The sequence below is a fragment of the Pogona vitticeps genome, chromosome 3, assembly GCF_051106095.1.
Source record: "Pogona vitticeps strain Pit_001003342236 chromosome 3, PviZW2.1, whole genome shotgun sequence".
Classification (NCBI taxonomy): Eukaryota; Metazoa; Chordata; class Lepidosauria; order Squamata; family Agamidae; genus Pogona; species Pogona vitticeps.
In genome coordinates, this window is record NC_135785.1 from 45,766,020 (window position 1) to 45,910,198 (window position 144,179).

The 144,179-nt window shown below is 40.4% G+C and overlaps 3 long non-coding RNA genes across 4 annotated transcripts; 2 read left to right on the plus strand and 1 right to left on the minus strand.

Annotated features, from left to right (window-relative positions):
* Nucleotides 1-26,279: 26,279 nt before the first annotated feature.
* Nucleotides 26,280-82,726, plus strand: LOC140706005 (uncharacterized). 2 transcript variants are annotated; one of them, XR_012085679.2, is made up of 4 exons: nt 26,280-37,336; nt 40,418-40,624; nt 62,429-62,593; nt 74,365-82,726. It is a non-coding gene; the product is annotated as an uncharacterized LOC140706005 (long non-coding RNA). The 2 variants fall into 2 exon arrangements; XR_012085680.2 differs by lacking the exon at nt 26,280-37,336 and adding an exon at nt 38,133-38,208.
* On the minus strand, nt 57,285-75,326 carry LOC110075257 (uncharacterized). Its single transcript, XR_002299933.3, has 4 exons — nt 75,252-75,326; nt 72,664-72,764; nt 66,264-72,395; nt 57,285-60,007 (listed from the first exon to the last, which is right to left on the minus strand). It is a non-coding gene; the product is annotated as an uncharacterized LOC110075257 (long non-coding RNA).
* Nucleotides 64,563-69,254, plus strand: LOC144587856 (uncharacterized). The gene is made up of 2 exons (XR_013543040.1): nt 64,563-65,404; nt 67,136-69,254. It is a non-coding gene; the product is annotated as an uncharacterized LOC144587856 (long non-coding RNA).
* Nucleotides 82,727-144,179: the final 61,453 nt, after the last annotated feature.

A 144,179-nucleotide genomic window follows, 5' to 3' on the forward strand; every position in this document is an offset into this window, starting at 1 on the left:
CAACCCACCCACCCACAACTGCAACACAGGTTGATTTGAATCTTTCCTTCCACAGTGGTAGGGTGGTCATCACAAAATACTGAACAGAGGGACAAAAGAGGATATATTTTCATATAAGACCACATGATAATTTATATGAACAAATAGAAAATGTGAACTGATTTTTGTAATTTGAATAGAATTATAATACATCACACCTGTGTAAAAAAAAAAGAACTGACCAGATGACCTGTGTGGCTGTCACATCTGTTGTCCAGGTGATAACTGCAGATAGACAGCTTTATGTCCTTGATTTCCTTCCCTAGAGACGGGCATGAACTGCAGTTTTGCAGTTCAACCCAGTTTGGCATAGTGCCCTCACAGGTGTTACATGAGCATCATGCACTCCCCTTTCCCATTCTCTCTGCGCTCTTATCCATTCCCCAACTGAAGCGCACTTCCCTCCTGTGCCTCCTCAGCATGACTGCCCACTCACTGGTCACTGTGCATGCTTCCTTCCTCTGCCTTCTCCAGCAGCCACCCACTCAAAAGCAGAGCCACGGGCTTCCCTTTCCTGCTCCCTCATCTGAGTGGGCAGCCATCAGAGGAGGTAGAGGAGGTAAGCACACTTCAGTTAGGAAATGGGTAAGCATGCAGAGGAGGTGGGAGAGAGAAGTGTGCGGCACCCGCAGAACAACTGTGAAGGTGCTGCGCCAAACTAGGCTGAACCGCTGAACTGCAGATTACGGCCATCTTTATTTATGGTTCTTTTATCTTAAACTCAAACATGAACTGTATAGCCTCTCAAATGAAGGGTATGTTAAAAAAGCATATTCTCTTCTGGCATCCATTGGATGGTATTATTATTATTATTATTATTATTATTATTATTATTATTATTATTATTATTATTATTATTATTATTATTATTATTATTATTATTATTATTATTATTGAAAAGTACAGTGTGAGAGACCAGCAGTAAAATCATCCCTTTTCTTCAAGATGTTCTCCTGCTGTTGGTGATCCTAGCAGGAAGATACTGTACGTGTGGAGGGTATGACCAATAAAAACTAAGAAGAAACCTGTAGCTCAGATCGGAACTTGGAAAAAGTGCTTTTTAAGGATATAAATCCCTAGACTCCCTAAGCCAGCATATCTTTTGATCCCTGGAAGATTCTGGGTATAATCCACAAAATAATATTTTCAAGTCGCCCCAGCTATTGAGTTTCAAAAAATATTTATCCCTCCAAACATCACCTGTACTGTATATTCATATCCTGGCCTCCCATATATATGGTTCTTTGATTGAGAATGCTATTACATTTTATTTGTTGCTGAACATTTTAAACAGCCTTGTAAAAGCTGTCATGAAAATTTACCTTTCTAAGAAGGAATTTGTGCTAACCCCAGTTTTTGCTTTAGTGCTACTGGTAAGAACATTTCACTTTCTTGATCAAACATGGGTGACTGATCTTAGGCAAATACACCCTTCTACAAATGTTTTTTTTTTTTATTTGTATGCTGTACATGAAATTCAGTGATTTGACATAACTCATTCCAGCACACATATTTTTCTTTGATATTTCTCCAGTCCACACTTCTGTTTCAAGTTCAGGTGTTTTCAGCTTTGTTCTATGAAGCTATGGTACTTTTTCTGCTTTCCTCTTTAATGGCTGTGTGTTGACGTTCTTGCCTGTATGGTCCGCCTCATGGAAATCAGCTTGAAAAGTTATTAAACTGAAGCACCACATTTCCTGCCACATGGCCCCAAGCAGTCCTATACTAGCAGATTTCCATTGTCTTCCTGACAAAGAACTCATTTCATCGAGTATTGGTGTCTGCTGCTGCTATAAAGTAACATTCCCCATTCTTGCTACAGAATCTAGGAAGTTGACTTTTAATCTGGCATTCATTACTGTTTACATTACAAGAATTATTTTCTTCATTATGTGATTAGGGGCCACCTAAGCTTGCTCCATGGCTCAGCTACACATCAAGCATTAATTCTGTCTGACAAGGAATAATGTAGAATATTAAGGCATCTCAGCTTCCAAATTAATTTGTTTTTTATAAAAAACTATGTAAAATATGTAAGGTAAAATATCATTTTCAGCCATTGTCTGTTCTTAATTTTTGCAAATTATTGTAAGTACTCTTGCTCTGTTTTTACATGGTCTTTGGATCTCCTTCCAGATGCATTGTTCTGGCTCTTCTCAGTGTATTTACCTTTGACTTACCCAACACTGAGAAAAGTGTTCAGTTCTCTTCTCCTGGGCAACTCTTATACAAATTTGTCATGTGACCACACACAGACTATTGTCTGTCATTCTGCTCACTGCATCTCAAAGAAGATCTGGAAAAGTGTGGAAGAGGCAACTCTAAATAGCCAAGGGAATTGGAGCAGGTCCTTTATGAGGACATTTTACAGTGTTTGGGGGCTTTTTGGTTTAGAAGAAATGTGACTCAGAATGACCATGATGGAAGTTTGTATATCAATGTATGTTCTGGAGGAAGTGGCTAAGAAGATGTTTTATGCTCTTTCTCATAATATCAGAGCCTGGAGTAATCCAATTAATTTGAATGGTAGGAGATTCAGAATGTGTTTGAGTGCTTCACACGGCATATAGTGAAATAGTGAATTCACCCAAAGATGTCATTACTGCCCTAATGTGGGCAGCTGTAAAAGAGTAAGATAAATTCATGTAGGATAAAACTATCAATGACAGTTAGTCATTATGATTATTTATTACCTCCAGTATAAAAGGTGACATGCCTTCACAGATCAGTGGTGGTGGAGCATGAGCAGAAGGCTGCAATTGTGTCAATACTCTGCACTGGTTTTCCTATAGGCTGAGGGTTTCCCAAGAGATGTACTTTGGCTATTTTGTGAACATGATGCTGAGCTAATAGCCATTGGTCTAATGCAGTATGACTCCTCTAATACTGTATGACTATAGATATTAACAATAAATGCACCATCTCTTCTACTGCTATGGAGATGAACCATTAAGAAACCCAAGAAATTTGCATTTAGCTGTTTTATTCTTCAACTTTCTCTCTCATATAACAACTGTTGGTAAAATGTACAAGTATATACCAATTTTATGATGAATATTAGCAGTGCTAATGACAACAACTTTTACTGAATGAAGTGGATTGGATTGCACTTTGTATAGGAAATAATAGGGTCTTTTTTTACAGAAGTGAGTTTTCATGCTCTCTTACAATGGATCAGATATATTCATATTGCATGCCATTATTTTCTTTTACTTTCCTATTCTTCCTCTTTTCAATAAATTATTTCATCCTCATTCCTTGCTGTCTAATAGATTTTTTTTCCTGAATATTATAAATCTCTGTATTTTTACAACCACTTCGGTTCCATCAGAAATCATAGATTTATCTAATTTTCTAAAGAAATACCATGTATCTGGTGCCTGAGAGCTTTCAGACTTCAGCAACTGAATAAACTCTAGTTATATTACAAAACTTTAATAACACTTGAGTTGCTTATGATCTGTTATAACATACTATGGGGAAGTTGATCTGGCTAGGGAAATATCTTCACACATGATGGCATAAAGCTGTGGGGAATGTCTGGCTGGACGTTTATTTGCAGATATCTCTTTCTGCCCACTCTACTGCCCATTCCTTATTATACAGTCACAGACCCAAGTTAAAACAATGAAACAATAAGAACAAGATTTAAAAAATTATCTGTGGTTTTAAAAATATTTCCAAGGGGTGTGTGAGAAAAGATAAAAATGTATAGAGTCACACATAAATATAAGGAAATAACTTCTAGTTTGACTGTTCTGAATACGACTTTCTTTCTTTGTTTTCCTCTCTTCTTCCTGTTTTTTGAAGGAGAAAAGTCAACTTCTGTGGATAACACATATCACCTCCTTGCACAGGCTGTTTCAGAAAGCAGGAACAATATTTTAGCGGAATAATCTGTATACATAGGCATTAGAAAAGGAATTATTGCAAAGTGATACATTGGCCAAAATCCTGTTGCTTAGCATAGTAAACACACATATATGAGTTTTGGGGCTGATCTTTTACTGTGCATCCTTTAAGGGCCATGTATTCAATACTGTAGCTTAGTCCTCCATGAGGTGTCACTGTAGGGCAGTGGTTCTCAACCTTGGGTAACCAGGTGTTCTTGAACTACAATTCTCAGAAGCCATCGCCACCAACTAGGCTGGCTGAGGTTTCTGGGAGTTGTAGTCCAAGAACACCTGGATAACCCAAGGCTGGGAACCACTGTCTTAACAAACAAACAAAAAAATAAATAAATAAAAATTAGTGAAATTATTAGCCATTAAGGTTATAATGCCCCAATTTTGAATGTCAGATGTTTTTAAGTTTTCTGATGCTTTGCATTTGTATTTTATATTAATTTTGAAGTTTTGGTTTATTGTGTAAGGTTTTAAAAAGTTTATTCATTGTTTATTGTTCTGTGTTGTGAACCGTCCATAGTGGCCTTTGGCTAAATGAGTGGTATATAAATCAAATCAATCAATCAAAAGTAAAGACAGAGGAGAATTTCCTTTTGATTGGAATTTACTAAAATTCATGGAATTCATGTGGGTGAAAGTGAAACCCACAAACCTGTCCACCCCCAAAAGACATAGCCCTGGTTTTTATTCTCATGTTTGAAAGTGAGCATGCCGATCTTATCCCAGCACAACAGCTGCAGCCAGCAGGTTATACTGATGGAAAAGATTATTCAGTATTGAAATGATCTCGATTATGGCAAACAGGACATCCCCTTTAATTGATTGTGGCAATCCCCTTCCATCCACAAAGCTTCTGAAAGAGACATAAGACAGTTTGGTCCACTGGCTTCAAAGCCATTCCGTTGGTCGGCATATGGATGATAGTCTCACGCTGGCCAGTTTGCATCCATTTAGTTTTTCCCTTTGCATCTTTTCCAGTAGTTACTTTTCTGTTCATCCAGCTTGTCAAGTCTGATGCCTTCATGTTGCTAACAAATGAGTGCTCATTATCTTGCTATGAGTGCAAGAAGGAAGTGTGTGTGTGATCTAGGAGGCGTGCCAGTTGCTGAGGTAGTTTTGGTGCCTCCACTCTGCCACTAATCCATCTCATTGTGAAGAAAGGCCACTTGCTGCAGATAAACAATAAGAGTAGTGTGTCATCATTAGTCTGGAAATTATAAAAGAAACCTTCCATCAGTATTGGCACAATTACCTTCCCATTCGCTTGCTCCACCTCATTAAAAGGAAAATGTTACAGTTATGGCATGGGCTGGAGAAGGGGGCAGATTAATGTTCTGTTTCTAATGCATTGATGAATTGGCACTTAGTCAAGGTTTTTTTTTAAAAGAAATTTAAATGGAAGGCTGGTGTGTTTGTGTGTTTAAAGATAGGAACAGTCACTTAGATCAGGCCAGTTTGTCTGCAAATATATGTTTTCCTACTTAACTTTCAAATAAGATGAGTAGAACAAGGAACTTGTTAAAAGTGACTATTCCTTCATCCTTATGGAAGAACTCCCAGTGGGACTGGTGAGTTACGACACAGATTTTTTTTCAGAGACACCTCTTGGTTCCTCTCATACTTAAAACAAAAGACTGCCTCTTTGGTGCAGAATTTAATAGAATTTTAATTCAGTTAAATAGTACCTGATCTTAGGTGCTCTAGGTGAGTAATGAAAGATGTGCATAAAATAGTTTGGTGAGAAATTGCTTCAGGTATAAACGACTATATCTCTTTGTGAACACACATGAGTCTTTTGAATATATGAAAAGAACCCATCCAAGAGAAGAAGCAAGCCTAGGAAAGGCATGGAATTTGCATCCCTTTTGAAACATATTGCTTTTCATCCAGTTGCATCCTCAACATTTTATTTGTCTTCTTTTGGAGACTGTTCGGGATACCTTTGTCCAAAACAATGCTTGCTTAGTGGATGAAAAATATTCCTTTCTTTCCTTTTATTCAGCATTAAAATCCTACTCAACATTACTGTTTTAGCCTTACATAGCATCTGTTGGAAATGCATAGAAGCACCATGTCGTTTTCTAGCCTGGATGGATTAATGCCATTGCTCTGATAGCACACAATACCAGAATGGAAATTATTCTGACAGGACATTGCCAGCATAAGGGCAAAAACTGACAGAGTTTAATTATGATTCTTGATTCATTTACAGAGTCCACAGTTTGTAACGGACAATTCAAGATCATCCTCCTTCACCACAAGGATGCCTTGAGGTGCTCACCAATAAGTCACTCGCTGACATCTACACTACATTTTTCTCCCATTGTGATAACGTTTCAACTGCACATTTCTTTCAAATCTCTCCTAATGTCTTTACATACAGATGAGAAGCATGTGGTTCTCCAAATGCTGTTTGACTGCAGCTCCCATAACTCCTCACAATTGGCTATGTTTGCTAGAGGTTATGGGACTGGGTTTTCCAAACTTGCTGATCTTTTCCAATCCTCTGGCCACTGCTGAGATGCTGTTAAGGTGCTACACTCAATATGCCAACAAGTTTGGAAAACTCAGCAGTGGCCAGGGGATTGGAAAAGATCAGTCTACATCCCAATCCCAAAGTGCCAAAGAATGCTCCAACTACCATACAATTGCACTCATTTCACATGCTAGCAAGGTTATGCTCAAAATCCTACAAGGCAGGCTTCAGCAGTACGTGGACCAAGAACTCCCAGAAGTACAAGCTGGATTTTGAAGGGGCAGAGGAACTCAAGACCAAATTGCTAACATGTGCTGATTATGGAGAAAGCCAGAGAGTTCCAGAAAAGCATCTACTTCTGCTTCATTGACTACGCAAAAGCCTTTGGCTTTGTGGACCACAACAAACTATGGCAAGTTCTTAAAGAAATAGGAGTGCCTGACCACCTTATCTATCTCCCAAGAAATCTATATGTGGGATAGGAAGCAACAGTTAGAACTGGATATGGAACAACTGATTGGTTCAAAATTGGGGAAGGAGTAGGACAAGGCTATATATTGTGTCCCTGCTTATTTAACTTATATGCAGAATACATCATGCGAAAGGCAGGACTGGATGAATCCCAAATCGGAATTAGGATTGCTGGAAGAAATATCAACAACCTCAGATATGCAGATGATACCACTCTGATTGCATAAAGTGAGGAGGAATTAAGGAACCTTGTAATGAGGGTAAAAGAGGAGAGCACCAAAAATGGTCTGAAACTCAGCATGAAAAAACAAAAAAACAAAAAACAAAAACAAAAAAAGAACAAACACCCCCCCCCCAAGATCATGGCCACTAGTCCCATCACCTCCTGGCAAATAGAAGGGGAGGATATGCAGGCACTGACAGATTTTACTTTCTTGGGCTCCATGATCACTGCAGATGGTGACAGCAGCCACAAAATTAAAAGACCCCTGCCTCTTGGGAAGAAAGCAATGACACACCTTGGCAGCATCTTAAAAAGCAGGGACATCACCTTGCCGACAAAGGTCCGCATATTCAAAGCTATGGTTTTTCCAGTAGTGGTTTATGGAAATGAGAGCTGGACCATAAAGAACGCTGTTGGAGGAGACTCTTGAGAGTCCCCTGGTCTGCAAGGAGAACAAACCTATCCATTCTGAAGGAAATCAACCCTGAGTGCTCACTGGAAGGAGAGATCCTGAAGCTGAGGCTCCAATACAGTGGGGTCTTGACTTGAGAACTTAATCCGTATTGGAAGGCGGTTCTCAAGTCAAAAAGTCTATAAGTCAAGTCTCCATTGACCTACAGTGCATTGAAAACCGATTAATCCTGTAACAGGCCGTTTTTGTTCCATTTTGGTTTTTTTCTGGTCTGTAAGTCAAATCTCAGTCTGCAAGTCAAACCTAAATTTTGCGGCCAGAGAAGTCTGTAACTCAAAAGTCTGTAAGTCAAGCCATCTGTAAGTCAAGGGTCCACTGTACTTTGGCCATCTCATGAGAAGAGAAGACTCCGTGGAAAAGACCCTGATGTTGGGAAAATGTGAGGGCAAAAGGATTGGGGGAATGACAGAGGATGAGATGGTTGTGTAGTGTCTCTGAATCTACCAACATGAATTTGACCCAACTCTGGGAGGCAGTGAAAGACAGGAGGGCCTGGCGTGCTCTGGTCCATAGGTTCACAAAGAGTCAGACACGACTTAACGACTAAACAACAAAAAGGGACTTGTGGTCCACCAATACCTGGAGGGCCACATGTTTTCCCCACCTGTTCTGTCAGATCAGTGCAAAGGTAAGCACCCTTCCAATGATTGCCAATCAGGTGACATACACAAAATGTTGACTCAGCCTCAAAGCAGCCAGTAGAGATATGTGTGCTGATCCTGGTGGTTCCATGGATGGGTGCTGAACAGCATACCAAGATAAGCAGTGCAGGGTATGGGGAGCTTTTACATTGCCTGCCAGCATCACATGGATCTCCACAGCCATGTCCTAGCTCACTTTAAGGGTAGGTGCAACATGGCCCATGAGCTCATTTGCTTGAGTGGACTCAGGATACAGATCTGTATGTCAGCAAAAGAAGTGGGATAAACACACCACCACCATTGAACTCAGTGGACAGCCTAAGCTGCCTCCCACATCAGAGGATATAACTTTGACTAACTGAGGAACCACTTACGGCAGCATTGAGAGTAGATACATTCCACTGAATTTTAAAAAACCCTCATATATCATGACACATGGCATTTCCAGGCACACATAGATATGCATGCACATGTGCACAGAGGGAGCAGCTGCAGCTTTTGGACCAAGAAAGGGGAGTATCTTACCTCAACATTTCAGTAGTCTAATAATACCCACATTCTTTCAAACCACTTATGAGTACAGTGGTGCCTCCACTTATGACCGTCCCTACTTACGACCAATCGACTTACGAACAGCTCCGGTAGCAAAATGTTGCTTCTACTTGCAACCACAGCCTCCGCTTACAAACAGAAAAAGGCAGAAAATTCAAATTGCTAACTGTAGGTGGTGAAAGAGGCTGATTCTTTGTAGCTCTTTCACTCCGGCAGTTAGAGAGTATACGATCCGAGGAGGCTGCCTGCTAAGGTATGGTGCTGCTTTATGCTTTTTAAAAATGGTTCTTGGTATTTTTGCAGTGTGGTTTTCGGCTGGGGGTTATGTTTCTGTGCTGTGATGGGTCTTGGGGAGTTTGTTTCTTGGGTCCCCCCCCTTTTCCGATGGGCGGGTGTTGGTTGCTTTTTGGAGTGTTTTTTCCCATTTCTGATGGGTCTTGGGGGTGTTGTCTTTTGGTTTTCCCACCATTTCTGATGGGTCTTGGGGGGCTTGGTTGCTTTTTGGTTTCCCCCCCATTTTTGATGTGTCTTGCATGCTTCCGTTGCTTTTTGCTTTTTTTTCTTCGTATTTCTGATCTGTTCCCTTTGATTTCTCTGCATTTCTGACTTTGTCCCTTCATTCTCTGTGCATTTCCAATCTGCTCTGTTTGTTTTCTGTGCTTTTGCAATGGGTCTTGCAGGTTTCTCTTGCTTTTCTCCCCCCCCCACCTTCAGCTGGAAGGGATTAATTGCGTTTCCAATGAGCCTTGCTGTGATTTTTTGGGGTGATTTTCTTCCTTTGGCTGGAACAGATTGATTGTGTTCCAATGCATTTCAATGGGAAATGGTGCTTCGACTTACAACTATTTCAAGTTACAACCATCATTCCAGAATGGATTATGGTTGTAAGTTGAGGCACCACTATACTGTACTATATGATCAAATGTAAATAAATGGCCATAAGAAATGTTAAATCTCTTATTCTGAACCAAAAATGCAAGTTAAGAAGGGAAGGATGAGGGACACAATGGCTCAAGCAGTATTTTCCTTCTCTATTACCCATAAGCATCCCAGGTGTGCAAAATGTTCAGGCACTCATAGCTATGGCTGGCCTTTCCCTTGCTCCCTGCACTTTAGGAAAACTGCACACTGGTCACACTGGTTTATTAACAATTCCTCATTCAAGAGGTTGCACCAGTATCTCCCATCGGCATGGATAAAGTATGTTCTATTCAAATAGAATGTACAGTGGGGTCTTGACTTAAGAACGGCTCGAGTTAAGAACATTTTGACTTAAGAACCACTCTCATAGGAAAATATTGACTTGACTTACATACTTAGATTTGAGTTAAGAACTGAAAAAAAAAACCACGTGGGAGGCAGGGAAAGTGCAAAATTTGAACTTTCAGTTAACTGTTGGCCAGTGAAAAGGGTGCCTGTCTGCTTCCTCACTCCTCCCAGCGTTTAGAGAGTGGATTGGGAGACAGTCTTCAGACTGCCTGGTACTGTCCTGCCTGGACTGTGTTTTCCCTGCCTTCCCTGAACCTTTCTTGACCTAAGAAAAATAGAAACAAAATATCCCCCTCTAGTGGTCGAAGGCAGAATAGCAGCTTCCCATTAGTTTCTATGGACGGAAAAGAGCAGATACGGATCAAATGGTTTTCAATGCATTCCTATGGGAAATGCAGATTTGACCTGAGAACTTTTTGACTTGAGAACCGCCTTCCAATACAGATTAAGTTCTCAAGTCAAGACCCCACTGTATTTCAATTAATTTGCCCCAAGACAAGACTCCCTCCAAATACACTGGGATGGTCATAGGAAACACAGCTTCTTTTCTTGGTGAGGAAACACAGCTTCTTTTCTTGGTGAGTCTTGAGTGTTCCACTTTGTTAAGTGAGATTGACCAAAGGATGTTCCTTGTTGCTCACCTTGCCCTAGCAGGTGAGAATGAGAAACCACAAAATTACTCTTCTTCACACAAAAATGTGTGCAGTATTTTGTGGCACTCCCAATAGAACAGCAAGAATGAAGACCATTTTCCCCCCACACAAATTTTGCAACAGTAAGGCAATGTTGCACATAATAATGATGGCTGCTGGTTTGTTTTATGGATTCTTAAAGCCTGAAAGTACTTATGTCTTTCATTCTATACCATGCTTCCCAAAGGAGAAGGCCGGTAGCTCTGTGTAGAAACGGTCTGCACTAACAACTAAGACCTTGTTGAGAAAAATTAGTACTCCTGGTCTTGCTCTTGCCTAGAGTAAGAATAAGACTTCATAAAACTTGAAAAACCTGAAGAGTGTTGTGGGACTTGAGAATTCCTTGTTGAAGCATCTTGTTGAATGCAGACAATTTAAACTGACAGGAATGAAGAATTTAGCAAGTATCCTTTATATCCCAGTACTGAGTGGGCTCATTTCAGAGAACAGGAGCTTGTCAATTCACTGAGGGTACTGGGTCTGCCAGGGGCAAAGGTCGCAGGTGGTGCAAGGTCTGATACAAGGCCAGAGAGATGAAAGAAATGAGATAAAGCAATGGGTGGCTCTCAATAATTGGTTGCTTTCCACTTTGCTGCTAAGAGTGCATAGAACTGTGACTCTGTAACATTGGCCTAATGACCACTAGCACTGTGGGATTAGATTTGCCATAACAGGTTTGCCATAATTTTAGGAGCTTCTTCCTAAAAAGAAACATTGTAGATCTGGACACTGGATTTTTATAAGACTTTTGAAGCAGGCAAGGCAAAACAAGATGCTAGGGCCTTGTGAGGTCTGATAATCTAATGCCTCATTGTGGTTGTGGCGAATCAAGCTCAAGCCCCCTTTTCCACCTTGTGATAATGCTTCAAGTTTCCCACATCATTTCTTGATTATACAGAAGCCCATTTTGTCTAATTCCATTATTGGATGTTCACATAAGATAGTGGTTCCCAATTTCTTTTCACTTGCCTACCCCTTGGCAGCCTATTTCCATAAATTGTACCCTTGTTATTAGCAAAATGTTTGTAATTAATATGATTGCTAAGCTGGCTGGATAGCTTGGTGGGTTGGGTGTCTTGCTGTGGAACCATACGTTGAGAGTTTGGTTCTCCACTGTGCCTTCTGTGGGTAAAGCCAGACTAGATAGCCTTGGGCAAACCACAGAACCCCAGGGTGCCTCCAGAAGAAGGGAATGGTAAACCACTTCTGAGTATTTTTTCTCCCTGGAAAATTGAAAAGAGTTGCTATAAGTCAGAATTGACTTCATAGCACATCATCATCATCATTTTTATTATTACTATTATGGTTGTTATTTCAAATTTATATGGTGTAACTAACTAAATAGCTCAATAATGGGCCTATAAAGCAATGGAATAAAAGTGCAGAAGCCTGTGCTGCAGGGTCAGAAGACCAGCAGTTGTAAGATCAAATCCACGTGATGAAGTGAGCTCCCGTTGCTTTGTCCCAGCTCCTCGCCAACCTAGCAGTTCGAAAGCATGTAAATGCAAGTAGATAAATAGGTACCACCTCGGTGGGAAGGTAAAACGGTGTTCCCTAGTCACACTGGCCACGTGGCAACGGAAACCGTCTTCGGACAAGCATTGGCTCTACAGCTTGAAAACGGGATGAGCACCGCCCCCTAGAGTCGGACACAACTGGACTAAAAATATCAAGGGGAACATTTATATACATTCAAATAAAGTAAATGCATCACAGTATATATATGAAAACACACACCCTATATTATGTTAGTTGCTGGGTGCTGTTAGGTAGCAATACGTCCACTCTAAAAAACAAAAGAAAGATAGCAGGGGGTTGTGCTTTTTCTTTATTATGTTTCAAAAGAATCAGTCCATTGACAGATTTCTTTCAGTGGAGTTTTTGTGGACCAAAATCTTCTTCACCTCCCATTTTGAAGAAGTGGATTTTGATCCACTAAAGCTCCCACTGAAAGAAATTTGTTAGCCTTTAAAGTGTAATAATATTTTGCCAATTTAGTTGGCAAAATAAATTAGAGTGACAGATTTTACTTTCTTGGGCTCCATGATCATTGCAGATGGTGATAGCAGCCATGAAATTAAAAGATGCCTGCTTCTTGGGAGGAAAGCAATGACAAACCTAGACAGCATCTTAAAAAACAGAGACATCACCTTGCCGACAAAGGTCCGAATAGTCAAAGCTATGTTTTTTTCCAGTAGCAATGTATGGAAGTGAGAGCTGGACCATAAAGAAGGCTGACCGCCAAAGAATTGATCCTTTTGAATTGTGGTGCTGGAGGAGATTCCTGAGAGTCCCCTGGACTGCAAAGAGAGCAAACCTATCCATTTTGAAGGATATCAACCCTGAGTGCTCACTGGAAGGACAGATCCTGAAGCTGAGGCTCCAATACTTTGGCCATCTCATGAGAAGAGAAGACTCCCTGGAGTCTTAAGACGCTGATGTTAGGAAAGTGTGAAGGCAGGAGGAGAAGGGGACGACAGAGGATGAGATGGTTGGACAGTGTCACTGAAACTACCAACATGAATTTGACCCAACTCCGGGAGGCAGTGGAAGACAAGAGGGCCTGGCGTGCTCTGGTCCCTGGGGTTACGAAGAGTCAGACACAACTTAATGACTAAACAACAAATCTTTAGATCCATGCTGATGTGATGTGTTATTAAGTCATAACTGACTTGTAACAGCCCTAATAGAACTTTCAAGCTGAAGCCTCTTTGCGCAAGGTCAGAAGACCTGCAGTCATAAGATCGAATCCACATAACGGAGTGAGCCCCCATCACTTGTTCCAGCTTCTGCCAACCTAGTTGTTCAAAAGCATGCAAAATGCAAACATGTGAGTAGATAAACAAGTACGTACCACCTCAGTGGGAAGGTAAACAGCATTCTGTGTCTAGTCACACTGGCCACGTGACCACGGAGGATTGTCTGCAGACAAAATGCTAGCTCTATGGGTTGAAAACAGAGATGAACACTGTGGCCTAGAGTTGGACATGACTGGACAAATTGTCAAGGGGAACCTTTACCTTTTTACCTTTTTTATCAGTTCTACTCGCCTAGTCAGTTTCCATGAGTGGGGATTCATAGCCAAGTCTGCTGAATACTAGTCAATCACTTTATCCACTGACTGGGATATATCACACTGGAGATCCATAGATTTATGGTGGGGTATTAAAAGAGGCAGGGAGTACTGGAAACAAAATAAAGGAACAAAATTCTCAGAGCGTGTGTGTTGACGGATTAACATATAGCTGGGTATGATCTGGAAATGTCCTTTGTCAAAGGTAGTAAATCAAGATAAAATGTGGTTCAAATAGATAACTGTACTAGTTCTTTTTGAATCATAGATTTTTATAGAAGTCAGGAGACTGAAGAAAAATAAACCAGAAAATTCCATTTCAAGATAATAGGTTTGCTTCTTTCATCTTTTCATATCTCTATGAATGCTTCCTTCTACCTCTCTAGTCTGAATAAGACAATGCTGCACAGATGCTACCTTGTTCTCTTATCACTCCCCTCTATGGCTACATCTGGGAATCCAAAGAAGTTGATGGGACTCCAAAGTTCACTCTACTCAGTCATTTGAGGATTAGAGGTGCTTATTGTTTGCTGAGAGGATGTGAAGAAGTGGACATGGGGATGAATTAAAAAAGAATTGTGATATTTGCTAAAAATGGCTGATCAGTTTAATATTCATCCCTTCACAGTTATCAATTCCAGAGACCCTGACAAATACAAAAGGACAAATATATTTCCATTTTTATTCTTCCCCCATAGGCAGAGAGGGAAGGCTTGCCTTCCCCATCTGCCTGCGGGCCCACTGAACAGCTGATCAGCAGACCCATAGGCAGAGAGCCCCCCCCCACAACTCCCTGCCCGCACAGCCTGCCCTCACTCCTTCCCCTCCCTATCTTGATTGCTGCTGCCTGCGCCACTATTGGCTGTGTTGCTGCAGCCTCCAGCCTCCACTGCCAGCTTAACGAAGAGCAACTTGCCATAAGGGAAACAGGGCCACCTTTTGCAGGCTGCCCCAGTGGAGGGCACCACAGTGGAGGGTGGTGGCGCAGGCTGCTACAGCTCAGGCTGCAGTGGATGGCTGCAGGTGGTGGTGAAAGCCGCGGTGTTGGGCAGGTGGCGGCGATGGCAGCAGGGGCAGCACTGTGGGCATGGATGGCGGCAGCCAAGGAAGGAGGTTTCCTTCTTTTTTTAAAGACAGCCCAAGGTTGTCTTAAAAAACCACTCCCCAGCTGAACTGATGAACCGATTTGTGGTTTGTCGTTTCCTGGGCAGGAAATTTGTGGTTCGTGGTTCATTAACCTTGATAGATCACAAACCAGGATGAACCGCCATTTTGGTGGTTCATCCTCATCTTTAATCTTGTCTTATACTGCTGATGTCTGTGCTTTCCTCCCCTAATTTTTCCTTTTTTTTAAATTGTACCCTTCAATGTCCTGCTTCATACCCCCCAAGGTATATATACATCAGGTTGGGAATCATTAACATAAGGCATCCAATTCAGATGAAGTTTGAAATGCTGCTTTCAAAAAGTAATTAATTAGTTACCGTTATATTTCCAAGGCCCCAAAAATAGATAGTACCCATTATCTGCAGTTTTAAAGATGTCTTAATCCACATAGCAGTAAGCTACTCTTATGAATGTTATTCAAGGGCAATTATAATAATTAAGTTTAGTTGCCCTGTTCTTAACAGCATGAATGGTTCAGGTTACTAGTCTATGGCACAAAACACTCCAGAGCCTGGAATGTAACTATAAAAAAAGAACTCATTGTGTTACTTTAGGGTCAGGCAGCTAAGAGTTATGGTAGATTTTTTCCTAAGAGTAGCTCATTGCAATGTGTATTAATAATATATTGTATTGCATTATCCTTACCAGCACCACAGAGTACACGGGAAGGCTCTTTGGTTCCCTTTGGCAGAGCTTTGTCCACAAAAACATTAAAAATAAACAATTATACTACTCAAAAGAAGACTTCTCCTGCCACTTCAGATTGACCAGAGATGGTATAAACTTTTTAAAAATCCTGTCAAATTGTGTCTAAAATGACATAGAATACCCTTTAAAAGCAACTTTCGGAGATACAGTGGACCCTCGACTTACAGACTTTTCGAGTTACAGACTTCTCTGGCCGCAAAATTTAGGTTCGACTTGCAGCCTGAGAATCGACCTACAGACCAGAAAAAAACCAAAATGGAACAAAAACGGCCAGTTATGGGATTAATCAGTTTTCAATGCATTGTAGATCAATGGAGACTCCACCTACAGACTTTTCAACCTGCAGCCAATACGGATTAATTCCGTAAGTAGAGGGTCCACTGTAATTAGAAAACATAGATACTCTAATTTCACCAAAAAGGAATGCTGTAACTATTCATGTCCTACTTATGAAATGTAACTTAGTTATGCCTTCATTACTCAAAATCCATTACAGTGGTGCCTCGCATAACGTTTGCTTCGTTTAACGTTTTTTTCGCTTAACGGTTATTTTTTCAGAGTCAGATTGTGCTTCGTATAACGTTTTTCCCTATGGGTGATTTTCACATAGCGATTTTGGGACCATGCTTCGCTTAACGTTTTTGGTTTTAGGTCCCCTGCTTCACTTAACGATGTTCATTTTTTCAATTACAAAAGTGTCTTAACATGTTGAAAAACGGTTTTAAATGCTTGGAATCGTTAGTGCACCTTCTAAAATGTGTGCATACTTAATTTGGCGTTGATCTGACTTTTCATTAATTTTTTGTGAATTTTTTTCTCCCCCATAGGAAACAATGGAGCTGTCAGATTTTGACAGCTGTCAAAAGTTGGGGGAAAAAATTCAGCATAAATTAACGAAAAGTCAGATCAAAACCAAATTAACTTTTGCATCCGTTTTAGAGGGTGCAGAAGCTAATCCAAGCATTTAAAACCATTTTTGACCCTTTTATGACACACTTAAATTTGCAAAAATTGACTTCGCAAAGCCATTGAAATGTATTGAGTCGGCTTCAATACATTCCAATGGAGGAAACATTGTATTGTTTAACAATGTTTCCTATGGGTTTTTTCGCTTAAGGACGCCAATCCATGCCTATTGGAACGGATTAACCGGTTTCCAATGCATTCCTATGGGAAATGGTGTTTCTCATAAAGTTTTTTTCGCATAAGGTTTTTTTTTTTGGAACCAATTAAAAACGTTATGCGAGGGACCACTGGTACTTACGTATGTTAATTCTAGACAATTGTTTAAGGAGCCTTGTGGAGCAGTAATTACACTGCTGTACTGCAGCCAAAACTGTGCTTACAACTTGGGGTTCAATCCTAGGTAGTTGACTTGAGTTTCACTCAGCTTTCCATCCTTCTGAGGTTAGTAAATTGAATACCCAGCTTGCTGGGCATGGGGGCAATATGTAGCGTGCATATTTAAATTTTAAACTGCCCAGAGAGTGCTTTAAGTGCTGTGGGGTAGTATATAAGCAGCATATTTTCGCTTTGCTTTCATTTGTTGTCACTTTGAAAATCATATCACTGTGCTAGCCTGCGTTTGAACCATGCTATTGTCCTCCATCACTTAGTGAGGCCCTGCCATTATTACTATAAAAGTAACTGAAATTGCAGTTACATCCCAAGGGAGTGAAGTCAACTTATCCTCACATTATGACTTTAATATACATAACTAAATTTCAGGATCATTATAGGAAAAAAGGAATTAATTTCAGGTAGTAGTTATTTATAATGAGTTACTACTCTGACTAGATGATACATACATATTGGAGGAAGGCCTTGATTTTTTTTCTCCACTACCTGTTTATAGTGTTATTGTAGCAGAACTATGAACAGAAGCTTTGTAAGAACTGCTGAGTTTCCCAGAAAAGCTACAGCTAGGAATAAATATAAGTGAAATATTATTTTAGCTGTGATTTCAGAAGTAATTTCATTCCAGAGTGGTCTATGCAGAGTGCTCAAGAAGAGTAGCACCCATCATTTGAACTGGCATGGAACTGGAGATTGGGGTTGATAGCTTAAAAAACTTCCCTTCATTTTCAGCATTAAATTTTACTGGCAGGGAAAATATTCAGCTTGAACCTCTCTCAGCAGTAGGCCTGAAAATCAACCAGACACCTGCCCACACAGACACACAAAAACATACTGCTGTTTATATTTATTTTACTTTTGGTAGGCCTAGGTCCCCATGGAAAAACACACAGTCATTGTGCCATACAGTCTGCTTAGCTAACATATTAGCTGCGACTGGACTCAGCTGGGAGGGACAAGATCAGATGCTAATTCCACCAACCCTACTGATGACCTGTTTGTTTTTCTGTATGCAGACATCTGGATAGGGGTATTCACATAGCAAAACTACAAGTAAATGGGAATCAACAGTAGGGCACACACTGGCCTATACCTTAGCTCCACTGGCAATATTTATTTATTTATTTATTTATTTATTTATTTATTTATTTATTTATTTATTTATTTATTTGCATTTTTATCCCACCCAACTAGTAGCAAAGCTACTACTTTGGGTGGCAAACACAACAATAATAGAACGCAATTAAAAAAAAACATAAATAGGAAAAACACAAAATCCCAGAATCATGATGCACAAGAGCTGATGGGTGCAATCATCTCCAACAGGCCCATGGGCTGCAAACAAAACAAAACAAAAAACCACAACAGGATGTGGACCAAGACGTTTGCCCCATAATTACTTTGGGGCAAACTAAAAAAGGCTTGGGGAAACAACCGGGTCTTAAGTGGCCTCCTGAAACCCAGGAGCGATGAAGCTAGCTACACCTCCAACAGAAGGGAATTCCACAGTGAAGCAGCCATCACAGAGAAGGCCCAATTGTGGGTGGAAGACGTTTGGTCCTCTCCCTTGGTGGCCACACAGAGGTGTGGATGAGATGGAGGGATGTTCTGAAGGAGAGGTGCTCTTACAGGTAACAAGGTACTAAACCACCAAGGGCTTTAAAAGCTAACATAAACATTCTTGAATTTGGCCCGGAAGCATGCAGGTAGCCACTGCTGAGTGGCCAGGACAGGAGTTATATGGTAATATTGAGATGTTCCAGAGACCAACCTGGCATCAACATTCTCCACCAGCTGCAGCTTCCCCACTACCTTCAAGGGCAGCCCCATGTAGAGAGCATTGTAATAGTCTATTTTTGAGATTACAAACACATAGACCAGCATTGTGTGGGATTTCCTGTTGAGATAAGGGTAAAGGTGTGAGCTTTGAATTCACAGAAGCCTGAAAAGGGAAAGGCTACCCAAGCAAACAGATTTGAGATGTGTCTGCAAAATGGATAAACCAACAGATAATGCCTCACAAACCTACATTCTCAAAATTTTGATGTCTCTGTACTGTGAGCTTTCCTACCAAACACAAATTCCATAAAATCCATCAAAAAGTGTTGTATGTAAGTTTGAGGAAACATGACAAGTTTTCCTTCACCATATATGATGTTAAGCCATCCTTGATAAAGTTCCTACTGTGCTGTGTTTATAACATCATAAATCAATCAATTAATTATCAGCACTGACCGTAGCTCTAGAATCCATTCCAACCCATCTTCCATCAACCCAGGATAGCTAAACATTAATTTCTATTTCCTCTTTCTTCATATGACCATGTATGTTACTTCAAGTGTGCAATAGCTGTCCACCCTTTAGCTCCCCACATATAATATTACTGTGCATGTTGTAAAAGTGGAACTATGCCTTTTGATGTGAATGCCTTTTGGCTCTGCCAGCATCTTCATTCAGTGGAACAATGGAAAGGAGAGTCTCTGTACAGCCGTATCTAGATTTTTGATCTCACTGTGAGATGGCAAGACTTGTTGCTTTGTTGTTGCTGGAGAGCTCTTACACATTATTGAGACTGATTTTTGTGCATTTCTTCAAGATACTCCAAATTTAAAACTGTATTAGTTGGAGACTCGTTGCACAGACTAATACATGTAGTAGCACTGGATAGGTTCTTTGAGTCCTGAGAATCAATCAGTTTGTCTTTCTGTGCCCTCTCTGTGTATGTGTATATGCACGTGCACACACTGAGCTTCAAGATACAGTGGTGCCCCGACTTATGACCATAATCAGACGGACGTAACTAGAAATGGTCATAAGTTGAAGCACCATTTCCCATTGAAATGCATTGGAATGTGATTAATCCATTCCAGAAGAAAAAAGTTACCCCCCAAAATAAAATAAAAATAAAACACTGCAAGCCCCATAGGAACACGCTGGGGCTGCCACACCCCCCCCCCCCAAAAATAAACCATGGAGCAATCCCTGAAGGCGCTGGGGCTTTAAAACAAAGAAACAAACAAAAATAAACCAGGGAGCAAGCCCTGAAGGCGCTGGGGCTGCAAAAAAAAAAATCACAAAAAAACCCAAAACAACAACACAGCACAGAAACATAACCCCCCAGCCCAAACCCACCCTGCAAACCCCACCCAGAACAGGCTGTTTTTAAAAAGCAGAAAGCAGCACCTTACCTTACAAGGCAGTCTGAAGCCTCCCTGCAAATGCACGCACACTCACTCAGAAGCAGAAGCCAGGCAGTCCCAAGCCTCCTCCGATCACACACTCTGTAACTGCTGGGGCGAAAGAGCTACAAAGAAGCAGCCTCTTCGCCATCAACAGTTAGCAATTTGAATTTCCTGCCTTTTGCCCCTGCCTTTTTGTGTTCGTAACTGGAAGCTCTGGCTGCAAGTTGAAGCAAAGTTTTGTGGCCAGAGCTGGTCGTAATCCAAAATGGTCATAAATCGGGATGTTCGTAAGTCGAGGCACCACTGTACTAGTTTTGCCCAAATACGGTTTTACACAAATTGAAAACATGAAAAAATTTACTTGAATTCCCTTGTGTTGGAGGAGCTGAAAAATTATTGATATTCTATCTTGCAGTATCCAGAAGGCCTGCTTCAGTTGAAATGAACTCAGTGATTAGATTTCTCACATCCAAAGCTATATACACATAAGTATCTAGTAATTGGGAGTCCTTTATATTCTAGGTGAAGAATCCTACCAAATACATAGCAAAGATGCAAGATTTTGGGGGGTGTACCTACTCTCTCCGTCAATGAAAAATGAATGAGTAAGCTAATGTCTAGAAAGCAATTGTTGATTGAATATGGAGAACAAATTATATATTCAAAGGAATTGTAGGATTTGGAAATCCTTCTCATTTCTTTTCTATTATAAGAGGTATCTTTTTAGGGAACTATCCTAGGAATTATTCATACTATCTAAGAATGACATCTCAGCTGTTCAGAAAGGGATAAAGCTGTAACACCTCTATCAGATACCTCACAATAATGGATGTTTCCCTCCGAATCACAGGTCTAATTTACCCAGTCTGGTTATGGGATGGAATTTGCAGCTTTTTTTCTTGCTAAACATTTGATTGCTCATTTGTGTGAAGTCATTACAACTGATCAGCTATCACAGATCATCAAGATGGGATAAGAAGAGATGATCTGTGATAGCAACCTCTTAATAATGATGCAGCAATCATGACATACCTGCAGATTATCCCATGGAAAGCTGTAAGTTCTATCCAGTATGATTATCATGTGAATTGGTCCTGAACAAAGTGCTCCAATGGGCTGATAATGTAAAGGTTTGTTAGATTTTAGATAAATATAGTGCTTAGATAAATCAGTAACGGTCTATAAAAGACAAGCCTCAGACCTGCTGTTCTTACCAGGGATAGAAAAACAGGTAAGCATAGCTAGACCTGCACATTAGAAATGCTGCTAGATTCTGGAATTAGGAGTTTGTCAGGGTGGAGGCACCTCCTTCAAATTCTGTGGCAGTGAGATTTGTCCCACTCTTACACTAACCACATCTGGCCTGCCCAGAAGTCTTTACTTTGTGCAATACTTTAATGAAGCTAGGTGTATCATGTTGTTGTTGTTGTTGTTTAGTCATTAAGTTGTGTCCAACTCTTCATGACCCCATGGACCAGAGCACACCAGGTCCTCCTGTCTTCCACTGCCTCCCAGGGTTTGGTGTATCGTAACCAAGAGATATCTCTGTATGTAATAACTTCTACACTCTGCCCCTGATGCTCCTTAGCATATTGGGCAGAGACCTATATCTAAGGATGGATGATGGAGCCCAGGTCACCCAAAATGTGTCTGTGCTTGCTCACCTAAAGAAGGGACAGAATGCCCAGCTGATGCTCATTTTGGTTAAAGGGGTGAAAGGCACAGTAGTCAGTGATGAGTGGAATCAGAGGTGACGTGGTGAGCCAGGAGCCAATGTGGCTATTCATGTACAACATACATTTCCAGAGAACTGTAGCTAGTGGCTGGTTTAAAAGTGCAATAAATCAGTCGATAAAATACATGGACAAATAGGAAGTAAGATGGGGGAAAGAAAAGACAGTAGGTCCTGTTGGAGTTTTTGCAACCTTTCATTCTGCTTGTAGTTTGTTAGGCTAGCAGGGACATTTCTGTGCTCAAATGATTGTCAATCTCTCCAGCACTGAAGAGATGTTCTGCCTCTGAATTCAAAGACAGCCCATCTCTCTGCTCAGTGTCTTTTTCTCCTCTCTAGAGTCTGTTGTTGAAAGCAGTCACGTTTATCATGACTGCTGTTGATCTGTAAGTTTAAAAAAATGGTTTTTGAGACTGTAAGCACCAGTTAATAAGAAAAGGGGTAGACTACTCTGTGGAACTGGAAGCCACTCTGCTTTGTGAATCCCCGCGCTTCTGCAGCACAGCAGAGGTGATTAACTAGAAATCCCAAACTGTGCATCAGATCTGTCATATACAAAAGCAGGCATATAAGCATTCACGCATGCTATGAAGGGAACATAAGTAGGGTCCTGATTTTCTGCCTCTGCTAAAGTGGCAGGCAGGAACGGCCTGGCTAGAAGTAGCCTGGACTGAGGCAGTGCTGGGGCAGTGTTCCACTTACCCTAAGAGACAAGCCTCCGTTACTAATGAGTTTTCTTGCCTCTGAGTCCCAGCTTCATATGCAGCAGATGGCAAGGAGAGAGGTACATACCGTATTTTTTGCACCATAAGACGCACTTTCCCCCCTCCAAAATGTGGGTGGGGAAGTCAGTGCGTCTAATGGTGTGAATGCAGCAATTTCGTCGCTGCTGGCCCATGGGGGGGGGAGCGTCGCAAGGGTCCGGGTGAGCCTTCCAGGACCCTTGCGAGGCTCCCCCACGCCCCCACGGGGCCAGCACCGGCGAAATCGCCAGCTTCCAGGTGGGGGGAACGTCGCAAGGCTCCTGGGAGCTCACTCAGATCCTTGCGACGCTCCTCCCACCCACGCACTGGCCAGGACTGGCAAAATCGCCAGCTTCTGGGAGTGTTTTGAGGCTTCCCAAGCCTCAAAACACTCCCAGAACCTGGCGATTTTACCCCCCCTGGTCCCATGGGGGGGGTGGAGGGTGGCAAGGGTCCAAGGGACCCTCCCTTGGACCCATGCCACCCTCCCCCCACCCACCCCCACGTGGCCAGGGGGGGTAAAATCGGGAGCTGGCGATTTTACCCCCCCTGGTCCCATGGGGGGGTGGGAGGCTCCCTTGGACCCTTGCCAGGCTCCCAGCCACCCACCCCCACGGGGACAGCGGGGGCAAAATCGGGAGCTTCCAGGACCTTTTCTGAGCCTGGAAAGGCTCAGAAAAGATCCTGGAAGCTGCCTATTTTGCCCCCTCTGTCGCCCGGGGGAGGCAGGGTGAGTCTCCAAAGGGTCCTAGGGTGTGTTCTAGGACTCTTTGGAGACTGACCCTGCCTCCCCTGGGGGCCAGAGGGGATGAAATCACCACCTTTGGGGGCTCTTCTGAGGCTTGGGAAACTTCAGAAGAGCCCCAGAAGGTGGCGATTTCACCCCCTCTCGCCCCCGAGGGAGGCAGGGGGAGGCTCCAAAGGGTCCTGGAACACACCCTAGGACCCTAGGGTGTGTTCCATAAGATGGACCTCTCCATAAGGCTCACCAAATTTTAGGAGAAGAAAGCAGATAATTTTTTCCTGTTTTCTTCTCCTAAAAATTTGGTGCGTCTTATGGAAAGGTGCGTCTTATGGAGCGAAAAATACGGTAATTGTGGAAGTGCTTCCAAGAAGGAAGTCAAACAGCTGTCCCAGTTTGTTCAAGTGTGCAATCTGTACAACCACAACAGAGTTACAGTCTGGACAGGCAAGGGTTTTAAATGAATGTGCTGTCCTGTTTTTATTACTTTTTAAAAGATTGATCAGCTGTAAATGGCTGTTAATTCGTTAGTGTAATAATATTATAGTTAATTTAATTGCATTTTAACAGTGATACCTTTATGCATGCTCTTATGTGCACCTGTTTTTGACTTTGTCTTTTGTAAGCAGCCTTGAATTTTAGTTCTAAGGAAAAATGTGATAAAACTCAAATAAATAATAATAAAATCATACTCCTGATGTAACTGAGATCCTAAGTGCATTTTGATAAGTCTGGAACAGCAAAGCCAAGAATATCCACTATATTAGTAGTAGACATGGTCTAAAGTAGACATGGTCTAGAGGGGCAGGGTAAAAATCTAATAAACAGACAGACAGACAGACAGACAGACAGACAGACAGACAGACAGACAGACAGACAGACAGACAGATTACTCATGCTTGTTCATTTAGGCTGTCTCAACTCAACAGGGCATGTGAATAAAAAATTTCAAAGCCCTGCCCTCACTTCCAGCTAAGAGTGGGAGCTTCTCCACCTCTCTTGGTCCCTATAATTTGTGCATGTTATCCAACCCAAAACTAGTGCTCTTTGCCTTTGTGAAGTGAAGAGCAAAAATACACAGGAAAAGGACTAGCTAACTGTGAAGAAAGATAGAAACAACCCATCCAATGCTTCAGTTCTTAGAACTTAAACAAAGGAGCAGTTGTACTAATGTTATGCAAACTGCATAATTTGCACAAAACATCACCTTAGCTGCCGCAACAGTATCAACGCTGCCTTCACATTTTTTACCAGCCTTGACTGAGAAGGAAAATGGAGCAGTTTCAGCGAAGACAAGACGAACAAGGGCCTGCATCCCTAGTTTGGTGAAAAATTGTCATTATTGTATAATAATAATAATAATAATAATAATAATAATAATAATAATAATAATAATAATAATAATAATAATAATAATAATAATAATAATAATAATAATAATAATAATAATAATAATAATAATAATAATAATAATAATAACAATAATAGTAGTAGGCATCCTTCAGTCTCGAAAGACTATGGTATCGTGCTCTGTATGGAGGACTTGGAACAGCGTCTAGTGTGGCTGAGGAGGCCAATTCGAGAGTGACAATCCCTTCCACACTGGAGACAAATCCAATCTGTCCCCTGTCCAGCTCCCTGGTTTTGCTTCCTTTGTGACTTCCTCTTTGCCTCAGCCTGCTGGACAAGGGTCTCTTCAAATTGGGAGAGGCCGTGATGTACTGCCTGCCTCCAGGCTGAACGATCAGATGTCAGAGTTTCCCATCTGTTGAGGTCTATTCCTAAGGCCTTCAGATCCCGCTTGCAGATATCCTTGTATCGCAGCTGTGGTCTCCCTCTGGGGCGATTTCCCTGCACTAATTCTCCATATAGGAGATCCTTTGGAATCCGACCATCAGCCATTCTCACAACGTGCCCAAGCCAGCGTAGACGTCGCTGTTTCAGTAATGTATGCATGCTGAAAATTCCAGCTCGTTCTAGGACTACTCTATTTGGAACTCTGTCCTGCCAGGTGATACCAAAAATCCGTCGTAGGCAACGCATATGGAAGGTGTTCAGCTTCCTCTCCTGCCGGGCACAAAGGGTCCAGGACTCGCTGCAGTACAGGAGTGTGCTCAGGACACAGGCTCTATAGACCTGGATCTTGGTATGTGTTGTCAGTTTCTTATTGAGCCATACTCTCTTTGTGAGTCTAGAGAACATGGTGGCTGCTTTCCCAATGCGTTTATCCAGCTCGGCATCTAGAGAGAGGGTGTCAGAGATGGTTGAGCCGAGGTACACAAAGTCATGAACAACCTCCAATTCTTGTGTGGAGATGGTAATAGAGGGAGGTGAGTCCACACCCTGGCCCATGACTTGTGTTTTCTTCAGGCTGATTGTTAGTCCAAAGTCTTGGCAGGCCTTGCTGAAACGGTTCATGAGTTGTTGGAGGTCTTCAGCAGAGTGGGCAACAATGGCTGCATCGTCTGCAAAGAGGAAGTCCCTCATGCATTTCAGTTGGACTTTGGTCTTCGCTCTCAATCTAGAGAGATTAAAGAGCAATAATAACAATAACAACAACAACAACAACAACAACAACAACAACAACAACAACAACAACAACAACAACAACAATAATAATAATAATAATAATAATAATAATAATAATAATAATAATAATAATAATAATAATAATAATAATAATAATAATAAATTCACTAATAGAATTTTAAGGTGAGCATATCTGCCATGCTTAATCCAGTGGGAACAGTGTAGCAGGTGGACATAGAGTACATACCACATGTAAGGAACTACATACTTTTAAAATTATACTACAAAGTCAGACAAATGTAGCATGGAGAAAGCCCCAGGCACAAACTCTACACTGAAGCCAAGCTTTAGAGGCGATGCAATTTCCTTTGACAAACATAAAAACTGCTTGTTCAAATACTGGAAAGAAGCACCCTTCATGTGGTTCTTTGGTGTTTGTCCCCCAACACCTTATTACAGAAAAACTGAAGCTTGCAGTTGAACATGGAGATTGCTGTGCTTTTGTGTGATAAGAAGCCGAGGTTTGAGGGCATGGATTTCATGAAGGTGAAGCAGATGGACTCAGCATCTGTGAAGAAAAGCATGGGGGCAGCTCCTGGAACAGGATAAAGGAGCAAATTCTCCTGACAGCTTTGCCTGGCAGCCTTGACTGAAAAGCAGGGCCACTTTCTTTCAAGAAAGGCTACAGAAAATGTGAAAGAAGGCAGTTAATGGACTTGATTGAGCACCGCAGAAAATAAGAGAAAACTGATGAGACAGCTCCGTTCTGTGTCTTTGAACATTAGACTTTGAGAAGAGGTGGGGAAAGTCTTAGGGAATTAACAAGGACTATTGGGAAGTAGTCAATAAGAACTTGGAACTTTCTTGCCTTTGACAAACTTTACAGAGATGTGTCTGTCCATGTCAATTCACATGCAACTACAGTGGTGCCTCAACTTACGAACGTCTTGACTTGTGACCAAATCGAGTTACGACCAGCTCCAGTCACAAAATTTTGCTTTGACTTGCGACTGGAGCTTTGAGATACAATCAGAAAAAATGTTCTACAGATGGCATTATAAACCTGTAAGATTAGCAAAAATGTCAGAGGTGTAACAGCAATATATGTTGGAAATGTAAAAAAAAAAAATGCAGGAACTTATTATCATATGTGGTGGACATGTGAAAAGGTCAACATTTATTGGACACAGGTATGGGATCTAGCAAAATAAATTACTCAGCAGAAGTTAGATATAAAACCTGAAATGGCATTATTGAATGCCATTTCAGGAGTAAATGATAATAAATTGAAGCATTGTCTCATGTATATACTCACAGCAGCTAGATTACTCTGGGCCCAAAAATGGAAAACAGAAGAGGTTCTGACGATAGAAGAGCTGTTAAAGAAGCTATGGGACATAGCAGAACTGGACACTGTATCAGAAGCTCTACGGGAACAGCCAAGAGACTATGTAAAACAAAGCTGGGGACTAATATATTCTTGGGCCCAGAAGAAGATAGGAGTCTAGGGTAAAATTTATGACATATGTATGACCATTTAGTATATATTGCAAATCGATATAGGGAGAGTAGAGGGGCTAACAAGGCTGGAGTCTCTGACTCCAAAGGGGGGAGGGTGTACTTTAAATAGAGGGATTAGTTAGTTTTTTTCCCCTTTTTCGTTTTTTCTTGTATACGTGGTTGGGTTTTTTTCCCCTCTTTTTTCTTTCCTTCTCTCTCTTTTTTGGTGTTATTATGGTTTCTGTATGTTAGAAATTATTTAAAAATAAAATAAAATAAAATAAAAGGCAGGGAAAAAGGCGGGGAATTTAAATGGCCCACTGTTGGTTGGCGAAGAGGCTGCTTCTTTGTAGCTCCTCCGCCCCAGCAGTTAGAGTGTGTGCATTCTGAGAGAGGCTTCGGATTGCCTGGTACTGCTATTATTTTTTATTTTTGACTTTCTTTTTTAAAATGGAGACACTTCCTGTTCTGTGTGAATACTGGGGTTTTGCAGTGTGGGTTTGGGCTGGGTGGGGGTTTGCTGGAATGTTTTTTAATTCTGTGGCTGCTTGGGTTTTGACTGCATGGGGGGTTATGTTTCTGTGCTTCAATGGGTCTTGCAGTGTGGTTTTAGTGTGTTTTTAAGTGGGTTTTTCCTGGCCGGAATGGATTAATTACATTTCAATGTATTCCTGTGGGAAATGGTGCTTTGAGTTACAACCAACTTGAGTTACGAACATCATTCTGGAACAGATTAAGTTCGCAACTCAAGGCACCACTGTATTGCAACTAAAGATTGAATTATGGGTGGCATTTTCTGCAACTTGTTCTATTCACTCACTTCAAACATACAATCAAGGAAATACATGTCCATGGACATCCATGGAACATGAATTGCATCTCCCCTATGGAGAGTTTTAGAAGTCTGGTGAGTTGATGCCCTGTTGAACTTTGGTCAGAAATTAGATTCCTACCAATCTTTAGTCCCTTTGTGGACTCACAACATAATAAGATCACCCAAGAACCGTGTCAGGCCACACTATGAGAACAATATATATACTGTATATTTTTAAAGGCAAATGTGCTATTTCCAAGGAGTAATCACCTGATTCTTTACAAAGAGTAATACTAGGTCCTTTTCTATAAGTAACACAAAGATCAGTGCTAAGGAGGTTATGCCAGGAGATTAGCAGGGGGAACTAGTAGCAGAAAAAGTGATACATTGACCTTAGGCTCAGTGTGATCATGAATTCACTTTGGAGGAGTTCTCTCAGCTTCCTATGTGAAATGTGGTAAATAGTGCTAAGCTGTATGCCTTTTCAGGGATGTGGGAAAATTCATGTCATAGTGTGTGCAAGTGTTTTCACACATTATAAACAGAAAGCAAACACTCTCTACAGTTGCAACCCTTGGCACACTTGTTTGGGAGTAACCCCCAAAGAACACAGTGGCACTTACTTGCAAGTAAAAGCAGAGAGGTTTGAACTATAAAGACCTCAACAAATATTTCACAGAAAGGCAAAGCAGAATGTAAACAGGCAGGAGGGTGAAGGAGAGGAGTTTGCCCACGTTTTAGCCAGCTTTCAAGTCTGCAGTGTCTGATAAAGACAGAAAAATAGGCTTTCTAGAAAGCAGCAACCTTCACTACTAGAAAGAGAAGCCAATATATATTTTTAATGGAGGGGGCCAAGGTTTACATGCCTATGTCTGTATTTTGACATCTAAATAAGTGGCTCATTTCCACAAACACTTGAGTGCTTGTCAAGATCCCGTTTTCTTTTAACTGCTGTGATCAATACATGTGTAATGGGGCCATTTCCTTGTATGTCTAAGTGAGGATTTAAAAGCTTCCATTTAGCTAGCCATTTCTGCAAAGTTTTCTTTTTAGTTTTAAAGTTATTCTGGTTGCAACACTCTACTTACTTTTTCAATAAATAAATTCAGTGTCTAATCACCATCCCCTCCAGTCTCAAAACAAGTTGGTTCCCCCTCACAGTTCGATCATAGTTATGGCAGGTTACGTAGATGCTAATAAGTTTTGCCCAGTATAATGTTGCCCCAAGGCGAGTAAAATTCAAATTATCTAGAGGATACAGAACTACAGAAAATAATAAACATAATTCAGGGCTCAAATTCCTTTATTTATTGGATTTTGTAATTGGATAGAATAAGGACTGGACAGCTGGGATAAAAATAATTGATAGTTCTTGTCCACTAGCAAATGGTTTTCTTCTCATCATCAGCCCAAGCAGATAGCATTAAAAATAAAATGAACAAGAAAACAAACAAAAATGAGTGTTTTCTAAAGGCTATGAAATTGCACACACTTGATTTTCTGTCTGGAATCACATATCTGATGGAGCAATTTTAAGTAATCAGATTTCTCTCCATGGTATTACATTATTTTCAAAGTAGAAGTGCCTGGTTTATTCTTAAACTCAAAAATAAATCCTTTTTCAAGGCAGTTGTTCCCAGGACACTTTGGTGCTTAAGTATATGCTGACTTGTAAATCAATGAGCCCTATTCACAGGCTTAAGTTCATACACAAAGTTTTGTAGAAGCATTAAGGACAAAAATCACCTCAGGGTTAACATTTCTTCTTTTAATGGAAAATGTAGATATTTGGGAGCCAAATTATTAATAATTGTGTACCACCAAGTCCATTATGGTGGCCCCTTTCTGGGTTTTCTAGGTAGAAAGAACTCAGAAATGAGTATGAGAAAAGTATGGCAAATACAAAATTAATCAGTTAATATTCAGAAATCTATTCATTTCTTTCCTAATTATCCTCCCCCCATCTCCTCAAAGCTAAGAACCATATAATGTGTTCTGTGAGTTATGTTCATACTAGATTGTGTTCACATAGGTATTATCTTACCTAATAAATTCCTTCCATTTCCACACTAGAGATTTTTGAAACAAAAGCTGAACATTTAAATACAAAATTATAATTATCACTGTTATCATCACAATTATGATTAGAGATGAGCATGAACCAGAAGAATGACAAATCAGGATGGTTTTTGGTTATTCCTAAATCACAGACCACTCCATACCCTGGAAAAAAAACAGACTGGTTCATGATTCACTTTTTGGGGTTGTGCCTGGGGGAGAGGTAGACCAAAGCAAAGCAAAGCACTGGGTAAAAAAAAAACTGCTTTGTTTCATTTTGGCAAAATACTGTAGGTTCCGTGAACTGAACTACAAACCAGCCTGGTAAGTAGGTTTTTTCATGGTCATAGTTCAGCTTGTGCCCATCTGTAATCATGATTATTACATTTGATTTATACCCTATCCTTCCTTGTAACAGGATCCTGCTGACCAGTCCACAGAAAAACATACAGTTAAAATGGACAAGTATCTGAAACTACAGACTGAACACACATCAAAATTTACAAATGCCTGAAGATTGCAAACATCTACTAAAATACATTGCAAGGAATACAAAGGGGCAATGGTCAGAGTCAGATTAAACAGTTGCACTGAAAGTTTCTATAAATCAGGCACACTTTTAATGGTGCTTGAAAGTGAAAATTCTGAGAGACAACAAGATGTACCCTATTTCCCCGAAAATAAGACCTAACCTGAAAATAAGCTCTAGTAGGATATTTCAGGATGCTCATAATATAAGCCCTACCCCCCAAACAAGCCATAGTTAAGTGAAACCCTGCCCACCACCATTGTGCAGCAACCAGAAGATGACATGACTGTATTTGAATAAATGTAGATTGTTGTACATGAAAAAATAAAAGATCCCCTGAAAATAAAGCCCTAATGTGTTTTTTGGAGCAAAAATTAATATAAGACTCCGTCTTATTTTGGGGGAAACAGGGTAAGAGAGTTTCTTAACTCACTGCCTTTAACATATCAGAATTCATGATGATTAAATTCTCTAAGCCTCCTTATATTATCTGGAGATTCTCTCTCTCTCTCTTTCTCTCATTATCATACATTGTATGTTGCCTCTGATTTTTCAACCAGCCCTCTTGTTTTCTTTGCCTCCCTCCATTTCTAATACCAGATTTGTTGCTTCCCTGCCCTCCTCTCTGTGTGCATTACTGTCACACTTTTATTTCTTTCTCTGCCTCCAGAAACTGAAAAGTGTATACATCCTGGGCATATCTCACGAGCCCATGAAATGAGGAAAACAACAGGCGGGCCACTCTTTTGGCAGGGAATGGGAGTGCGAGAGCAGGTAATTTCTCTTCTCAACAAGGCATTCTGTGCCGGCTTTCAGGCCATGGGAGAAAAGCAAAAACATTTCATTTGCTCTGTGGCCATTCGAGTCATAGATCATGGCCACGTTCCCTTGGAGACTGGAAATGGGCTTTTGTGTGGGGAACCATGACTGTCCTTCAAAGGAGCTACTCTTCCTCTTGATTTTAATCAGAAGCACACTATCAGAATTTCTTTTTCCCCGGCACCAGATCAATCTAGTGATGCCAGCCTTGCTTCAGACCTTATCAAGACCCGCTGGGTTGTTTGAAATAGGGTTAATGTGACGCTGTACTCTTTTTGACAAAAAGTAGATCCTAGACGTTTCAGTGTCAGGCCATAACATATGTCAGTGCAGTGATATATGAGAGTAAACATTGTTCAAACAAGTGTTTGCTTGCAGATAGCAAATGCTCTGAGAGCCTTTTGTCTTCAAAGCAATAATTCTTCCAAGCTACCAAAATGGAATAGTCCAACAGAGAGTCTCATATTCCTCTGTATGGCTACTCCATAAGTGAAAGAGAAGAGGAAATATACCAACGGTCTGCGAGAAGACTGTAGCAGGCCTAACAGCAATCATAATTGGCTCTTTGCCCAATGATTAGGTGCTCCTTTGCTTCTGCCTGGTGATGGCTTGCAGATTAGGCTGGTCGTGTCCCCACAAGGGGGCTTGGAAAAGGGGTGGACATGAGAGTTGTAGTCAGTATGGGATTGTTCTTCCTCTTCTTGGTTTTCCCTTTATTTTTATTTTCTGCTTGATTATCTAGTTTTGTAATAGAAATAGCTGGCTTTGAAGGTATTGGGTTAGATCCAATGTAAAATGAGTGTGGTATGTGACATTCCACTTCCCCAAATGGGAGTGTCCCCATAAAATTATTTTATTTATTTTTTATTCTATTTATATCCTGCCTATCTGGTCTTGCGACCATTCTAGGCGGCTTACAAACACATAAGACAAACCAATAAATATCAAAAAGAATTATTACATTAAAAGAAATAGAGAAAAGCCTATTAGGTTTCACTACGACTCAGAAATTAGGATGCCTGCCTCACATCCAGGGGTAGAAGGGATCCATACATCTGATGCATGCCTTAGTAGGGCCACAGATTTCTGTCACCACCTGAGTTTACTCAGCTAGCAGGCTGAAGGGGATTAAAACTGTTTTTGGTGGTTACACTGGTGAAATTCACTAATTTCCTTTCTCTTTTTAGGAGCAGGCTTTTTGTGAACTGTTTGGCTTTTTTTAAAAAAAGTTACACAGTGATAAATTGACAGCTGCATTCATCTAAAAAAAGTTTTATGGTGACAGCACACTAAGCAATACATTGCTAAATATTTCTGTAAGAATTTTTTTTTTCAAAAATAGGAGAGGTGAAACTGTAGTGTCAATGCCACTGAATTCAACAGGGCACAAAGTAAATGGACAGCACAATCCACAGTCACCAAACTGAACTGAATTAAATTGATTTAGAAGCAAGGTATTTTTAAAACGCCCTGCTGGTCAGGTGAAAAAAACAACAACCCTCACTTTGCAGCCCAAATAAATCAATTACCTTGTGCAAACAAGATTTTATAAATCAGTTTAAATAATGCTTAAATCAATTTTACTGTGGTTCTTATTGCCAGTAGGATCACGTCCTCAGAGAATCCTCCAACCAGCATAGTCGCTAACTGTGCCGACTGGGAATTTTGGTAATTGTAGTACCAAAAATAATTCTTTTGGGGGTTCGAATAAGTGCTCTTCAAAGGCTACTAATGGTGAGCTGAGAGCTCTAAAAGTCTATGCCATATCTTAGGGGAACTTGACAAAAAAATTAGATAGCTTTCAGTTCCATCCTAGATAATATAACATTTATGAAGCTCTTCCTTCAGAAGAATCCATGCCATAACTTGTTTTCCCCCCTGCAACTTTCCTTCTCAGTAATGGCAAAATGTGAGGGGTTTGTGTCTCTGTTTCTTGTATAAAATATATTTTATTGTTTGTCACCTGCAGCAGTTGAGAAAAAATTACACAAATCCATCAAAGTAATGAATCTCCTCAGAAGCAACAAATAGACAGAGACAGACAGGCTCTTGTTGGAAACAAGGCATCTTTAAAAATTAATGGCAAATAAATGGCTGTTTCTGTGCTAGCTCACAGAAAAGAGTCATGTGTCCTCCCAGAAAATGGAGATAATGCAGGACACAAGATTTTCTTCCTGGTTGTGTTATGCTGGTGATGGCTATCCACTATCTACAGGTCAATAACACCACTCCAAGAAGCTTTTCCCATGCAATTGCTTTGATTTGCTCAAACTGTGAAAAGCAAGGGAACATGGTGTATGGGCTAAAACAATTGATTAGGATGCAGCCATTGCTATCAAGACTCCCCATGGCAAGGCAGGGATGGCCAGGATTGAATGGAAATGGAACAAGAATTTTAAGTGATTATTAGACCACGTTTGTGAGAATGCTGCAGCTGCTGCTGAATCCACGGACTTCAAGCTGCGAGGCTGGCCCTTTGCCCTACACCCCGGATAACACGAGACAGATTTATTCTCATGAGACTTGCAAGCAGGAGGGGGGAAAGTCAGGTTACTTAAGAGCCTTTCCCTCCTTACACCACCCTCTTCTTTTTCGGGCATTCACCCACCCACCCGCCCAAATTCTAGTGTGAGTTTTTCTGGTCCCCTTTAAGGGGCTGGATACAAAATTTTGACCTTCATCCTGATTGGCCTTTGGATGGGGGGATTTTTTTGCCTATCCCACACTTGAATGGGGAAGTTGGAATTTTGGTGGAAAATTTTGGTCATGCTGGTGGGTAGTGCAGAAAAAACAGGTATTTTCGGTGTGTCCCACTGTAATTTCAGGTAAGCCAACAGTGCATCCAACCTCCCGGAACTGCAGATTATGTGATTACAGTGCCTGTGGAAGATGCGCGGGGACACTTCCGGACTAACAGTCATCAACTAAAGATGGTTTGAGGTCTGGGGGTGTTTATTAACAGCCGGACGGGTTCCTGCTGTCTTTAGGACCACTGGAACCTGGGGCCAGGGACTTGCCCATTTGTTGATCAAGGGGTATTTGGATACCCCTGCCATTTACCTGTTTCCACACTACAGCAGGCCCTCTCCTTTGCCAAAGAATGGCAAATTCAAATTTGAATGTAAATCAATAAAGTGTGGCCTGTATTTAACCCATATCTCTGTCCTGCGTCCTTATTCCGGAGTTGGGAGGGCAAAGAGGTCTATGTGCAACACAGAAGAGGGAAAACCTCAAACAAAGTAGAAGACAAAAGGTTCATGACTTTCATTTGAATATAATCAGAGTTGCAGGTAAAGTCTTTGATTGACCACTGGCTTTGGTCTTGGATAATGACCAATGGCCATTCTAGCTTGGGGATTCTGGGATTTGTACTCCAGAAAAATAACTTTTCCAATCAGTGACTGAAACATACTAGACTTTTATTTAGTATCTCTTTTAATACCTGGTTGAATACCTCACAAATCCTCTTACAGGATCGCAGCCAAACCCTTTGACACTAAGATTCCTTTTCTAGGTCACATCTAACATCAGTCCATTTGATTCTGAGGTGGAAGTTGCAGATCTAGGTAGTATGTATTTATCAGTTTCACCTATATTTGCCTTTTAATCAGAGCAGAAACCTAAAGTGGCATAATAAGTAACATGGGAAAGCAAATCTACTTTTTTTTCCATTCAGGATAAGAGTTATTACTTTATGAAAAGACACAGTTTTTAAATCTGATTTCCCCTCCCCCCAGAAATAGATACAGAAATTTCACTTCTTGAATAGTTATTTAAAATGAATTAAACATCTGTCTGTGGTAGATACAGTTGTACAGTTATTTGCCTGCCTTGTAGCTGTTAAACAAGCAGTCTGTCAGGGCTCACCCAGACAGGTAAAAGAACCACCGCAAATATGCACAGGTCAGTATGTTTCCTCTCAAAGAAGACCAGGGTTTACAAATGTTTGTGTCTGCATTGCACTACAAAAGCCAGGAACCTCAGCACTGCTTCTCTAGGCTTCCCAGAGAAGCAGTGGGGGAAAAACCCTTCCTCGCTGCAGCTTTCTATCTGTAGGCCCTCCCTCCATTTTAAAGCCAATTAAAAGGCTGATTGAAGTTGTTTGAACTAGGATTTCTGGAAGGGAACTGATCTGTACATAACCGATTGCTGTAGGACTGAGTTGAGAAAGAAAGCTGGATTCTAACATAAGCCTCCCAAGGATGAGGAAAAAAGCATGAAAGGCATAAGGAAAAACATGGATCTCAGCAAATTCAGCCTTACATTGGCTGGCTAGTGAGGAAAATGACAAAAAGGAACAGCAGGGTACCAGATATTTTTTCCTCTATGTAGACAAACCCTAAGAAGGAGAGGTGGTAATCTTAATTCAGTGACATGAAAATATTTGAATACACAGTGATTCAAACGCAGAATTTTGAGATCAAAGCATTCAGAGCCATTAGCCTGATTGGATTATTGTTTTCACACATTTTTTAAAAATGTAAATCTCTAGATTCCCCCCACCTCTTCCAACTGTGAAAAAACTACAAATGTTGGTTAATTCTTATCACACAAAGCAGGTCTTATTAAATAAAGCAGAATTCACATCTACCAGTATCTCCATTATTTAAAAAAATGTGAAGGCATTCATTTTTAAAAAGTCACTTTTAGTTTTTTACTTGTACATTTAAGCAAGAATATGCAATTCTATACAAGCTTTATGCATCCTCTTTTACTCTGTAGGGATGACAATTCTTCAAAGAGGTATGCCTCAGCAATGTATCTATCTTTAAGTGACCAATCATGAAACAAAGAATGCCAAAATACCAGATACAGAGGTGAATAAAAGCCTATGTTACCACAAACAGACCTCTGTTTCTACTTATGTGCTAGGCATATCACCTAATTCACATCCCAGTCTCAAGAAACATGCCTTGAATTTTGCAAGGAAAAGAACTTAGGATCAGACTTTAGACAACTGTTTTTCAGTTCCCATATTTTGGCAGAGAAATCGGAAACCAAAACTATATCTGAGAGCAGTACACCTTTTCGCTTTTGGCTGTACAAGAGGAAAGAAAAGGGGTTCCCTTTTGCTCTTAGGTCTTTGTAGCAAAAGAAAGGTAAAGTGCTATATGCAACTAAGATAGTCCCAACCCTCAAATCTGTTGTACCATCTTGAACCTCTTTTATTTACTAATGCCCACTTCAAAAAAGGCCAAGGTGTCTGATGACAGCAGAGCCATCTTGTCCCTGATTCAGTGCCGCATTCTGGAAAGAAGACTGAATTCAGCGAAGACCTTGGTATGGCTAAGGCAATGTATAGGAGGGAAGATGAATGGTTCTTGAATCATTTCTTATTTATGGGGCTTTATGATTCCCATTGCCATATGTCTCTGTAGGATGACACCACAACTTCAGGAACAAAGATTAATGCACGGCTGCTTGAGGAGGAGGAAGTAAATCAGAGAAAGGGGCAAGGGTCTCATTGGATTGCTGTTAGGAAAAGCTTTACAATGAACAGGGCTGCGTAGCTGGGTGTGTGTCTGCAAGGATCTATCCAAACATACCAAGTCTAAAGCTGAGTGACTTAGGTTTCAGTTTCAAGTTCATCAAAAGCCAGGAAAAAAAAAAGAAGAAACATGGAGATGCCAGATGGAGAGTGGTGGTGAGGTTCTACAGCCTCCCATTTCTGATAATGGTCTCCTTTGTGGTTTCCTTCGGCTTTTCTTGTACAGGAGATTATGCTGACTGGGGCATACTGGGAGTGATACTTCAGAAAAAGTAAAATTTTCACCCCCTGGTTGTAGCTGTCTTCAGTTGGTCAGCCTGCTGCTATCTTACAGTTTGAGCCATGTTCCCTAATTGAAAGGAAAGGCGGGTGGAGAATGTACTTCTTTCTTCCCAATTTACATTCCCCCCCTCCTTATTGCTCTATTTTCTGTTGCTTCCATACACTAAGTATCCTCTCCACTCTGGATTATCTCGTTTGCTTTCAGTTAGCTTTAAATAGCAAGCTTAAATGTCCTCTACATTTACCTGCCTTGGACTATGAACTTGCCTAGGTCCTAATGTTCAAGCTGTATTCTGAAGAGAGCAACAATCCTCCTAAATTCTTTTCAGCTTGAATTAGCACCAAGTGCTTACGCCCTCCCTCTTTGGTACCGAATGCTTGAATGGCAGTATTCAAGATACAGAGCATGCTGAGAAATGTAATTTCCAAGGCACAAGGAATACTCTAGGCAGAAAGAGTTGTGGGATTTCTAGGGTGCTTAATGGCACACAAAATGGGTGGGCAAACTAGAAAACTGCATTTTCTCTGGCCCTTAAAATACTGCTCTTCTAGTTTTCACGGCACCATAGAGTGAGGCCTTGCAGAATTGGTTACCCTTTTCATTATATTTCTTACACTGTTAGTGCCCCTTTATAAAGGCAAAAGTCCTTAGTACCATAGTGTAGTAACTGTGTACATTACCTGTGTGCATCTTATGTGCCATCAAGCTGAAATGATTTCCTGCAGCTCTGATAAGAGCTTTCAAGGTAGGTGAGATATTTGAGGAGTGGCTTTACCGGTTCCACATCAACCCAGTGAATTTCCATAGTGGAATAGGGATTCAAACGCAGGACTACCAAAGTAGTTTGCAACTCTATCTACTGCCCCTACTGTAATCCATTCTAGACGTAGCCAGAGGAAAAACATTTTAAGCTGCAAAGGCTACATTTGGTTTCATCTGAGGTAGATGAGGGGCATATGTGCATTGTTTTCAAAGCAAAGTTTGCTGCTTATATACTATCTCATAGCACTTAAAGCACTCTCTGTGTGGTCTACAATTTAATTATTCAGGCTACACATTGACATTGACATTCACACACACACACACACACACACACACCACACACACACACACACACGGTGAGCTGGGTACTCAATATACTGACCTTGGAAGGCTGAGTGAACTTTGAGCTGTCTACCTGGGATTGAATCTGGGTTTTGTCTAGAGTTTTGGCTGATATGGATAGGTGAAGTTCACTTGGTGCTAATTCAAACTGAAACAAAAGAGGAAAGTGAAAGTTAAGAAACATGAGTCAGTGTAGAGTTAGTGTAGCAAGTAGGAATACATATATGGGCATAGGTGCAGTTTGCATTGTGTGATGGGTGGAATGTGAGCTTTCCGCGTTGGTCGAGATTGGCTAGAGGAACAGAGAGGGGTTGCGTTGTATTGGCTATAAAATGTATTGCTGAATGCTTAAATAGCAAAGACCACACACACCCAGGTGTGTTCTCTCCATGCCTGCAGACAGGAAATAAAACTCGCTTGCTGTATGTCTTCGGTGTTTGTGTGTGTTAATGGCAGAGTGCCACACATAACATGGCTGTGGTACTGCAGCTTAACCACTGTGCCAAAAGGCTTTCAAATGCACATACCATCTAGCCCCCATTTCATCACACTCCTATCCACCAGCCACTTCTGTTGGGATTACTGCTTGCACACTGCTACTAGCAGCTGTTTCTTGGCTGGGTTGCAGAGAAGGGTAGGTAGCGAGATATCATGTCTGGGAATAACACAAGGAGCAGCTGTGTGGCGTTAGCTGTCCCAGGACTATATCTTATGCACCTCTATCTCAAAAGCTGTCTAGAAATTGTGATGTCATTTGAAAGGGGAATTGAAAATATATATCAATTCTTGGTTAGTGGTATTGCCCAACCAGCCTGGAATAATGAGACAAGACACAAGAAATGGGTTGAAAACTGGGGCACACTTTATTAATTAACTGGAAACCAACATCCTCTTACTAAAGGAGGCCTACGGTAGTGCGGAATCATAATCTGAATTTGGGGCTGGCCTTACCCCAGACCCAGATCTCCTGATGGTAAGCTCTCATAATGTCAGGCTATCCCCAGAGCCCATCCAAAGCTCCCGACTGTAGACGGTCTGGGTCCTGTGGATCCTTTTGCTTCTCCCCCTCCCAGCCCAAAATCTCCTGATCTTCAAAGCAGGGAGGTGGGCTGGCTTACACCCCTCTTGGGTGCCCCTTGTAACTCACCTAACAACTCATGCCTTCTGCACTACCCGCCAGTGTGACCAAACAGAATGCTCGCTACAACAAGAACCCTTCGACAAATATGTCAACAAGTAAAAACGGGATGGGCCAAAACTCACCTGCCCCCTTTTCAGTCAATTTAGGAACAAGTCAAAAATTCCCATCTGGCCCTGTGACCAGTAACTCTCATTTTTACAGGGTGGATGGGTGACGATCTTGCTGGCAAGAGGCAGCACATGGAGCAAGCAACCTTAATAAGGGCGCACTCTTGCCCTCCCTTCTTGGCCACCATACCAGCCTCCTATGCTTGCCTCAGCCAGGTGGGCAGCAAAGAACTCCTGCTCTTGCAGCTGCGGTGGTGGCAGGAGCCTTGTTACTACTGTAGTGTGTCTAAGGGGCAGACCACCTAACCTATTACTTTTCACCTAGAAGCATAAAAGAGCTTAGATCTAGATTATTGTACAGAATATCTTCTTCCATATAAGTGTGAGTCAACGGGTGTCTAGGGTGGGTTGTTAAGTGTGTATAATTCATTCCTTAGGGAGGAGATCAGCAAAGGCAACCAATTCTGCTTTTAGCTGCAGAAGTAAAGCTACAGCAATTGTATCAACAAGGCTTCTGAGCTATCTGCATTGCCGATTTCTACTGTTTTGTGCATGTTTTATATGCTTAAGCATAATTGTTTTTAATTTTCATTTTTCCTTAGGTTTCACATTCTTTTGAGGTTGTAAACCAGCTTCTGTACAGATTAGAAATGTTCAAGGCAAGTAACTTGACTCCACTGTATAGCAAGAGAATAATTATCTGTGAAAACTTCTCTCACGTGTTGCATCACAGTAGAAGAGCAGTAGCAGCCAAAGTGTAATCACTGAAGGATGTGCCGCTAGGGAGACATGGATTCTATTTAACAGAGGTAAGACTGTAAGAGTGGGTTGGGAAGCACATCTGTATCAAAAAGGTGCACTGAAACAGCCGCTTTGAGTGAACCTGGGTTGGTACTATTTAGACTACAGCTCCTGGAAGCTTTCTGCAGATGAATGCTGACATATCACAAAGATATCAGGGGATATGGGTGCTCAGCTTAGTTACAGTCAAATAGGACTGCACTTATTTCAGGGAACTTAGGATGGAATGTGTGGGGTGTACAGAACAGGATATACCTTTAGCTCAGCAGGATGAGCTCTTCTGCAATAGTTCACCAATCTGTATTTTGCTGCCAGTACTTTCTCCTTTGAATCCTAGAACTGGGGAGCAGGTTTAACCAAAGAACTGTTGGTTTTACCATTTAGGGCATAGTTATGAATGAAAACTCCCTGGTCATTTCTGACCTTGCTTGCTAGAAAACCTCACGTCTTCCTATACATAAAAACATAACTATGAAAAAGAACCATCTTTCCGATGGAGCACACATCCTGGGCTAGCAATGTTTGTAATCAAGTCAAATCTTAGACTTCAGAATAATGGGGGTGGAGGAGACGTTAAGTAGCACTGTAAAGAAACAAGTACTCCGAACAGTCTAGACAAATTGGGACTTGAGTGGAGAGAGAAATTTTGGAAAAAGACCCTCTTACCACATGGGTCCAGGATCCACCCCAGCTAGAATCCAGCTGTATTTACAGACATTAACTATTGACACTATACAGCAAAGTGAGTAAGATTTCCTCTCCTCCAGCTTTTGTATCTGACACTCTGAAAAGTGGGCCTTATTGGAAAAAATAAAAAGGATTTTAAAGGTGCTAGGATTTCATTTTTTTTTGTTCTTTTCCTCAACAGAAGTCATCCCATTTCCTGCTCTGATGTATGCAAGTTTTTTTTTGTTTTGCCCCATGTTGCTGTTACACTTGTTTTGGTTTAAACTTATTTTATTAAATTAATCATTCCTAAAAATTACATTTATTTCCATGACACATGTTTTCTCCCCCTTGTCCAAAGAACAAAGGGTCTTATGGGTGCTTAAAAACCCATTTCATTTGACATAATCTTTTGTGAACTGCAGCCTGTCTTTGAAGTGGTGGCAGTAACCCCACTCTTAGCTTCCACACAGCTATGCATTTTCCAATCATCCTATGGATCATCGAATCCCAAGGAGCATAGTGGGGAATCAAATTCTCAACCTCTGGTTCCTCATCCAAATACCTAAACCAAATATTTGTCTGTCTGTCTGTCTGTCTGTCTGTTTGTTTTATTTGTACCCCGCCTATCTGGTCATTGCGACCACTATACAGTCGTGCCCCACTTAATGACTGCCCCGCATTATGACAAATCCGCTTTACAATGATGTTTTTGCGATCACAATTGCAAAACAATGGTCTAAATGGGGGATTTTCGCTTTACGATAATCAAAAACAGCTGATTGTCAGGTTTTCAAAATGGCCACTGGGTGCTTAAAATGGCTCCCTGCTGTGCTTAGGGACGGATTCTTCGCTATACAGGCACCGAAAATGGCCGCCTTATGGAGGATGTTTGCTGGACGGTGAGTTTTTAGCCCATTGGAACGCATTGAATAGTTTTCGATGCGTTTCAATGCGTTTTTAATTTCGCTTTACGACGTTTTCGCTTAACAGCAATTTTCGTCATTAAGCAAGGCACCACTGTATACCTAAAGCGCAAATGCTCCCTTGTTGTGTTATTTGGGAGTTTCCGAGTAAAATCTGGTAAGTCAGCTGATAGCTTGTGTTGAGTGGCTGCTGAAAACAACTCTACCAATCTTGTATTCCAAGAAAAATTTCCCAAAAAACATACAGGGTCTTGGACATTTTCCTCTTCTCTCCCTGAGATATATTTTACTCTCCTTCCACCACACTTCGATTTGGTAAAATCTCATGATGTTATACTAACAGCCTATTGGGTTTTCTATTCTGTTGTGGAATAGGATGTTCTAGATCCATAAAGAATCTGCTAATTGTTATTGACGTTACTTTGACATCAACATTAGGTGTCTCCCCCTGCCAACGTTGTTTATGTTATGCTGTTGTTCATGGTCTTTTACTTTTTGTTGCTATTCTTGAAAACATTCCGTACTAAAAGAAAACATTTAAAACCTGCTAATTGGACTCCAGTAATTAAGACCAAGCCTTGAAATAGTAGCAGTCAAAGCATACAAAATGGAGTTAGACATAAAACACCAGGGGAAAAAATGTATTAGGCCCCAGTCATGATGGCTATAATTTATTTGTCTCTTGCCTGCTTCCTTCGTTTCATTTAGAATGGCATCAATAATTTTGATTGCAGCTTTTAGTGTTTTAGAGTTGGTTTTCCCACCTGTGCCGATAATGGTCGGCTGAAGATGAAGAAAAGCATTATTACAGCAGGCGCTGGTTTTAATGTGTAGTCAGTGATGAGTAATAAAACCAAAGATTTCTTTTAGATTCTCAGGATTATTCTGTATTCAGAGGGTAAGAACTGTCATTTGGCATGTGTGCTGCTTGCCTTTAATTACCCAATAGTGTAAATAGAGATGTAGTTGCATAGAGGGTATATGCAAGTTGTAACTGACATTTTACTTTTCGTAATGTCTTTTAAAATGTATATACTCCCATTTCCCTTGGGGAGTATTCTGTTTTGGCTGTATAGAGTCATCAGATACTCTTTAGCTCATGGTGTAGTTTCAAAATAATCAGAAGCAGAGTTATCTGAAGTTCTAAAAGATATTTATTTATTCTACTGCAAGCTTTCTTCATTCCACATGTTGCAAATGACCCTCCTTTTTCTGTAGTGATTAGTTATTGGGAGATAAACACAATTCTCATTTGCAAGTCCGATAAATCAGAGGTGGAGTTTTGAAGGAATTTTGTGACTTTAGGGGAAATATTTAGGAGCAGGACATATACCTTCCCTTTTTGTGTAATTTGATTCTTTGACATAGGGTATGGTTACATTAATTAAAAACTGGGTTTTAAATTGGGTTTAGCATGTTTTAAACTAAATTTTAAAAGGTGACTACATGGAAGAGCAGATTGTTTTGTCAGGAATTGGGCTTTTTTGAATGGAAGTGAGATATTTTACTCTTCTACCAGTTGTTGTCATAAGGAGGATGGTCCAGAAGCATGTAGAAGATGGTTGTTCATGTATGTGAAGAGTCATTCGCTTGGGGGAGGGATGTTGTGGAATGTGAGAGGAGAGAGGTTTGCTTTTTGAAGGAGAAGAGGGGGGAAATAGCCCAGTTTTTAAGTGCAAACATGCAGATAGAACAAAGATGATTGCTTAGCTTAGTTTTAGTTGTTCTTATTTTACCTAGGAATAGTAAGCTTATTTGAATCATTATAACTGCTGGATATGCCTAAACTTTTATGCCTTTAAGGCTACAACTGTGTTCAAATAAAATTACTTTATTGTCTTAATAAAACATTTTTCTTAATTGAAAGACTTGTCTCTTGAACAGCAGGATTGCACCTAAATACAGAGGAGAGGAAGAAGGTAACTCATTGCTATTGTAATGAGGTCCTACCTAGCCAGTCTGTTGTGCTGTCCAAGAGAGCACACAGTCCATGGTTGATTGCTTTGAAAGTAAGCAAGGGTACTTTTTAAGGTCAAGCTTGTCCATGGAGTAAGATCTACACACTTATGAGGCTTAAAGGACCTACCTCAGGTAATAAAAGTGGTAGTTTTGCATCCAAAGTGACTCCTCACCTGAGATAATTATCCCTTTAGGGAGAGGTGATCGTGACAACATAGATTGGTCCTTGTGTGTTACTTTGATAGGAAATGAAAATGGAAAATTCTGGCACTAAAGTATCTGGTGTGAAAATGACATGTTAGACATGACTGACTTAAATCCCCATAACTCTACATGTGACTGAATGTAGATCCTACTCAATGAATTTTGCTTTCATTCTTAAATTGTGAAACACTTCCATACATCAAAAATGACCCCAACTTGTATAATGTGATTAGTCATTAAGACTACACATGAATTGGGATCCATGTATCTGGTCAAATAGGAATGCAAGCTTCTTTCCTTGCCTCCATACATTCAGTCAGAGGATGACGTCAGTGCCCTCCAGATGTTTCAAATCGCATCGCCCAGCTGGCCCAGGAAGCATGGCTAATGCCAAGGACTTTAGACTTTTTGATTTAAAATGTCAGAGTGCGGCAGGGGAATGCCAGATAGCCAACATACACGTTCAGTGCCTATCCCAACTGCCTTTGGAAATTTCCAGGAGCCGATGCATTTTATCGCTAGCAATGTTTGCCTTTTTTCTTTTCACACCGGAGTTAATCTTGGTACTCAGCATCTAAACACTGCTTGTTGCCCATGAAAACACCTTTGAGTAAACATTATTTTCTTTCTCTTCTGCACAATTTACCACTGCACCCAGTATGTAATGAAGCTCAGCATTTTGAGGGAGCAGCTCACATTTTTGTATGCATCTTCATTTCACACCTATTAGAAGCTGGCTTTGTTAAACCGAAGCCTGTTAGGATGCTAGCAGTCACTTCGCTGCAGGAGGTGGCTTGCTGCTTCCAGCATGCCTGAATGAATATTTAGGTGTTCAGCTGGTTTCTCCAATCATCAGATATATATTCAAGAAGATCTCATCCCTACCAGGTTTTGCACTGGAAAATCATATTGGCAAGTGATAGACATATATCAGAGAGTTTCTTCGCATCTTTTGTTGTGAAGTGGAAAATTCTTTACCTTGGAACTAACTACTGCTGAAGCCAACTCCACAGGCTCTACAAACACATGGAAGAGAAGTGAGACTGATAGAAGCCCTTTCACCCTTGACCTAAGCATATTTACTTCCACATCTGAATAAAGCACACTTGTCAGCAGCTATATGTACATTGGGCTCCATTTGTGCTCAGGAACTCTGTTTTTGCATGGTTCCTACTGGCGAGCAAAGAATTCTGCAGGAGTATGGTTGCATAAACAGAGGTTCTATGCAGACCACGAACTGTGCTAGAAATGTGTTTTTGCCTCTTATATCTAATCCCCTGCCCCCTCATGTTCATAAAACAACACAAATGTTGTCAGCAAATTAACATTGTAGGCATTTTTACAAAAAAGGAAAGAAATGTGAAAATGACCTCTGGGCAGATGATTATAACCATCAGCAAAATAAAGAGTGAAGAATGGAGGAAAGGAAGAAAGGAAGAACCCTTAGTGTGGGTTCTGAGCAATGTTTTTTTTTTTAATGCAGCACGCTTTAATTTGTCTTCTATCTATACGGTACAACAGGATGCTTTTCTCTGATTGTGGCATGTTACATTAGATCAGTGACTGAGTTAAGAAACACTTACAAATTTTCCCATCCCAAACAAAAAAGGATGTCTCAAGAGACACACCATTGAAAAAAAATATGGTCCACTGCTCTGAAATTTTTGCTTGTGAACAACAGAGAAAACCTTGCAAGTTTTTAGGATAAATAGTACACTGTGAAAAAAAGTACAAAGGTTTTGGGCAATGTAATGTTTGCAAAACAAACAAACAAACAATTCATTGTGCAATACAAGTGTGGGGTTTTTTGTGTTAAAAGACAAGAGATCCCCCACCCCACACAAAAATATGTTGAATTTTTCAGAAGCCCTAAAATGTGAAAAGGAAAGAAAGGAGGACAGAAAAATAATAATAAAAGGAAGAGCACAATCTTAGATACTAAGGTGAAAAAAGTTTGATCTCTTTTAAAAAAATATCACCTTTATGAACAAAGTGAAGATTTACATCCCTAGTTAGGGGAGGGGGGATGTTTTTATCATTCAGTGTTCTATACTGGGGGCATTTTTGTTTCTTGGAACTATGTGGTTTGATTCAGCTATTCTATCATTACCTACCATGATGCTGTTCTGCAGAGCCAACATTTAGTCCTTTGTGAACAAATAATACGGTCAGAAAAGGACAGAAGGGACTGCCTCACCACTGCAGGAGTATGCCGGATACCTTGCAGTTGTGGCCAGGTATATATTGGAACCACAAAATGAAGCATCCACACCAGAATCAAAAAACATGAGAGACACTGCAGACTAAAACAACCAGAAAAATTGGCAGTTGCTGAACATGCCCTAAAACAAGCTGGACATGAAATTCTATTTCAAAATACTGAAATATTGGACAACACCAGTAACCATTATGTTAGACTGCACAGGGAAGCCATTGAAATCCACAAACACCGGCAGAACTTCAACAAAAAAAAGGAAAGTTTGAAACTCAACAAAACTTGGCTCCCACCATTGAAAAATACAGCGTGCAAAAGATCAATGAACTCTAACCAGCCACAAGGACTGGTGATCATTACACACAAAAGACCAGCTAATGATACGCATCAATCACAGTGACAGATAATCTCTCCTCCGCGTCACAACAATACACCCACAACAAAGACAAAGACACACTGATCACCATAATCATCCATCTCCTTAAAAGGACAAAAGCTGATCTCACAGCCATAAATACTCAACTCCCAAACAAACTGCACCAGAGCACAGAGTGCTGTCCTCTGAAGATGCCAGCCACAGAGACTGGTGAAACGTTAGGAAGAACAATCTTCAGAACATGGCCAAAGAGCCTGAAAAACCCACAACAACCAAATAATTCTGACTTCACATTAATCTTATCCATTCTTTTCTAATGGAATCAACTCCACACCTATGGGATGCTATGATTAATACTCCATTGCATTCCTCTGGCTGAAAGCACCCCTGCTATACTTTTGTTGCCTGCAGTCACACCACACAAAGTGGTGGAAAAGAAGGTTCAAGACAGCTTCATGTTAGGATCTGTCAATCTCAGTTTTAATTCACTAAATTCTGAAACTTGAAAGTTAAGACAAGATTGAGTACCTTCAGGAAACAACACTTCTCCTTAGAAGTGGGGAGATGATACAGTATATTTGTGGGATATGTTTGGAAGATGCTGTTAGAGCCAGATTCCAAGCAGCCCTATGGCTTGCTTGATTTTGAAACTGAATTATCAGTTGACCATTCATAAGGATAAAATGTTTTAAATTTATTTGCTACAACAGAAAATGCCTCTTTTTTATTTTATCCAGATGTTCTCCAAAATCCTTCAGGAAACTCACATTAATACTTGACTCTCTGAATATAAACTACTTACTCCCTCAGCTGCTACCCTATCAGACTTCTTCTTTTATCTCCTGGCATGACCCAAGATCACTTCAGATTATAGCCCCGTTCTGCAATGCTATAAGACAAATTGAACATAAGAGCAAGCTAAGAGCAATCTTATCCACTAAGCAAGCCACTTCATGGATGTTAGGTTGCTCTGCAGCCTTCATTATTTATGCACCCTTGTGTTTACATAGCATTTAACTTTCAAGTCTGAAGGCAAAGAAAAATAGGGGTTCTAAAAATCCTATAAATTCAGTTCAGCTTATGGAGAGGAAAAAATGCCAAGACATCACCAGCCAGTCCTCAGAAAGGAACTGGACATGTTTGTGAAGCAGTTCGTAGAAGCAAACATTTGACACCCTGATCAGAAACAAAAGAGAGCTAGATGTGGTATTATAGTAAGATTAGTGACAGTTATTGACTAGCAAGGTACAGTTGTTTCATGAGAAAGAAGAATAAATACAGAAGAGCTCCATACATAATTACAGATTAAATGCAACAAGAATACACTAAAAATGAATGTCTTTTATTTTCTTTTATATTTATTGACATGGTTCTCAGTGGGTTCCTACTCACTCAAACCACATTGTTCTCAAGGAGGGGTTTCCTCCAGCCATCCCATTGAAATGAAAAATGTCCAAAACTCAAACTGAAATTTGGAATACGAGGGAGTAAGAAACACATAAATGAAAACAAAACATTTTAGAAAGAAAAGAATTATAACAGTAAGTTTGGAATGAGAAAGCATTTTTTTAAAAAAATAATCCCTCAGCCACAGTGCCCAGACCTGCTACACGTTGCAGGTACAGGAACTTTGTTGACACACGTTAGAGCAGAATGTGGAACTGTTCCTTGTTTGGCTGATTATGGTCAGAAATCCATAGGTCCCTTGATCAGATTATGGAAAATCATAGCTGCTGGGCAAAGTAATACTTGGCTGTGCCATTGTCCATCATGGAAAAAGGAAGGCTTGGCCTCCCCTCCTGAACAGAATTATAGACCTGATGGCTGTTTCAACATCATTATACCAGCCTTGCAGGCAACTAGCTACTCATTTGCACATTACACATTACTTACATCTTCCAGAGCTGATTAAAGGGAAATTTGGACTTTGCCCAAAAGATGGAGTCTGATTTCAGCATAGCTGGGATGGGCTGAAATGATGAGCGAAGGAGGGGGTTAGTAAGCACTGATCATTTAGTTAATGCTGCTTTTATTGATCAGTAAAAAGCCTCTAAATTTGCAGATCATTCTTTATTGGGTAATAAACTTTATAGTTGTGGTTGTCCTGTGGGAATGGCTTTTATGGGTCTTCACTTCTTTAGTTGAGGTTATTAGGAGGAGAGAGGAGAGGTCGACTGTCGTTACATCACCGTGTTTTCCCAAAATTAAGTGGCCTGCCAGGGTTTATCAGTGTGTGTGTGTGTGTGTGTGTGTGTGTGTGTGTGTGTGTGTGTGTGTGTGTGTGTGTGTGTGTGTGTGTGTGTGTGTGTGTGTGTGTGTGTGTGTGTGTGTGTGTGTGTGTGTGTGTGTGTGTGTGTGTGTGTGTGTGTGTGTGTGTGTGTGTGTGTGTGTGTGTGTGTGTGTGTGTGTGTGTATCAGTCTGTTTCTTGCCTGTTTTCTTACAGAGAGATTCAAATTCTTAAAAATTAGATCCAGAAAACACTTGCAGTAGCTTGCAGTTACAGTTTAGGAAAAAATACATTTTTTTTCCAATGACAGTTCTAGACGTCTGTGGCCAATGGCCATGATCACTGGGATTCTTTGAATTTTAATCCAAAAAATAATTTTTTGAACTTTTTTGACACTTTGTTGTGTAACATCTTTACATGACACAAGTTAGAAGAAAACCACTTGAAATGGCATCCATGTGGAAATGCTTCCCTCCACAAGTTGTTTAGCAGACAAGATCGCCAGATGATTTGATCCCCATAAATAGTTTATCTTAGTGATCTTATTTCAAGATGAGATGTTTCTGGCCTCCTGGGTTTAAGTAACACTGAAGCAGTGTCTTTGTAGGACAATATGTTACAAGACCTTCCATCTTTGTAAACAAGTAAACATCCCAATAAATAATAAATCATAATAAATAATGCATATTAATTAGTAAAGCATTGCAACACACCATCTCCTAGAGGCCATTCCAGCTTTGAACATGCAGGCCAAATCATGAATATTTTGGAATTTTCTGCTGTTCATTGAAAAACTCTTCTGCTCTGTTCTACTTGCTAGCACATTTTTCCCAGAGCTTCTTGCTATAGCCATTTACCAGCATAAAAACACAGCGACGTGAGGAAGCAGGGACTTTTCTGTGGCCCTTAGGACACTATTCAATTTATTATTATTTTTATTTATAGGCCATCATTCTCCTGATCAGGGGACCCAAGGTGGGTCACAATACTGAAAATAACAGATTTAAAAATATTTAAAAAACTATATGCTAATTAAAATACAATTGAATAATTAAAAACAAGTAAATATTTAAACTATTCTAATTTTCCAACAACACTCTTTTCCAACAGCACAAGAGGCGACTCTATACATGGAAATCACCAGATGGGCAATACCGAAATCGGATTGATTATATTCTCTGCAGCCAAAGATGGAGAAGCTCAATACAGTCAGCAAAGAGAAGGCCTGGAGCTGATTGTGGCTCTGATCATCAGCTTCTCATAGCAAAATTCAAGCTTAAACTGAAGAGAATAGGAAAAACCACTAGGCTAGTCAGGTATAATCTAAACCACATCCCTTATGAATACACAGTGGAAGTAAAGAACAGATTTAAGGAACTCGATTTGGTGGACAGAGTGCCTGAATAACTTTGGATAGAGGCTCGTAAAATTGTACAGGAGGCAGCAACAAAAACCATCCCAAAGAAAAGGAAATGCAAGAAAGCAAAGTGGCTGTCCAACGGCCTTAGAAATAGCAGAGAGGAGAAGGGAAACAAAATGCAAGGGAGATAGGGAAAGTTGTAGAAAATTGAATGCAGACTTCCAAAGAATAGCAAAGAGAGACAAGAGGGCCTTCTTAAATGAACAATGTAAAGAAGCAGAGGAAAATAATAGAAAAGGAAAAACCAGAGATCTGTTCAGGAAAATTGGAGATATTAGAGGAACATTTTGTGCAAAAATGAACATGATAAAGGACAAAAATGGGAGAGACCTCACAGAAGCAGAAGATATCAAGAAGAGGTGGCAAGAATACACAGAGGAATTATACCAGAAAGATTTGGATATCCAAGACGACCCAGATAATGTGGTTGCAGACCTTGAGCCAGACATCCTGGAAAGTGAAGTCAAGTGGGCCTTAGAAAACATGTCTAACAACAAGGTCAGTGGAGGTGATGGCATTCCAGTGGAATTATTTAAAATCTTAAAAGATGACGCTGTTAAGGTGCTACATTCAATATGCCAGCAAGTTTGGAAAACTCAACAGTGGCCAGAAGACTGGAAAATATCAATCTACAACCCAATCCCAAAGAAGGGCAGTGCCAAAGAATGCTCCAACTACCGTACAATTGCACTCATTTCACACGCTAGCAAGGTTATGCTCAAAATCCTCCAAGGTAGGCTTCAACAGTATGTGGACCGAGAACTCCCAGAAGTACAAGCTGGATTCTGAAGGGGCAGAGGAACTACAGACCAAATTGCTAACATGTGCTGGATTATAGAGAAAGCCAGAGAGTTCCAGAAAAACATCTACTTCTGCTTCATTGACTATGCGAAAGCCTTTGACTGTGTGGACCACAACAAACTATGGCAAGTTCTTAAAGAAATGGGAGTGCCTCACCACCTTATCTGTCTCCTGAGAAACCTATACGTGGGACAGGAAGCAACAGTTAGAACTGGATATGGAACAACTGATTGGTTCAAAATTGGGAAAGGAGTACAACAAGGTTGTATATTGTCCCCCTGCTTATTCAACTTATATGCAGAATACATCCTGCGAAAGGCTGGACTGGAGGAATCCCAAGCCGGAGTCAAGACTGCCGGAAGAAATATCAACAACCTCAGATATGCAGATGATACCACTCTGATGGCAGAAAGTGAGGAGGAATTAAGGAACCTTGTAATGAGGGTGAAAGAGGAGAGTACAAAAAACGGTCTGAAGCTGAACATCAGAAAAACTAAGATCATGGCCACTGGTCCCATCACCTCCTGGGAAATAGAAGGGGAAGACATGGAGGCAGTGACAAATTTTATTTTCTTGGGCTCCATGATCACTGCAGATAGAGACAGCAACCACGAAATTAAAAGACGCCTGCTTCTTGGGAGGAAAGCGATGACAAACCTTGACAGCATCCTAAAAGGCAGAGACATCACCTTGCCAACGAAAGTCCGCATAGTCAAAGCTATGGTTTTTCCTGTAGTGATGTATGGAAGCGAGAGCTGGACCATAAAGAAAGCTGACCGCCGAAGAATTGATGCTTTTGAATTGTGGTGTTGGAGAAGGTTCTTGAGAGTCCCCTGGACTGCAAGGAGAACAAACCTATCCATTCTAAAGGAAATCAACCCTGAGTGCTCACTGGAAGGACAGATCCTGAAGCTGAGGCTCCAGTACTTTGGCCATCTCACGAGAAGAGAAGACTCCTTGGAAAAGACCTTGATGTTAGGAAAGTGTGAAGGCAAGAGGAGAAGGGGACGACAGAGGATGAGATGGTTGGACAATGTCATCAGAGCTACCAGAATGAATTTGACACAACTCTGGGAGGCAGTGGAAGAAAGGAAGGCCTGGCGTGCTCTGGTCCATGGGGTCACGAAGAGTCAAACACGACTAAACGACTAAACGACAAACGACGAATTTTAAAAATAATTCTATGGCTTGTTTTCTTTCCACCTCATTCTCTGAAGTAGAGAAAGTGACAAATCCAGCCCACAGTCCTAGAACAGCCTCCAGAGTTTCCTAATCCAGCCTCTGGAGGCTCCCCAGTAAGTCTTTCTCTCCCAGCTAAGTGGTAGAGCAGCCATCCTTACTATCTCTGATCACTGATCTGAAATAGAAGGAATGAATTCCCTTCTCAACTGGCACTTTCCCAACCTGACTTGAGTCCCAAGAAAGATCATGATAAACACTTGCAAATTTCCTTATTCCCAGTGGTTTCTCCACCCTCTCCATTCTGAGCCTCTCTCCACGCCAGTCTTCTCCCTTATTGACAAGATTTTCTGGTTTCCCCTGGTTCTCTTTCCCTATTACTGGTTCCCCTGCAAATTCGCCTCCCTACTGCTAAAATAATAGAACAGTAATCATAATTTTATTTCCAGCATAAAATGATAAGGAGTCCCCTTGCACTATCACTGGACACTTCATATATTATGTCAAAAACATTATGTGTGTATGAACATTTTTGAAGAAATTATATCAAACTGTGAGTGTATGTGCTTCTATGAGAGGGTGCCCGCCAGGTATTTTGGACGACCATAATTCCTGCTCTCAGATTTATGCATTTTATAAAGTTTTAAATGAAATGGTCTTTTAACTTTGGTTATTTTGAAGTTTTAGTCATGTTGTTAATTATGTCTTACATTGATTGATTCCTGGTTTGTTTGTTTTGTTGTTGTTGTTTTTTTCATGTTGCAAACCATTCAGAGTTACCTTTGGCCAAATGGATGGTACAAAAATGAAATAAAAGAAAAGAAAATGAACAATCTTATCCAATGTATATGGGTGCATAAATTTCTTAATTTTGGGGCCCTTTCCATTTTTGCAAATTTCAGTTCATTTGTTAGTCAAAATCTGCATGGAAACTGTAATGAACTTTTAATAATTTTATTCTCATATATTCATGTTTGCATTTGTCCCAGTTTTCTAGATCCAAACTTCCCTCCCAGCTGTTACTTGGGAAGCAATATCAATATCCTGTCACCTTTGAACCTTTGTTTTACAAAAATTGCAGATAATCAATTCCTGGAAATGTTGCCAGTATGGAGAACTTTTGCTGATCAGGTGCTAAGCAAAACAATGCTACAGAAAGAAGGGAAGCTCTCAACAAAAAGGCTGGAGAAACATCAATGGGAGATTTTCATTTTGAATCCCTTTCACACCCATCTTTCCTTACTTCCTTTCTTTTGACTGTAGATCCCCCACTAATGTACTGACAGCGCTCAGTTCCCGAGTCCTATGCCTTCAAGCTCATTTGTCAAAGAGATAGATCTTTATGAAGGCCTGTTAGCAGGGCATTTACTACTCATTTTTCATCCTGAGATGTCATCATCTTCCAAAATTAATTAAGGAAAAAGAAAAGACATCTTGTCTCCCTTTTGTTTCTTTCCCTACTTTTTTTTCTAGCAGAGCCTTTTGCTACCCTCTTGTATTAAAGGCTGCTGTTAACACAAAGCAACACACAATCTAGGATTGTTTGTGTTCTTCGCCATAACACAATATATCATTTTCCCTTGCTTTAAGTGGGGAGAAAGGATGGGAGAGCTCAGCCTTCAGCTGAAAGGATCCACACACTATGGTTTATACACTGGTAAAAATTATGTACACAATATGTACATCGGTAGTTTCCCATGACAGTGTTTTGATCACCTCATGTCTTTTAATAAGCAAGTTATTAGAGATGGGCATGAATCAGAAAAATGGTGATTCATTTTGGTTCATGATTTGTCAAGGTCAACAAATCACAAATTCCAAATTTATGATTTTTTTCCTAAGTCAATGAATTGATTGTTAATTCATTTTTAACTTTAAAACCCTATAAAATGTTCTCTCAAGCAGCTAGAGACACCATGTTTGCAGAGAAGCTTACCCTGGCTCTCTCCTACAAGCTGTTCAACGTTGGTGGAGTTTGGGTTTCAGGTATCCAAGTTATACACCCATGAATTGAGTCACTTCAGGAAAGCTCCCTGTAGCAGCTGGCTTAGGGAAACCCAATATTCCCCAAACTTGGAGGGATTGTAGTGGAGAATCAGTAGAAGCTTCTCTGCAATGTTGGTATCACTAGGTTCCTGGGGAGCATTTTACAGCCCAACAAATCAACAAATCAAAATTTGCTAAGAGTTGATGCATTAGCAAGTTTTGAGTGAATTTGGTGATTCATTTTTAAATTCGTGTCCATCTCTACAAATAATTAATGTTGGTATGATATGTGTGTTTCTTTGTTTATGTAGTAATTTTCTAAAGGTCTTTTAGAATTATTTCTTTTATCCACAGCAGGGACATGGAAATAATTTCATCGTGTTTCCCAAATCCTATCTACATTTTCTTTCTGACCTCGATTCTCATTGGTTTAAGAGACTTTGGGGGAGGCATGCTCGAATGGAATGGACACAATCCTTTATGCATTTTATACAGTTTTTGCACACACACATCTGGTTGACTAATGCATGTTTGTGCACCTTCTTCCCTCACCATTATAGTCATTTTAGCCATTCACATTTTAAAATGTGTGCTCTTTATTTCTTTGAATGCATTAAGCTTTTCCAATGTACCAATTGCTGAGTGAAGGTGGTTGGTGCCTCATAAAACATGCCCTCAGATTAGAAGGTAGACCTTTTAATCACTCAGCCTCCTGTCCTTCCCATCTATTCTCAATCTCTGGCATTTTTATAGGAATAAAACCTGAAGAGAAAGAAGAGTGTTTTTGTTTGTTTCTCTGCTGCTTTTTCACAGCCAAAAGCCTGCAGAAAATTTTAGCTGGGTTCCACTTTCAGTTCTAGTAACTTCTAAGGGGAAATGACTTTACTTAAAGAAGCAACAGAACCAAGCTGAACAGCAGATATTTGTGAAATGAGTAGATATCCTTAATGCTTAATATTTGACTAGATAGTGATTTAGGTGTCTAGCCATGAAGTCAGAAGTTAAGAGCTTGATTCTCCCCTGTGCCTCCCATGAAAAAGCCAGCCTATGGAGTCAGGGGCAAGCTGCACAGTCCCAGGATACCCCATGAGAAAAGGGAATGGTAAACTACTTCTGAGTATTCTCTACTTGGAAAACCCTGAAAGGGGTTGCCACAAGTCAGAATTGACTTGATAGCACATTATTTATTTATTAGCATTCAAAGAGCTACATACAGTACATATATTCAGAGAAGCTCCCTTCTAATAAATATGACATTCACCAGATTATCAGCATGAACACCGTAAGCATATCTGAAATGAATGAAGAAAAGGTTATATGGGGATTTATTTTCAACTGCAGATTTAGATTTCTAGCATATTCTAATAACCAGAATGGGTGTGATGTTGAGCATACCAAGAGATTTAAGGAACCACTAGGAATGAAAAATGCATTGAAATGTGTTTAAATTTTCAAAATGGAGTAAATGTCAAGTCAAAAACTGTGGCCTCAATTAGTTGGATGTGGTACTTTTAAGAAAGAATGAAAGAGTGTCTAGAAAGAATCAAATTCATTCTCAACCAAAAACTAAAGTTCTGTATGAAAATTATAAACGGTGAAAAGATGCATGAAATGTCCTAGAGAACTATGGTAATACTAATTGTATAAAAATATATTCACTTATCTGAAGAAAACTCTACAGGTGCCTCATCTGTACCCAGCCTTGCAAATCTATCTCAGATTTTGCTTTTGCTGAAATTCAGTTGATAAGGTTTGAATCTGTTCCTGACAAGTTTCAAAAGTCTTGCAAAAATTCTAATTTGTTGACAGGTCCAAGCAGGAATGTGTGCATATCTTCTATCTGTGTAGAAATGACATTAAGTACTGAACCTTTAACAGGGTTTTGCTCTTGCAGTGATTTATGCTGCTTGTGTTCCTCATAGCCAAAAGCTCTCATTCCAAATAGTGTGCCTAATTTCCTGCTTAGAAATTGACCACCATTAATGGAACCTTGTCCGAGACAATGTTTAACTGTTCCTCCTAGTATGAACCTACCCCAGAATGCTCTCCAGCTGCTACAGGAAATCACCTCTGTGACACAATGCCTTTGTTTCAGTTTGTTTTACTTTGCCACAATTCCACTTTGACATGAGTATTGACGAAGAAGGTGTTGTTAGGGATGGGCAAAGTGATGCGTCACCAAGAAAATGACGACAAAGACAACAATGATGACAACAACGACAACAATAACATTTTTTTTTACAAAACAACTCTGGCAGAGAATGTATTGCCTTCAGAGTTGTAACTAGCATTTTTGGCAGCTGAAGCAAGCAACAAAAAATGCATGCTCCAACCAACCATGTAATTCATGATGTGAAAATAATACAGTGAAGTAATTACAACAATGAACTCCTTGCCAGGATCTCTCCACCTCCACAGTGGAACAGCAGCAACATGAGAACACAGGAAAAGTGTATATATTGTTTAGTTTATTATATATAGTAATAAGCTAACTTTCTGTATCTGTTCAGACCAGAGGTCTGGTCTGCCCAAGTCTCAGGCAGACATGCCTTCCAATGGGTGAGCCTGGTCTACCCATGATAGAGCAGCCTTCTATGTGGATGCTGCCTCCAGACCCTGGTTTACTGAGGAATATATCTGAGGATGTGGACTTGTCCACAAATGCTCATATTAAAATGTAGCAGTCTTTTTTTGTCTATTTTTGTCCATTTTTATTTTTTGAAATACTGTTAAGTTCTACAATTTACTTTAGTAACAAGGTGGCTGAGTTTTTGTGCAAATATCATATATTTTGTCCTCCTCCTGCTGCCTATTTCCATCTAAGAATGAGACATTATGTCCACATATTCTTGAATATGCTCCTCTTAAGAAGAAGAGATAGAGACCATTCAGTCCTGCTTCTGCCTGCTCTGTTGTGCATCTGCAGGAAAGACATTGTCATTGTGATGGTTCTTGTTTCTGCTTGTATACTGCCCCATAGCGCTAAAGCACTCTGTAAGCAGTACAACATAATTATGCAAACAACTCTTTGCCCACCAGTGAGATGGGTATTCATTTCACTAACCTTGGAAAGATGGAGTTAATCTTGAGCCAGCTTCCTGAATCCATCAGGATCAAACTCAGGTTGTGAGCAGAGACTTGGCTGTTGTCCTGCAATTTAACCACTGAACCATGGACACCTTGTGCCAATTCTGCTATTTAAAAGAAAGGCTCTCCTATGTGTTCTCTTCCTCATGCTACCATTCTGATGAAGAAAAACTGGCTATTGTGAAATCATGTTGATGTTGCTGACTGAAAGAGAAAGACCAGTCATTGTGATGGCATTGGGATGTCATTGGGATGTCATCTGCTCACTTGAAGCAGAAAATGGGCAATGTTTTCTCAAGCCACCATCCATTGGAAGGAAAGCCAAAATCTGGGCTAAATCCATTATTAGTCCTACCTAAAGTAAACCTACTGAAATCCATGAGAATTAAGTCAGCTGTAACCAGCAACTAATGACTTCATTCATTTGAATTGGTCTACTCTACATCCAGTAAATACTGGACTTAGCCCCCTGTCTTCACAGTATATTGACAGGATGCACATATACTCCTCACCTTCCAAAATGTTCCCCTGTGACTATTATGCTTTGGAAACACCTCTGTTGGCCTTTTCAGGAACTGCAGTCAGTTATCAAGAGTACAGAAGGATGATAGGATATATAAAATAAAGGAAATACAGACAACAATCTTGATCATGCCAGCTGGGGATTCTGGGAGGGAGTCCAAAACAGTAACTTGTTCAAGGCATGACATTAAACTGATTATAATGTTTAGGTTATGCATTAAAGATAATCTAAAGGGTCAATCTCTTTATTCTTCCTACAGCTCACTAATCTTCCTAAATTTGCTAACTAAAACATAGGCCTTTTGCAATGACAGAAATATAACCAAATTCCTATAGAATTTTAAAGTAATTTAGAATATATTAATTGAACAATTGCAAAACAAATAAACAAAAAAAAGCACACAACATGGCATAATATATGATAATGAATAATATCCTGGTCATGCAAAAAAAAAAAAACCCTCATGGTTATTTCTCATAAATTAGGGAAAGATGAAATATTCCCCAATTTATGTACAATCTCCCCAACCCTGATGTAGACCAACTGCACACTCTGATATAGACCATGGATTTCTTAAGATTTTAGATTTTTGCTTGCATCATTAGCAAATCTATTTTGCAAAGTAACTGGGAAGTATAAAGAGGACCAGACAAGGTTTTATCTGCTTGTAAAAATTATTTAAATTTTTTTTAAAGAATTACAAACTAAGTTTTTATGGAAGTTGTTTTTGTTTTTGTATGCTGAAAAGGCGTATGATAGGATTGAGCAGTCTTATCTGTTGTGCAATGTTCCTACAGGAGAATGGTCTTTGAATTGGCTACCTTATACACAGGAAATCGATAACTAGGATAGCAATTAGCAGCACAGTTTTGATCCACTACATTTATCCCAGAATACTAAACAGTGGTGTCATCTTCTCTGTACTGTTTTTTTAAGCAATTGCAGTAAGAACTCAGGGGGGAAACCCTCAGAAATAAAGCTAGGTAAATGAATTCTTGAATTTTCTTTGTGAAAATTATATTGTGATCACTTTTATTCATCCAATTATGTCCTTTTCATTGTTCTATCATAGTTCATCAAATGTTCAGCTCTGAAAAGGAGCCTATCATTCTCCATCAACACCTAATCTCAAATGTTCACCTATAAAAACATGAAGTGTCATGAAAATACAAATAATGATGACATTATTTATTTATTTATTTATTTATTTATTTATTTATTTATTTATTTATACCCCGCCTATCTGTTCATCGCGAACATTACCTTTTGTCACGTTCCCGTGGGTTACAACAGCCAAAGTCCGATAAACCAGTCCAAGGTCAAGAATACTAAGAATGCAAAGCCAATGTCCATAAATCAACTCACAGAATGAAGCCCAGCGTCAAAGTCCAGAGTCCGATACACAGCGTAGTCCAGGGGCAGAGTCCAGAGTCAGGAACACGGTTCAAGAAGCGTGGATGCAAGCCATGGTTTTGACTCTTTGCTTCCACAGAATTTCTGGCTTCACTGGGAGCTGTTTTATAGTAAAACAGCTCCTTGAACTGCTGGAAAGCTTTCTATCCTGTTAATACTCAGGACTAGATGCATGTAGGTTTCTGTGGACAGCCTTTGAGCGATCCTCTGATCTTCTTGTCCTAAGTCTTTCCCGAATCCTGGCCCGAAGCTTGTCTGCTGTGGAAGGAGAATCTGGAGGCGGTTCAGGTGTTTCTGATCTCTCAGCATTCTCTTCAGCCTCAGTTAACCCTTCTGGTTCCAGGTCTTCGGATGCACTCATGACACCTTTAAGGATCAGATGATGAGTGTTTTGCTGCTTCTCTTATGCTACAGGGGTAGAAGTACAGCCACACTGCTGTTAACTTTCCATCTCTTGCTGCTTAATTTTCTATCCGTATAGTAGTGATCATTTTAGGGAGAGAGCCTTTGATGGTCTCTGTATCCTCACATTGCTACTGCACACCTCACTTTTGGAAAGATAGATTGTGCCAGCATGGCTTTGCTTCCACCAGTTCTAGTGTATACAGAAATACTGTGCACACCTGTTTGTGCTGCCTGCTTCAGTGAGAGATTGACCATGTATCTCTTTGCTCATGCTGCCAAGTGAAAGAAGAAAAACCAGCCATTATGATATCATCCTAATTGTGCCACCAGCTTTATGAAAAAACTCTGTCCATTGTGATGTCATGGTTGGTTGATGCTGCTGCTTACTCAGACAAGATAGTCGGCTCTGTGCCCACCAGAAAGAGAGGGATCCACCACCTCCTTCACACCATGTTGCCATCAAATTTCATGTGAAAGATTATCATTGCACCTGAAACAGAGCTTTCTTATTTTTTTTTATGACGATGGCAAATGGCAGTTGCACCTCTGTTCAGGCAGTCAGGTTTGCATCACTGTTGCTTTTTAGGACATTGGTTACTTGCCCTGTTAGTCTTGTTCTCACATCCTAGATGCTGGTCTCATGCTAGTTAATCACATAGCAGTACTTGAAGGCTTTCACGGCCGGGATCTGATGGTTCTTGGGTTTTTTTGGTTTTTTTGGTTTTTTTTTTTTTTGGCTCTTTGGCCGTGTTCTGAAGGTTGTTCTTCCTAACATTTCACCAGTCTCTGTGGCCGGCATCTTCAGAGGACAGGAGTCAGAACTCTGTCTGTGCTCTGGTGCAGTTTGTTTGGATAATACTCAACTATCCAAACAAACTGTACCAGAGCACAGAGTTCTGACTCCTGCCCTCTGAAGATGCCAGCTACAGAAACTGGTGAAATGTTAGGAAGAACAACCTTCAGAACACGGCCAAAGAGCCAAAAAAAAAAAAAAAAAAAAAAAGTTCTATCTCCTGTCTGCCAGTCATTTTTCTAATGAATGAGACTCATTAAAGAATTAGAATTCAAATAGAATTATATGAAAATGAGAAAGTGGCTGACAAACAGCTTCTTCCTATAAAAAGAACAATGGAAAAATAAGAAGTAAAATTTAAAGAATGACAGCTAATTTTAAGAATTAACACAACAATTTCACCAGTGTGGTGAAATGGATAAAATGATTTGGATGGAAAATTCACATGCAAATGTATATATTTCTTTCTTAATGAATATCCTGCCTTTCTACTGAAGTATTATGGACTCATGTAGCCAGGAGCAAGTCACTATCTCCCAAACTAATATATCTCACCGAGGACTATTACTGGGGAGTGGGGTGGGTGACAAGCACTTTGCATATGAAAGTGCTATAGAAATGATAAATAATGAAAACCCTATATCTTTAAAAGCTAATGCTTGGTGGAAATGTCAGTCGAGTGATAACTATGATGAATTATTCCACTAAAACACAACAGTAGTAGAGTTCCTGTGGAATACTGTGGCTCTATCAGCCTTTGAAAAGCTGGCAAACGTAATATTAAAATTTGTATAATTTAGCTATGTCCATTTTAAAATACATGATAGGAGCCACCTTGGATCCTACACTCAAGAAAAGGCAGAATGTAAATAAAATAAATGAATAAACTTTGCCAAAATATTCAAGTCTTCTGTTGAATATGTTTATTTGGGATTTTTTCCCCTGTGTGTTTTTTTCTTCTTTCTATTTCATAACAGTGGGGATATCACATTTTGGTCATATCAGGAGGTTGCAAAGTTGTGTCTGGATTTGGTGATCCATAGGGTTCCTTCCAGCTCTGCACTTCTAAGATGATGATGATGATAATGATGATTTCCTGCTAGTTAGCTATGAGGCCCTCTCTTACCACAACATTAATCAACATCAATTGTCAGTCATACCAGTGGAAGATTTCGAGAAGGGAAAACAAATAGAAAGGTGAAAACAGATGGGGTCTGGATGTTGAGATTACTCTGCCGGCATGAAAAGGCAATCTAAGCAGGCTTGGTATAAATAAATAATGTCCAATCTCTACCTTTTCATCATCAAATTGTGCACAATTCATTTGTTTCTCCTAGGAGGAGGAGGTAAATTTCGTTCAGTGCCTTTCTTTGTATGTTATCAGCCTGAAAATAGAAAATGCTATTGCATTGTTGTTATGTGTTGTCAAGTCACATTCAGCTTACAGCAACCCTAATCAGGTTATGTAAGGTATTTAAGGAGTGGTTTTACCGTTACCACTCCACGTGAGTTGCCATGGTTGAGCAGGGATTCAAACCCAAGTCTCCTGAGTCCCAGCCCATCATTCTCTCTACTATATCACACTGGCTCTTGCTATTATATTAAACTTCCAATCATCTCTTTCTCCCCAGCTGCATGTTTCTTCAGAAGCATATCCCACAGAGGTCAGTGGGAATAAAATGGAAAACCAATTTCAGCAGCCCTAGCAACTTTGCAAATGATGAATAAAAAAGAGAGACCGAGACAGAAGACCAGGACTGGGAACATGTAGCAGAGACAGAGAAACCAGTATCCAAGTGAGTTTCTGCTGAGTGCAATTTCCCTCCAAAACAGGGCATTCTACTGTGTGTGCAAGTGTTGTCATTGTGCAAACAAGGGGCAAATTTTCTACATCCATGATGGCAATGCTTGCGTAAGTAGCAATCCCATGTTACTATGTTAGTAAGTCTTTTTGCTCAGTTAAAACTTCACGACAGACAGCCTTGAGAGCCACCTTAGAAGAATAATCTGTCCTTTGCTATACAGGAGTCTAGTTTCTCATGCAGCAGTCCAGAGTTCGGGTGAACCCCCTTCCCAGACTTATGAGCAGGCAAACGGTGCTTGCATCCTCATTTGCACAAACCAACAACACTGGCAGCTAGCTGTACCAGGGAAAAACATACAGACAAACAAAGAGCCAACCACAAAGAACAACCTGCTTTTCTGGTAATATTTGATTCCCTGGATGGTGATTTTTCACAAGATCTATTCTTGCCTTTGTATTTTCTTTCTGGTGGAAAAAATGGAGAGGGAGGGGGTTTCACCAAATATTCCCCAGGGATGAGATTCTCTGATAGATTTGCATGTGTAAAAGAGACAAATCTTTTCATCCTTACCTATGTGTATTGTTTGATATGCAAGACAAGGATGACAAGTACTGAGCATTGTGTTATTCTGGAAGTAAAACGTTTGCGTCTGTTGTATAGACACTTCCACTCTGTAAAATGTGCACATATCCATAATAGGAATTTGTGAAAATTATGGTCTGAAGTAGCTAGTTTGTACAAAAGAAGTTGATCACTGCTAGTTATATAAGATGATGGTGCAGTCTGATACATTTTTATTACGCCTGTGAAATAGCAATGGTTTGGATCATAAAGTTAACTTAAGACAATGAACAGACAGAACATTCCCATCTTCTCCTCTTCCCTGCACTAACCTGTACAACAAAAGGCTCTGGATCAGAGATGCCTCCTGAACAAATGGGATGGAGAGGATCACCCAAAATCAAGTTTGGAATCTGAAGGACTGACCTGTACTACACATGTACAGCAGTCTGATGTCACAGTCACAACTGTGATGTACTTAGAATTCTTTACTGGAGATCTGTAATGCTATAACTCAATATTTGAAGTACCTCTTCAAGCTACACATCCTGGATGCCATAAGATGGAATCCTGATAGTTGAAACATTTATCAAATTGCTTCTAGGTGTGCAGTGTAGACAGAAATAAATTAGGACTAAAGATGGGCATGAACAATGATTCAGCCCAGTTCACTGTGGCACCTGAGCAGGGCACTGTGCACTTCCCTTCCCCATTTCCTTGGGCAATTACCGACTCACCTACATGAATGCAGACTTGCCCCCTCTGCCTCCTCGGGTGAGCCTCTGCTCACCAGCAGGAGCACATACTTCCCTGCTCAGCCTCCTCATTTGAGTGGGTGATTGCTTGAGGAGGCGGAGGAGGGAAGCACATTCCTTCTGGTGAGTGGGCAATCACCCAGAGGAGGCAGGGAAGGGAAGCACATGGTACCTGCAGAACACCTGTAGGTGCCGTGTGCTTCCCTCCCCTGCCTCCTCTGGGCACAATGCCACACTGGGCTGAACTGCCAAACCATACTCCTCTCTGGTTAGGTTGCAACCAGACAAGAAAATAGCTTGCATTTTGGACTTCTTGTGGAATGGTCCAGTGTGAGCTATTTCTCAGTCATCATACAATGTGCAGGGAATAGCACATATAATCCCACTGGAAAGGGAATATTGCATTCAATACATCTCGATAGATAGATAGATAGATAGATAGATAGATAGATAGATAGATAGATAGATAGATAGATAGATAGATTGATTGATTGATTGATTGATTGATTGATTGATTGATTGATTGATTGATTGATTGATTGATTGATTGATAAAGAAGACAAAAATATTGTGGCTCCATAAAGACTGCTATATTTTAGTGTGAGCTCTTGTGGGCCAGCCCTCTTTCTCAGACTATCCTTACTTCTCCACAAAGCTCACACTAAAATATAGCAGTTAGTCTTTAAGATGCCACAACATTTTTGTCTTCTTTATTTTTTTATTTTTCCTTTGTTTTGGATCTGATATGCTAGCACAGACTAACACAACTACCTGTTTTAAAACTCAAAAAAACCCCCAAAAAACAATTCCTGTCTTTTCCTCTCCCAGCAGTACCATATGCTACAATTCAGATTGTACAGAGATATTTTTGTTGGAGCAAAAGTATCAGGGGAGTTGGAAGGCATAAAAACATTGTTTTAATGGACTTGGTAACTACTTTTAGGATCCAAACTGTTGTGATTTCATTGGTTGTACAGATGAAATCGGATTTTTTAAAAAATAAACAGTCCTTCCTTCCTTCCTTCCTTCCTTCCTTCCTTCCTTCCTTCCTTCCTTCCTTCCTTCCTTCCTTCCTTTTCTTCTCATTCCTCTTTGAGTGAGAAGCAATTCAGCTTTGTATATCTCTGGTTCATTCTGGATCATTTCTCCAACTGGATCAGGGTGCTGCTTCTGATTATCCCTTCTTCACATTTGGCAATATTTCCCTCCATGAAAACCCAGCCCTCTTTTTACACTTTCCTCTTCATTGTCTGAAGGATTGCTGCAGCCATTGACATGTGGCTAGGAGCAGCAGGCAAGACTGCTCAAGCGGGGATACTGAAATCACAATCCATCCACAATCTCTCTGAGATGTCTTCTCTCTTCACACCTCTTACACAATCAAGGCTGACTTCATTGATACTCCTTTTACAGTTAACTGGTCTGCAATATGATGAAGCTTTGCTAGACGCTGTAGACTACTGACTGGAGACAGCTTTCCTAAAATGTAAGGGAAATTGTAGAATGTAGTTGTGTGGTTGTTTTATTTTAGTAGAGCATATCACTTGGAGACTCCGGCTCTATTTTTCTGAATTAGTAATATACTTTAAAGATTGCCTACAGGTGTTTCCAACAAGTCATATTCCTGCAATGAGACAACACTGGAGGCATGAGGTGCCGCTTGTTAGTTGGAGCATTCATTACGGCTTTTGCACTCTTCAAGCTAAATAAGACATTGGCACAAAAACAGGATATATACTGCACACTGCATGTACACTCAGAATGTGACCTTGGGGAGAGGGATGGATCTTTGAATTTCTACTTAACTATAGTAGGCATAAGGAACAAAGTGCCATGAAACCATAAAAAGTTATGATAACTGGGCCTAAAATTCTAGACATTCTGTATTTAAACATTCTACGTTTAGAAAAAGAGTTTAAGTTCTTACAAATGCAGTCAGGTTCTCAAAATATGGCACTCATTTTGAAGCAAGGCTATACCTTGCATTTTTAAAAGGGGTGGGAAATGAAGCCATTAGAGTCTTCAGAACTCCCTGTGTGCTACTGCTTCCATAACTTCCCACCCAAGAATGGAAAGATAAGTCTTTCTCGGGTCTCTGTCAATCTTGCCTATGTTCTTTTATAAATCCGTTCCATCTCTTTCTGCATTATATTTCCTTTAAAGGCATGTAAATATGTATAAGTAGTGTTTAAACTGGTATTTGGCAGACCTTGGAAATTGCCTTTGAAGAATAAAGAAGGTTTTGATTAAACATTAGGAAGAACTTTATGAGAGTAAGAGTTGTTTGCAAAAAGAACCAACTGTTCTCCTTTGTTCAAGGTTTTTAAATAGTGTTAGATGATCACCTGATAGAGATGCTTTTGTTGTGTGGATCTCCAACTTCAGCAGTGGGTCCCAAATCTATAATTCTGTAGTTCACACAAGAAGGAACATAACATAATGACACACTGAAGCCATCTATAACTGAGGAGAAGTATGGTGCTTTGGGACCCATTGTTCCACTGCTTAGTCATTTGCAGTTCAGATGGGAAGAGCATGTCAAATGACACATTGCTCTTTCCCCTGATCTCAACAGACCCTTTGTAGCCCGATGCACCCCATACCCAAAACAGCCGACGTAGACAGGCCCTAAGTCAGGGAAGGCCAGTAGAGAGAAAGAACTTGAAAAGGGAAGACAGTAGGACATCAGAATCTAAAATATAACTGAGTTTCCAAATTCAGAACCATGATGGCTTTTCCAGGAAAATAACTTGAATATGTGTATCAAATTCTAAATTGAATTGAGTTTCACTCAAAACTAACCCTATGTAAGCAAACAGCCCCAAAGTTCTATGGCCAACATTCCACGGTTTAATTATTCTAATGCAACAGAAATGGCATAACTCACTACAGTAAATTGCCACTAATTAACAAGTCCCCACATGGATTTCTGGTCAGGCTCCAAGCCATTCAACTAGTGTGCAATGAGGAATCCAAGCAGAGATTTATTAATTAGTGGCAACTTGCCAGTCTGAGTTGACATATCATACAGTAGTGTTACTATGCAACAGGACTTTGGCCTGTGATTCTGTAATTAACAAAGAAAAAGAAAATTGTTGATGAATTCACACAGATTTAATCCAGTCACAGTCTCGTTCTTGAACTTACCCATTTCATAGAAATAGTATGATCATCACCTTTATCCTTTTCCTTCTGTTATGACCTGCTCCACTTTCAGCCTTTGACTGCCAGCCAGGTGCTTCTATCAGCAGTTTCTATCAGCAGGGAGCGAGAGAGGCCGTGCCTCACTGCACCCACCTGCCATGCCTTCCCCGCTTCTGTCTCTGTGTCCAGGACTCTGCAACTGACATGCTTATTATTCTACTGAAGATCAAGGGAATCAAAGTGACAATTAAAAGGACTTGGCTGAATGAATTAAAGTGTGAACAAGAAAAAGGGAGAACGAGTATAGGTGTTTTTTTTTTAAGAAATGGAATAGATACAGCTGGCAGGGCAGAGGACAGCTCAGAAAATGTAGCATTTCCCCCCAGAATCTGTGTACAGTTCTTTCCCTTTTATTCTCCGCTTTCTATTGGATTCCTTTGCATTCAATACATCTCTAAAAATGCATCTCCACCTGGTGGCAAGAGTTTCCCCAATCACCCTTGTATGAATGGAGGGCAGTCCCCATAACATACATAGCCGTAACCTATACCGATAGATAAAGCAAAGAAGCGGTCTGTGTTGGATTAAATTAGCACAGTTGCTATCAGGAACCATCCTGAGGACAAAGGAAATGGCAGCAGTAAGCTCCCAGAATTTCCTCGGTGTCCTGCATCTAGATTATTATTCATTGTTCTACCAGATAGAGGGAGGAAGAGACTGTGAGAATGAAGGGGACAAAAGCACATCCGACTTTAAGAAACCTCAATATTGGCAGCAATCCAAAGAAGCTATGGCATACGTGGAGACAGGTTTGTGTAAAATGGGAAGGGCCGTGTGTCACACTCCACACAGAGACAGACACATTAAATAGACTTCGATCCCAGGGAAATGAAAAATCACACATTGAGCAGTCCTCATTAATCCTCTGCCTTGCAAAAGTGTGTGTATTCTCTCTGCACAATTAAACATGCTTATCTTGTGGCACTGCATGCAGACAATACAAAATGCACAGCACAGGGCTGGAGCAACACATTCCCTGGGGCAAGTGAAGAGCCTGAGGCAGGGAGCCATATGGCCAGGCTGTAGGAAACGGAGAAGGGAAAGAAGCATTTCTTAGCATTTACCTGACAGGTAAAATCAAAATTGTTGGGTGTTCATTGGCTGTCACTCAAAATCAACAATCAATTATATTTTTTCCCCTTTGTCAAAACTGGGTGAACTATACAGACAGGATATGCTCTTTTTGGAGATTATGTGTGAAAAGTTGGAAACGTGGCAATGTCATAGAACAGAACTACAGAATTCAATGTGCCAATTGCAGATTGCAGTTTGGAGCTTTTCAGGTATGGAGGCAGGCCACCTTGAAAGAAAACTTAATGTTTGGCAATAATGTCTCTCTCTCTCAGATACACACACACACACACCAGTGTAGGGTAGAAGAAGAAGAAAGAATAAGCCAGAGACCCTTATGTAATATTCCCTCTCTGGGGATAATGCTGGAGAAAGTTTGCTTTGGCTTATGCCAGGTTGAAGATCCCAATGCGGTGAGGTAAAATCCAGGTAACAAATGGTGGATACCATGAAACCAGTAGGAAAGAAGAATGGTGGAGAGGAAGACAGACTCTATCATGCTAAAACTAGAGCTTAATTATTCAAAGCCTAGATAAGAATGCATAGCAGCTAAGACAGTTGGATACACATTGGGTCCTAAAATTGCATTGACTGTCTGCCTGGAAGATGCAGAATGCTCATGTCCTTCTGCCTTTGCGACTGCATGCTCCACATCCACCATCCATCTTGTCCTACTATGATTTCTGGATTTCAGTGTCAGTTGAAGTAAGTCAACATGAAACCAAATGTCCACAAGCTAATGTAGGACTTGTCCTAATCTGTGCTAACCTCAGTGAAATGAGCAGAAACATGGTGTGGGAGGCAATATGCAGCCTAATGACCTTGGGCAGTGGCCCTCCCCTTACTCTCAGAAACTGGAGGATGCTGAAGAGATCCTGCCCCTGCACTGGGAGATGAAATTGTCAGTAATGGAAGCCTAATCCCCTGCCCCCTCATCTCATTTTATGTCAGCACTTGTATATCATTGTGGAGCCTTTTGTTGCCTCTTTGATTCACATTTCTTGTTGCCTGCTTTTTGATGTCTCTTTTTCTTTGTTAACCCCTCAAATACTCCCCCCCCCCAGCACTCAAGGTTAGCCCTGATCTTCACCAAAAATAGCCTGGGCCCATCCATTTAAATCCATGTCATGCACAAGGTTAACAAATAGCCTCAGTTTGACTCAGAATTTGGGATTCAGTCAAAGCTGTTGCAGAGCTCTAATTTGCACCTTACTTGATGATTTTTCCCACTTGGAAAATAAATGCTCAAATCCTACATTTCACATATCATTAACCTGGCAGCTTTTTGGATCCAAGAATAAAGCCTTGTCTGCACTACTCATTTGCAGTAACATGTAGTCAATAAAATGCCGAATGAACCTGAAGTATCTACACTAGTAAAATATAATGAAGTTAACACACAATTCTCTGCTATTTTTCTAATGTAGTCACAATGTTTGTTGTTTCTAGACCGCAGGGCCCAAACTTAAGATCCAGAGGCAAATATTTGTGATGTCAGAGAGATGGGCAAGCAAGGGTCAGGAGGGGAAAGTTTCTTCCCAGGCTTGCTGATACTATTGCCAGAACATGTGCAGCAAGAATGCTAAAGAATTATTACATTGATGCTTGTTAGCCTTCTTCCAGATAGTTTGATAGGCCGTATATGAGTATGCCATTTTTGGTATCACCTGGCAGGACAAAGTTCCAAATAGAGTAGTCCTAGAATGAGCTGGATTTTTTTAGCATGTATACATTACTGAAACAGCAACGGCTACATTGGGTCAGGCATGTTGTGAGAATGGCTGACGGTTGGATTCCAAAAGATCTCCTGTATGGAGAATTAGTGCAGGGAAAGTGCCCCAGAGGCAGTACAAGGATATCTACAAGTGGGATCTGAAGGCCTTAGGAATGGATCTCAACAGATGGGAAACCTTGACATCTGAGCATTCAGCCTGGAGGCAGGCGGTTCAGCATGGCCTCTCCCAATTTGAAGAGACACTTGTCCAGCAGGCTGAGGCAAAGAGGCAGTCCTGAAACCAGCAAAATCAGGGAGCTGGGCAGGGGACAGATTATATTTGTCTTCAGTGTGTTAGGGATTGTCACTCTCAAATTGGCCTTCTCACCCACACTAGGCTCTTCCCAAGTCCTCTATTCAGAGCACGTTACCATAGTCTCTCAAGACTGAAGGATGCCTAATCTAATCTAATATGAGTATGAGGGGGAAGGTTAAGAAGGGACTGTGAAAAGTGCCAGTGAGGGCAGGTAGATGGACTCATTTCACTTAAGGAACATGCACACAAATGGCTTTAGACTGAGCCTGCAAATCCTTTGCCAGCTAGGAATGAGTGGAGATGGGGACATTAACACAGAAAATCTCAGCTATCTCCTCCTCTGTTGCCACTCACCCTGAGATTTGTCATTTCACTTGGAGACCTGGAGATGCGTAGCAATCCTTAAAAATTTCACCTGATGCCCTGAAACCTGGCAACCGCAGTAGACAAGCTTTCCTTGTGATTTTCACTTTCCTTCTGCTTTCTTTTCTCATTTTATTGCACTACCAAATGTGATACACACATACCCAGGAAGGAGACCTTTTTCTTTATGACTGATGATCAGGTTCATGAGTTGTTTTTTCACCATTGAATGCGTTTGGCAAACACATTGGCTGCTGTCATCCTGCTTTAGAGTGTTAGGAATCTTGTGTTCCTTTTAATATGTCTTTCACTTAACATTTGCTTAAAAAGAGGAAGTCAGAAGATGGTTGAGTAGAACAGCATACCTTGGATCACAACTTGTCATCTTTAGAACATTATGGTACGGATACTGTGAAGGAAGATATATGTAACTCAGATATAAAAGCACAGGATCAGTAGGTAATGAAAGGAAAGTTGTTTATATCTCAGCTTCCTTCTATGCAATTATACGTAGAGTTCCTATGAGATCTTCTATCTAGGCACTTTCCAAACTGAAACATGCTCAGTTTCATCTTCAGTCCTTTAGTTTCAACTTCAGTTCATAACCCTGGCTCATGTATAGTGAACAGCATCACAGTGAAGTAGTGAACTGCATCACAATTAAGTAAGGTAAACTGCAATGCTGACTGGACAGGAGTTAATACCTTGTAGGAAAAAGCCAGCTCCAGATACAAATAGCACAGAAATATTGTTCAAAGTTCTTTGTAGAGTTAGCTCAAGGTGTGTCTGTCATCTTGTGCTTACCTGAATTTTTCAGATTTTCACAGTCCTGGCAGAATGGTATGTACCAAGAGTTTTAACTTATCAGCAACAGATAAATCACAAACCTGAAATGGCATTGAGATAAGAGGTGAAGAAGAGTACAAAGCAGTTATTAAAGATCTCATACTAAACTACAGGGAGAACTGGGAAGAAGGGAAGTTGGGCAGATAGCATTCAGCTACTGTATAAGATTGCCTGCTCTCAAGTGCATAAAACTGTCCCTGATGAGATAAATGCCCCATATTAAAACTGTCAGAAGCCAACTCTCATTTTGTTGTATGGAAAGGTGACCATACTTCCTCTTGAATATCAGCTTCTCTAAGCCTTAATTAACCTAAGGGAACCTGATGCAAAACTATGAGTTAAGAAGGATAAGGCAGTGACTGCTCTTAATAAAGGTGCCTGCTGAGGAATAGGGAAAGGTGAGGAGAGTGATGCAATAAGATAAGCTGGAGGGAGCTACAGTGCATCACAGGCAGACTGAGGTCCAAGCTGGGAATGGAGAAAATGCAGCCCATAAGCCGCATGAAACCTCCAGGAGCATTTTTGCTTTCAGCACCTCAGGTACTCCAGCCTTTCTCCCAGCTCTACTTTTTTTAAAAAATTAAAAATACTCAGAAACGTCCCTTTTAGTCCTCTAGAAAGTGTGGGGAAAACTTTGTTGTGTTATGAAGGCCCCCAGCAATGCTGGGAGCCCCCATACTGGGATGGGAGAGGATAATTGAAAAAAAAAACTTTTGCCCTCTAGGGGCTCAATGGGACTTTTCCAGTTTAAAAAAAGACAGTTTAAAAAGTGAAGCCCACTTTCCAGTGAACAGAAATACTTTACGGTGTACAAAAGAGTTGAAATTAATACAAGAATTAAATGTGCAGATTCACCTCTTTGATTACACCCCTTCATCTTCAATCCCTCTCCTCTACAATTGTGTCCATCACACTGCCAAGAAATCAGTAATATGTCCCCACCCAAGTAATCCATGGTTTAGGCTGTGAAATCCAGACTGTTGTCCATAAGTGTTTTTATAAGGGTAGTTTGCTATAACACAGATTGAGAATATGTGACCGTCCATATGTCGCTAGACTACAATTCCTATGAGGCCAACTGGAGTTGTGACCAAACAATGTCTGCAGTGTCAGACATAGGCCTGTAATGTCATCCCACCTGTAAAAGAATTGTAGCTGAGTTTAAAATATGTAGTGATTGGAATGGTTAAACTACAAGAAGCTGAAGGTTTAATTAAAGATCCCTCTTCACCTTTCATTTTCCTTTGCGAATATCTTATTATCTCATGTTGAAAGCAAACAAAAGGAAGTGCAATCTCCATCCTGTTCTGGTTGTGAACATCTGGTTGGCCTCTGCTGAGACAAGAACGTTGAGTCATATGTACTGTTGATTGAGAAGGACAATCCTTATATTACTGATATCTATATTGTAAAAATAAAAATGATAGGGCTCAAATAATAGTAGTAACAGAAGACTGACATGGCTTAATCAATCTCAGCAGTGTCAAAAGGATATAGAAAATTCTTTTCCAACCGCAAGTGGCCTCTGGTCCAAGCACAGGAGTGATTGATACAGACATGTGGTGCTGAAATCCCTCTCCCAACTTTGAGCCATGATCTGCCCCAGGTTCACCCGTCCTTCCACCTACCTCTGGTCAATCTGCTCCGACTGGCAACAATTATCTGAGATCTCAAGCACATATTTTTCATTCTATTCGCATTGTGATCCTTTCCAAATAAGAAGAGCCAAGAACAGAACCTGGGGCCACTGGAACACAAAGAGAGTGCTTTCCAATGAGTTTCAATTATGTACTTAGAATGGTAAAGGCAGTTACAGCTCTGCAGATGTTACCAGTTGGCAGCTCTCAGCAGTCCTTACCATTGGCTGTGCTGGCTAGGGCTGATTGGAGTTGCCATCTGTTCACTTTGAGAGGGCTGCACTTTGTTTGTCACTGACCTAGGAATGTGTTCTGTCTTTGTGCTTTAACCTGTTGCCACTTCTACTCATGGTCTTGCAGCAACTCTAGGTTTCTGAGGGCACAAGCTTTTGGTCAAGTCAGCAGCCCACTGTATTAACGTGTTCACTGGATGTTGGAAAGAATTATTTTAAACATCAATCTTTTTTTATTCACCTCCAGTGTTTTCAAAAATATCGCCATTATAGGTACAGTAAAACAGAATAAGTGTTTTTAGCCAGACAAGTCTGGGTGAAAGTTAAGCAGTAAAAGGCTGACTTCATATCTAAGAAGGAAAATGTGTACTTGACAATTCATCTTCTTTTACACTTTCCTCCTCTACCCCTTTCAACCACTTCACAGACATTGCATCTTCTTGTATGATGATCTGTGTTGTCCCAGAACCATTTGGAGGGAAATTCTAAAGCTGTTGTGTATATTCTCTTGTTTCCTGTTTCCTTCCTGAGAGAGGTTCCCTTCTGATTAGGGTCTATAATTTGTGAAGGGAATTCCTAATAGATTTTTGGCTGAACAGAACAACTTCAAATGGCCTACTGGACCAGGTTAGTAACATTAGCAGGGGAGGATAAGTATTATTTTCAATGATGCATTCCCATAGAAAGTCTTTTTCTCCAGACTGGAGAGATTTCATCCTGTATCTTTAGGGCAGAGGCAAACAAACACCAAAGCCCGGGGGTCAGTTTTGCCTCCCCTCCATTTACTGGGGCCTACACCAGCCCCCAAATCCAAAACCAGAAGTGGACAATATATTTTCTGGTGTACACACACTACACCAGAACACAGACAGAGTTCTAACTCCTGTCCTCTGAAGATGCCGGCCACAGAGACTGGTGAAATGTTAGGAAGAAAAATCTCCAGAATACGGCCAAATAGCCTGAAAAACCCACAACAACCATCGGATCCCAGCTGTGAAAGCCTTCGAGAATACAAATCTGTTTTCAGTTTTATGAAACTCATTTTTTTCTCTCTTTCTGCAGGAAATCAAATGAAACCAAACTGCTGCTGCTGCTCTGCTTCCTCACTAGCACGTTCACCCCTCTCCAGTGCCTTGTGGAGACCTGACTGGGCATATGGACCGCAAAAAAGCCCCTGGAGGCTGGATATAGGCCAAGAGGCCACTGGAACTCCACTCCTGCTTAAGAACTACAGAAAGGATAGCAAACCAATGTTCTAAATCTCAATCTGCATCTAGTTGAAGTGTTCCTCAATAGATTACTCTCATTCATGGTTTTGGTGATTCTTCCTCTAATTCAGTCATTTGCATGGGCAACTCAAATAACTTCTTACTGCTTACATTAATTAATTGCTTTTGACACTATGTTTCAATCAAATTCCCACTGTGCCTCTGAGAAGACCCAGCCTGCGTGACCTTTGACAAGCTGCAGTGCCCTAGGGGGTCTCATCATGGTATCGTCTGAAAGTCCATCCATCATTACACATATTTATTTTATTTATTCTGAATATTTATATCCCACCTTGTGTTGCATGATCTCAGGTGGGGGGCACAGCAAAATGTTTTAACACAGATTATAACAAACAAAACAAACAATGTAAACAGTTTAAAGCAAATATATATGCCATCTTCCTCCCTACAGGGTACCTGAAGTGGCTCATAACAACTAAATTGTACAATTATAACAGTTAAAATACTATACAAAACTGTATAATAAAAACAAATTGACCGAGATTAAAAACCAACTGAGGTTTTTGAACACTCTTCAATGAGAGTCTGTTGAGAATGCACAGCGCTGTTATGCTGTTTGAGATTTCCTTCAACAATCTCCAAACTGAGAGCAAAAATCAAAGACACAGAACACAGGAGATGTTCCCTTCACCAAGAATGTATTTACAAAAATATACATACGTAGCACTTCAGAACAGGCAGATTCTCACAATTCCTTCCGACAAAGTGACTGGCTGCTCCTCCATACATTAATGCAACAAAAAAGCCTAGTCAGCAACTTACTTATGCACTTTTGCATTACAGAAGCATGATGCAGCAAATTGAACTTCGCCCATGTGCAGAAGTGTCACCTGATTTTCCTGGCCAAGTGCCAACCTGAATGACTCAACCTTTTTTTCAGTTTCCCATAATTTTACAAGACAATTCCATATTTATTTTAAACAAAATGCTGACAGAGACCCACATAATGTGTATTGCAGTAGTCCAAATGGGATATAGCTAAGGCATGTGTCACCATGATCAGATAGGACATCTCAAGCAATGGGTGCATCTGGCACACCATCTCTAACTGTGGAAAGGCATTCCTGACTACTGGTGAGACTTGTGCATCCAAGGTCAGGGTTGAGTACAGGAGTACACCCAAGCTGTCAACCTGACTTTTTCAGGGAGAGTGTAATCCTGTCCAGAACAGGTTGGATCCCTATCCTCTGATTTGCCTTGTGACTGACTAGGAGCAATGTCTATAATTTTGAAACTACTTAAAATCTACTTAGAGAACTTGACCGCCTACTCCAAGATCATTACACTCCAAAGTCTTGATGGAAAACATTTGAAGGTAGTTTCATTGAATTCTGGTCAAACAAACCAGAAACTGCATGAATCAGTTGTATGATTAATTGGTTCTTCATGGATGTGTAATTTGTTGTATAGTGTTTTTAATTAATGAAGAATGGATGGTGGGTCTATTTTCTTCCTTTGCACAACAGGAAGGGGGCTGATGTTTCCTCCTCACTTTCCCTGGACAGGCTGCTTACAACTATCCTTGAGGAAAATAACAGCAGTGCAGGCTGAAACCCATCCAGCATTCCCTTTCCCATAGGAAGACCCCAAAAGAAGAAATAAGAATCTTCCACAGTCTCTCTGCAGCAAGTGGAACTGAGCTTCCATACCTATTAGTTATTCATTGATATCTCTGACCTCTGTCAATTTGTGTAATCCACTTTAAATGTAACATTAGAGAGACAGAGTATAACTCTATAGAAATAAGAGGGAGTGATGTGGTCATTACAAAATACAAATGCAAGAGTAGGCAATAACTTTATACACCACTTTAAAAAATCATCATACAATCTGCTAACGTTTGTGGATCAGGATCACTTTGTCAGGCATGTACTGGTGTGAAGAACATAAAGTGCAAAAGTTCGTGGCAAGATGGATTTTGCTAGGAAAGTTACTCTTAGACGTGAAGTCCAAAAGTTATTGGCAAGGTGGATCTCACCAGGTACCCTTTTCTTAGGTGTAAGTCAGGAAAGATGCACGCTGCATTAGACATCTTATTTTTAAGTTACAGATTAGGTAGATGTGGATTGAACATCAAATCCCAATTCTTCAAACAATCTCTGTGTCTGTTTTTGTTTTGCATTGAAGTAATTGTGTGGTACTTCAGTCCAGAAGTCAGGAACATCAGATATAGATAACTGTAGTCCTTCACTCCCAGGTTCTCTCTGTCTTAAAATTTCGCAGTGGAGACCTTTCTTTCTTTTTCTTTCTTAACTGAACAGGAAGGGCTTTTGAAGAAGAAAATATTGGGGGATGGGGAGATTAAACTTCCCCTCAAATTTGGTGGTCATGACACAGATTGGTGGTGGTGGTGGGATCCATACACCTAATTTAGTGTAGATTTATTTATTTATTTATTTATTTATTTATTTATTTATTTATTTATTTATTTACTTACTTACTTACTTACTTACTTACTTACTTACTTACTTACTTACTTACTTACTTATTCTATTTATATCCTGCCTATCTGGTCTTGTGACCACTCTAGGCAAAAGCATGTTCATGAGCTGCATAACATGTCATGAACATCATATGTGATTTTAGTGTACCTCAGCAGCCATCTTGTGTGGATGAATTAAAACTATCTATATGCTGTGTGAATAACTGCTTCCTTTTTTGTCTGAATATCTCAGCAGCAGTCAATTTCATAAAATGACCCAGTCTCTTGTATGATGACAGAGGGCTATAATTCCCCTTTTCTGAGGTGACACCATATATGGAGTAGATGAACTGGGGTGAATATTGTTTCTGAGGTAAGCTGATCTATCAGCTCAACACAGCAACTGGTCGTTCCATTCTTCCTCACACCTTGTAGCTGATTGTCAGCGTGGGCAGTGTTGAAAGAGTGTTAATTTCCAGCTATGTTAAACACTTGCTTGAATAATTTATTGGTTATTTATTCTGCCTGAGTGGAAGGTCAGAATATGCATTTAAATGGAAATGTTCTTACAAACAGAACAGAAAGGACCTCGCCATTATCAGTGCTTCTCAGCTGGACCCAGTTTGAAACAAGCTGGTCAGAGAGATCAAGGAGTCCATACTTAATCCTGAAACATTTATCAAACACTATCACAGCTGTTTTTACATACAAAGGTTCTCCAGAATGTGTTTGAGTTCACCGTCCCTGTCCTTGAACAGGCTGAAGTCAACATTACACTGTTTCATTTCTCACTTTGAGCTGCCAGCTTGGGCAGAAACATGAAAGGCCTATTCAAGGAGTCTTCTTCGTGGACAAAAATGACTGAATTTATTCTTGATTTCAGGGACTATTAGTGGTTCCAGCCATGATAGGAATGCAAGGAGCTTAGTTGAGTCAATCTATGTAGCCCAGCATCCACAATGACTAGCAGAAACTCCCCAGTGTTTCAGATAGAAAGTTGTCCTAATTCTCTCAAAAGACGCCAAAGACTGGAGCCATTTGCTGAGCAAACCATGGCCACTGAGTATAGACCTCTGTACAGACAATAATTGCTGTTGGTTAGTGCACTGTAAAATTAACCTAGGAAAACAGGGTGTAACAATGATGTCTGTTTTTCATTTCCTCGTAAGCTGTTTGATACCAGTACTATTTCCTCATCACACACACACACAATTACCATTGCAAGGGAAGAGAGAGAGAGAAGTCCATTGTTGCTACCCTCTTATTTACTTCCATCACTGTTCCTTGGAAGGCTAAGGACCGGACATCTGCAACTAGAAGCCTTTCACATATGATTATGCTCACTGTGCAAAATTAGAATCTTGGTCTCCAACAGGATAGAGACATACCAAAAGGAGTAAAATCGGAAAGGGGGCCCATCCTCTTTCTCACTGATATAGAAATCACTGAATTGAACTACAGCCTTCTCCTTCTCTCATAAATATAACAGCCAGTGCCCCCAACATGTGCTACCTGGAGCTTGGAAAAATGTACTTTTTTGGATTACACCCTACACATCCCACAGTCATATCCTCCAGGTGCATTTGTTTCCTTGGACAAGGATGGAGTTAATGATGAGTCCCACATCAGTTCATCAGACAAAACAAGGGAACAGGACTTTTCACTTGATCAAGTAGAATGAAACGTGAGTAGCCCAAGAAGTTTTGCTGCCTGAGGCAAAGGACAAGATGGTATTGCCCCTTTCACTGCACATGCAGAAGCTGCCTGGGTTCCCCTCTGAATCTTACTTCTATACTGATAATAATAAGACCTCATCTGATGGTGCCAATCTGTTTTAGTATTCTTTGTGGCACACACAACTCTGTCATCTAGCAATAGAAATTGGTAGAGGACTCAATGGGAACAGCCAAGGGATTGTGGCTGCTACCACACCCTCAGCATCTGCCACTTGAGGCAATTGTCTCACTTTGTCTTGCATTAGGGTTGGCCTTGTCTCACATGAAGAAGCTCATGCAGCAAAGGTTTACTATAAATACATGAGTTGTAAAGTTTCTCAAGCATGTGCATCACAGTTGTTGGCCTCTGACTTTGTACTCATAGTTCTTTAGATTTTGCCAGTGCTGTGTGTTCATAAACACACATTTAGCTTTGCATTATATGGGCTGTTACCCAGGAATAAAGTGAATTAATGGGAAAACAAGGGGTTTAAAAACAGCCTGCCCTTGACTCACTCTGTATTACTAGAGACCCATAAAATGTGTGGAGAGTTAACTGAGCCATGAATAGTTACAGTCGTAATTGGAGATTTGTTGAATTTATTGTAAAAGGTGTTTCAAACACCCCTTTCTTTTAGAAGGAGTCTATGCACTTGTGGGGAAATATGCAACATTATACAAACATCCTGGCCAATTATGGTGATCATGGCCTTGCTCTATTGTCTCATTGCTCTCATTGCCAGGGGGGAAAGCAGACTGCAATAACTGAATTAGAAAATTTGGTACATAGAGCAATGAGGCATCTCATTTTTCCATGGTTCCATGTTAAGGATAGTAATGAGTGGAGTGGATGGTAAAGAGGGACGAAAGCTTTCTTATAATGAGAGGACAATCATACAATTGTTAATAGATTGGACGGTATTAATCCTTGTATGCTTTAAGTGGGTGGATGACAGAATTGGAGCTAGGGCTGACCTCCACATCTTCCCTGGAGACTTTCCACAGGGGGTGAATGACTGCCAGGCAGCCAACTAGGGGAGATGTGTGGCCGATTCCAGTGGGGCAGTACCCTTGACAAGTTGAGGCCTTGAATTCAACAATGGTTGCAGCCCTGGCTACATTGGGGACCAAGACAGTGAAGGAGGGAGAGAAGGGTTGATGGCCGGGGCAGAAGGCTATAAAGAGGATGGATCCGAGCCTGGGGAGGAGGAAGTGGCCACGAGGAGGAAAATGCTAGGGAGGCAGAGGTATGGAATGATGTTTTGTATAGGGTTATCAACTCCTGGAACCCTAATATGCCCTCATATTTTAGTTATGCCAACTTTGACTGGCTTTGTCCTACCCAATGTAACAGCTAGGGGGTACAGAAAGCAAAAACAACCATTGAAAGAAGCTCCATATAGTGTGCTACACAGGAACTCCAGTAATGTAGAACTCAATAAAATGAACATATCTAACATAAAGATTTTAATTATTTATAACTGCATAACCAATTGTGTACAAGTCCACCATAAAATAATATATAACAAATAATATAACAAACTCTGAAGCACTGTATACAGATCAATACATGTATACTACTACACACTACACATTAAGAATCCAAAGTGCACATAGTATATTCCTATGTCAAATGTCCATTTTTAGTTCATGATAATGCTTGGAATAAACAGTCTCTATTTCCTGATATGTGTGAAAGAGGCATTTTCAAATAGGCAATCTCAACGAGCTCCGAACTTCTTATTTCCAATATGCCACTTTGCTTGTTTCATGGTCTTTTGACCATGAAGTCTTCAAGGCTATAAATTATCTGCTGAACTCCTGGAAAGGAAACTGACACATCCACCTTAAGGAATCCTCCTACTAAAGTGGTGCTGATCTGGGTTCACAATGAGGCAATGGCATTTCTCTGCCAACTTGAGAAGCCTACAGGTGCAGAAAGACTAAAGATGGTGTGTGTAATGATTGTGGTGTCCTGCTAGCAACTGGAGGACTACCTGACCTCAAGGATCTTCAAGTGAAGAGAACTACCCAGGACCCATCCTGGCACTGAGATACAGTGGGTGAGAAAAAACAATGTGAGAGAATGCAAGAGGATAAGGTTCTACACCCGGAAAGGCTATCTGGATACAGTGGACCCTCTACTTACGGAATTAATCTGTAGTGGAACGGTGGCTACAGGTTGAAAAGTCTGTAGTTCGAGTCTCCATTGACCTACAATGCATTGAAAACCGATTAATCCCATAACCGGACATTTTTGTTCCATTTTTGTTCCATTTTGGGTTTTTCCTGGTCTGTAGATCGATTCTCTGGCTGCAAGTTGAACCTAAATTTTGCGGCCAGAGAAGTCTGTAACTCGAAAAGTCTGTAAGTCAAGCCATCTCTAAGTCGAGAGTCCATTGTATAAATGTGATGGTTGACAATAGAACTTGGTCTTTGATATCCTTGTGGCCACACCCAAAGTCCCCTTTCATGTTCTGCTGCCCATGAAGGGCCTGGGGATTTACACAGATACCCAATAAAATAAACAAAGGAAACAATAAAATAAACAACTGTAAACCAAATTGCTCACTGACAAATTGCTGGCTCAGTGAACTCAGGGACCCTTTCACTATTGCAAGAGAACAAAAGCACTAGTTGGTACTTGTGAAAATGCCTTAATCAAAATCAAATGCCACATCTAATGGGTCTCAGTTGTTCTGACTCAGTACAGCAGCTTCACTCTGACCCGTAATGTTTCTCGCCCACTGTTGTCCATTTTGCCTGATAATGACTCTGTAACCCTGAAGTGAACAGTCCACCCAGCCTTGCCTGCATGACTGTCTAGTACTCAAGGCAGTATGTCCCTTTATATCAGCTGCTGAGAAGTGAGAGATGGAGGATGCAGACATATTCATGCCCTGCAAGAGGCTTCCAGTATGCACTTGGTTGGCCACTGTAAGAAAAGAATGCTGGATTAGATCTGGTAGTGGTCTGAACTATCATGGGTATTCTTACATTCCTAACATTTGTGACTGAGAGACATGCAAAGGAAGCTAGAGGAATCATGTATTACAGATTCCTAAAATGGTCAAATACAATATGTGTACACAGATTAATGGCACCATGAGAGAAAGGGTAAGCTGCAAAACCCTTTAATTTCCCAGTGTTCATTGTTGTTTCTAATGTCTTCCTGCATGTAGGGGTGCTGTATTGCAACACAGGACATTGATAAAAAACAAAACAATAAATTATAAGCCAAACTCCTCTTGCTTAGTGTAATAAACTGCACTATAAATTTGCACCATTATGTCTCATCCATTGAGTACTTTCTTCAAAACATTCCACCCACAGATACATGAAGTAGATCTTTCTACGACTGGCAAGTTCACCAGCGTTTTGATTTTCTGAAGCTGATTTTTTTTCTTTGTTAGAAGAAATTTGCTATGACACTTCAAACAATTTCAGATGCTGACACATGAAGCAGAAAAATTTCCATTAAGGCTCAGTGAGACCAGAAGAGGTGTTTATTTTAAGTAACTGCTCATGTGTGTTTGCAAAAGAAAAAAATTACCTGAAATTTGAATTTGTTTGAGGCAAGGAAGGAAAAACAAAACAAAGAGCCTCATGGCTGAGGGCCGAGCATAGGGAAAACTCTTACACCCTGCCCAAGAGGTATCTTATTTGAAGGTACACACTGTCTGAATTAATTGAACTTTCCACTGGTTCTTATTATGCCTTCACAATCAGCAGCAGATACAGAAATAGGTCTAGCCCAGGATAGGTATGGAGGACATTTTAATTGTGTTCATTCTTCGATGGCAACTCCCCCAGCCTTTCACTCCCTCAACCAATATGAGAGTCATGGTGTAGTTTCCTTTAATACTTATTCTTCTCTGGATTTTGTGGTAGGGGAATAGATACATAAATTGTGTCTAGCAGAGGGGAGGGAAGCATAAAAATCCATTACATTAGGGACAATGGTTTGTAAGGATAAATAAGCCTTTCCTTCTTAAAAATTGGGGAAAAAACTGATGCAGAATTGTAATGAAATGAAGTCTAGAAAAAAGAAAATCTGAGCGAAACCCAGATTGACAGACTAATCTCTACCTAGCCTTGTATGCTTCAAGCTTCTTCATGTTAAAGCAAAATTCCTGACAAATTCCTTGGCCAAGGGGGGAGGCTATGGTCATGCATATGGCAAATGCTTCTGTAGGAACCATGCACAGATGAACTGGGGGGGGGGTGGAGGTGGCAATGTGTGAGGGTCACTGCATGTTTCCTCTTGCTATATTGCATCATGCTGGCATACATGACAACCTTGTATAGAATTAACCTTCTAAGGCACTAGAGACTTTCTAATTCCATCAGGAATCAGGACTCAATGAACAGAAACTCTTTGGGGTTCTGATTGGCCCTAAACTACCAGTTACTATAGCCAGGAGAATGTTTGAGAAAAGAAAAGCCTTTGGGTGCCACTGCTGTACTTTGCCCTCCCTGTTGTATAGAGAACAGATCTCCCTTTGGCTACACATCTGGTTGCCCAATGAAATGGGGATTCCAAATCAACCTTGAATTCTCCTCTTTTCCTTATCTTCACTTGGCTGTACATTATAGTCTTGAAAGCCTAAGGGGCATTTACTCTTCAGTCCTTCCATGGCATATTTGTGGGAGAGTGAGGGGGAAGGCCTTACTGGCTATGCCTCCATTATCTGCACACCAAGTCCATCTTTCCCCTAATTTCTACTCATTCAGCAGAATTCAGAAAGAAATTTAAGTGCTGTTACGTGTATAAGTTCTATACTACCTTGTCTCCCTATGTATTTCAATTGAGTGGAGAGACTACACAGCAGGACGAATGCTTGCCCACAGAGCCTGCAAGGGAGCAGGCATTTCTCCTGCTCAGACACACCACTCTTCATGTGGAGAAACTGCCAACGGATAGGGGAGGGGCTGGTTGCTCCTCTCTAAGAATGTAAGTAATGGCTCAATAGGGCTTTTTTGCGATGGGTATACATTTCTGACAGGCCCTAAATGTATAGAAATATTGTGGAGACCTGGCAGTGGCATGGACTGGACTAGTATGTGCAGTCTTTCTCTCACCACCGTGCATTTAACACATAAGAATACAGCTGTTAACTTCTTCTGTTTAAACTGTATCTGGACAGAGATGCCCCACCTCATTTTGGCTCTTTCCTGACAGCCACACAGGCTTTTAAGTGGGTTTTCTCTGTGGATTTCCCTTCACTTTATATACTCTGTAATTTTTACTACATGAACATACTTTTATTTGCTTATTCCCCTAATGGCAGAAAACCTTATAGGAACAGAATAATGGAATTAATAATATGGAAACAGAATTTGGGCTTAAACGTTACTATGATAATTATCTTTGGCTGTTGTATTATTTCGTCAAACAAAAGAAAAGTGAAAGCTATCAGAAACTGAGATGTTCTTTGAAGAAAGCAGCATGACAGAACCTTGAAGATCTTCTGTGAGGAGAAAAGGCTGATTTTGAACTTTCTTGAGATGTCAATCTTTGGTGAGCAATCTTAATGGTCTCAGTATTTATTACTGGCATTCCACACTTGCTTAATGAAATATCATTCATTATGCAACTTTGCAGTTATCAAAGATCACTATTAGGGAGTTGGGCCTCATTATTAGCAGAGTTATTGTACTTTGGAGATGAAGTTAGTGGCCATTTGTCTTTCTCAGTGCAATTAATAACTGCCCCCATGAGGCACTGAATAGGTTACATTTAGTGAGGTGGTATTATGCTCCCTCTTTTATCAGCACAGACTGCTGTGTACAGCCTTCAACTCTTGGCACAAGCTTTGGCATCAATATCTTTTCCATCTGCTGCGTCTCCTGTTATGTCCATTCTGTTTCAATGTAAATGAAGTTCCATCCAAAAAGCTGGGCAAGGAAATTTCATGCAGTGATGGTCAGTTTCTAAAGGTAAATGGCATATCATGGATCATTAGCAGTTTGGGGTTAATTTGGTATGGGCCACTAGTAATTCTAGGATTTCTGTCTCAAAATGCATTAAGTAGGGGTGTAAATCATGCACTTGTTCATTCTCATGTAATAAACAGGCTATCACACCTCCCCCCCCCCCCTTGGCTGTGAGTGATAGGATTTTTTTTCCCTGTTACTCAGCAAAATTTGTAGATTTGAAGACTGATCTTTGTGCAGTTTTGCAAAACTTGAAACAAGGACAACTGCTACTTAAACAATGTAATTTGTGCCAAAGCATGAAATAGATTGTTTGCATCTTGGTGATTAATCCCCTGCCTTTTCATGCTTGTTCTCTCCGTGTGTCTGTTACTTAGCTTCAGAAAGGGAAAATGTGCTGTAAACTTTTCATTCAAATTGTGCAAACTACTAACAAAAAGAAGCACCTGGCTTTGTGTCTGTCTCATGCTAGAGGAAAAAACTGATGGAATGGTTGGAGATTCTTTCCTAGGCTGTCTTGACTACGAGACATTGTTAAGATTTTTCCACATTCATATTACTAGTGCAGGTGAACCATAAGTAGCATTGATATTTTCAGGCTCAATCCAAACAAAGAATATTGTTTATTGATTGAAGAAATTAGATTTTAAAGTTAAATATCTAATCGAGCGGCTTTGGCAGCCAGGTGCGCAGTATAAAAGTCAAATAAATAGTTCCCAAGATTCAATCACGTGTTCTTGTCCAAATATATGATTCAGCTGATAAAGAGAATGGTGTGATTTCAGAAGCTACATTTGGAAATATAGAGCTGCCAGGGCTGGAGGTACACAAGATGTACATGCATCTGGTGGAATATGATGGAGTGATAGGGCCAGATGAATGAATGAATGAATGATGAGTGAAAGGCTGTGGAAAAGTTCAATGGTTTTTTCAAAGTTAAGTCATGGAAATCACCAACCGGAGTTGTCCAAAAAGAAAGGAGAGATATTTTATATATCTGGCTTACCTGAGAGATATATTTCCATTTTCTGCAGTGATTTCTGTGTTCCTCTGAATAATGTTTCATTCTTGGGCTATGCCCCATAATAGCAGGGTGTCTCCAGTTTCTTTACAAGTCCTTAGGAGGGTGGTGTGCTGAAATGAAGAGGTTTTGACATCTGTTGGCCAAAGTAGTATGGCCCCTCCATCTCTTTAGCCACAGCTTTCCCTTTCACCCCATCTCTCATTTTGATAAGGTTGCACAACAGCTCAGAACCTTGGTTAATAAGCAGATTTGCAATGATTGAGATCATGATTGGCAATTGTGGTCATCCAGGGGATAGTGGACTCATAATAAATGGTATAATCCAATAACATCTGATCCTTCCAAAAAGAGAGGAAGTATTTTTTTAAATTGATAACATATGAAGAAATCAGGTATGCCAAATATGAACACCTGGAAATGAAAGAAAATCAGAACATAATGCAAAGCAAAATTCTATAGCAGGCTTGCTTCAAGACTGCTGTAACTCACCCATGCTGTCCTTTTTAAAAAACTTCCATTTTTATTCTGCTTTTACATGGCACTAAGTAGCTTCCCTTCCTGGAGATTAGTCAGGCCCACACTTGCCTTCAATGGCCCCACAACTTCAGGTGCCCTCACACCATTCATTCATTCATTCATTCATTCATTCATTCATTCATTTACACGCCACTTTTCTCTTTAAAAAAGACTCCAGATGGCTTACATCATAAAAAAATAGTATTCAAAGCTAAAAACAAAGAGTATAGAAAGGCAGCTTACATCATTAAAAGACAATACTTAAAGATAAAAACAAGTATATAAAAATATTTAAAAGGAACAAATAAATCCTATTTTTTTTTTTTTTTCTTTATTATTATTATTAATTTGGATTACAAACTACCCCACACCCTCCCCCCTTTGAGGACAAGGGTTCAGACCTCGATATAGATCAACTTTCCCAAATTTCAGAGAGCATTAAAACATAAACAAACACAGCTGAGGGAAAAACAAAAAATACGAAGAAAAAGAAAAAAAAAAACCAACACAGTTCACCAACCACATTATCCTATCTTCATATCTGACCCTGGGCCCAAACATATATTAAGTTCCAGCTTTGTTTTGCATAGTCTCTTGGTTGATCTCGTAGTGCTTCTGATAGTGTGTCCAGTTCTATAATGTCCAACAGCTTCTTCAGGTATTCCTCCATTGTAGGTACCTCCTCACTTTTCCATTTTTGGGCCCAGAGAGTTCTAGCTGCTATCAATATATACATCAAGCAATATTTAACTTTCTTATCAGTAATCTCTGGCATAATGCTTAACAAAGCTATTTCAGGTTTAAAATTTAGTTTCCTTTGAATAATTCCCTGTATCATATCCCACAACTGTGACCAGTAGGCCCTGGCTTTTTCACATGACCACCACATATGGTAATAAGATCCCATTTTTTTTTTACATTTCCAGCAGATATTGCTGCTTCCTTCTGACATTTTTGCCAGCTTTATGGGAGTGTGATGCCATCTATAAAACATTTTGAGGGTATTTTCTCTTAAATTAACTGGCTTAATCATTTTATAACAGCCTTTCCACATCATTGTCCAGTGATCAATGTCGATATTATAACCAAAATCCCTTGCCCATCTTACCATTGTCTCCTTCACCCTCTCATCCTCCATTTCATATTCCAATAGATATGTATACATTTTCTTTATTATTTTCTCATCAGAGTGGATCCAGAGTTTATCTACCTGTACTTCACCTTCAAAAAAGCCCAAAATTCTATCTTTTCTGTATCTTGATTCTAATTTGTTCAGCGACCACCAGTCTGTTGCCACCCCTAGTTCCTCTAATTCTTGTTTGCTTTTTAACTTTTGTTCTCTGTTAAGCAATTCTTTGTAATTTAACAACATCCCTTTCTGATTCATCACTTTCATCGAAAATGCCTCTATGGGGGCTACCCATAGTGGGATTTTTTTGTATGTTTGTGCTCGAAATTTATACCAGACTAGACCCAAAGCTTTCCTTACAATATGTTCCGTAAAATGAGATTGTTCCTTATCTTTCCCATACCACACATATGCGTGCCACCCCATACTTAAATCATACCCCTCTAATTTCAATAATCTTTGATTTACCAGGGTTATCCATTCTTTTATCCATGTCATTGCACACGCCTTATAGTATAATAACCAATTTGGGAGCCCTACACCACCCCTTTCTTTCAAATCCTGTAATAGCCTAAGTTTTATTCTTGGTTTCTTAGTATTCCATATAAATTTAGTTGTCAGGCGATCCAGTTCTTTAAAGTATTTAAAGTTCATAAGTATTGGTAAATTTTGGAAAAGGAATAATAGTTTAGGCAAAATCATCATTTTTATCGTTGCAATTCTTCCCATCAACGATATTTGAAGCTTGCTCCAATCTTCCAGATTCTTCTGCATTTCCTTCTGTATTCTAAGATAATTCTCTTTCATTAGATTACTGGGTTTTTTAGTGATAATAACTCCTAAATATTTAATTTTTTGAACTACTTCAAAGTTACTTTCTCTCAACAGTTTTCCCACTTCCTCTTTCTTTATGTTTTTGATCATGACTTTTGTTTTTTGATAATTGATTTGGAGACCTGCTACTTGACCATATTCTTCTATAATTCTTAATACTTCCTTTAGGCCATCCTGCGGGTCCTCAAGTATTATTACCAGATCGTCTGCGTAGGCTTGTACCTTGAATTCTTCTCCTCTAATTTTGAGGCCTTTGACTCCTTCGTTAGCTCTTATTTGTCTATTTAGAATTTCCAACGTTAGTATGAATAGGAGGGGAGATAACGGACAGCCCTGTCTTGTGCCTTGTTCAATCAGTATGCTCTCTGTTAAATTCCCATTGACCTTGATCTTGGCTTCCTGCTCGGAATATATTGCTTTGATTGTTTGTAGGAATTTTCCTTCCACTCCCATTTCCTTTAGTTGCAGTATCATAAAGTCCCAGTTAACATTGTCAAAGGCTTTTTCTGCATCCAAAAATATCAACATCAACTGCTTTCCTGGATGAAGCTCATAATATTCTAAAATGTCTATTATCGTCCTTATGTTTGATGACAATTTCCTTTTGGGGAGGAAACCTGTTTGGTCTTTATGTATTATTTCTCCTAATATTTCTTTTAATCTTGAAGCCCAGATGGTTGTAAAGATCTTATAATCAACATTTAATAGTGAGATTGGTCTATAATTCTTAATTTTGTTCTTTTCGGTCCCTTCTTTATGTATTAATGAAATATGTGCCTCTTTCCATGTATGTGGGATTATCCCCTTGGATTCGATGACTTCAATTAGTTTCTTAAATTGGGGCCTTAAAATCTCTTCAAACGCCTTGTAATATTCAGCTGGTAGGCCATCTGGACCTGGAGATTTACCATTTTCTTGTTTATTCCAAGCCTCTTGAATCTCCTCCATTGTGATTGGTTTGTTTAATTTCTCAAGTTGTTGGGGGTGGAACTTCCATTTTGAAGATTTATTCAGGTATTCCCGTTGTTTCTCTTGCTCTACCTCCCTTTTCTTATAGAGGGCTGTGTAGAATTTTACTATTTCTTCTTCAATCTCCTTTTCTTAGAAACAGTAAACAAAAACAATACTAAAACACATTCAAAACATTAATGCATAGCAATTCATTTAAAAATTGCACTTAGGCACTGAAGGAAAGCTTGCCTGAACAGAAAGATCTTTGCCTGCTTGTACAAGGACAACAAAGATGGGGCCAGTCTGGCCTCCTATGGGAGGGAGTTCCAGATTCTGGGAGCAGCTAGGAGCAATCTCTTGCCTGACCTAAAGTATTAAGCACAATTTGGAAGGGAATTTTTTTGGTTGACAAGTCCCAGATTATCCCCAGCCAAATTCTGACCTTAAGCAATTATGCTAATAAATTCAGGTGGAGAGAAATTCCTTGGAAGCAATCACAGACTCTGTCCTGCAGATATTCCTTTCCAAAGATCTGGAAGTTAAGGGAGGATCTTAGCCCCCTGAAGTATTGGCCCAATCAATAAGCACTAATTTGAAATGCTAATGTTTAGCCTTAGCTTGTGCTAACAAGACTCTCATGGTCAGGTGAACTGAGACTACTTCCTTTGAAGCTAGACTTCAGTTAATAGGCTTTAAAAATTCTCCAAGTGGTGGTTCTATCCAAGATTAAAGAACTGAGACTTTTGTTTATCACTTCAAACATACCAATGGGCCAATAAGGTCAGGAAAGGGTAAATGCCTTGGCAAGGGATGGTCCTTTTTTATTTATTTATTTATTTATTTATTTAATTTATATGCCGCCCACACTACCCAAAGGTCTCTGGGCGGCTTTTTGTGATTGATTAGCACCTTAGTCATGTTATTTCCATACCAAAGGACACTTACCAATTGCTTTGAAATACACACTGCCTAGGAGCAGTGCCCTAGCTACATGTGATTCTATCACTCTGCACTAATGAAGATAATTTGATTGGATACATTCTTTTTCTCTCTTTAAAAAGCAGAAAAAGACTGTTGCATTACAAAATCTCAGTCTCCTTCCTGTTAATTTGTTTGCTGACCTGCACTCCACTTTGTCCAATTGCAATTGGCATTGATCAAGTCATCAGAACATCTGGTACAATCCTGAAACAAGTAGGCTACTTATGCTATTGAAGCAAAGGGAGAGCCCCTGATTCAGGTGGCATTAAAAAGGGACCATGGAATATATTCATAATGGCAATATATTACCGCCTGTCACAAAGACAGCATGCCACTGAATTACAGAGGGGTAAACATATTGTTTCCCTTCTTTTAAAAAATTCCAGTTTACCCACACTGGCAAAATTTGACTATGGGAGTTTGATGACACAAAGAATAATTGCTAGAACAGGGTTTTTACTGGAGCAACACAACTTTTAAAGGGCCAACTGGACCTAATCATAAAATTTAAGTGCTTAGGGACCAGGGGGTTGGCTTCACTCCCACAATTTTTGGGGATGTGCCCCTGAAACCTCTTTAATTGGGAGGAATTGGGTCCTACCTCCTCTACCAGTCCTAGGAAACCTTGCAGCATGGCAAACATGGTGTTCCACGACAAGGTGCTGTATGCACCTGTTCAGCTGTCCCTGGAGGCAAGTGGCAGCTCCTCTCCCCTCCTCCTCCTCCATAGGTGTGATAATCCTCTTGAGAGGTGCAGCCAAACTCTATAGGGATCTGGCTGGTCTCTCCCATTTAGCAAGGCATAGAGTGGGGAGGAACTGGAGGTCAGTCTTCCAAATACCCATAGGAAGGTTGACAGAGAGGTCTCTGTGATGGGGCTGCTTGTCCCTGCTTCTTCTTCTGTCAGTGGCATGCTCAATGCTGATTCTCAATCCTCCTAGCTTCTTGATGCTTGGCGTGGTCCTGATGGACCCAGGTGGCTTCATCTGATGGTAATAGTAACTTGGTTACACAGGCTCACAATCATGGTGGCAGACGGTCTTCCATTCAGCCTTCAACCTCTCCAGCAGTGGCAGTACGTCCTGGGCCACACACGTTTCCCAGGCTATGACATTGGCCCAACAGTCCTCGCTTGCATTTCTCTCCTCCTTAAATACCAGCCCTGTCATGGCTATACCTGTGGCCTTGGGGGTGTCATCTGTGTCTTCCTTGCCAACACCCCAGTTCACAGGTGAACTGTGTGTTGGGAATCTCACCCTTACTCTCAGGAAGGTGGAGAGCCCACTCTTGTGAAGGGGGGGCTTGCCAGTCCCACAGGGAGAAATGGAAATTTACCAATATGGACTTGAACAAATATTTACCATTGCTCTGAATTTTAACAGAGTTGTTCTTTTGTTTGCATCTGACATTATGGCTTCTGTGGGCTACTGCTTGCCCACTGTATCAAACAGAATGTAGGCCTGGTAAACCTTTGGTTCTTCCAGCAGAATCTTTGAGTGCTATTCACTGTATATCCAAAACAAGAAGCGAGTGGTGGAATAATGGAGGCAGTCCTGAAAGATAGTGGTCAAAATCCTGCTGCTTACGATGGGGTGCTGATAAGTATTGAGCCTTACTTAGAAAAAATTGAGCTAGAAAGCTATAGATTGCAGGGTGTATTGGCCAATTTGTCTATATTCAATGGTGCAAAAATCTGCTACCTATGATTTTAACTTAACTTTTATTTTCTGGTCCAAAGTGAACATAGTGGCACCTCCAGAAAAGTTCAGTGTGGAAGAGCATAGAACCGTAATCAAGTTCCTGTTTCTCCAAGGGAAAGGTGCAAAGCAGATCCATGATGAAATGTCAAAAACTATGGGTGAGAGTGGCCCTTCATATGCAACAGTTAAATGTTGGGTTGTCAATTTTTAAACTGGCCATTTCGGTGTGGAAAGTGAGAAACCCAGTGGAAGGCCTGTTTCTGTCTCTGTGCCTGCAAATGTGAAAGCCATCCATGACATGATCATGGAGGACTGCCAAATATCAGCCATAAGTATTGCTATATATCTAAGAATATCATGTGAAAGAGTTGGTGCCATTATCCACAACGACTTGGAAATGAGAAAGCTGGCAGCAAAGTGGATCCCCAAAATTTTGACAACCGAACAAAAGAAGAAACGTGTGGAGTCATTGGTGGCTGTTTTGTTACATTTTGCAAGAAATGAGTCAGATTTCATGGGCAAACTGGTAACTGGCGATGAGACATGGATCTACTGTTATGATCCTGAGACAAAGGAACAGTCTAAGGAATGGAGGCACAGTGGTTTCCCCAGGCCAAAGAAGTTACAAGTGCGAAGGTTGGTGCAGAAGCAAATGGCAACAGTTTTTTGGGATAAGAAGGGAATTCTGCTGGTGGACTACCTCCAACAGGGTTCAACCATCAATGCAAAATATTACTGTGCTTTATTGACAAAGTTGAGGCAAAACATCAAGAGAAAATGTTGAGGAAAGCTCTCCAAAGGTGTCATCCTGTTGCATGACATCGCCTCATGACACACTGCAGGTGAAACAATGGCCAAACTGATGTCCTTAGGCTTTCAAGTGATGCCCCATCCACCCTATTCTCCCAACCAGGCTCCTTCTGACTATTATCTGTTCCTCAAACTAATGCTGCAAATGAGTGGTTAGCCGTCAGAAGAATTTTATTTGCAGGGACTTAAGAAGCTGTGGGACAGATGTCGTAGATGCATTGACTTCTTGGGGGAATATGTAGAATAGTGGAGCAGTTATAGCTTCCTAGCTCAATTTTTTCTGGAAGGCTCAATAGTAATCAGCATCCCCTCATAGCATAGTAAATCATAGTAGAATATGCCCAATGAATTAATGGCGATTTAGTGAGCCAGGTCGTCTGTAAGTTCATTCAATTCAAATAGGGCTATTCTAACTCTGTCTTATTATGCTAAAGGAAGCATAGCACAATTTAGTAAGTCACAATTACAGCAGGCCCATTTGAATCAATGGAACTTACAGAGGACTCAACTCATTAAATCCCCATTGATTCAATGGGTCTGCTCTAGTTTGGTTTACTAGACAACAGATTGTTAGCCACTGAATCAACTGATAATACTAGCAGAGTGTTCCTATTTGTAACAATTCGCAAGCATCCACAAAAAATACTTGCTTAGGTGCCTATTTCCTGGTATTGCAGGAAATTAGACCTGTTATTCCCAGAGACTTTTAAAATTCTAGTTCTATCACATAAGCACACACAAAGGCAGGATATAACATTTGTGAAGACCAGTGGGACCATCTTGTGAGAATAAGGGATTTAGGTTTTTTGGAGAGAGGAAATGACTCCCTCTGGACTGATCACAGAGAACTTCAACACCTTTGCAGTTCTCTGAAGGAATTTTGGGAGTTTGCCTCTGTGACATACACCCTGTGTCCTTTATTTTGCTTTAAACACAAGTCCACCCTCTGGATGTATGTCCTCACTTCACGCTGCCACCAAGTATTCTTCCCTCAATACCAAATAGAGAAATCTAAGACAGGTGCTGCAATACAACGGATTTATTGATAATATAGATGTTATACAAATCACAGGAGAAATCACAGATTAGAATTATTCATTAAATATCATTTGCTTTCACTTGGGTTTGTAGGTGTTCTTATTTACTTTTACAATATTCGTTGACTATCTACTTATTCTCTATGCATTTGAACGCTTTCCTATTCTTTCTAGCCTTCCAACTTTCCAATCTCTGTCATAACTTTCTCAATTCAGTCTCCTAACTCTCTCTCAATTCCCTAACTTCTTCTCTCCAGCTATATTCTCTAACTGTCTATCTAACTGTCTAACTGTCCTCTTAGTTCTGCCCCTCCTGTCCTCTCATAGGCTCCCCCCTTGAGCTTCCAATGATGGACAGGCATGACGTGGGGGTTTCGCTACAGCCTCCTTGGCCCAGAATGCAGAGGTATATTCCCAGCCCCAGTGTTCCCCTCTTGATACTATGAGAAACATAGGCACAGGAAAGAATGATACAGATCAAGGCTTGCAAGAGTTGTTTGCTCAGAGATCAGATGTCTGAATCATAGCAATGTTAACCATGCATTTGTTCTATGGTTCAGTGGATATCTTAGTCCCAAAGAAGTCAAGGTAACTGGTGAACACTTGTAATGTATGATGCTGCCTTAAAATACAACTATAGTTCTAATGAAATTTCACTACTTACTTCTGCCAACAACATTCAACTGAAAACTCACAAGTGCCCTCCCAGATTGCCTGGGTGGAGAGAGTGAAGCCTTCCGATATAGCATCAATATTCAAGGGGAAGAGATAAACAGAGCTCTGCATCATTGCAGCTCTGAGTAACAGCGATGGACTCACTGAAATGTGACTAGATTTATTACTTTCTTCCAAAGAACAATTGCCTGCTTGGTGTCCTCAGTAAATAATGTTCTCTGTGTGCCATCTGGGCACATCATTAGTCCAGGAGACAGTGACACAGGAGTTAACCCTTGTAGAACTTTATCATCTCTAGTGTACATGATCGGACCTCAAGAAGTATCTTTATGAGTGTTAATGATTAAATTCTCTTTGAAGATCACAACTGAGTTGCCCTGCCTCCTGAATGGAGCAAGAACCTGTCTGATAGTTGATCAGCATCTTTATAGAGTATAGTGTAGTCAGTGGAAGGCCAGAATGAATAAGACCTTGGGAAATGCAGGTTCAGATCCCATCTTAGTCATGAAACTCAGTGGGTTACCTTGAACAAGTCTATGTATCTCTCACCCTAATTTATCTTGTAGGGTTACTGTGCAGGCAAAATGTGGAGACGGGCATATATGATACTTTGTGCTTCTAGACGTAAGGGTGGGATAAAATGTGAAATCTGTCAGTTGTTTAAAAAAACTTATCAACATCTGAAGAGCTGGGGAACAAAACATGAAAGCTTATTCCCAATAAAAATTGTTAGTCTTTAAGGTTCCATAAACTCTTTGTTTTTCCCTATAACAAATATCCTTACTGCTGGTAGCATGAGGAAAGTTTATGTGCCATAGAATAGTACATCAAAGTCATCAGCAACACATCTTTAGGACCCTTTCCCCCATAAATGGAACTTTTATTCTATATACCCTTGTGTTTATGGGAGGTGTCTCTTATTTCAATGTGGTGAACCTTACAGCTCAATAAAACATGCCGAATCTTTCCTGTTGTGTTGTTGAATGATATTAGAGAATGTGTAATTGCTCTTGGTTTTACTGTGATGGTAACAAAACTATGAACAACACTGAACCTGAGATTCAGATGTCAGATGTCAAGACATACAACTTGACTGTAACCACAACTGAGATAGCAACTGCTTCAAATATATATAGTTAATACTAAATACATAATATATACATAAGAACTGAAACTTGATCCAGACAAGACAGAGATGCTCCTTATCAGCCAAAAGGCAGATCAGGGAACAGGGATACAGCCTGTGCTGGATGGGGTTACACTCCCCATGAAAACATAGGTGCACAGCTTGGGGTTGCTCCTGGAATAGTCTCTGAGCCTGGATGCCCAGGTTTTGGTGGTGGCATTTGCACAACTAAAACTTGTGTGCCAGTTGCACCCATTCTGACCTTGTGACAGTGACACATGCCTTAGTTACATCCCATCTGGATTATTTATCACACTCTATGTGGGGCCGTGTTAGGAAACTTCATTGGGTTCAAAAGATAAATGAAGATGGAAATAGAGGAGGGGTTTTTTCCAACCCAACAAATATGTCACAAAGTTGTCTCCTCAGTTAATGCTGCCCAGAGCTTTCTAGGGCTGTGCTAGAAAGGAGCAGGGTGGCTCTTTAAGGGGCAGGATGGATCAATCTAAGTAGAAGCACATGTAATGACAAAATTTGGTTCAAACCAAATGGTACCAACAAATATCCATATATCAGTCTAAGCATCCATCTGCTCAGGTCCTTTGAGAAAACTCAAATGGAAAGAGGGGAAATATTTTTGTCTCACACCATGGTTTCTTTGATAGCATTGAATATAAGTATTGTAACCTCACATGCAATAGAGAGAGAAGAGTTAAACCAGATAGCCAGTGGGGACTCTGCTCTAGTTCATACATTCTATGGCATTCAAAACCCCTTCCCTCTCCCTTGTCTTCTCTCTTTTCCTGTTTTGAAACCAGCAAGGGTTTTCACAGGTGAGCTTCTGGAGGCTGAAGCCTCTGCAGAAGGACAATAAGTCAAACTCCTTGAACTCTAGTTGAATCAACATGCATTTCTATTTATGTAAACTGTTTAAGTAATTAAAACCAAATCTTGTGAAGGAGGGTTGGGAGGATGCTGGATCTTATCAAGAATAAAAAATTGTTTTTTTCTCTCTTTCTCTAAATACATGAATTTGGTTCTAACCAGCTCTTTGGGTAGCTGCTGTGTATGAGTCCTTCCAAATAACTCCACTAGATTTACCAAAAACCTATACCTTTAATAGATGGAACATAAGGAAGGCCTAGAGGAATTGCTTGAGTACATAATATAGGACTTTGATTAAATGGGAGTTAAGATCATTGGAAGCAATAGACCATAGACTGGAGTGTATATAAATGCAGTGCCTCCAAGGTCACTCACTGCCTTGCCTCTGTTTCGTACTTTGTTTATCAATGAGCTGCAGCAGATCTATGGATTCTGCTTACCATACCCTTTAAACATTCTAAAACATTGACAAAATACTTGGCAGAAGTGATTGTGATTATGGTGGTTTTATAGTGGTTTTATAAGCTAACAGGAAACTGCAGGTAGCCATGATTAGACAGGTAGTCTATGGCAGAATACAGATACAAGTATATTTGGAATATTAGTGATTATTCCTCATATCCTCCATCAATAGTGCAGCATTAGGTTCCACACACCTGCCTCTTGCCTAACCCTAAATTCTTCAGCACAACTGGGAAAAGTTAAAACCTGTGTAAGTTGTCAGGCATTTTCTGACACACACACACACACCCAAGAGAATCTCAATATGTTGAAGGTTAAGTTCAGGGTTAGGGTTGTGATTAGTGTTAAGGTCAAAGTTTACATTGTGATTAAAGTACCACATGTGAATTTCAGTGTGCCTCCAAAGAAAGAAATTCTCATTTCCTCTAAATGGGTCCAAAGCATTGGCAACCAGAATACATCACCTCTGCTTCATTGCATAGTTTAACAAAAAAAAATATAGCATGGTCATTTTGTTGTTGTTGCTGTTGATACCATACATTAAATTTTGGTGACAAATTTTTTCCTGATTGCCAAAATCAATAGAATGTTGGGAACTTTTCTTCTACAGTACCTGGATTTTGTTTGACAAGTAAGGCCCAGACAAAAGGCTTGTTTATGGCAAGTGGCTGAAATTGTTGGTGAAACATTTTTCAGCTGTTCAGAAGACAGTGATGCATAATGTCTACATGGAGGGTCCAATCCCATGAGGGGCTGAAAATGTCTCCTCCTGGCACCTGAGACTTCAGAATACATCTTAAGAAACAAAATAAAGCAGGAGACGCCTTATACCTATGTCATTAAGATTGATTTGAAGACCTCATTGCCCCCACTCCAGCAGCTTCAAAAATGGTGTTGCATCTACTGGTAGTGCCCACAAAAGGCAACTATTTTGTGCCCAGATAGGAGCTTTGGTCTTGGTTATAAGAATGAACCAAGGTGAAACTAATGGATCTGAACTAGCAATGAGGGGAAAAGAAAAAGAAAAAGAGCCTGCTAAGGGTACCCCAATGGTGTTGCCATTGTTTTTAGAAATGATTTAAATGGGTTATAAACAGAGAGATAAAGATGGCCCCAAAACTATCCTCAATATTTGAGTTTTTAGGTTATTGTTGTTTATTTGTTGAGTCGTGTCCAACTCTTCATGACCCCATGGACCAGAGCACGCCAGGCCTTCCTGTCTTCCACTGCCTCCCGGAGTTTGGTCAAATTCATGTTGGTTGCTTCAGTGACACTGTCCAACCATCTCATCCTCTGTCGTCCCCTTCTCCTCCTTCCTTCACACTTTCCTTACATCAGCGTCTTTTCCAGGGAGTCTTCTCCTCTCATAAGATGGCCAAAGTATTGGAGCCTCAGCTACAAGATCTGTCCTTCCAATGAGCACTCAAGGTTGATTTCATTCAAAATGGATAAGTTTGTTCTCTTTACAGTCCAGGGGAATCTCAAGAGTCTCCTCCAGCACCACAATTCAAAGGCATCAGTTCTTTGGCGGTCAGCCTTCTTTATGGTCCAGCTCTCACTTCCATACATTGCTACTGGAAAAACCATAGCTTTGACTATACGGACCTTTGTCAGCAAGGTGATGGCTCTGTTGTCTAGGTTTGTCATTGTTTTCCTCCCAAGAAGCAGGCGTCTTTTAATTTCGTGGCTGCTGTCACCATCTGCAGTGATCATGGAGTCCAAGAAAGTAAAATCTGTCACTGCCGCCATATCTCCCCTTCTATTTGCCAGGAGGTGATGGGACCAGTGGCCATGATCTTAGTTTTTTTGATGTTCAGACCATTTTTTCCGCTCTCCTCTTGTACCCTCATTAAGAAATTCTTTAATTCCTCCTCATGTTCTGCCATCAGAGTGGTATCATCTGCATATCTGTGGTTGTTGATATTTCTTTTGGCAATCTTAATTCCGATTTGGGATTGCTCCAGTCCAGCCTTTCACATGATGTATTCTGCATATAAGTTAAATAAGCAAGGAGACAATATACAGCCTTGTCATACTCCTTTCCCAATTTTGAACCAAGTAGTTATTCCATATCCAGTTCTAACTGTTGCTTCCTGTTCCACATATAGATTTCTCAAGAGATTGATAAGGTGGTCAGGCACTCCCATTTCTTTAAGGACTTGCCATAGTTTGTTGTGGTTCACACAGTCAAAGGCTTTTGTGTAGTCAATGAAACAGAAATAGATGTTTTTCTTGAACTCTCTGGCTTTCTCAATAATCCTGCGCATGTTAGCAATTTGGTCTCTAGTTCCTCTGTCCCTTCGAAATCCAGCTTGTACTTCTGGGAGTTCTCGGTCCACATACTGGTGAAGCCTGCCTTGGAGAATTTCGAGCATAACCTTGCTAGTGTGTGAAATGAGTGAAATTGTACGATAGTTGGAGCATTCTTTGGCACTTCCCTTCTTTGGGATTGGGATGAATTTATTTATTTATTTATTTATTTATTTATTTATTTATTTATTTATTTATTTATTTATTTATTTATTTATTTATTTGATTTGATTTGATTTGATTTGATTTGATTTGATTTGATTTGATTTGATTTGATTTCTGCCCTGCCCCCCTAGGCAGCGTCTACTCGGGGTGGCTTACAAATGTCATAAAATATCATAAAAACATAAAAACTTCATGCCATTAAACAATGGTATATTCAAGATGGGGAATGATAGAAAACAAGAAGAAAACATGAAGACTCATCTTTTCCAATCTTCTGGCCACTGCTGAGTTTTTAGGTACCTAGGATTAAAGACATAGCTTTCCTATCAGTTTTGCTCTCCCACAAACTGTCTCCCATCATGAGTATCTTTATGTGATTCACTTCTGTGCAGTGGTGTCTCACAGATCCTATTTTATACCATGGGTCCACCAGCCAGAAGGCCAGAGGGGTGGGGGAATCGGGCCAGTTCATGTAGGAAGAGAATGGAAACTGATTCACTTTACACTGATTCTCAGCTGAGCCCCTTTCAGAATCAGTGTTCTGCAGAAAATGTCTTCATTTCTTATTGTATGAATAGCCTAATTTAGGACTGAATGAATGGAAAGTGAAACTCTTCATCAAGTATTTTTGATAGCTTCCTCAAATTACTAGAATATGAACATTGCCTCTTTCCTTGGAAGAAGACCAATACCGATCCTATGCAGTGAGTGACACTGCATTCTTTTGGCATGAGTTTGGATCACCCTTCTTGTGATCGTGCCCTACTGCAGGATGATAAACTCACTGTGCCAGGCTAATTCCTCTTCTACCTCAGTGTTAACAGCTCTTACAAATTGCTCAAGCTTCCATATGTCCCATCAGGAGTAGCCAAGCCATAACTCTTTCCTTTTTTAATTATCTTTTTTTATGCTTCTTCTTCCTGCCTCTAAGGGATTTGTGGCATTGGTCTCAGGATGTGGCTTCAATGAAGCCAAGGGCAAAAATGTCTTTTCTTCATTGTTAGGCTTTGTTGATATCTTTTTCGGCCTTCTTGAGATGTGCAAGGAATTTGCTTGCTTGGACTGTCTTGAGCCTACCCTATTTGGACCAGATACACTCCAGATACATTTTACATTCTGGAAACTGCACATCATTGGGTCATTGTAGGGCCATAAAATACAGATGTTTGGGGAATGCACGTGGGGAAAAACCCAACAGAAAACAAACATACTGTAATACAGGGTCAGTTGGGAGAGAGGTGTCTGCAAACTCTGCATGCAACTTGGAAAATGCTCTCAAAAACTTATTTTCCTAAAGCTCGCAGTGATGAAAAAGGAGTTTTAAGACTGTAAAGGGAAACCATGGGATTGAATCATGCATGGAAGGGAATAGAGATGTGGAGGGGAAAACAGGAGGAAGTTTTCAAGTGCAGATGTCACTGGTGTGTAAATCCCTATTTTAATCTTCATGTTGATCTAGGAGTTGCATTAGGTTAAACATGAAGACTAAGCAACATTTTCTCTCATCCCTCCCTTGTATACTTTTAAATCTCATGATGTTTTGCTCGATGTCTATAATGAGTATGCTAGAGAGAGGAGGGCCCAAAGCATAAATTTGCGTAAATCTGACATATCACTGTAAAAACTGAAAGTGTTCATGCTGCAAGGACAGGCTCTTGATAAAGCCATCCTGTATTCCTCTAATTCCTCATCACAGCTTTTGCTGTGTCAACTTTGCAAACAAAGGTACCCACTGATAATTATAATCCAATTTATCACCATCTATTTTTGATTCTTCTTTTAACCAAGTCAGCAGGTGCCCTCCTTCTCGGGTTACTGACTGATCAATACTCTTGCCTGGGGCAGTGAGATGCAGCTCTCAAACATTCCAGCACTTCAATTCCTTCTGAGAATGTCAAACAGGCAGAGACAGTTTGGTTGTGGGGAAAGAGCCAGACCAGATTACCATCAGACAGAAGCAGTGGGAATACAAGCCAGAACTTGCTGTTTTTAATGTGGAATGCAGCTCTTTTGCTTAAATCCTCAATGACGTGCTCGTATCATATGGTTCTCTGTTGTGATCCCAGTCTCATTCTATTTATTTATTTATTTATTTATATCTCACCCATGTAGTCAAGTGACCACTCTGGGCAGCTTATTATTTTACTGTCCTTATTATCGGTAGCTTGGGACCATGGCAGCCTCCCCTCCCCACAAATGTGGACTGAGCCTCCCACTCAGTGCACAAGCTAACTCTAGTCCTCACCTAGACTCATTTTCATGGTAAATACAAAATTATATAACTCACATAGAGAAGGGGTAAAATCCCAGTAAATTTCTTGTTGTTTACAGAAATTTAAATTAATATTGTCAATATAAGTTAATGTATGTTATTTAAAGTTTTTGAAGAAGTCACTGAATGCAGTTTTTTAAAAAAGATTAAAAAACCCAATTCTATCCAGTTCAACATGGCTTACAAAAAGGGGGAGACTGCCAATGACCATGATGATGGCTGATTCTGAGATTTCGAGTTCAAAAATTAACTTATTGAAACTTTGCTTAAATCCCAGTGCTAGCGTATGATCAAATGTTATAGCAACTTCCAGGAAAGTAAGAACAGTAAAGTTATATCTAGAAAAAGCTACTAATGGTCACATCAGTCTATTTATGGTTCATGTTGCCACTGGAGGGTGCATCTGTTTACCCTCCTTGGTAGACCTTTGTCTAGTTTTCTTACCTGATGTGCTGGTATGCATGTAGGATCTGGTGTGTGAGGGATCTGGTGTTTCTTTTTACATGTCTTTCCTCATAGGAACAATTACACATCCAAATGAATGTAATTTAAAAGTTACCTGACAGGTGTATATGTGGTTCAACAGTTCTTGAGCAATGTTCTGTACAAGATCTACAGACCTATCAATTGTAAATTTAACATCCACAATAAACATGAAAATATCTAAAGCTTGGTCTCCTAAAAAGGAACTTGGAGACAGAGTTTGGTGCAAAGATTATTCCTGGAAATTTAAAATCCTAACTGTGACTTCTTGCCTTAAGGCAAACATCAATGAACTGCATGACGTTTTATACAAAAGACTCTCCCTTCCTGCAGAAGAGATGGAATTTTGAAGCAGGGAGACGGCTGTTCTCTGTCTGATACCTTGTTACGCCAAGTTGGAGCACAGAATATATATATATATATTTACAGCAGAGTTATAAAACCCCTGAAAATATGTTTTATTATGGAAATGCAAACACACAACCATAACTATAGCAACATGAAAGGCTTGCTATAATAATGTCTAGATCCTATCCTTTGTACACAATTGACACAGGGGGAGGAAAGTGATTTTGTCTTTTTCCTCTACTTCTACACATCAGTTCATAGTTGCTTTCCATTTCTAGTAAAAAAAAGCACAAAATTTTAGTAATCCTGACATAGCTAAGGACTCAGGGGCACCATATCCATATCCTCTATCCTACATGTTTACAATACAGTTATTGACTCTAGAAATCTTTCTTTCCAGATTGAAAGATTTGCTATTCTCTGTAAGCTAAAAACAACTTGTCAGCCCTGTCTCCCATTAGTCCATTATAAACATACAGCAAAACTAGCAACACACATCAATAGAGGAAAATCAGGAGGTGTAAGGTCCAGTACTGGAGAAACTTCATGTTTCTGCTCTAAATGAGTGTTCAGAGCTAAAAGGTTCAGAAGCTCCTGCCTCTTTCCTCTCACCTGCAACTCTCTGCACTGCCCCAAAAGCAGCTCCACAGGGTTTTCAAGTTGCTTTGTATGGAGTCTGTAGTGGGGACAGATACTTGCTCTCCCCAGTTTTAATGGAATCCACCATCTCACCTGCAGAGGGCCACTGTTACACCAAATTACTGACTGCAGTTTAAAGAATACACCAAACTCCTGCTGGCTAGCATGTATGTACACATGATACTATAAGGCCCTCTTCTAACAAAGTAGCTGTTTTTCTTTTTGAAAGGTCTTTTTTGAGGATCAATATTTCAGCCCCTGTAGCCTACATTATTTCCACTTTTAAAATTGGGTGGGGACTGGTTCAACCCCAGAAGGCAGCCTATCTAAGAGAAGGAAAACTCTGATTTCAAACCCCCACTGAGGTGCCACCATCGTCCTCTATACCATGAGGGAACAGGCTGGGTAGGTGGGACTCATTCAGCTCCAGAAGGCAGCCCATCTAAGAGAAGGAAAACTCTTATTTCAAACCTCCACTGCCTTGTGGCTATATCCACCAATGGAAAAGGCTTCAGGAGTTAACCTCGAGGCAAAATCTGGAGCCGGAGTCCCAGAGGCAGTTCGTGCCATTCTGTCAACGCCTGTGATGTTGCTTGCCTTTCCATTGGACTATTTCAGTGATGTGGAGAGGGGGGATTTTGCTGGTTGAACATAATCAAACCTGGAGTAGGTCCCTTGAAATCAATGGGAATCAACTGAGTCATGAGTCTTTATAGGGCTCCAACCTCCTAAATACAGTTCTGAAGATATGTTTATTGGGAGGCATGCAAATTAAGCTGGCTGGATAGTTCAATGGTTTAGGAGCCAGAGGTTGGGGGTTCAATTCCTCACTGTGTCTCCTGGGGAAGGAGCCAGCCTTTACAGTCAATGAGAAAGCTGCACAGTCCTGATATATGGAGAACCAGGTATCCTTAGAGAAGAGATTATACATTTTATTCAAATAGACACAATTCATGGTCAAGAACAGATAACTGCTGGATTTCAGCAGAAATGACACATCAAGTGGAAGAAATTGAAATACTACCGAATACATATGCAGATCACAACCCAATATTGATGACCTTAGGACAAGCAGTAAGAAGAGGATGTTGGAGACTAAATACCCACCTATTGAGAGAGGAGACCTTTTAGACTAAAATATAAAAAGAGCTAAAAATTTTCTTTTAAATTAATAAACCTCATGATACAGAGATTACAATGCCCAGAGTGGTCGACCAGACCAGATGGGCGGGATATAAATCAAATCAAATCAAATCAAATCAAATCAAATCAAATCAAATCAAATCAAATCAAATCAATCAATCAATCAATCAATCAATCAATCAATCAATCAATCAATCAATCAAATAAACGATATGAGACGCTGCCAAAGCCTATTTTCGTGGCTTCAAGATAGAATTCAATGCACAAAATGTTGTGCAATGTTGGAATTAGAATTGAGATATAAAAATGATAAAATTATGGGCTTTTTAAAGGAGAAGGTCCAGGTAGATGAATTATGGATTTACACTAATGAGAAAATAATTAAAAAGATGTATACATACTTATTGGAATACGACTTGGAGGATGAGAGGGTGAAGGAGACTATGGTAAAATGGGCACAACATTTTGGGTACAATATTGATATTGGTGAATGGACAAAGATGTGGAAAGACAATTATAAAATGATTAAACCAGTGAATTTTAGAGAAAATATCCTTAAAATGTTTCATAGATGTTAGAAGGTAACAGTAATGTTTATTGGAAGTGTAAAAAAAAATCCAGGGACATATTATCATATGTTCAACAGAAATTAAATGTTAAACCTGCAATTTTGTTATTGAATATAATGCCAGAAATTATTGACAAGAAAATAAAATATAGTATGCTGCATATATTCACAGCAGCTAGGTTACTCTGGGCCCAAAAATGGAAGAATGAAGAGACACCAACGGTGGATGAACTATTAAAGAAGCTATTGGACATTGCAGAATTAGACATGCTTTCAGAGGCACTACGGGATCAACCAAGAGATTTTGTGAAGGAAAGTTGGAAGCTGATACAGTGGTGTCTCGCTAGACAGTTACCCTGCATGACAGGTTTTTCACTAGACATTGACTTTTTGCAATCGCTATAGCAATTCACAAAATGGTGATTCCTATGGGGGAATTTCGCTGGACAATGTTTGGTCCCTGCTTCGCAAACCAATTTTCGCTAGACAACGATTTTGACAGCTCCCTCCATGCTTGCAAAATGGTTGTTTTTGAGATCTAAGCTTCACAAGACAGCTATTTAAACAGCTGATTGGCGGTTCGCAAAGCAGCTTTCCTATGGCTGATCTTCTCTAGACAATGATGATTCTTCCCCATTGGAACACATTAAACAGGTTTCAATGTATCCCAATGGGGAAATGCTTTTCGCTAGACGATGATTTCGCTAAACAGCAATTTAAGTGGAACGGATTGTCATCGTCTAGCGAGGCACCACTGTACATAATTGGGCCTAGAAAAAGACAGGACTTTAGGGGGTAAAAATTAGTCTATAGTGAATCAGTGCTCACCAGAATCCCCATGAAAATTTTTGATGACCAGATGACCGTGAAATCTCTGATCCATAGGGGAAGGAGTTGGTAGTTTTTCTTCTTGTCTGTTTGTTTCGTTAATTATCTGTTAGATTATTAATGTTTATAAGTTTGTAAGTAATAATAATAATAATAATAATAATAATAATAATAATAATAATAATAATAATAATAATAATAATAATAATAATAATAATAATAATAATAAGAAGAAGAAGAAGAAGAAGAAGAAGAAGAAGAAGAAAGAAAGAAAGAAAGAAAGAAAGAAAGAAAGAAAGAAAGAAAGAAAGAAAGAAAGAAAGAAAGAAAGAAAGAAAGAAAAGAAAAGAAAAGAAAAGAAAAGAAAAAAAGAAAGCTGCACAGTCCCAGGAGAAGGGAAGGGTAAATAACTTCTGAGTATCTTCTTCCTGGAAAATCCTGGAAAGGGTCACCACAGGTCAGAATCAACTTGACAGCACACAAGTAAGTAAGTGTAAATTAAAGTGAGTTTTTTGGGATCTCCCAAGGGGAAGGTTTAAAAAATCATGTAATTCTCATTTCTCCCCAACCATCCAGTTCACATGTTCGGAGGGTTTAAAATGGTCTCTCACATTCAGCTCCCTTAAGTTCATTCACTCAGGTAGTAGCAGAACGAGCAACAGCAGCTGCCACAGCAGCAACCACTGCTGTGGACATGCAAAAAAACCTGAAACTCAGCGCATCATTCTAGAGGTGGACAGTATTGGCTCCTACAGTGCCTCAAATTGGATGTAATTCTTTTGACTGCATGGTGCAAGAGTCTTGTTTTAATTTTTACGCTTAGAATGGGACCCACTCCTCCTGACACATGAGCTGTTTCCAATAGAATGCCATAGTTCTGAATCCCATTTCCAGCTGTTTCACAATAAATGACACAGTAGTGGCAGTTTGACCTAAAATTACAAAAAAAAGAGTAAGATATGTATTGCAAGTTTTATATCATCAGATACCTCAGAATGCATCCTAAAGCTGTGCTCTGTATGACCTGCCTGCCTTTTATTTGATTCTTCTTTTATTTTTCTATCTTTGCATGCCACTTTGTGGACATGGGAAGTGAAACAGAAATGTCTTGAATGAATAAAACTAGAAGACAACCAACTTTTGATTGATCTATCTGATGCAGCCTGAGTGATTTCTTTGGGTTGAGGACCTGTGAACTAAAACACAGAAAAATCAATCAGGTAGATGGGTTAAAAAATAATAACAAAGGTTAAGAGAACTATCCATTCTTGTAAAGGAAAGAACCTGGAAAACTTGCTTGTTTCCCCAGACCCCCTTCCCAATATTTTTCTTCTTCTCCTAAAAATAACTTTTCTATGTCCTATCAATGAGTTGGACTCATAAGTGCAAATCTGGCATATTTTAGAGGAGCCTTCAAGCACCCCTGGAACATCCATACCCTCATATATCACCCTTTTTAATTTAAACCAATGTTTCAGCTAACAAAAACTCATTATAGCAAACTGTACAGTACATAGCCAAAGCTTATATATATATAAATTAGGCTGTTTGGTCGCACCCATCCCCTTAGTACTCCCCATGCAGGATTTTCTGCCACAGATGTGGAAACTAGATTTGCTTTGAGCACTGTGCATCACAACCTATGGAGAGCTGGTGGCCATTGTTCTTCTACCTCTGGGTAGAAGAAAAAAATCATAGAACAATTGAATTGGAAGGACCTATAAGGCCATTAAGCCCATCTCCCTGCTCAATATAGGAATCCAAGTCAAAGATCTGACAGATATTACCCAATTTTCTCTTGAATGCCTGCAGCTTTGGAGCACTCACCAAATCCTGAGGTAATTGGTTCCATTGTTATACTGTTCTAACAGTTAATAACATTTTTCATGATATTCAGCATAAATCTGGCTTCCTGTAACTTGAGTCCATTGTTACATGTCCTGCACTCTGCGACGACCAAGCCTCTCCTCTGTATGACTACCTTTCAGGTATTTGAAAAATCCTATCATATCTCCCCTCTGTCTCCTTTTTTCAAGTTAAACATGCCCAGTTCTTTCAGTCTTTCTTCACCGGGCTTGGTTTCAAGTCCTCTGATCATCCTTGTTCCCCTCCTTTGAACTTGCTCCAGTTTCTTGACATCCTTCTTAAAGTGTGTTGTCCAGAACTAGATGGAGTACTCTAGCTGAATCCTAACAAGTGCTGAATACAAGGGAACTAGTACCTCACAGGATTTGGAGACTATATCATCATGTGAAAAAGAAAGTACACCCTTTTTGAATTCTATGGTTTCATGTATCAGGACATAATAAAAATCATCTGGCCTTAGTAGGTCTGAGAATTAGGTAAATACAACTTCAGATGAACAACAACATGACATATTACACCATGTTATGATATTTTAAAAAATATTTTTATCAATATACATAAAAATAAAACAACTAAAGAAAATCTACATGCTGTTGTTCATCTGAGGTTATATTTGCCTAATTTCCAGACCTGCTAAGGACCAAATAGTTTTTATTATGTATGATAGGTAAAACCACAGAATTCAAAAAGGCTGTACTTTCTTCTTCACATGATTGTACTTCTGTTAATGCATCCTCAAAATACCTTGAGCCTACCCTGGGCTAGAAGGAGGCAATTTTTCCATTATGCTTCTGTCCTCATATCTGTAAGGCATAGCTGGGAAAAGTTACTTTTCAGACTGCGAAATACAGTGATAGTGCTGGAGAGGATTGTGAGAGTTGTAGGTCAGAGCTTGATCTTTGGGGTGCCCAGAACCTACTGATCAGTACTGGGAATTTTATTATATATATTAAAAAGTCGCTTTTCTAGATTTCGTAGCCCTAATTGCCTAGAATACAGAATATTTCAAATTCCTGAGACTTTTCATGCTCCCTTTTCTAAATGGTGCTTCCAAGAGACAGATTTGGAGGAAATCATTGAAGCTTGAGAGATGTACTCTTTCTCCCCTTTGAGTAGAGTTGGGAATTGTTTGAAGAATTTAGCCTGGAGTTCCTTGAATAGATGGATATGGATGCTCAACAGTGAGGGCAAACAGTAAATATTGCAGAGCCCATTTTGTGCAAAAAGCCATAGCAGTCTGGCTTCTTTCCTCTTGTCTGGAAGGAGAACAGGCCTGCAGGAGGAGAAATGACCTTACATCAATGGACTGTACTTTTGTGTTGATTGGTGGATGGGTGGAAAACACTTCCTTGCCCTTAAAATTTCCTGCTGGTTTTGCTAGCAGGATAGGATGCATTAGTTCACTCAACTGTATTTGATTGCAAGCAGGATGTTATTTGTATCATACAGGAAACAAATGTCCTGGCAACATCCTTTTATTAATCATTAATTTTCTGGACAAAGACAGTGATTTCCAAAAGAGCCTACGGGTGCCCAGATAATGGCATTTTGAACTTAGGTCACCCAGAGTACGCTAAACATAGTAAATGGAGCAGAATGAGAAGTGCAAATGGTGGGTGCACAGCAGGCTGAGCTGTGCATAGAGACAGAAGCGGACAGTTCTTTGTGTGCACATTCTTTTTGTGCTTATGGCGGGGGGGGGGGAAGGACAATTGCTTGAAGGTTCCTCTCATTTCTTTGAACCAGGAGTGCTACAGTTCAGCAGCCCTACTCCATTTTCTTCCCAGTGTCTGCAAGGGAGTTTACTGAACATGTTTGCTGACTGCCTTGTACCAGGAAAACCCTGGCACAACTAGGGATGTGGCAGGACTCTAAAAGAGGTCCAAGGCTTCCTGGGCTTGCCTCAGCTTGCATCTCTTAAGTCTTTCCATAGGATGTACACAATCTCAGCTCTAGGGGCCTGATTCATTTCCCAGAATGTGCACCTTTCAAGGATGGACATAGAAAGACACCTACAGCAACAACACTTTCTTTCTTTCTTTCTTTCTTTCTTTCTTTCTTTCTTTCTTTCTTTCTTTCTTTCTTTTGACAGACAGACAGACAGACAGACAGACAGACAGACAGACAGACAGACACCACCCATCTAACCGAAGGCTACTCTGGGTGGTTTATTTAGAGCAGTGGTTCTTAACCTTTGTTACTCAGATGCTTTTGAACTGCAGCTCCCAGAAACCCCAGTCAGCACAGCTTGTGGTGAAGGATTCTGGGAGTTGCAGTCCAAAACTCCTGAGTAACCCAAGGTTAAGAACCAATGGTTTAGAGCAAAACAAAAGGCAAAAACAATAAACATAACATCTAACCATAAAACAGCAATATTAGTATAAAAACAAATGTAACCTAATAAATCATCATGACATACAGCAACATTAAAACATTTAAGCATTTAAAATGATGCCCTGATTATCCTATTAGCTAATTAGATTAGGCATCCTTCAGTCCCAAGAAATGATGGTGACATGCTCTGAACAGAGGTCTTGGAACAGCATCTAATGTGGGTGATGAGGCCAATTCGAGAGCGACAATCCCTTCCAGACTGAAGACAAATACAATTTGTCCCCTGTCCAGCTCCCTGATTTGGCTGATTTTGGGACTGCCTCATTGTCTCAGCCTGATGGACAAGTGTCTCTTCAAAAACAGGAGAGGCCATGCTGCACCTCCTGCCTCCAGGCTGAATGCTCAGATGTCAAGGTTTCTCATCTGTTGAGGTCCATTCCTAAGGCCTTCAGATCCCGCTTGCAGATATCCTTGTATCGCAGCTGTGGTCTCCCTCTGGGGCAACTTCCCTGCACTAATTCTCCATACAGGAGATCTTTCAGAATCCAACCATCAGCAATTCTCACGACATGCCCAAGCCAACATAGACGTCACTGTTTCAGTAATGTGTATATGCTAAAAATTCCAGCTCGTTCTAGGACTACTCTATTTGGAACTTTGTCCTGCCAGATGTTACAGACAACACATATGGAACGTATTCAGCTTCCTCTCCTGCCATACACAAAGGGTCCAGGACTCACTGCAGTACAGGAGTGTACTCAGGACACAGGCTGTATAGACCTGGATCTTGGTATATGCCATCAGCTTCTTATTAAGCCATACTTTCTTTGTGAGTCTAGAGAACATGGTAGCTGCTTTGCCAATGCGTTTATCCAGCTTGACATCTAGGGGGAGAGTGTCAGAGATCATTGAGCCAAGGTACACAAAGTCATGAACAACCTCCAATTCTTGCGTGGAGATGGTAATAGAGGGAGTTCAACAGAGATGTTATCCTTCCCAGGTGCCTTGCCGGAAGCAAGGGAATCCAAGGCCACTTTTATTTCTGCTAAAGTTGGTTCATTGTCCAACTCTTCCAAGACAGGCAGGCACTCAAAGTTATTTAATGCCTCTTTGGTTACTACATTCTCTCTGGAATATAACTCAAAGTAGTGCTGCACCCAGTGTTCCATATGCTGTGCTTGGTCCTGGATGATCACGCCTGTAGCAGACTTCAAGGGAGCAGATTTCTTCTGTATTGGAACTAAAGCCTGTTTGATACTGTCATACATTCCCTTGTGTCCACTGCTATCTCTATCTGAGCAGATCTGAAGCCAATAATCATTGGAACATCTCCTGGCAGCCTGTCAGACTTTGCTATGAGTAGCTAGAAGAACCTTCAAGTTGTACTCACTAGGACAGGCTTTGTATGGTGCTAGAGCTCTCCTCTTATCCTCGATGACTGGCATCAACTCCTCCGAATGGGCTTCGAACCAGTCTGGTGTCTTTTTGGTCTTCTTGCCAAGTGTGGACAAGGCAGTGTTATAAGCAGTATTCTTGAAATGTTCCCATCATGCAGGTGCATTTGCATCAGCTGGGCCTGGAATTGTTTCCTCAAGTGCTTGGGCAAATTCATCCACTTTTCTTTGATCGCGATTCTTGCTGATGTCAATACGTGGTCTTCCTTCCTTTTTCATGTGATACAATCTCTTTGTTCGCAGTTTTATTCTACTACACACCAGGGAGTGATCAGTATCGCAATCAGCACTCTGATAACTGTGTGTGACCATAATATTAGGAAGGCTAGAGCGTCTAGTGAGGATCAAATCGAGCCGATGTCAATGCTTGGATCTTGGATGTCTCCAGGAAACTCTGTGTTGGAGCTTCGTATTAAAGAACGTATTGGCTAATAGTTTCACCAGGCTCCATTGGTGAGTGAAAATAAACTGCCTGTCAGAACAGCAAAGTTTTAAAAAGCTTCTTAAAAATTGCCAGTGATGGGGTCAGGCAGATCTCCAGAGGAAGTTGATTCTAGAGTCAGGAAGTGACCACCGAAAAGGCCCCGTTCCTAGTTTTCTCTCTCTGGGTCTCTCATGGGTCAGCATGCTCAGATGAGACAAGCGAGTAAGATGACCATTTCTCACCAGAAGAAGGTATTCTATTCATCATATTAGAACTGCAGAGCTGGAATTGACTCTATGGATCAACAAGTCCAGCTCCTGTCAAGGAAGCACAGTGGGGAATTGAACTCCCAACCTCTGTCTCTACAGTTGCCGGGTAACGAGGTCCCAAACTGTTTAGGGTTTTAAATGTTAGAGCCATTGCCTTTTGAGGAAATGTGCAACAAACACACAAACACAAGAGGACAACAACTATGCAAAATATATTCTTGGGTGGCAGGTACAAAATCTGAGATTACAAGCAAGGCAAAAATTGCTTGGGAGTTGGACTGAGGAAAAATTTAGTCCAAGGGAAAAAGGAACAAAATATGGCTGACCCCTCCATTTAAATCAATTCCCGAATAACACTCAAAATAGCATGTAGGTGACACCTAAGCCTAATAAAAATGTCAAAATACAGCACAGTGGTGAAGAGGCTGTTTAAGTACAAGGACCCTTCATCATATGTGGCTGGAATGCCCCAGGGAAAAATATACTGGGAAGATAAACTTAAGTTAATCCAGCGCATGACAGGGCAAAAATTTTGAAATTATACTTACCTCATATTATTCTCTTTATTCATTGGTACAAATGAAAATCAGTTACGTACATAGACAGTTAATCTCCTTGATGCAATCAGTAGCCAGAAGAGATATTGAGCAAGGCAGGAAAGTGCTGAAGCAGATTTCAATACTTACATGGATACATTGGCCAGTACCTCGTTTAAGCCTTTATGCTACACCACCACATATTATATAGCTCGAACCCGTTGCACAATGTGGTAGCAGCTATGCTTCGGGGACAGCACTTCCATCTCAGTGCCCATGCAGCCTTCAGTTGCACATATGTAGCTGTGCAATAGGATTTTGGCTAGTGATTATGGAAAATGGTGAAACCCAGAAAAGAAAAAATAATAATAACTGGAATTGGATTTTAAAGAATAATTCTGCACAAAGTGTATTGGGGACACAAAGAAACCTGAAATTGTTAAAAAAAAAACAACACCCAGTAATATTTGGTGATATATTTAAATATTGCCCTTTACTTTTTTGCATTTCATGTTATAGTTAAATTACATCGTTCAGTTTAGGGAGGGGAGTCCATGATTAAATCAAGCTGCAGGGGAATACATTCAAGGAATTTAAACACTGTAAAACACAAGAAAGGATTATAATGCACCTTTTGTTTTCATGCCAATATCTACCCTGAATCTTCACTCCAATCCTCAGGCCCTACCTTAAAGATGTTAATTAGTTTTTCTGGCATACCAGAACACTTCAAAATGCTCCATAATGAATTACAATGCAAGCTGCGGACAAATGCTTTCTGAAAAATCTATCAAGTTAATAATGAGTGGTTTTTGCCATTCAGTGCATTCTTCAATTATTATTTTCTATGCAAACATTGGGTAAAAACACTTTCGGAAAGAAGAGCTCGTTCCTCTGTGTTGCATCAACCATTTCTTTTTGTTTTCCTCTCAGTCAATGCTTTCTACAGTGTATCACTATCAAAGAGAAGAAACAACTATCTCTGCTGTCTTTTTGTTCTTCCAGGCTTTTCATGGTTTCATATTTTTACACAATGTGTAGATTCAAGTGATACCATCCTGGCGCTCTTCCACATTTATTTCACCACCTGAACAAAGCTTTAGATTTCATTGTGTCTTTCACTGTTTGCAATATGAGATGTAAAGGCAGTTTTAGTTCTGGTTGCATAGCTTCATTGTCGAAGTTAATAGTTCCTTTATGGATTGTAGTTGTAGAAATGCTTCAGGCCCTAAGACATTGGAATATGAGTTCTTTGCTGTGTGTTGTGGGGGCTGTGACACTGTTTCCAGAAGGGGATCTGGGAAGGTGTTAACATTTCACAGAACCTTCTTGCCTCACTTTTCATTTTGGACTCCACTTTCCAATATCTGTTTACGGTTGTAGCAGCTGTGGGTCACCAGCAGTGCTCAGAGCAATCCAACCCTCTCCTTTGTTTATCTAAATGCAACACCCAAATGAGGGTGAATAAGATTGCATGCTCTCCTTCTATGACTTAGCTAGATAACATTATATATCAAAATCTGATTGGCTGCACTGTATAGTGTCCAATCAGAATGAGACAATGGTTACTTTTGTTCACTGAAATGTTGTGAAATAAGTGCTGCAGAAATAATTTCTGATAAAATTCTCTCGTTTTTTCTACTCAGTAATACAGAGATCCGGAGAGGGGAACAGCTACAATAGTTCCCCAGAGTCTATTCTGTTCTTATTAACTGGCACTTAAAGTCTCAATACTGTAACTCAGAAAGATTTATAGAAAAAACAATATATAAAAATATTTCTTTACTTACAGTTTCTTGAAATTACAGACTTGTGTATATTGTTTTCTTTACTGCACACATACCAGCAACCAACAAAACAGGTCAACAGCAACAAAACAACTGCCCCCTAACTGATGAAAGAGAGGGATACAACACTCAGTAGGAGTGTTTGATGCTGGAACAACGTGACTTAGACTTCCTTAATATTGGTCCCATGTAGAGAGGCAGGTATGCCTTCACAACTGGCTTCTGGTATTCATCCTTACTAAAATCAAGCTGTTCAGGCTACACACTGCCTAAAACAAGAGAGTTATTAGGAACAGTATGTTGATAAAAACTTGGTTTCTTTCTAAACTATTTGCATATCATCAGAGATTTCACTATTGTATCATTTATATTTATTATATTTTATTTTATTGTGTATGTTCCATTGTGGGTCTTGCTGGTTTTTATTTGTGCTACTCTTTAGTGTCTGTAGCAATTATATAATTTACGTTTTATATTTTTGTTGTAAGTCACCCAGAGTATCGATTGGGTAAATGGGTGGTATGTAAATCAAACAAACAAATGATTTCCTTCTGTCAGACCAGGATGCATAGAACCGATTGCACCAAATCTCCATCTATTATATGATCACTGCTATAAAATGGCACACGTTATCACTAGAGGATGTGGATTCAGACTGTAACTTATAAATTGATGTGGCCAATGAATCATGTCTGTTTTACCAGTAAATGACCAAGGGCCCATCTAGTCCAGCTTCCTGTATCTCACAGTGGCCCCACCAGATACCTCTGGGAGAACATGAAACAAACAGATTCCTGTCTCCTGATATCCCCTCTCCTGCATCTAGCATTTGGAGACACCTTCCTTTTAAGCCTGGGAATTATACATCCCTATCATGGCTTGTAACCTGCGATGGACTTTTCCTCCAGGAATCTGTCAAATCCCCTTTTAAAGGCATCAAGGCCAGATGTCATAGCCAGATCCTATGGCAAGGAGTTCCACAGTCAAACAGCATGCTGGGTAAAGAAATATTTTCTGTTGTCTGTTCTCACTCTCACAACACTCAATTGGAGTGGATGTCCTCTGGTTCTGGTATTGCGTGAGAGGGAAAAGAGCTTCCCTCTATCCACTTTATCCATTATGTCCCCCCTCAAGCACCTTGTCTCTAGACTAAAAAGCCCCAAACACTGTAGCCTTTCCTCATAAGGGAGGTGTCCCAGCCCAGTCATCATTTTAGTCACTCTCTTCTGCACCTTTTCCAGTTCCACTATGTCTTTTTTGAGGTGCCGCGAGCAGAACTGCATGCAATACTCCAGCCTTACCAGCATTTTGTACAATGGCATTATAATGTTGGCTGTTTTATTTTCAACCCCCTTTTTAATGATACCTAGCATGGAATTGGCCTTCTTCACTGCCGCTGCACACTGGGTTGACTCTTTCATCGAATTGTTCACCAGCACACCAAGGTCTCTTTCCTGACCTGTCACAGACAGATTAGAACCCATCAGCTGATAAATAAAGTTTGATATTTTTTTTTTTGCCCCAATGTGCATTACTTTACATTTTCTTATATTGAAACATATTTGCCATTTTGCCGGCCATTCTCCCAGTTTGAAGAGATCCTTCTGGAACTCTTTACAATCCCTTCTGGTCTTAACCACCTGGAAAAGTGTATTGTCATCTGCAAACTTGGCCACCTCACTGCTTTTCCCTGTCTCCAGGTCATTTATGAACAGTTTGAAAAGCATCGGTCCCTGGACAGATCCCTGGAGCACATTGCTCTTCACCTCTCTCCACTGTGAAAATTGCCCATTGACACCTACTTTGCTTCCTGGTTCTCAACCAATTCTCAGTCCATAAGACAACCTGCCCTCTTATCCCCTGACTGTGGAGATTTCTCTGTGGAGAGTTAATACAGAATTAAGATAGAATAAATTAAGATGGAGACTTGTTTTGTATAGAACCAATTTAGTTGTGCCCAATCCACATTTCCATCCTCAAAGTCATGATTTTGTAAAGTAACAATCATATATTCCAAATACAATCCATTATTTTCGATTTGAAGGGAAACACAATACTATTTTAAAGAAATTACATAGCAGAGCAATGTCATTTCTAAGGCACCTGCACAATTATTACATCCGAAGTAAGTTGCACATGCCCTTAAAATGTGCACTTTTGAATCTTGTGACTTCTTAGAAAGATTTTTATTAATATCTTACACTCTAGATGTCCAATGAACATTCCCTTAATGTGATAGCTTACTAAATTCAACAGAAACAGACTTCTTGCTTGTCTTTAATATAGGAAAACATTCATAAAAATTAAATCTTGCAGGCTTAATCGGCACAAAAGATAATTCTATGATCCTAACCTTCCTTTGCCTACAGCATAATATCTAGACTGACTCGGAAAGGAAATATTTGTTATGATGGGCTTATCGATCACAGTGGCCCCCTCCCTGCAAGTCTTATCCTAACAAAAGCCATCACATTAAATGGATGGATTGTTAATGCCTTCATTTTATTGTTAAGGGAAATGAAGAAAAAATAAGTGCCTTCATGGTCCATCATCAACTCGCCTTTCCTAGCCAAACAATGACATCAATTCTGGGCATTTATCCTTTCTGTTGTGTGGATTATATTCTGGAAGAATATATTTTCTAAAAATGCTTCTGCTGAGCATAGCCATTCTGGGGATTCTTTGTAGAGAACAATGCCAGCATATTGATTATTTGCTACATATGCACCTTGCATCCTATTCAGTACGTTGACGGTATGAATGGTCAGCTATAGACTTTCTTTTTCCTTGATTGTCACTGGCTCACAGGTTTAGAAAAGAGGAGCATTCCTTGAAAACATCTTCGCAAATTAAGTATGCAGAATGAAAGAGTGAGAGACAGAAGGGTTAGAAAACAAGAGTCAGAGCTTCCTCTAAAGATGTTCCTGCCTTTAAAGTAAAATATTTAGAAAGTGCTGGAGCTGAGAGTCAGCATTCCTGAATGCCATTTTATTGGCATTGAGAGAACATTTAACATTTTTATCTTAAAGGGAGTTTGGAGATATCTCACAGATAAATGTACGTGAAGGGTACAGGGGATTGCTTTGTAGTGTTCTTCACACTAAAATAAAAATCAGTCAATCAATCAATCAGTCAATCAATCAATCAATCAGTCAATCAATCAATCAATCAAATGATGAGATCTAAGTTACATTAATTGACAAGAATTCACCAACACAAGAGGTTAGTTGTGAAGTGCGAGATAGAGCAAAAGCTGCGTGCATATAAGTTAAATAAGCCGGGGGACAATATACAGCCTTGTCGTACTCCTTTCCCAATTTTGAACCAATCAATTGTTCCATATCCAGTTCCAACTGTTGCTTCCTGTCCCACATGTAGGTTTCTCAAGAGACAGATAAGGTGGTGAGGCACTCCCATTTCTTTAAGGACTTGCCATAGTTTGCTGTGGTTCACACAGTCAAAAGCTTTTGCATAGTCAATGAAGCAGAAGTAGATGTGTTTCTGGACCTCACTGGCTTTCTCCATAATCCAGCGCATGTTAGAAATTCGGTCTCTAGTTTGTCTGCTGGAAGAAATATCAACAACCTCTGATATGCAGATGATACTACCCTGATGGCAGAAAGTGAGGAGGAATTAAAGAACCTCGTAATGAGGGTGAAAGAGCAGAGTGCAAAAAATGGTCTGAAGCTCAGCATCAAAAAACCTAAGATCATGGCCACTGGCCCCATTACCTCCTGGCAAACAGAAGGGGAAGATATGGAGGCAGTGACAGATTGTACTTTCTTGATCTCCATGATCACTGCAGATGGTGACAGCAGCTACAAAATTAAAAGATCCCTGTTTCTTGGGAGGAAAGTGATGACAAACCTCAACAGCATCTTAAAAAGTAGAGACATCACCTTGCCAACAAAAGTTAGTTAGTTAGGCATCCTTCGGTCTTGAAAGACTATGGTGAGGTGCTCTGTATGTAGGACTTGGAACAGCATCTAGTGTGGCTGAGAAGGCCAATTGGAGAGTGACAATCCCTTCCACTCTGAAGACAAATGCAATCTGTCCCTTGTCCAGCTCCCTTATTTTGTTGCTTTGCCTCAGCCTGCTGGACAAGGGTCTTTTCAAATTGACAACAAAAGTGCACATAGTCAAAGCTATGGTTTTTCCTGTCGTGATGTATGGAAGTGAGAGCTGGACCATAAAGAAAGCTGACTGCTGAAGAACTGATGCTTTGAATTGTGGTGCTGAAGGAGGCTCTTAAGAGTCCCCTGGACTGCAAGGAGAACAAACCTATCCATTCTAAAGGAACTCAACCCTGAGTGCTCACTGGAAGGACAGATCCGGAAGCTGAGGCTCCAATACTTTGGCCATCTCATGAGAAGAGAAGACTCCCTGGAAAAGACCCTGATGTTGGGAAAGTGTGAAGGCAAGAGGAGAAGGGGACGAAAGAGGATGAGATGGTTGGACAGTGTCACCGAAGCTACCAACATGAATTTGACACAACTCCGGGAGGCAGTGGAAGACAGGAGGGCCTGGCGTGCTCTGGTCCATGGGGTCACAAAGAATCGGACACGTCTAAATGACTAAACAACAAAGTGTATCTCTGTAACTTATGAAAAAAGGAAAAACTAGAGTTAGGGCTCAGTTTCAAAAGAAAGCTCTCTATGTCAGCTAAGGGAGCCAAATGAACCTCAGTTATACTCCAGTTAGATTGTTTCATAAATTTCTGGTCATATGATACAGGGCCTTGACTGACTCATTTTCCTGGTCAGTGGTTTATTTCCCCCTCTCTGGGATGGTTGTTTTATTTTGTACTGAGAATAGATTGCTTCATTCTTTATCATTACAACCTGTGTGAATGTTACTATCAATTTATTTTCTTTGCAAAGGGATTGGGTTTGTGCTTGCTGTGGCCACTTCATGGCCACTGTGCTTGTTCCTCCCCCGTTTTTTGTTTTTTTAAATTAAAGATATATCAACAAATCAGCTTGTAAGGAGACAGGTGATCCCTTAGATAGTCAAGTAACTGCTGCCAGCAAAAACAGCAGGATATAGCTTGAATGAGACAGACTCTCCCCCTTGCCCCCTCCCTTTGAAAGAGGGCTTGAGCAGAAGCATTTCCTATTTCTCCTCTCTCTGGAAAAGGGGAGGAGAGAAAGCCAGGACCTCTCTTATTGCACTGTCAATGTATTACTTTTGTTATTTAATAAAAAGGGGAAGGGCCCCCCATGAAACAGTATAGAAAATGAATCAATACCAAATTAACATCATTGTAGCCTGCCAGAATGGTTCAAATAGGAAGAAATGAATCAGTAATGTTAGAACAAATGGGAATGTTACCACTGGTATATATACCATGTGAGCATGATTCAGTACAACAGAGGTATGAAAACAATCAGTAGAACTAGGGTTATTTTGGCTTGTGTGATTAGACCCTAAGTGGTAAGATGAGAGAAAGAAGAAGAAAGGGCAAAAGTTATAGGGCTTGATCAAGCATCTTGAATGTTGATCTGTTGATTTTCAACTAGGATAATGCAAAGGATCATAAGAAAGAGCCTTAAGCCATTTTAAAGCCAAGACTTTTATTTGGCATAAAATTTTGTGGACTGCATTGCACTTATGGTAATCAGATTCATCTGATGATGCAGGATGGAGTCCATGAAAGCTTAAGTGAAATAACACTTCTGAATTTTTGGTGCCATAGATTCATTTTTAATTTTGGTGCAATAAGCTGATGTGGTCACCTATCCCTCTAAACCAGTGGTCCCCAACCTTGGGCCTCCAGATGTTCTTGGACTACAGCTCCCAGAAGCCTTCACCAGCACCTCTGCTGGCCAGGATTTATGGGAATTGAAGTCCAAGAATATCTGGAGGCCCAAGGTTGGGGGCCACTGCTCTAAACAACACAAAAAATAAGGGCAATGGACTTTTCACTTAATCAAGAGTCACTCTGACTCAGATTATGTGCTTTTCAAGGTTTCCTAGGCTGCTGAGCCCAGTATCCCATCGAGTTCCAATCAATGCAATGTTGAATAAATCACACTTCTGAGACAAAACAAACTGTGACTAAAACTATGGCATTCCATTGCAGGCAAGTCTGGCCAGCAAAAACCTTAAAGGAATGTCTTTTTGGTTAAGTGATTAGTTAATCTATTTCCTGTCTGTGCCATTTTTACGTATTCCTATTCCATTCTGTTGTGCATTGATCCATCTCCTTCCCTGTAACAGATTTAGTTTTGAGGAAAGCAAAAAAGGTAAAAGAAACCCTGGGCAAGCCTGGAATGAGTACACATGGAAGACAATAGTGTCTGGCTTTGGGATGGGAGACAATCTATTTTGGTTTTGTTGTATTTCCCTCTCTTGTTTCATATCAGGTTGTAAGATGCAGTGTTTTCTTCTCAGTGTGCTCTAGTTTAGATGAAACTAGACACCCTCTGAGAGCATTATTCCTTTCAAAACAAGATGTCCAACTCTTAAAAAACAAAACAAAACAGGGAGCTTCCAAAAGATGCCAATGGGCAAAGAGGTCACAAAAATGCCTAGGGGCCACATGCAGCTACATTGTCCACCCATGTCTTAAGGACAGAGATTCATTGACTGTCTGGGACTTCCTAAATTCTGATCCTCTGTTTGGTTCTTACTTGTGTGGAACTGACCTGTATGCAACTATTGGTCTTGTACATTTCCTTATTTCTAAGTACTTGAAAGAGCAGATGTAAAATGCTAAAGATAAGGGGGGAAATACATTGAATTCCAAAGCCACATGAGGCTACACAAATTGTCTGTGAATTGTCTCTCTTTTTTTGGAAAAAATTAAAAAGGGTAAGAAAATGTGTTTGATTTATTGAATGATTTTTTTAAAAAAAAGGTTTAAAGCTTTCTTTGCTTTTTTAAAATGTATTTATTTATGTATTTATTTATTTATTTAGCTTGGTGTTTTTTACATCACTCTGCTGCCCTGACACATATATATATGACATCTTTTTTCCTCCAGTCTCATCTTGATTCTGCCTAAGAGTAGCGTTGCTGTCATGTAGCTGATCAGATTTGACTATAAGGTAATGTCATTAAAGGTGAACATCCTCATTCAGTATCAACCTTCGTTGCCCTCATGGTGGCATGACATGAAGAAAGATGGAATTTAATGAAAAAAATATGGCTTTATATCTGCAGACAATAGGCCAAAAAAGAGGCTTAGGCTCTTTCTGGAGTTGCTGCCACTACCAGCTACCACGGTGGGGCAATAAAAGCTTTGTGTGCTCCTACTGAAATCATTTCCAACCCTCATCTTCTCACCTACCGTTGTAGAAAAATTGAACATTGTGATAGAGTTGGGGAAGAAAACTACCCAAGTTCATGTTGATTTTTCTATATATTAAGGTTGTTCACTGGATTTGGCCCAATTCTGAAACACCTAACTTGATGAAAATGATAGCTGCATGCGTGGTAGTCCTGGATCACAGCAATGATGTCAAAGCAGGTCATGGAGTCAAGCAGCAGCCTCACAGATCCCTCTGTTTATACTTAGATTTCAGGAGGTTGCTTTTTAAAGAAAAGTCATGATGAAAATAAAAGTACAGAAGAGGCACAAGAAACAATTAATACCTTATGGGAAACGTGAGAAGGACGCTACGATGGCATGAAATGACCTCGACAGAAAGAGAGGATGACAGTTATCTCCTCCCCACCAGCCTGTGATGCCCAAAGATCTCTATTGCAAACTTGCTGAGGTGCTAGGACGAGTCTGTGACTCAAGTTACCAGACTATATACTGTATTCTTTTGCAACCATATTCCTCTGTTGCACATGGCTTAGCTTCATTGCTAAATGTGTGACTGTAGCATCTTTCATTGGTACTGAGTGTCTGTGCCTTTATTGCATTCACACATTTTCTATCTTTTCAAGACCTTGCTTATTTAATTTATTAATTTAAATATTTTATGTCATCTTTCTTTTTAAAAAGGACCCAAGGTGGCTTACATCATTAAAACACAATATTGAAAGTTGAAAACAATGAGTACACAAATATTAAAAAAGGAACAAACAAATACCACTCTGAGAAATGGTAAACAAAAACAATTTTAAAAAGTTCAAAGCAGCAAGGTACTAACACTGCTCAGAGTGAGATTGTCTGGGTTATGAATGGTTTGGTCTATAAGTCTTTGCTTGATTGGCATGGAGCATGACACCAGTGGCTACTTCTGACGGTGGAAGAGGTAATTGCACCTCAATAGGTAGCTACCACCTGCCTTAAGCTGGGCAGCCCCCAGCCAGTAAGGTGCTACCTCACCACGGTCTGTTAACCTCATGGGGTGTGTGGGGTTTAGGGTGAAAGCCAACAAGCAGATTGATAAACCTGCACCATGCAACAATCATAAGAAAATTTCTGCCCTAAAGCTGGTCACCTGGAATGTTTGGACAATGACCCCTGGCTTTTCTGACGACTTGCAGGAAATAGACAATGAGGGCAAGACAGCTGTCATCAACATGGAACTGAGTAGACTGCAGATGGACATTGTTGCCCTGCAAGAGACGAGATTTCCAGACATGGGATCTGTCAAAGAAAAAAAACTTTTCATTTCTCTGGCAGGAAAAACCATTGAATGAGACCAGGTTATATGGTGTTGGCTTTGCAGTCAGAAATACTCTGCTGAGATCCATTGTTCTACCTACTGTGGAGAGTGAAAGAATCCTATCTCTGCAGCTCCACTCATCAGCGGGACGGGTCACCCTCATTAGTACATATGCAACAACACTGTAGTCCACAACAGAAGTCAAAGACAAATTCTATGATGATCTGGCAGCTGCTATCAAAAAAGTCCATGAGAGAGAGAGAGCCACTGTTCATTCTCAGAGATTTTAATGCTAGAGTTAGTGCTGATTACAATTCTTGGCCCACTTGCCTAGGCTGTCTTGACATTGGGAAAATGAATGAAAATGACCAATGCTTGCTGGAGTTTTGCTGTTATTATGGTCTTTCTGTGAGCAACACGTTCTTTAATACGAAGCTTCAACACAGAGTTTCCTGGATACATCCAAGATCCAAGCATTGGCATCAGCTCGATTTGATCCTCACTAGATGCTCTAGCCTTCCTAGTATTACGATCACACACAGTTACCAGAGAGCTGATTGTGATACTGATCACTCCTTGGTGTGTAGTAGAGTAAAACTGTGAACAAAGAGATTGTATCACATGAAAAAGGAAGGAAGACCACATATTAACATCAGCAAGACTCGCGATCCAAGAAAAGTGGACGAATTTGCCCAAGTGCTTGAGGAAACAATTCGAGGCCCAGCTGATGCAAATGCACTTGAACGATGGGAGCATTTCAATAACACTGTTTATAACACTGCCTTGTCCACATTTGGCAAGAAGCCCGAAAAAATGGCAGACTGGTTTGCAGCCCACTTGGAGGAACTGATGCCAGCCATCAAGGATAAGAGGAGAGCTCCAGCAGCATACAAAGCCTGTCCTAGTGAGTACAACTTGCAGGCTCTTCAGCCTGCTTGTAGCAAAGTCCAACAGGCTGCCAGGAGATGTTCTATTGATTATTGGCTTCAGCTCTGCTCTCAGATAGAGATAGCAGTGGACACAGGTAACATCAAAGGAATGTATGATTTCAGGACCAATACAGAAGAAATCTGCTCCCTTGAAGTCTGCTACAGGCGTGACCATCCAGGACCGAGAACAGCAGATGGAACACTGGGTGCAGCACTACTCTGAGCTATATTCCAGAGAGAATGTAGTAACCAAAGAGGCATTAAATAACATTGAGTGCCTGCCTGTCTTGGAAGAGTTGGACAGCTAACCAACTTTAGCAGAAATAAAAGTGACCTTGGATTCCCTTGCTTCCGGTAAGGCACCTGGAAAGGATAACATCCCTGCTGAAGTACTGTAAAGAGATCATCACCACCGAGCTGTATGAAATCTTTTTGTCTCTGCTGGTGGGAAGGTGGAGTACCAGAGGACATGAAAGATGCAAACAAAAAAGGAGATGGGGCGACTGCAATAGCTAGCGTGGCATCTCTCTTCTTAGTGTTGTAGGGAAGCTGCTTGCCCATGTTGTGCTGAAGAGGCTCCAGGTGCTTGCAGACAGAGTCTATCCAGAATCACAGTGTGGATTTTGAGCTAATAGATCCACTACTGACATGGTATTCTCCCTCAGACAGTTGCAATAGAAATGTAGGGAACAACAACAGGCACTCTTTGTGGGCCTTCATAGAACTCATGAAGGCCTTTGATTTGGTTAGCATGGAGGGCATTTTAAAAATACATCCCAAGATTGGATGTGCACCTTGAATCCTTAACATAGTCAGGTCCTTTCATGAGGCACTGTAATTTTTGATGGCTCAACATCAGATTGCTTTGACATCCGAAGTGGAGTAAAACAAGGCCGTGACCTCACGCTGACCCAGTTAGGGATCTTTTTTGCTGTCATGCTGAAGCATGCCTTTGGAACTGCAACAGAAGGTGTCTATCTTCAGACTAGATCAGATGGAAAGCTCTTTAATCTCTCTAGATTGAGAGCGAAGACCAAAGTCCAACTGAAATGCATGCAGGACTTCCTCTTTGCTGATGATGCAGCCATTGTTGACCACTCTGCTGAAGACCTCCAACAACACATGAATTGTTTTAGCAAGGCCTGCCAAGACTTTGGACTAACAATCAGCCTGAAGAAAACACAAGTCATGGGCCAGGATGTGGACTCACCTGCCTCTATTACCATCTCCGCACAAGAATTGGAGGTTGTTCATGACTTTGTGTACCTTGGCTCAATGATCTCTGACCCTCTCCCCCTAGATGTCAAGCTGGATAAACGCATTGGTAAAACAGCTACCATGTTCTCTAGACTCACAAAGAATGGCTTAATAAGAAGCTGATAACATATACCAAGATCCAGGTCTGTTCTGTTCTCAAACCTTTATTGGCATTTACAAGATCCAGGTCTATAGAGCCTGTGTCCTGAGCACACTCCTGTACTGGAGTGAGTTCTGCACCCTTTGTGCACAGCAGGAGAGGAAGCTGAACACATTCCATATGATTTTTTATCATCAATATATTACTGAAACAGTGACATCTATGTTGGCTTGGGCATGTTGTGAGAATGGCTGATGGTCGGACTCCATTTGTGCAGGGAAATCGCCTCAAAGGGAGACCACATCTGCGATACAAGGATATCTGCAAGTGGGATCTGAAGGCCTTAGGAATGGACCTCAACAGATGGGAAACCTTAACATCTGAGCATTCAGCCTGGAGGCAGGTGGTGCAGCATGGCCTCTCCCAATTTGAAGAGACCCTTGTCCAGCAGGCTGAGGTGAAGAGGCAGACCTGAAAGCAGACAAATCAGGGAGCTGGACAGGGGACAGATTGTATTTGTCTTCAGTGTGGAAGAGATTGTTACTCTCGAATTGGCCTTCTCAGCCACACTAGACGCTGTTCCAAGACCTCCATACAGAGCATGTTACTATAGTCTCTCAAGACTGAAGGATGCCTTCACACTATGAATAGTTTGGTTAGAACTTCAACTTAGAATGTTAGTTTTCTTGTTGGTATGGTGGTAACATGCTACTGCTATCAAAATGTATAATAGCTGTCTCCTTCCTCTCTCTCTCTCTCTCTTTTCCTATTCCTTGAGGTGGAGGTAAGAAAATCATTCTAGCAGAAATAATTCAGATGGTGTAGTTAGAACCCCTAGTACTTATGGCTGTGTTTTCATTTTTGAGGGGATGGGACCACCCTCCCCTCTGATATATGGAAATACAAAATATGAGCACAGATATGGCCACAGATTGGACTATCTCCAGAAAGTTATGCAGCAAATTGAGTCCCAATCTATATGCCCCATTCAGATCTACACTGAATTGGTGAGCCAGTAAGCATCCTTTATATGCACAGTCCAGTATGCAGCCTTTATATGTATGTACAGTATGTTTGTGTATGTATATACAGTGATGCCTCGCTTAGTGATGTTAATCCTTGCAGCAAAAATCGCTGCTATGTGATTTCATTGCTAAGTGATTTTTAAAAGCCCATAGAAACGCATTAAAACACGTTTAATGCGTTCCTATGGGCTTAAAAACTCACCTTATGCAAAAATCCTCCATAGGGGCGGCCATTTTCGGTGCCTCTAAAACAAGACAAAACAACAGAGCGCTCCCCTATGATCATCCCAAAGGCCCCATTTTCGGACAGCTGATCGGCGGGGCCTTTGCGATGATCGCGGGGGAGCGCTCCCCCGCGATCATTGCAAAGCGAATTTTCCCCATAGGGGCCATTGCAAAGCGATCGCTCTTGCGATGGCAAAAAGTCCATCGCAAAGTGATTTCATCATAAAATGGAGCGATCGCTATGCGAGGCGCCACTGTATTGGAGCACATCACTAGCAATAAAATATAGTGAAATGAATCATGTCATCCAAACAATGTTGTTTTAAACTGTGCATACTATATGCATATAATGCTCTTTATGCATGCTCCTGAAGTCCTGAAAGATATGTGAATGAGGAGAGAGTCTAGGTACTATGCATAAAAGTCAGATCAATGTACATAGATTTAGGAGGATTCCAAGCCCCAGTCCTTAAATTGACAAACCTGTTTAGCCAATCAAACAGGACTATAAAAGTTTCCTTGGATAGACTACTGTACATCCTGTGAAAGCTCATGCCAGTAGAACCAGCATAACTATCTGAGTAGAGGAACATTAAGATGAGTCTGCATTCTGCAGGGCCAAGCCAAACCCACACCATGTGAACTTAAGTGGCTTTGATGGAAGGTGGAGTCATCAGTGCACCATCTTAGCCATCATTTAACCTTGATGGAAATTGCCAAACCTAGATCTCAGTGGCTTAAAAATGCTTTTGTTTGTCCTCTGCAAGAAAAGTTGACCATTTCCCCGAAGTTTTGCTTGCTTGCAGAGATTTATTCCTGGTGAAGCTGGAAGGCAGCTGATGTTATGTCATTTAGTAACACTAAACGACCAAGCCAAGCATTAAGCCAATTATATCCCACAAATCATTGCTCAGCAGAGCAGCACTCTCACTTGAGCTATGGGCCAGCGGCTGCAAGGATCAGCAGGGAATTAGCATTGATTGGCTGCCTGGGGACCAACAAGACAGCCCTTCCACCAGCTTTCACCGACCAGTCAATAGCCCTCGGCTGCCCTTGGCCTCTTAAATATGTTCAGCCCCTCCCCTGCTTGGACTCTGAATTCCAAGGCAAAAAGTCCTCTAGACAGGGAGGACAGGGAGAGGAGATGAACACTAGAGAAAAGTGGAACTCAGTCGTCCTCCCTTTGGCAAACAAAATAATGAAACTTTGTATCTTCTGCAAATGACTGGGGCGTGGGGTTGGAGATAAAGTGATTTCTGTGTGATAGCAACCATTCCCAGGCACATCACCTCCTTTGAAAATGATGGTGTGGGTGCTTCTTCACAGAAACAGAAAGCTGGCAATGCTCTAATGCGCAGAACTGGATTTCTTACTTCTGACAAGTTCACAGAACTGTGGCAGCACCTAGAAATGCAAAGCTGTAGAAATTTTTGCCAACTGCTGTACTCAAATGTTGGAAAAACTATTTCAGGGGCTGCATTTCCCAGACTTGCTGGGCCATAGACCATTTATCTGGGGATTCTGGGATATGTAATCCACACATTAAAGTTCCTAAGATTTGTCTGCCTGATGCCACTGGGAAGTTTACAGCGAAGCTTACTTGAGCTGGCCCTCAGTTATTATTTTGCCCTTGGGTCCTTCTTCATTATTTAGGACACAGCCTCTGCAATTTTGGCACTAAGAATCTCTAGGAGGAGAAAGAAGATGGAGACTTCACTGGCTGACCAGCTACCTAGAAGGAAAAGATTCTCTCCTTCAGTTGCCACAGCAGGAGAGTTACTTTGAAAGAGCAAGCAAGGAAGGTGGATGATCTAGGGTCACGAGATGAAAAACTACCTCCTGACTACAATAAAAGGAATAAAATGACTGTCCTAATTGGTTCATCATATTCAAGTTCATGTGGGTGCAGAGGCCATTCCTACTGTATGGAAAGATAAAGTAGTCAATGAATAGATATGATTCTTCTGTTAGTCCACTTTCATCTAGTGCTTTTGCCCACTTCTGCTTATGTTAAATAATCAGAAGTTAAGTATAATGATTTGGGCCCAGAAGTTGGAAAACTCTCTCTCTCTCTCTCTCTCTCTCTCTCTCGCTCTCTCTCTCTCTCTCTTTTGGATTACAACTTCAGCAGAAATCCAAAGAAGTAATTTTTCAAAGCCTGCTGTGAGAGAAGGTCTTTCTACTCTCATTTTGCTGAAGAATGCCTGAGAGATTAGTTGTCCTCAGCTACTGCATACATGCCTCTATGTTGGCCAACATTATGCATCAAAAGCCCCACATCAAAAAAGGAAGGTGCAGGGAACAAAACAAGCATCCAGAAATGTAAGTGTGCCATTGGTATAGCAATGGAACCAACTACCTCAGGAAGTGTTGAGCACTCAAACGCTGGAGGCATTCAAGAGAAAATTGGCCTACTATCTGTCAGATCTGCTTTGATTTGGATTCCTGCATTGGGTAGGAGGTTTGACTCAATGGCTTTGTGTGTGTGTTTAGTCGTTTAGTCGTGTCCGACTCTTCGTGACCCCATGGACCAGAGCACGCCAGGCCCTCCTGTCTTCTACTGCCTCCCGGAGTTGTGTCAGATTCATGTTGGTTGCTTCGCAGACACTGTCCAGCCATCTCATCCTCGGTCGTCCCCTTCTCCTCTTGCCGTCACACCTTCCTAACATCAAGGTTTTTTCCAAGGACTCTTTTTTTCTCATAAGATGGCCAAAGTACTGGAGCCTCAGCTTCACGATCTGTCCTTCCAGTGAGCACTCAGGGTTGATTTCCTTTAGAACTGATAGGTTTGTTCTCCTTGCAGTCCAGGGGATTCTCAAGAGCCTCCTCCAGCACCACAATTCAAAGGCATCAATTCTTCGGCGGTCTGCTTTCTTTATGGTCCAGCTCTCACTTCCATACATCACAACAGGAAAAACCATAGCTTTGACTATTCGGACTTTTGTTGGCAAGGTGATGTCTCTGCTTTTCAAGATGCTGTCAAGATTTGTCATCGCCTTCCTCCCAAGAAGCAGGCGCCTTTTAATTTCAGGGCTGCTGTCTCCATCTGCAGTGATCATGGAGCCCAGGAAGATAAAATTTGCCACTGCCTCCATATCTTTCCCAGGAGGTGATGGGACCAGTGGCCATGATCTTAGTTTTTTTGATGTTGAGTTTCAGACCGTTTTTTGCACTCTCCTCTTTCACTCTCATTACAAGGTTCTTTAATTCCTCCTCACTTTCTGCCATCAGACTGGTATCATCTGCATATCGGAGGTTGTTGATATTTCTTCCAGCAATCTTAATTCCGGTTTGGGATTCCTCCAGTCCAGCCTTCCGCATGATGTATTCTGCATATAAGTTAAATAAGCTGGGGGACAATATACAGCCTTGTCGTACTCCTTTCCCAATTTTGAACCAATCAGTTGTTCCATATCCAGTTCTAACTGTTGCTTCCTGTCCCACATATAGGTTTCTCAGGAGACAGATAAAGTGGTCAGGCACTCCCATTTCTTTAAGAACTTGCCATAGTTTGCTGTGGTCCACACAGTCAAAGGCTTTCGCATAGTCAATGAAGCAGAAGTAGATATTTTTCTGGAACTCTCTGGCTTTCTCCATAATCCAGCGCAAGTTAGCAATTTGGTCTCGAGTTCCTCTGCCTCTTCGGAATCCAGCTTGTACTTCTGGGAGTTCTCGGTCCACATACTGCTGAAGCCTACCTTGCAGGATTTTGAGCATAATCTTGCTAGCGCGTGAAATGAGTGCAATTGTACGGTAGTTGGAGCATTCTTTGGCACTGCCTTTCTTTGGGATTGGGATGTAGACTGATCTTTTCCAATCCTCTGGCCACTGTTGAGTTTTCCAAACTTGCTGGCATATTGAATGTAGCACCTTAACAGCATCATCTTTCAAGATTTTAAATAGTTCAACTGGAATGCCATCACCTCCACTAGCCTTGTTGTTAGCCAGGCTTTCTAAGGCCCACTTGACTTCGCTCTCCAGGATGTCTGGCTCAAGGTCAGCAACTACATTGTCTGGGTTGTCTGGGATATCCAAATCTTTCTGATTAATTCCTCTGTGTATTCTTGCCACCTCTTCTTGACATCTTCTGCTTCTGTTAGGTCCCTCCCATTTTTGTCTTTTATCATGTTCATCTTTGCGCAACATGTTCCTCTAATATCTCCAATTTTCCTGAACAGATCTCTGGTCTTTCCTTTTCTGTTATCTTCCTCTATTTCTTTGTATTGTTCATTTAAGAAGGCCCTCTTGTCCCTCCTTGCTATTCTTTGGAAGTCTGCATTCAATTTTCTGTAACTTTCCCTATCTCCCTTGCATTTTGCTTCCCTTCTCCTCTCTGCTATTTCTCAGGCCTCGTTGGACAGCCACTTTGCTTTCTTGCATTTCCTTTTCTTTGGGACGGTTTTCGTTGCTGCCTCCTGGACAATGTTACGAGCCTCTATCCAAAGTTCTTCAGGCTTTATAGACCCCTTTTCAGTTCAATTATTCTATGATTCTATGGTTTTATGATTTCTTCACAATTGCCTTTATTATCTCCTTTAAAGACTTGAAAACACTATCAGGTCAAAGGTTACTGTGAAAAACTGTTTTCAGGATCAGCACACTGGATTGTTTTCAGCTGGTGACCTGCAGAATTGTGTCTGTTATTAAGACACAAGAGAAATTGTGCAGGTAAGAAAACCGGGGAAAATAAATTTGCTTTGAGCACAAATTGTTGTCCGGAGTTACATACTCTGGGTGAAAGCATGTACAACCTAAGCTGAGAGTAAAGCCCTATAAAAACCCTGGAGAAGATATTTCAAATTACACCACCTACAATGGGATTTTTTTTAAAGAAAGTAAATCTTCCAGTTTTCAGTTGTGGAGATCAAAATCTCACTTCCTCTACCTTCTCACAAAGCCAGCATAGATATGACTGTCGTTTACTATGGTGGCAATTATTTAACAGCTGGATCAGCAATGACTATTTATGTAAATAGTCATTGCTGATCCCTTTGCAAATATCCAGAAGTCGCAGAAGGTTAATACCTTTATTAGCACTGACTGGAATGCCACAAAGTAGTAAGCAAATTTTGATTTTCATCAGTACATTTCTGGGACTGGGTACAGGCAAATCTGTGGGGAGAAAGAACGCTGAAAATGTTTTTTTCTTTTTTTTTTAGATCCTCATATATGAGCTGAGATTACCCTAGTAGAGTCTAATGTAGTTAAGTCTGCTCCCTGTGGGTTCCACTTTAATACAAACTGCAGGCTTTGGGGCTTCTTTTTTCAATTTGTGAACAGCTTTTTATTTTATTTTATTTTATTTTATTTTGCTCTGTTCCCACATCTTTTAGGTCAAAACCAGACATGTGGATCAAGAACATGTATTTTAAAAGTGTGTTTACTTTGTTTTTGAATAAAGTAGAATAAAGGTGGTTCTAATCTTTACATAAAATAGAGGCCATAGGAAAGGAGTTGAAAACAGCCCCATTATCCATCCATACTTCAGCACATTCTTCTCAAATAAGGTAGCCTTGTTAGTCTGTTCCTGCATGTACAGTGGGTCCCCCCTACCTGCAGGATCATTATCTGCTGATTTGCTTATCCACTACCTGAAAATATTAAATAAATAAAACCTCAGGGTGTATCTACCAGAACTGGCCACTAGAGGGAGCCAGAGATCATGCAATGTATAATTTTCAATATTTCCACATTTTTCAACATCTGCAGGGCTTGGAACGGATCCCTTGAGGATACTGCAGTCCTATTATATAATAAAGGAGAAACATTTGCATTTACAATGGTTTTTGTGGGCCCAGCCAAGAAAACCCCAGACCCTGCCCCTCCGTGCCCGGAAGACATACTTCAACTTGCACTTAGAGCCACTTTATTAAACAGATTATGGATAAATGATAGGCCATGGCTCTGATTGGTCTCAAGCAGAATAGTATTGGTACAACATGAAGGAGTGAATTCCTGTATTGGATGACCCACCTCCCATCCAATGCCTGTCTTACCGTCCTTGTGGAGTCACCAAAAGTTGGACAACACTACTTGTATATAGCTCCCCAAGTGCAAGACCACTAAAGGAACCCCTCAGAATTTTGGAAGGTTGTTAAAAAACCGTACAAGCAGTACATGCCCCTACCAGGCCCCTACAACTCCATGATCCCAAATGGGAATCTCCAACCTGATATAGGGCCAGCAAAACACCTTGCATATTTCTGTTCCAAATTCCTGGAGGTTCAAGCAAGCTTTGCTTTAAGATGGTGTCAGTGGGATATTTCATGCCTCCTCAATTCCTTCAAAACCAGAAGTGTTCATCTGGTGATTTCCAGGCCCCATCCCCATTAATTGCCCTATTTTGGCCATTTAGATAGCTCTTTCAGAACTGTAGAGGTTGCAACAGTTTCACTTTCAGGTACAACAAAAGTGTCCAACCTGATCTATAAGGAAGTTTTTATCTCTCTAGATTAATATCCTTGATTTTCAATGCAGCCATTTCCTCAGTTCATTGTCTTCTTTACAATAGTTTGGAAGCCTGAATAGATCTGAATTGGGCAACTCTTCTGCCTTAGATGTTCACATTAATCAGGAAATTAGACTTATCAGCAAAAAAAATCAGATTCACTAGTCCTATCAATTAAATTAGAGATGAAACTTATTTTGCTATTCATACAAAGTAGGAAAGAGACTGTGTTTCACTGGGTTTAAATTCCTGTAAGTCTATGGAGTACTATCCTTATCTTTTGAATCCATTAAAATCAGATAATCCAAGATGTAGTATGGTGTAGTGCAGTGGTCCCCAACCTTGGCCCTCCAGATGTTCTTGGACTACAACTCCCAGAAACCTATACCACCAGCTCTGCTGGCCAGAATTTCTGGGACTTGAAGTCCGAGAACATCTGCATGCCTACAGTTAGGGACCACTGGTGTAGTAGACAGAGTCAGACTAGACCTCCGGAGACCTCAAATCTCCACTTGGTCATAGTAAATCATGAGGGGATATATCTCACATACTTCAAATAGTCTGTTAGGATGATCATAAACTGGAAGTGACTTGATGTCACATGACAACAACAAGAGGCTGTGGAAGAGAGTCTAACATCTAGACCACCTCTTCTGCAAGAAATTCTGCATATTCTCTGAAATCCAAAGTTCTATTTAAGCAGGTAAAATGTACAATGTAATTAGCTAAGTCATGTTTACTTTTAAAAATGGATATAAAGCTTATGCTGTTTTGTTGTTTGTCTTTCATTTTGATCAGCATAGCCCTAAAACACTGAACTGTCCATTTGTGGCCAATTCATCATCTTTATAATAGCATAAACGATTTGCTAAAAAGCTTGGATTAGTATATTTTCCATTTGAAATAAATATAGTCAAGTTATCAATCATGGAAATGAAAAAATAATTGCTATGAATGAAGCCAAACCATAAATGACTGTGATTAAATATTAGCCATGACATACCTTTCAAAATGCTTCCAGATTCTTATTGTGTGTACCATTTCACTGTAGGTGCAAGGCATATTCAAGCAGCTGACACTGATTCAGTATTCCATCCTTTGGAAGTCGGCAAAATAAGTACCCAGCTGGCTGGGGGCGGGGTGCAGTATTGTTTGCATAATTATATTGTAAACCACCCAGAGAGTGCTTTAGCACTATAGTTGGTATCTAAGTCGAAACAACAACATGTAACATTCCCAGCTATTATATATTATTTTATACAATTCGTAGATTTAAACAAATTTTTGATGGGGAGCCAAACCAATTCATGAGAATCAGATTACATAGTGATCTAGGAGAAGTCTTTTTTTTTTTTTTTAGCTATGATTCAAAAATCTCCTAACCAGGAACCAATAATCCTCATCTATCCATAGAAGCCTTGCTGAAATGAAACACAGTATCTTCAACCAATCACTGATATTGCTACATAAATTATAATGGCTAGGGTTCATGGTTAAATGGTCCCTATAAACATGTCATTATCATATGAGGGCAGGCAAAAAAGGAAGCCACTTTTTGAACCCTGCAAGTCAGACAGATAATATATTAGAGAGCAGGACTTTTCTGAAAGAGCAGGACAGCATCACTTCGATGTTAAAACAACAAAGGCTTAAATGAACAGTGAGTGTTAATACAAAGATGACAGAACAGCCGGCTTGGTTTCATATCAAACACAAATAGACTGAGGGTGGAAAATCTTTTGGGAAGTAAGCCATACTCTCCCTGTGTACTAGCAACTTAGTGCTGTCTGGACAGGGGAATTTGGAGTGATCTGGTTCATGCTTTAAAAGTTCTTATCTTCAGTACAATTTATTTTATCTCTCATTTGAGCGATCCTTCCATTCACACAGAAGATGTTATTCCCCTGTGAGAAGGGTCCACACATAGGAAGCGCCAGTTTGCTCACAAGCAGGTTTACCAGGTTTACTCATGGGCAAGGTTTACCTGGTTTACTTGCATGTAAGTTTGGTCAGTTTGCTTGTGAAAAAGGAGGCAGCAGCAACGGAAGCGAACAGTGGAGGCATGAGAGAAAAGATTGGGGTGAAGATTGAGGAGATAAATGGGAAGTAACCCCCCTTTTCCTCTCTTTCTAGTCAGATGGGGCTCTGCTGTGGTTGCGCTGCCTTGTGGGTCTGGAGTCCATGGAGTCAACTAGACCCCTTGCTCACCTTTTCCCATGGCCAACATTCAGCAGGCCATGATGATGATCCTGTTTTGAGGGCAGGTTAAATAAAGTAAGTGGCACATTGAAAGAGAAATGCAAAAAATCTAGCATTATATTAGAATTGTGCTGTGTCAATTAGAGAAATATGTTTAAAAGACAAAAATAAAGGAGGGGGATATGTAGCTTTCATCATTAAAAGGCAATATTAAAGCTAAGAAAAAAGTATACACATATTAAAATGAAGAAAATAAATGCCAGATTGAGAAATGGAAAGCGCAAAAATGGAAAACGCAAGTAGTACTAAAAATCCAGTCAAAGCAGTAATACATTACAATCCATCTAAAGATCTCACACAGGTAGCTAGTTACTGAGGGAAGGCTTGCCTGAAGAGAAAGGCCTTTGCCTACACACAGAAGGACAGCAAAGCAAAGATGGGGCCAGTCTGGCCTCCTATGGGAGGGAATTCTAAAGCCTGGAAGCAGCAACAGAGAAGGCTCTCTTCTGTGTCCCCATCAGACACAAAGAACAGTTCCAACACAGAGAGAGAAAGTATATATGCGTGTATGTGCATGCACACATGTAAGAGTGCTCTGTTAAATTCTTGGACCCTTCCTCTGCCAATTGTGTAATGTCCCATGATTCCTCTTTCCAGATATTGTTCATCCAAAAACACACACTGCCAGCAACATAGTTTGGCTGGAGACAGGAAAGGTCAGAGAGAGGAAGAAACAGAAGGAGGATCCTGTACTCCTCACCCTGCAGCCTCTTTGGTACTGAATATATAGTGAAACATGAGTTCTTGTGTTGCTTGAATTGTATACATGGCAGCTTATAGACCACTGTTTCCCAACTTATTGTCCTTCAAATGTGTTAGGTTGTAAATCTCATCATCCCAGCCATGACTACAATTGTAGTCTACAGTACCTGGAGGACATGAAGTTGGAGATGTCTGGTCTAGAATGATCGATGTGCAACCAGATCCCATTGTGAGACTGAGCATCCTGTTAAACATTCCGTTAAACTGTCTGAAATATTTGTTCTGTTATGTTTTCTAGAAAGCAAATTGTTATAGCGGCCAGCGGTAGCATATTCTTCTTCAGGAATCAGTGCAGGATAGCCTATTGCAGGACAGATCAATCCAGAATGCAGATGGAGACATTTTATGCATATTTGCAGAGTGACAAAACACTATGGCACTGAGTTTTGGTAAAAGGTCAGGTTAGAGATACTGTAAGCCTTTGTACGTGTGAATTGTAAAGGTAAACAATTAGGTAGAAAAGGACCTAAGAAATATTTTGCTGGCTCAGACTAAGGATTATTTAGCCATGTATTCTGATTCCAGCGGTGGTCAGCCAGATAACGACAAATCACGCAAGGCAACCTTCCTCTATTGTTCCTCCATATTAAATGGCATTCAGAAGCATACTTCCTCTGTGGTTCTGAAAGGACCACTACATATGACAGGCAGGAATACAGCAGGCACAGTCTCCTCAGTATGGGAAGGCCCTGAAAAGGAAAGTTGTACTTCCTGAATTAATAGCGGCACTGAAAAGGCACAACAGTCCAGCCAGAAAAAGTCCAGCCAACTTACAGGGTAATGCTTTGGAAGCTATGATGAAGGCATACACAGACTAACGAAGAGATTTGCCTTCAACTGGCTTGATCTGTGTGATAGGAAAGAGCTGCATAAATTGAATTTCTTAAAGGCACAGATGGTTTGCTAAAAAATATGGAGCAACCCAGTTGTCCCACTGAGCTGCAAAGAAGTTTAGAAGGACAGCACAGAAATCGGCATGTTTGGCCTGTGACAGCAGATTCATTGAAAACCACTGCCTTCCTTGAGCCACCCCATTCCGCCGGGTTGCTCAAAGCAGCTTTAAAAATACAGTTAATATATCGTATCCTGTTTAAAGAATCTAAGCTGAAAGCCTTGCAAGCTGCCCTGTGCTAGAATAAATCTACTGAAAAAGATTGCTGTTCTTTGACAAACAGAGCTATTTCGTAATCAATTTTCTGAGCTGGAAATTTGTCATATCAGTCTTATTTCTTTTATACCCCCAAAGTTCCAGTGTTTATTTCCATGTAACCTTGCCATGCATTTATTGATGATATCCTGGGGGTTTCCATGGCAACACAGCCCAGTGTCACAAGACACTACTCTTGAGGTCACATGCAAGCAAAGTGGGAACTGAAAACTGATAAGAGGACAATCCAGATCCATCTAGTTTATTAAATGCGACAAACAGGCAATGTTTTCCCCCACTGTCATCATTGTGCTTCACAGCTGTATTGGCGTTTTCTCTTTCCTTGTGACAGATTTTTTTTAAAAAATAAACAATCAGTAGTTAGTGCTCCTTTCCTCATTTGCTAGGAAAAGCACCATATTTAACAATGGCAGGTTAACTGGGACATACAATTGAACTTATACCAGGTCCCCTGGTGCAAATAATGTGCATTAATTTACTGCACTCTGCTTCATGTACACAGTGAAAACTTGGTCAGTCACCAAGCTATGTTTTTTCTTTCTTCTCTTCTTCTTCTTTTTCTTTTTTTTAGCTTGATCTTTGATCAGAAACTGGCAGGCTGACAGCAAGGTCTGATTTGCTGGCTGTAAGGCATAGAAGACATCTTAGGGGATTATTAAAGTGCTAAGAAGCCATTCTCGTTTAGATCACCAGTTCAAATCTGGCTTGCAGAAAGTTATTATCACCCGATGGCTGTTCAATGGCCTCGGTGAACTACATTGATCCCATCAAGTCCAGTCTTCAAGCTTTTATGTCAGAGAAGTGTTCTCACAACTGGGTCTATTTACTTGGCAGGATCATCAAGGGAAACAAGAGTTACTTTTAAATGTTATGTGAAGGCTCCCTCCCTGCTCCCACAAGGAACTATTAGGTCAAGCCTATTTTTAGTTCCCTGTGAAACACTGGAAATTGAAAGAACAGTATGGGAGCGTTCTTCCCCTTTCTTCCTGGTGATGGGGCAACTCTAGGATCAGTGGGCTCATCAATGAAGAATTATGCGTTGATGGCATCCTCCACTTCATTTCTCGTGCATCCACCCATGCAATGAGATTTAATATAGAGAAGCAGGAGAGGTCATTTATAGCATATTCATCAATGCATTAGGGACAAGAAAGCAAAAGTTGGGTTGAAAATATGGTGCTCCCCTCAGCTATTGGACAAATGATTTTTCCTCTAATTAGTGGATTTGCCAGCTGCTTGGTTCACATGTTATCTGTAGGTCAGAAATTGAGATCTTGTATTACAAAATGAAGAATGGGCTAGTGGTATGCATCACAATATAGAATCATGAAATCATAGAATTATAGAGTTGGAAGGGATCCAAAAGGTCATATAATCCACCCTTGCTGATGCAAGAAATGAAGTGGGAGCCTTCCTGAGATATGGACCTCTAGTGTACGCTTAACAACTTCTAATAAAGGGCAATGCACCACCTTCAAAGGAAACCCATTCTACTGCTGAATGGCTATTTCCATTGAGAATCTCTTCTTAATGTTTAGTTGAGGTGTCCTGGTGTACATACCTCCGCACCAGTTTTACTTGTCTTTTCCTAGCACTTTGAGCTGTTACTGAAATTCTTCAGATGTTTTACCAAAATTGAAACTTCCATTTGCACCTCCAATTTTATTTTTGTTAAAATTTGGTTGTAACCTAGTATGTGTGCTATCCTTGGTCTTCTTTAAAGGGTTTTACTTTGTTTTCCATATTCTTACGTCACAGGCAACCAAGATTAAATTGTTCCTAATCTTGATACTGGAAAGCTGTACTACTTGAAAATTGACTCTAAATTTACTCTGCCTCTGAAAAAGCCAGTCTAAAAGTCACCATAATCTAGTAACTGACACTATCAGTTGAGTAAGCAATACACATGCAATTTTGGGTGGTGGAATCTAAATAACTCTGACAAGCAGACAATGACATTAAGGGGATAAAAGAAGCCATGTAGATTTTCCTCAGCTCAAAACACAAAGATTCACTTAATCAACAAAATTAATCATACTATAAAATTTCAGGCAGTACAAAAAATATATATAAAGCAAAACATTGTTCTTTAATATCACTTTTGTCCTAGATGCCATAATTGAAAGACATTTATATCTCACTAGAATACAGGAGATCCATAGCAAGGAGCAGTTCTTGGGATTAAGCATCCAGTTCGATCTCTGCTTGAGGGTCCATTTGGGAATTCAGTGAATGTTGCAGTTGTTAACTCTAGCTGAAGATAACCTAACAACAGCAGTAGCTGCAATTTTTCAGCAAAATGTAACTAGGGATTAACACAACATGATCCAGGAGAGCAGAACAATAGATCAGGGCAGGTCCAGGCTTGTTACAGTAAGATTAGACCCACCTGGGATTATATGGTGGTGTGTAGAGAATGTCAGCAAATGATAATTGCATGCAGACTGGCCTATTCAAAATGGAGTCAGCCAGGCCCATGCAGAGCCGGACTTAATAAAGGATTATGTTTAACTCAAGTCGTCTCAATAAAGTCTATTTCTTATAGTGCAATCCTACACAGGTTTTCTGAGAAATAGGTCCCTTTAGATCTGGTGGGTCTTACTACATTATGGTCTAAATGAAAGTTGTATAGATTGTTAGCAAAGAACATGCAGACGAAATTAATTTCAGTCCCTGCCATCTGCAGATCAGGAAGACCCCTGCCTAAAACTAGAGAGTTGTTGCTAATCAAGATGGACAAAACTGAGCTTAATGGTTGATGTTCTGACTCATAAGATAACCTCATGGTGTCTGATGAAACAGGAGACTGTTGAGTTCTCATAAAGACCAATACATGAAGGCATTATGTGTGGAGAGAGAAAAATGTAAATTGGATCAAAATTTCCAATGTAAAGAGTTTCCAGTTGTTTTATTATTGTATCCATTATCCTCAGTCATTATAGTAATGGTTGTGGACAATAAAAGCTGTTAGACCCATAGCATTTAGAGCACCTCCATTGTGAAAATCTAGGAAGGAACATATGATAAAATACACATATTCAGTGTTACTTATTGGGGTGAAGGTGGAAGAAAGGTGGTGTAGTCTTAAATATTCTTACATGGTTAAAAAAAATCCTCACCTCATCAACAGAATGCACTTCCACGTTGACATGTTCAGAACTGGTTTGTGGGATAATAGCCTTTGTTCTGACTCACCAGTCAGGACACTAATATTATCTCCCTTACATTTTCAGATCCCAGATGTTTTCTGTTAAGATGTCAGAATTATCACAGATACATGATGTGTTATGGTTTAATATGGCAAATATCCAATAATTCTAAGTGAACTTTTGAAAGAAAATAGTTTAGACTTGAGGCCTATCTGTACTCACTATCATTGGTCATTTTATTGTTAGTATTGTAAACAGTTTGGAAACCTTTAAATAGCTGCTATATACTACATACTACCCAAGGATTTTCCATTAGATTCTAACACATCTTCTGTCCAGCTCTGCATTAGCTCATGCTTTGGTCTTCAGACAATTGCTATTAAGCAAGCTGAGACCATAGTTGCATCATCTTTGGCTACTATGCCTTGCCTTGAAACTAGTCAATGCAATACTTCTCACTTGAGTAGCAATTGTTGCTCAGTGTCAGTAAGTGGCACAATCTTGTCTAGCAAATTTTAATATTGCAGTGTTTCCTGGCCCTAATAATACTTTTATTTTGCCTCAGAATTTTTATTGAAAGCCAGGGCTGCCCTAGAACAAAATGAGATGATGACTTCAGATACCAGATATTGGAAGGAGACAGCAAGGTGTTAAAGGAGAGAGCTGTGCACCACGTGGCCTGTCCTTCTCCTAAGTTAGTCTGGTACAATCAGATGTAATGAAAGACAATGTCTCGTCATCAGTGTTGAGGTAAAATCCACCTGCCAGTCCAGGTGTCCTGTGTACATGGAGTGGGATGAGTGCCATCTTGTTCTTTGCCCAAGGCTACAAAAGGGCTCAAGCCAGTTATAGATAACGGCTATAAGGTAAATGGAATCCACATCCTAGTCTATGTGAAATTGCTGGTTATTATGTAGACATGTGCTTTCATCCCTAAGTTTGCATTGCTTTGTCTAAGTACCTAAGCACATGATGTGATAAGGAAATGGAATTGTTGTCACTCAAAAGCCTTCATTGGGTTCAGACAGCTGGTTTGTATGTGTATGTTTGGAAAGGAAAGTTCACCTCCTCATAAATTAGCAAATACAATGACTATCTTTTTCTTCCACTCTAGATTAAAGGCTTTCCACTTCCATTACAGGTGAGATCCTTTCATATTAAAGGTTATAACTCACCATGTGATAACATATTGCTCATTTTAATAACCCATGATTACAAGGCTGGATCTAGGAAACCATGGTTGTTCTTAAACTAACCTGACTTTCTTTAAGTGTCCTTTACATTCAGGAGGAAAGACTGATTTATAGTTAAGTCCCTGGACATGGCTTGCAAAGCAATTGAATTATCGAGCAGCTTGTGATGAACAGAAAGCCACAGATATTTTTAAAGACCTCTCTAGGTATTTGGGCTGTGAATTAAAGGCGTTCACAACTTGCTCCCCCCTTTTCTTTCCCTCCTCCCATCCCATAACTTTTATAATTATGTACAAAAGAATAGATGCAAACTGAACAGTGTTTTAAACCAGTGTTTATTAAACCCTGGAGGATGAGAGAGTTTAGTTTTTGCATGTGAGACAGTTTGAAACTTTGATCTCTACACATTCCTGATTAGAGCCAGAGTTCACTGGCTCTTACATCAGTTCCCTCATTCCTGATTTTTTGGCATACTGGCGCTGGGCCCTTTCAACTCTCGAGAGTGAAGCACTAGCATTGCAACTCTTGAGACTTCTGACTGGAGAATCACTGGCAGCACAATAAGTGCAATAAGTACAATACATGGACCTCCTCTCCCACTGACTGCTGCACTCTGTAGTATCACAGCAGCCTGTTTCATGGTCTTAGTTTTGGCCTGAGAACTCTGAGAATGGGATGCTGCAGAGCTAGCAATCTCAAAACATGGCACGCTTCCTCAGATAGACTGTGAGATGTAAACCATATGTCTGGTTTGTGAATTCAAAGCCAGCTGATTGAACTAATTAATACAGAATAATAATGTGCAAGCAAGAATCCAGTGCGTTATTTACAACAGCATGTGTAGAAAAGTGTATATTTAACTTGAGAATTGCTGATATCTAATGCATTGCTGCTTGTATCCCTTGCCACATGCCAGTCATATGAGTTATTGTGCTATGAGGGATACAAACAGCAGCTCGTTAACTAGCAGTAATTCACCCTTGTGTTGTATGCCATTGCACTTATGTCAATGTTAATACCCAATAGAATTCTGGCCATAGTGTGGAATTTTTTGTTCCTTGCTCCTTGTCTCCTAAATGTCTATATTGGTTTAGAGCAGTGGTTCCCAATCTTAGGTAACCCAGGTCTTCTTGGACTGCAACTCCCGGAGAGCCTGGCCAACACAGCTAGTGGTGAAGGCTTCTGGGAGTTGCAGTTCAAGAACAGCTGGGTTACCCGAGGTTGGGATCCACTGGTTTAGATGATCTAATCTAAATCTAGAACTGCAGAGCTGTCAGGAAATCTATGGATCTCCAGGTCCAGCCCCTGTCAAGGAGGTACAGTGGGGAACTGAACTCCCAATGCCTGGCTACTGTAGATACCTAAACCAGTGGTTCTTAACCTTTGTTACTCAGATGCTTTTGAACTGCAACTCCCAGAAACCCCAGTCAGCCCAGCTGGTGGTGAAGGCTTCTGGGAGTTGCAGTCCAAAACTCCTGAGTAACCCAAGGTTAAGAACCAGTGACCTAAACCACTGAGCTATCCAGCAGTTCTATGATGATGGTTTGTTTGACCTGAACAATAAAAGATTTTCTTTAAAAAAAAGGACACATACAGTGATGTAGGTTAACTTTGTATTAAATTAAAGTCATCGTAAAGGTATTATGTCTTGCCTTCCTCTGTGGATTATTTGTGTTAAGGACAAAGACTGATGAGCCATGTGTGCAAGAGAGTTACAAACACAATTGTACAATTGTTTGAATGATGCAGTGTGATTGAATAATAAAAGCCCCAGGTGTAGCCATTGTTAGAATGGAGTTGGTGTATGTATGTTTCACAATTTAACAAAACTCTTTGGTGGCCAATATAATGAAGCACCCTACAGAAAACAAGTTGCATAGCCTAATATTAGTCTGACGGTCCACAAAAGATATTGATTTCCTTATTTTTGTAACCACTGCCCTGTGCATGTATGCTACTTGAGAATCAGAGTTCATTCACTCATCTCTCTTCTCAGGAGCTTATCTGTCTTTTCCCAAGCTTGCTGATGTTCTAGAATGAAAATTAATGAGATGTCAGGAACTGGTTTTACTGGAGGTTCTGCCCATTTGTCTCTAACGAGACACTTACACTCTAATGGAAGAAGGTTTCTTTTCCTTAGAAGCTTTTAAAAATTACTGCTCCCCATGACCCCTTTTGTTTCATTCTGCCCCATCTCCTCCCATAATAAGCACTTCTGAATCATCCCTTTCCCTGTCAGTTTAATCAGACCCTCAGAGAATTGAAACCAACTGAGGCATAAATGCTTCAAGGGAAGTGCTGCCAATTTGGCTTTTTTGACTGACCCCCTTCCGGGAGCTATCTTCTGCAGGCTGAGCATTTGGAAGAAGGATGGAGTTTAATGCATCATGGCTTGTGTATGCTCTTCAGGGCTCTTCCACCAACCAGTGACTGCTGTAGAAAGAAGGTGGCAAAATATGCAAGAGAAGGCTACAGTAAAGGAGAGAGCAAAGGTGTGCATTGAGCCAGGAATGGATTTTGTGAGGAAGAAAGATGGTGTAAGTGCCAAATATATGCCCTGCAAATGTGCAATATGAGACCAGATGCTCAGTGAGTCTCCTTTTCACTAAATAAAGGGTGTGAAATTAATCAGAATGAAGCAAAAAAAACCCACCCTTCTAGTTTACATATTGCCCCCTCCCACCATCCCTGATCTCCCCATTAAGAGTGTAAACGTTCATTTCTTTCATTCTTGCACATAAGAATGAAATATTTCAGAAGATTCCTCCTTGGAAAGTGAGATTACAAGTGAGGATGTGTGTTTGGATTCAGAAATATTGAGAATTCACTGAATAAAGCCATATTCGAATGGTTCCAAATATATCCTATTCTGAATTCGA